This window comes from Tenrec ecaudatus, chromosome 2, assembly GCF_050624435.1.
Source record: "Tenrec ecaudatus isolate mTenEca1 chromosome 2, mTenEca1.hap1, whole genome shotgun sequence".
Classification (NCBI taxonomy): Eukaryota; Metazoa; Chordata; class Mammalia; order Afrosoricida; family Tenrecidae; genus Tenrec; species Tenrec ecaudatus.
This window is the reverse complement of record NC_134531.1, coordinates 102,241,952-102,386,130: the sequence shown is the minus strand read 5'-3', so window position 1 is coordinate 102,386,130 and position 144,179 is coordinate 102,241,952. Positions and strand designations below refer to the sequence as shown.

General features: G+C 39.7%; 1 protein-coding gene, 1 non-coding gene and 1 pseudogene across 2 annotated transcripts; 2 read left to right on the top strand and 1 right to left on the bottom strand.

Moving 5' to 3' along the window:
• The first annotated feature begins 33,901 nt into the window (after nt 1–33,901).
• LOC142442161 (U1 spliceosomal RNA) lies at nt 33,902–34,065 on the top strand. The gene has a single exon (XR_012783393.1). It is a non-coding gene; the product is annotated as a U1 spliceosomal RNA (small nuclear RNA).
• Nucleotides 34,066–37,728: 3,663 nt separating this feature from the next.
• LOC142440051 (solute carrier organic anion transporter family member 4C1-like) lies at nt 37,729–114,177 on the top strand. Its single transcript, XM_075542669.1, has 13 exons — nt 37,729–38,095; nt 57,287–57,550; nt 92,642–92,824; nt 99,150–99,246; nt 101,020–101,141; nt 102,543–102,661; nt 103,977–104,121; nt 104,500–104,695; nt 105,737–105,890; nt 107,121–107,311; nt 110,452–110,516; nt 111,043–111,180; nt 114,017–114,177. Exons 1-13 carry the CDS (start codon nt 37,729–37,731, stop codon nt 114,175–114,177), a joined length of 2,202 nt encoding a protein of 733 aa, XP_075398784.1.
• A 5,045-nt stretch (nt 114,178–119,222) lies between these two features.
• Nucleotides 119,223–119,627, bottom strand: LOC142440920 (protein S100-A10 pseudogene; annotated as a pseudogene).
• Nucleotides 119,628–144,179: the final 24,552 nt, after the last annotated feature.

The window sequence follows — 144,179 nt, the reverse complement described above, 5'->3', positions numbered from 1 at the left end:
CTTCCTATAATTAGATTCGATGTAGCAAATTTCATTTTAGTTTTACAATCTTACTAAATCTGTATATTATAGGAACTGTTTTGTATAAGTTCACTTAAAAATCTTTCAAGTATACTAGGTAGATGAATTCCAAAGACTATTTATTCAACCCTTCTAATTATTGCATTGCCAGAAATAGTATTTGTTTAAGAACATTCAGAGGCAAATGTGTCTATTATAATTTTTTCTTCTTCACTGAATTTGTTTTCTTTGTAAATGTTAAAGTTATATCTACTACTGTGTTTCTTATTACAATTAAACTCATTTATTCTTGATCTTCTTCAGAATAAAAAAAATGTTTTAATACTAAAAAATTCACCAAAAAGATCTAACTAGATTCAAGATGTTATTGGTGTGATGGAGTACATGTCAGCTCACAATGACCCTTTAAATTCAAATTCTCTGCCATCAAGGCAACTTTAATGTATATCTACCCAAGAAGACCGGGTAAAATTGGTCCTTGGGATTTCTGAGACTTTAAGAGAGAAGGCAGTCTCATCTTTCTCCCAAGTAGTGGCTGGTTGGTTCAAACCACTGACCTTGTGGTTAGTAGCTCACTGCTTAGCCTACTACTCCTCCAGTAGTGTGCTTAGCCCACTCTTCCTTACAGTGATGCTATGTGGGACAAAATAAAAGCACCATCCTATGATATGCCATCCTTACAATTATTGCTGTTTTCTTCACTGTTGCAGCCACTGTGTAAATCATTGATGGTCCTCTGTTTTTGCTTACCCTTTTTTACACAAATCCGTCAAGAGTCTTCTTTTTTTCTTTTTGCTGAAATTCCCTCTACCCTATGCTTTTCTTGTTCCAATTTCTCCTGATGTCATGTCCAGAGTATGCGAGACAACTCTATGTACAGCAAAATGAAACATAAGGCTTTCCAAGGCCATGATTACTGAAAACAGACTGACAAGCCTTTCCGCCAAGGCACCTATGAATGTGTTTAAATTACCAACCTAATGGTTGTTGAATGCTTACCCACTGGTGTTCCCTAGGGACTTCATTGGGTATTTAGAATTCTTTTATTTACATTCTAAATATCTGTAAACTTTCAAGATCTATTTATATTGATTTCTAATAGTTCTTTCAAGTTTTATTAGCATACAGTTCACATAACATACAAATAAATAGTTCAGTCACATTAAGTAGAGTTGTACAATTATCACCACCATTAGTTTTAGATCATCTTATACATTGTTGTACTCACTATTAATTCCTCATTTCCTCCCAATTTTCGCTACTGTCCCCTCAAAGACACATTATTCCAGTTACTGTCTCTATAGAATTAACTATCATGGAATTCACATATATCAAAACATTAAAAGAAAAAACAAAAACTAGTAACAATAACAAGTAAAACAGATAAAAACCTCAATTGAAAAGAAAGCAGAAAATATTAAAAAGTGGGGGGAAAGGATCATTAAGCAGATCAAATGATAGGGTGCTAAATTTTAACCTAACTGCATCTGCAACAACCCACTTTCCAATGAGCTCTGTGTGATAGTCAGGCCATTCACATCCATTGTCCATGCTCAGTGATTCACCAGGATCTTAATTCATGTATTTTCCCTCCACTTTTTAAATTTTAATTTTATTTATTTACTTATTTATTAACATTTTATTAGGGACTCATACTACTCTTAACACAATCCATACATATACATACATCAATTGTATAAAGCACATCTGTACATTCTTTGCCCTAATCATTTTCAAAGCATTTGCTCTCCACTTAAGCCCTTTGCATCAGGTCCTCTTTTTTCCCCTCCCTCCCCACTCCCCGCTCCCTCATGAGCCCTTGATAATTTATAAATTATTATTTTTTATATCTTGCCCTATACGGCATCTCCTTTCACCCCCTTTTCTCTTGTCAGTCCCCCAAGGAGGAGATCACATGTAGATCCTTGTAATCGGTTCCCCCTTTCCAACCTACTCACTCTCTACTCTCCCAGTATTGCCCCTCACACCCCTGGTTCTGAAGGGATCATCCACCCTGGATTCCCTGTGCCTCCAGCTCCTATCTGCACCAGTGTACAACCTCTGCTTATCCAGACTTTCAAGGTATAATTTGGATCATGAGAGTTGGGGGGAAGGAAGCATTTAGGAACTAGAGGAAAGCTGCAGTCTTCATCAGTGCTACGTCGCACCCTGACTGATTCATCTCCTCCTCTAGACCCCTCTGCAAGAGGATCTCCAGTGGCTAACAAAGGGGCTTTGGGTCTCCACTCTGCACTTCCCCCTTCATTCACTAATGTAAGATTTTTTTTTTGATGATGCCTTATACCTGATCCCTTTGACACCTCGTGATCGCACAGGCTGGTGTACTTCTTCCATGTGGGCTTTGTTGCTTCTAAGCTAGATGGCCACTTGTTTATCTTCAAGCTTTTAAGGTCCCAGATGCTATCTCTTTTGATAGCCTGGCACCATCAGCTTTCTTCGCCACCTTTATTTGTTCACACACTTTGGATTCAACAGTTGTGTCGGGAGGGTGAGCATCATAGAATGCCAATTTAATAGAAGAAAGTATTCATGCATTGAGGGAGTGCTTGAGTAGAGACCCAAGGTCCTTTTACCACCTTAATACTAAACCTATAAATAAAGGCACATAGATTTATTTCCCCATCCTCATATATATAGTTGCATGTACATGTCTTTGTCTAGACCTCTATAAATGCCTCCACTATTTTTTAAAACAGAAACTACTTTAAAATGGATCAACAGAGAGAACAAATGATAAGATATTACATTTTAATCTAACTAAGTCTGCCATAATCGACTTTATAATACTCTGTCTGATAACATGTCTACTCTATTCACATCCTTCAACTATGATCAGGGACATTTACCACACATAATCCATGTGTGCACCCTGCAAATGGATTTTGGGCTTCCACCGTCATCTATAGCCTTCTGCAAACCAGATGGTCATAATTTAAACTCTGATACAATTCCTTCCTTTAGATTTGAATTATGTTATCTACAAGCTTTGTATCACACAGCTGGTGGGCTTCTTCCATGTGGGCTTAGAAAACACCTCACTTAGATGGCTGCTTGTAAGGCAGAAGGGAGGCAGCAGTTGGTGTAAGATATGAAGATAATAATAATTTGTAATTTATCAAGGGATCACAAGGGTAGAGAAAGGAGAGGGAAGGGAAAAAGAAGAGCCGATACCAAGGGCCCGATAGAAAGTACTTAGAAAATAATGATGGCAACATATGTACACATATGCTTGATACAATTGATGTATGGATTGTTATATATAAAAAAAAAGAACCTAGAAGAGCCCCCAGTAAAATGATCTTTTAACAAAACAAAATTTTTGAAAAATTTGGCATCTGGTCATGAACCCTAATTTTTCAATCTTTTCAAATGTACTGACACATTTTATAGCTAAGGACAGAGTCAAACTTGGTTTATGTTCAACAGTCATTTAAAAATAAACTTCACTGACATTATTAAAATTTCAGGACCCTCAGTTCATTAGAGGTGGAATTTAAGTGGCAGTTACTATTACTTACAAAAGTGTCTTGAACTTGATTACAATTATGTTGAGAAATAAAGTTTGATTTAAAAATTTTATATTTTAATTTAATTTCCATGAAATTTTTGAAGATCATATATATGTATATATATATATATATATACCTTTCTCTCTATATGTCTAAATGAAATATGAATTTGTTCTTGCAAGTTCATTCTAAATATACTGTTGAATAGTTTTCTTTCATTTTGCTTCATGGATTCCAATGTATTTTTTTGTTTCCATAATACTGGCACTATAATTCTATTTTCCATTTTGTTCTTAAGAGAATTAGGAGTGAGAGGGAGCAGGGTTTTTTTATTTGTTTGTTTGTTTGTTTTACATGGAGGAAGAAATTACAGGATAATCTGGAAAAACAGGAATTACTTATTTCAGGAACTGACACGGAGATCTATTGCAAGGTATTAGTGAATTTCATTTCCCCTTTTCCTTGTCTCTATGACAAATAGCAAAGCACTGTGCTACTTCTTTCTGATGATCTGATAAAGAGAAGTATGTCTGTTTATATCATATTTTAAAGGTTAATTTTTACATAAAATGTATTGTATGGCACAGTAATCATAATGTCTACTAAGAAATGTCATGGTAAGCTACATAGAGGCGTTTCATGTCCTAGAGGGGCCCTGGTCATGCAGTGGGTTGTGCGTTGGACTGCTAACTGCAGGATGAGTAATGACCAACCAACCACCAGTTGCTACATGACAGGGAGACTAGACTTCCTAGTCCCATAAAGAGTTACCGTCTTACATAGGTGTTGGAAGCCATTCACTGGCAGTGAGCTTAGTGCATTGTGGTAGGGAAAATGATGACTCCCTATGTTAGGCTGAGTTTCTAGGGAAACAAAACCAGTGACATATATATTTAAAAGAAAGAACTTTATATCAAAAAATAACTCTATAGCAAGAAAGTGGCTCACCCCAGACCAACTTAAGTTTATGGGTCCGATGCTAACTGGAGGCTCTCCAGACACACCGCTGCTGGTGGATGACGCCAGAAGGTGGATTGAGAAGCTGGGAGATCACATTCTGGTGGGTTCAGAGTCTCATGGATCCAAAGTCTGCAGGAACACGCCGGGGCACTGACAAACGATTCCCAGTCTGGGCAGGCTGCATGGACAGCAGGAAGGAGAAGGGAACAAACGAGAGAGAAACTTCTCCACAGCATCTCTTGTAGAAAGGTCACATTCCCAAGGAAAAGGGATTAGGCTGTGTCCTAAGTGGAAGGACTGGCGACCTTGGCACAAAAGAGAGCTTGGCATAAAAGACAAAACCCCTTTTACCTTCAAAGCTATAAACAACGGCTGCTTGAATCTTTCTGACTTCATGTCAGCCTAATATTGAATCTTCATTTTTCCACTTCAGAACGCTGGTGATTACATTGGACTCACCAGGATAATCTAAAATAATTACTCTATTTAATAGTCAAGTGACTAAAGATCTTAATGCAATCTTTGAACAACTATGGTTTTCCTCTGTGCCCTATAAGGTAAGATAGTTAGATACTCTATGTATTTGCATATGGACAGATTTAGGAAGTTTGATGCTTAGATTTTATGTCAACTTGATGTACTAAACACCAGCTTTGAAGATAAAAGGGTCAACATGCCAAGGTTGCCAGATCTTTATTTGGGCCACTGAGACACATTTTGTAATTCTTACCTCTGGAGTTGTAAGATAATAATTTTGTGTTGTTTTAAATCACAATGCATAGTAATTTTTGTGGTAGCAATAGGAAACTGACACATTATATAAACATTCAAAAACGTATGCAGTACAGCGGTCATAGACAGCATTAATCAAATATTCTATTTCCTCTCTTACATTTTCCAGCCTTACTTGAAGATGAGACCATGTAACAAAATCCTAGGTTTACCTGACCCTTGGCGTGACTATGTATTTGCTATATAAATGAGCACAAAAAATTGTGCGTTGACCCCAAGTTTTGTTATAGCAAGGTGATGCCAAACCCATATTTTGACATATTCAATTGTTTTTAAAATCACCCAAATAAGAAGAAATTTAGCCCTCAAAATCTGCCTGCTTTCCAGCTCACTGTTGTTGGGTCAATGCTGACTCATAGGACCCCTGAGGGTCTCCAAGGCTTTAGCTGTGTATGGGAGTAGGAAGCCCACTCTTTATCCAGTGGGGCTGCAGGTGGTTTTCAACTGCCAAACACGTAGTACACCTTTGGGGCTTGGACCTCAAATCTGCTGGCCCTGTTATTGTGAGCTGCCATTGAGTCAGTGTATGACTAATAGAAATCCCATTTGCAACAGAGCGGAAGTGTTGCCTGGGGGCTTTCTAGATTGTAATATATATTGAAGCATTTCACTAGGTCTTTCTTTTATGGTTCCCTTGGGCCAGCCAGGTTCCTCTATTAGCCCTTGGTAATATAACTATAGTTGTGGATTATTATTACAACTCTAATATTTTACTGCCTTTGGAACTCTCTCACCCCAAGACTTGACACCTTGCTACAACATGACACGATGTAGTATTCGTGTAAGCTTATACCTTTTCCTTCCCTTCTTACCCAGTGGTTTTTCGTGGCTTATTCCTGATCTGGTGGTTTTCTGTGCTGTTTTCCTCTGGAAGGCAGCCTATTGTGGTTTGCATAAACCTGGAAATGATGAGCTCCAATGAAACTTACCATATGTGTTAGGTGGGTTCTTTAGAGAAACAAATCCAGTAACACTTATAAGTGTTATTTATAGAAAGAGATGTATATCAAGAAAAGGCTTATGCAGTTATAGAAATAGGTAAGCCCAATAAAAATCCAAGCCTAATTCAAGTCAAGCTTTTTCTGACATGTGGAAGCTGATGAACAGGAGCAATAGGAACCAGACCAGGATGATGAAGTGAAGACAGCAGGAGGTCCATGGTAATGGATGCAAAGTTCTGAAGTCAGTCCAGTGAATCCATCTTAGGTAGTCTGCGGATAGCTCCTGGGTCAGCAGGCAATGCAACCGGAGACTGAAGGACTGCTTCAGGATGCACCTATGGCCAAATGCAAAGAGCCAAAGAGGGTTTGACTCTCCTTGGTCTCTCCCTCCTATACAGAAGGCTTATGACATTAAGTGTCATCCGGCTACTTGATTGACAGATTTTACTCTACCCCAAGCCAGAAGTGTCCAGTTGACATAATTCCTAACCATCACAGACTCCGACTTGGGAACTTGACATCTTTATACAACCCTTTAACCACACATAATCAGTAAAGAAAGACAATCAAACCATACTTTTGCCTCACATGATATAAGTAACATACATATAATCCAAAAAACATGAACTCCATTTTCATCTTAGATTTTACAAGAAAAGAAAAATATTTGGTGAATCACTGATAACAATTACAGTCCTTGTTTCTGTAGTTGGTCATGTGGCTGTAGCTTCTTTCACGACCCATTCCCAATTCCCTTTAGCTCAGCAAGTACCTCGGCTGGTCATGGTTCTCTCCCTGGAGGGGTGTCCTAAACTTTCATTCAGAAGAGTCTGGGCTATTCTGGATTAGGGTTCTGTGCTTCACCGTTGACTTTAATCACAGGGCATAGTACTAAGAGTCAACCTAAGGAATCTCCTAGTATCCAGCTATATTGTTCTTTATCTCTGTTACGTAACACAAATCCAATTTCCCCTCGGTAACCAGGCTTAATCACACCATTCAATATAGTAACACCTTCCTTTACCTGTTGATCCAGAGGCATAAGGGAGCCCCAAATGACCAGGGGGGCATTTTTAACTGCCAGTTCAGTAAAATCAGTTCTGAGATTTTAGGTGGGAGTATTCCTCCCTTTGGAATCAGGACCTCCAAATCTGAAGAGAATTTTGTTTCTGAGACAAGAAGCAAAAAATGCTGCAAGTGAGTGATGCCATTCCTCTTCCCATCCTTTGATTCCTGGACCAGTGAATCCCACCTATTGGGGACACACATAATGCCATATATTGGCTGCAGTATATAAAGCCTCCTGGAGAACATTACCCAAACCTGTCAAGCTGTCGCCATAATTGTGTCTTAAGAAAGGCATTCCCATCTTCTATTAAGGGGGCAGTTTCAGGATGATGAGTGGGTTCCATGAGCCCGGGCCAGGTGTCATACTTCATCTGCTGTGGAGTGATTTCCTTGATGGGAAGCAATGCTATTGGCACACGTTGGCAGCGGTAAGGCATTCTTCAGGTAGTGGTTTGGGCGGAGGTCAGACTTTCTGTACAGCTCATTGGACTTGGTCATTTCCACTCTATGCCTTAGCTATTCTACCGGGGGGGGGGGGGAGCAAGTTTTTGTAGTCTTTTCTGATATCTACTTTAATCTTTTCTTTCATGTCTTTTTTTTTGTTTAAATCATTTTCTTGGAGGCTCATACAGCTTTTATCACATACATCCATTGAGTCAAGCACATTTGTACAGTTGTTGCCGTTGTCCTTCTCAAAACATTTGCTTTCTACTTGAGCTCTTGGTATCAGCTCCTCATTGTCCTTTTGATGACCTTTTTGCTTTCTTCATGAATGATGTTCTTGATATCCTCCCCAGGCTCATCAGGTCTCCTGTAATTAGTGTTCCATGTATCAAATATGCTCTTTAGTTGTTCTCAAAATTCAGAGTCTCGGAGAGACTCAAGGTTATATTTTGACTCTTGTGGACTTGTTTAAATTTTCTTCAACTGCCACCTAAATTAAATATGAGCAATCCACACCCAGCTCCCGGTCTGCTTTTAGCTGCTGATATTAAGCCTCTCCAACGTGTCTTCCAACAAATGTAGTCAATTTGAGTTCTGTGTATTTCATCTGGAGAAGTCCTTGTGTGGAGTCCTCCTTTTGTGTTATTGATAAAAAGTATTTGCTATGAACAAGTTGTTCATCTTGCAAAGTCCTCCAGCTTTATTTCTATCACCAAAACCATATTGTACAACTACTATTCTTTTCTTCTGGTTTCTAACTTTCGTGCTCAATATGCCAATAATTTTCAATGCATCTTGAGTGCATGTTGGATAAATTTCCATCTGAAGACTTTGGTAGAATTCTATAATTCTACTGTAGCTAACATCACGGTCAGGCCTAACTAGAGATGGGTCTACTTCTAAGCTTACTCACATGGCTGTTGGTAAGATTCAACTCTTTTAAAAAAAATCATTTTACTGGGAAGCTCTTACAGATTTTACAACATCCCATACATTAATTATATCAAGCATATTTGTACATATGTTGGCACCATCATTTTCTAAATATTAACTTTCTATATGAGCCCTTGGTATCAGCTTCTCCGTTTTGCCTCACACACCCACCTCCACCCCTGTGAGCCCTCATAAATGATAAATTTTCATATCTCACATTAACCCCTGTCTCCCTTTACCCATGTTTTTGTTTTTCATCCCTTGGGGGTGGGGATTATACGTCAATCACTGCAATTTGTTCCCTCTTCCTCCCCTGTCCCCTCACCTTCCCGCGAAGGATCATCTCTTCAGAACTGTTGACTGAGGATTCCCTTTCCCCACTGGCTTTTGATTACCCGCAGATCTTTGTCACATGACTCCATAGACTAGGTCGCATTATGGCAGCTTGCTTCATGAAAGCAAGTGGGGGTAAAGAAAGAAAGAAAATCAGACATAGCATACAAGTAAAAGAATAGCATTTCTATCTCCTGGTATCAGAAGGACACCTTATCAGAATGTTTTCTTCAACTAAATGACAACTTATATGGATTTCACCAGATTTTCCACTAATCTTTTGTTCCAAGGTTCAGTCCAGTATTCCAAATTTTATCGAGTTATCAGGTTGCTCATTAGATCTTTGATAATTTATGTATTTCCTTATTTGTTAATGCTTTTTTAAAAATGTATTTGAATGGTAGATGTTTGATAAATTGTTCCTGGATTTGAAGTTTCCTGAAGGTTTTTCAAGATTAGATTGAAGTTTTGCATTACCAGAGAGATAATAGGTGATATGTTCTTATATGTAGTACATAAGTATTACTAGTCATGTTAACCTAGATAATTTAGTTAAAACATATCTACCCTAAAGCTAGTCATTTTTATCTTCTTTTCTTTCCTGATTCAAATTGTTTTGTATGCATTATACAGTGGCATTAATTATATTCCTTAATATTGTGGAACCCTCGTCACCATCTTTTCCCTAATTATTCCACCAAGAGTAGTATGAATCACGTTAACTGCACAGTCTGTTCTCATTTCAGAGTGTTATGGGAGAAGGCATGCTGTTGACATGCACGCACAACAGATAAGGACAACGTCCAAATGACTTCCTTCAAGTGGAGGAGTTAAGCCTGTTTTGCTTCCTTATTGTTTTTCCTTTGTAAATGATATTTGGATGATAATATTTATCAAGTAGTTCTTAGATTTTGTTGTACATTCTTGAGAAAGTTCAAGTAGCCAGAGTGAGATCTATTACATTCTATAACATTGCAAGGATGATTCTAAGCCAGTAGATTTCTTTATTCAGAAATAAAGGGAAAGGCACAAAGCCTACCCTCCTGAAAAAATAAATAAAAATTATTCTACCACCCTCTTCCAGGGGGTGGACAACAGAAAAGTGGGTGAAGGGAGATAGCAATCAATGTACGGCATGAAAAAAAAAGATTAGAAATTATCAAAGGTTCATGAGGGAGGGTGGGGGAGGGGGAAAATGAACTGATAACAAGGACTCAAGTAGAAAGAAAATGGTTTTTAAATGATGATGGAAATATATGTACACATGTGCTGGACAGAATGCATGGATGTATGGATTGTGATAAGAACTGTAAGAGTCCCCAATAAAATAACTAAAAAATATATTTTACCAGGGAGGGAAAGGTTAAATGGTAAATAAAATGTTCTTTGTGATTTATCAAAGAACAAACAAACCAAAGCCTGAGATTAGGTACAACTATTTAGGTACAACTAAACACTTTGATGGAATTCGTATTCCTGATCCCAAGGTTCAGGATTCAGCTTTGTGGGTCTATCCCAGGGGTCCTCAAACTACGGCCCGCGGGCCGCATGCGGCCCGCTGAGGACATTTATCTGGCCTGCTAGGTGATTGTGCCCGTTTTGGGTTTTTTTTTTTTTTGCTTCAAAATAAGATATGTGCGGTGGGGTCGGTGCACTGGAGCTGTCCGCGTGTGAGAGCAGGAGGGGAACCTGGTAGCACTCTGTCTTTCTGCAGCTTCTCCTGGGGCGAGGTTTTCCGGAATCACTTTGAACCCGCTGCCTACTTGCGTGCCCAGGGCAGCTACAGGCTGTTCTCCAGCCGCTGCAAGTACAGCACTCGTGGGTCGCCGGGCCAGCCGTCACGGAGACCGTCCAGGATGATAAAGTGGCCAAGTGGCGGAGCACAATCAGCCTGATGCCTTTAAGGTGGCCTGCGGTAAATGCGGCCAAGGGCTTGGCCAGGATCCTCAATGCTGGCCCCAAGCGGGGGCAGTCCCGCGTCTGAATATTCAGCAGCTCCCTGAAGTTCATCCCCAAAGGCAACACATCTGCCTCCCAGGGGAAGTAAGTGAGCAGCCCCAGCCCAAGCAGCCACAGGCATTGGTCACCCTCCTTTAGAACTATAGCCTGCTGACCTTCAGGCAGGGAGGGCTGGATGCGGGGGTGCGTTTCCTGACCACCCTACCCCCTGTGCCATCCTGGGCTGGTTCATCTTGGGCTCTCAGGCGCGAGGCTGGGACTCTGGTCTTAGGGTGTCTGTGTCTTGAAAGACATGACACCCTTGGCTTCTCTTCTCAGCCTGGCGGCCCCTCCTTGTCTGTCTAATCTCACCCCCTATGAGCCCTAATTTCAAAAGGGGCTCCAGCCCTCACCACGGCCTGTGCTAACCCCTTAAATTGTGAGAGCAGATGCAACCACTACAAGGCCATGTCCTAGTCGGCGGCTCCAGCCCGGTCACTGCATGAACCACTCTCGTCAAATCCTTCCAGGCTCACCAGGGCACTGATGGTCTGTGACCTGCTGGGACATGCAGTCCCATGGCACCAACCCTGAGTCCCAGGTCTCCATCTGTGTGAAAGAGCAGCCACTCATCCATGGTCTTCCTACCAGTCCCTGGTGGGGCCTGGGAAGTCTTGTCCCACAGTCTGTACCTGCCAAGCCTGCCCCAGGAGAGTCTGTCCAGAGCTCCTGGTGGTAGCCTCACCCTCTCCCGCCTCACCCTCTCCAACTTTCTGAACTGATCGGCTGGAAACTAGTAAAGCAAGGACCCAGCCGGCTGCCGTGTCCATGACTGGGTCTGTCTCCACCCTTAAAAAAAAGTTCAGTGTGCCTAGGAATTTGTTCATAGTTTTTTTTTAAGCTTTAGTCCAGCCCTCCAATGGTCTGAGGAACAGTGAACTGGCCCCCTGTTTAAAAGTTTGAAGACCCCTGGTCTAGCCATTGGTCTCTATTGCTCGCCAACATAGAACCATTGGTCTCTATTCCTCTGGAGCAGCCTAGGAAGAAGGGCACCTAAGAAAAAAAGAAAACGGACCACTGGTTTCCATGTTTCCATGAACTACCTCCTTCACCGGGAGACCAGAAGAACTGGATGGTCCCTGGCTACCATTACTGAATGTTTTCAGCAAGATCTCAAAAGAGGTATCCTGATCTAAAGGAGGAAAATCTAGACTCGTGCTTGCGAACAGACGCAGAAAGCAGCTGGAGCGTGGAGGCGGTGCACTGCAGCCTCCTCCAGGTTTCCCCAGCGTCCTACCCCGAAGAGTGCTGGAGCACCCGGAACTTGGGCAGTGCACAAGTTCACAGACAAACCCCAAAATAGGTCACAGCCAAAAATGCTATGGCAGCAGTTGGGGGTTCCCCATCCAGGAATCTCTGGGGCAAAATTGAATAAACACAGTCAGTTCAGTGCTTTGGAAAGTGTCAAAGCTGTTAGTGGACTCTGTTCTCTTTTAATTAGGAGAAGTCACAACAGTTCACGGTGCTCTTACAGAAGATCTAGGACTTGATAACAAGCTTGCTTTGAATACAGTGGGCAGATAAAGATAATATTGAAAACTCCATCAGATCTTTGTGACCTAGGGGGTGAAAAGGCATCGAGAACTGCACTCAACACATTGAAAAGCAAGAATGGAACCCTAAATGCTCTGTTATGCAGCAACTTCCTCGCAGAGCTGCCTGAGAGAGTGAGTGACAGAATTCAAGTAGCTCTTGGCAGTGCCCGTGGAAAACAAAAACTACTTGTGGCAAGGATGCTAGTTGAAGGAAGCACCCCTTAACTTTCTCATAATGCAGTTGAACACTCCCCACAACAGCTTCTTATATTTAGGTTAGTACTCAGAGTTTATTAACGCATCTGTGGTGAGAACAGTTATAAAACGCATGTAATTTAAGAGTGATAATTGTTATCTTAAGTCTCTTGTAGTGCCGTACCTTGTAGCTACTGCTAATATTCACACCTGGATTTGGTCAGAATTTCTAACACTCTTCCACTAGGAATTTCTGAGAGTAGAGATAAAGTATTATTATCTTTACATTATCAATTTTTCAATTGATTTATCTTTACTGGTGCTATTTTATACAAGGAAATAACAGCTTTGTATAAAAATAGTTTAATAAAATAATAAACTGCATTAAAAAAAGATTTTTGGAGAAATTCAAATTCATCTGGAATCCAGACTTACTGTCCACTAATATTGGGGAGACTCTTGAATTTATTACCCAGAAATAATCCTTAAATTCTGAACCAAAACTATCCGAAGCCATCATTAAACTAAACAACTTAGCTCAATTAATAATGATTCCCTTGAGCATTGTGTTCTTACGTAGAACTACCTGCATATTTCAAACTGACAACAGTTCATCTATGGCTCAGATGAGGTCTTTAAAGGACTTTACTAATTACTTCCCCCACCAATTGTATAAATTCTGAGGGAAGCTAAAAGAATGATATTATAACAATATGGACATAGATAATGAGAACGATTATATACAATGTGAAGTAAATAACAGATGCCCTTAACTGATCATGAAAACCTAGTTAATGAAAAAAAAAGTTGTTGATGGAAGTATGTTTGGCTAAGTGTTTTGTTATAGAGTGAATTTTTTTGAAAATATTTTAATATAGCTTTTTTACCCAAGCCTATTTAACCCCCACCAAATGATTGGGTGGGATTATGCCAAAAAGGGGGGGGGGGCTTGAATGTGAACAAGCGGCCATCTAGCTCAGAAGCAATAAAGCCCACATGGAAAAAACACACCAGCCTGTGCGATCAAGAGGTGCCAAAGGGACCAGGTATAAGGCATCATGCAAAATATATATATATGGCAGTCAGGGTGCGATGTAGTACCAATGAAGAATACAGCTTTCCCCCACATCCTGGATGCTTCCTCCCCCAACTATCATGATCTGAATTCTACCTTGCACACTGGTGCATATGGGAGCTGGAGGCACAGGGAATCCAGGATGGACGATACCTTCAGGACCAGGGGTGTGAGGGGTGATACTGGGAGGGTAGAGGGTGAGTGGGTTGGAAAGGGGGAACCGATTGCAAGGATCCATATGTGACCTCCTCCTTGGGAGATGGACAACAGAGAAGGGGGGGGAAGGGAGACTCCGAATAGGGCAAGATATGACAAAATAACAATTTATAAATTATCAAGGGCTCATGAGGGAGGGGGGAGCGGAGAGGGAGGGGAAAAAAAGGACCTGATGCAAAGGGCTTCAGTAGAGAGCAAATGCTTTGAAAATGATTAGGGCAAAGAATGTATGGATGTGCTTTATACAATCGATGTATGTATATGTGTAGATTGTGATAAGAGTTGTATGAGCCCCTAATAAAATGTTTAAAAAAAAAGGCATGCGCTACACTGAGGATTAGTCAGTTTTTTTTAAACTATGTTAAGAAATTGCCTTAAGTCCTTTTTAGATTATAGCACTTAAATATCCCTTTTCTTAATTTCTTTGTTTTTTAATTGTTATGCTAAAATATTGATGATCGGCTATTTGAGCGATTCGTGATTATTTTCTTATGTAATTGGATTTGCAACTCAAATACTTTATTACATTTATTACACAATTGTGTTTTGCCTCTAATAACTACATTAAAAATCATAAATTTTTCATATGAAATACAAATTATATAAGACAATACCAGCTTTGTGCTACTTTCTGTGTTCTGATCTAGTCCTTCCAAAGCATCTAAGCATCTGAAACTGGTTTTCTGTTTTCTAGAATTTACTTTAAGTCTCATTCATAACATTTGTATACCTACGATGTAATTAGCAGGAGTAATAATAAATAACAAAGCCACTTTCTCTTCAAATTCCTAGGTAATAAACACAAAAATCTTTAAAGACTATTGAAATTACCTCAAGTGTTTAAGATTGGGCCACTCACAAGCTGAAAGATGTTAGTTGGTGGAAAATCATTTAAAAAGTCCTATTGTCAAAAGCTATTGCAAACACTCGGCAATTTTAATATATTGCTTTAATTTCATTTTGACATTTTTGCAATGAAATTTAAGCATAAGCCTCTGAATCATTAAATTAACATATTTTAAAGCAGGGTATAATTGAAACCCAGACATTGACACCAACAATCACAGTTGAATATCATGGTAAATACATTTTTGCAGCTAGTTAATATTTACAATTTTAATTTCTTCAAACTTACAAAATAACAGGAGGTTATTGAACAACGAAAAGTTTGTCTTCAACTTACTAGATTTCTTTTGCCAAGCCTTGCATAACCATCTTTCAGTATAACTTTTATATTCAGACTGTATGTTTTGGACAGTATTGTTGATGTACAGTTTGTCTTTGTGCTTTATGACTCATTTTGCTCCATAGATAACTAGGTATTGTCTCCAACTGACTTCACTCTTGTCATCTTACTTTCCCATTCACATGCCAGAAATAATCACTGCTTCCTTGTTTCTATGATAATAGACGCTTTGAATGCCTGAAGTGTACACAAGGTGCAAGAGTCTCAGTAAAGACTCCATCAGAAGCCTTAAGAGACCTGTGCTGAGAAAAGTAGACGGTCACAAAGAACAAATAACATCTTACCTAAGGACCTCGAGAATTGGCCCAGTTAAAGTAGAACACAGTGCATTTGTTTGCCTGGCTAGGCCCTGGAAGCAAATCTAAGGTTATGATTAGCTAAGAAAACAGAATCAAGAGAGAAATAAAGGTGGAAAGACGCCAGAATCCTAGCCATGATATGAAATGCAGTACTTGATGAAACAAATTTAGCTTTCAGCATAGTGATATACTTGTCAGTATTTTATTTTTTAAAAGATGGGCATTACAGAGAGTTAGCATCTTTGAAAGTTGAATTTGGATTTCAAGGTTGTCCAGCACAAATCTCTTTAGTATGTATGTCTTCTGAAATATCCCTAGTAAGTAATTAGTTATCTTTACCAATAACAAAGAAGCCCTTCTATATCGAAGCAATTATGCATAGCTCTTTTCTGATTGTTGTTGGTAGATGCCATCAAGTCATTTCCAACCACTGTCTGGTCCCGTACCATCCTCATAATTGTTCCTATGCCTGAGTCCACTGTTGCCATCACTGTGTCAATCCATCTCATTGAGGGCCTTCCTCATTTTCACTGCCCCTCTCCTTTACCAAGCATGATGTCCTTCTCCAGGGACTGGTCTCTCCTGACAACATGTCCAGTGTCTCACCATCCTTGCTTCTAAAAAGCACCTCAGGACACTTCTTTCAAGTTAGATTTGTTTATCCTTTCAGCAGTCCATTGTATTCTCGATATTCCTTGCTACCACCACATTTGAAATCAATTAATTCTTCTACAGTCTTCCTTATTCAATAACCAACTCTTACATGCCCCCGAGGTAACTGAAAATACCATGAAATGGGTCAGGGCCACCTTAATCCTCAAAGAAACATCCTTACTTTTCAATACTCTAAAGAGGTCAAGTGCAGCAGAGTACCGAATGCAACTTGCCTTATTGGCCCCTTGATTGCTGCTTCCATGAGCATTGAGTCCTTCATCAGCCTATTGAAACATTTCAATTGGTGTTCCATCAATTCCTGGGGCCTTGTTTTTGGCAAATGCTTTCAGTGCAGCTTGAACTTCTTCCTTCAACACCATTGACTCTTGTTCATATGCCACCACTTGAAATGGTTGAAGGTCTTAATGTTGACTAGTTATTTTTTATACAGTGACTTGATGGTATTCTTTCCTCTTCTTTTGATGTGTCTTACATCATTAAATATTTTCCCATAGAATATTTTGATACTGCAATTCAAGATTTGAATTTTTTCTTGAGTTCCTTCAACTTAAGGTATGTGGAGCATGTTCTTACTTCTTTTGCTTTCTAAACCTTGGTCTTTGCACAATTCATTATAATATTTGGCTTTGTCTTCTTGAGCTGTCCATTGAATCTTCCTGTTCAGCTCTTAGACTTCACCATTCCTTCCATTTGCTTTAGCTACTCTACCATTAAGAGCAAGTTTCAGAGTTGCTTCTGACATGATTTTGTTTCATGATCTTTTCTTTCCTCTCTTTTTAAGAACCGTTTGATTTCTTCATGAATGATGTCAAACACTGTCATCAGTGCTCAATGCACCAACTCTGTTCTTGAAAATCAGGTGGGATTGACTCAAGGTCTTATTTTAGTTCTTGTGGATTTGTTTTAATTTTCTTCAACTTCAAATTGCACTTACATATGAGCCATTGATGGCCTGACCCACAGTCAGCCCCTGGCCTGGTTTTAGCTGCTGATATTGTAGCTTCTCCATTGTTTCTTGCAACAGATTTAGTCCATTTGAATTCTTTGTATCCAATTGGGAAAAGCTCATGTGTACTAGTTATTTGTTTTGTTGAAGTATGGCATTTGAAATAAAGAAATTGTTAGTCTTAAAAAATTTTAAATGTGTTTTCCAACTCCATTTTTATCACCGAGATCATTTTTCCAACTACTGTTGCTTCCTTTGTTTCCAATTTTGAATTCAATTTGCCATTCATTATAAACACATTTTGATTGCAGATTTAATCAATTTCATACTGAAGACAGCTATGCAATTCAGGAGAATTCACATTGAAAACATAAGCTTGAACTGGACTGCCCTCACTTACTTCTACAATGGTATGAGCCACAGTATTGATATGCCTATAGCACTGTTTTTCCTCCTTGAGAGAACCCAGTACAACACAGCAAACTTTGTAAGGTAGACAGTCAGAAAGAAAAAAAATGGGCGAGAATCTTAGCAAGATGGATAGACAGCGTGACTGAAATGATGGATTCAAAAATAGCAATAGTTCGGGAGGACATAGGAGAAGGGGAGGTGGGGGAAAACTAGTGGTGTTAACAAACCCAGGGACACGGAAAAACAAGTGATCCAAATTGTTTGTGAAGAGGGTGCAGGAGGCCTGGTAGTGTGTGACCAAGGGTAATGTAACCGAGAGGAATTACTGTAATTCTAATGAAGGCTGAGGATGAGAGTGAGACAAAAGGAAAGTCAAAGAAATTAGAGAAAAGAACTAAGAGGTAAAGGGCATTTATAGAGGTCTAAATAAAGGCAAGTACATATGTAAATATATTTATATAAGAGGATGTAGAAATAGATCTATGTGCATATATGTATAGATTTAATATTAAGTTAGCAGATGGACATTGGGCCTCCACTCAAGCACTCCCTCAATGCAAGAATACTTTGTTCTATTAAACTGGCATTCCATGATGCTCACCTTCCAGATATAATCGCTGAATTCAAAGTGGGTGCATAAGCAAATGTGGTGAAGAAAGCTGATGGTGCCCGGCTATCAAAAGATATAACATCTGGTGTCTTAAAGGTTTGGAGGTAAATAAGCAGCCATCTAGCTCAGAAGCAACAAAGTCCACATGGAAAAAGCACACCAGCCTGTGTGATCACCAGTTGTCGAAGGGATCAGGTATGATGCATCAGAACAAAAAATCATATCATTGTGAATGAGGGGGAGTGTGGACTTGAGACCCAAAGCCCATCTGTAGGCAACTGGACATACCCTTACAGAAGAGTCACAGGGAGGAGACAAGCCAGTCAGGGTGCAGTGTAGCAACAAAGAAACATACAACTTCCCTCTAGTTCTTAAATGCTTCTCCCTCCCCACCCATAGCATGATCCTAATTCTACCTGACAAATCTGGCTAAACCAGAGGATGTACACTAGTACAGATAGGATTTCCCTAGAAACACAGGGAATCCAGGGCGGATGATCCCTTCAGGACCAGTGGTGATACCAGGAGGGTGGAGGGAGGGTTGGGTGGAATGGGGGAACCAATTACAAGGATCTACATATAACCTCCCTGAGGGACGGACAACAGAAAAATGGGTGAAGGAAAACATCGGACAGTGAAAGATATGACAAAATAATAATTTATAAACTATCAAGGGTTCATGAGGGAGAGGGGAGCAAGGAGGGAGGGGGAAAATGAGGAGCTTATGCCAGGGGCTTAAGTGGAGAGCAAATGTTTTGAGAATGATGAGGGCAAGCAAATGTTTTGAGAATGATGAGGGCAATGAATGTACAAATGTGCTTTACACAATTGATGAATATATGGATTATGATAAGAGTTGTATGAGCCCCTAACAAAATTATTTTAAAGAAATAAAAGAAAAAACCAGCAATACATGTGAGGATGTCTGGGCTGTGTTTCATTCTTTTGAGCTCAGGGTCAATATGAGAAAGAAATGATTCATTGTCTTATAGCAACATCATGTGGTACCAAGTAGCTTCTTCTCAATTCTGGAAGTAGTTCTCTGTGTGCAATGTCACTTAAAAATTCTGTCTAGAATTTATCGTTAATATTTGGTGCAAACCCCAATTTAATGGGTTTGCATGAATATTAGTACTACTCTCCCAAAAGCAGTACGAGTAGTTGGTAATCAGTAAAATTTGAGACCTCCACAATCTTTACTAAATATACTCCAGTACCATTATTTTGAGACTACTTGCAACCAATAATTAGATTGCGGAGTTCCTTACCACTTTTCAGGTTTATAAAGCATACTGACAATGTGTGCACAACCCTGAGTATACAGCAAAAAGTAAATATGCATGGCTTTGCTTGCCTTTTTAACTAGACTAAACATTTCACCTAGAGAAAAATATTCTGAGAGCTTGATATAGTTTAGAAATATGTTTTCTTAAAAAGTATTCCTCTGGAATGTATTATGATATCTTTAGCAGGAAAGGGAAATACTGGTGGTATAGTGGGTAAACAAGGGGCTGTTACCTGAAAGTTTGATTGTTCAAACTCATCAGCTTGCTCCACAGCAGACAGATCTGGTACACTGCTTCTATAAAGGTTAATGCCTTTGAAACCCTGTTGGATAGCTCTCTCTTTTTCTACAGTGTCACTGAGCCGGAATCTACTCAATGATGATGATGTCCTAGAGTACAACTCTCAGACTCTGTTAAAATTAAGCAAAAAGGTATATTGACAGTGTTACTGGCCGAGTTTTGGTAAAGTTTCCTTGTCTAATGAAGAAGGTATGAAGGTGAAGGGTACCTTTAATTTTGATCATGAAGACAAGAAACACAGAGACAAACCTCAGATCAAGTTCTCCAAGCATCGTTTACTTTCAGTTTTGTACAGTTTCTAAAAAGGAAGCTACACATATTCATAGAACCTAAGGATTCAGAATTTTAAGAGCTAATTAATATTCCAGGGGAGTAAAATGTGGTGGAGATAGTATCATAGCTGGCAGGGATTGTGTATTTTGGCTATGATGCCAAAAGATTACTATCAGGCACAGATTATTGATAGTGGCCAAACACAGCCGAGTAAGAGCAGTCTTATTCACTGCCAATGGTTTTATATATCTCTCATCTCAAACTAATTTCTGCTAGAATTTCATATTTCCTTATTTCATGGGGTTTGGCCATTACTGTCAGGAATGTAAGGAAGAGGGGGCCAAGCGAAGTCTCAGTTTCCTCCCTTTCAATCTTGGACCTCACCAAATCTTGATGCATCTCTTTGGGTTAGAGTATGATAGCCGTATTTACTTCTTAGTCTTATACTTACCAGAGGGTAAGAGTCATGTACCACAGAGGCTTGGTTACTCAAGTGAGTGTCAGTTGAGTTGGGGCTTGTTTAGGCTAACCAAAGTTTGTTAAGTCAGTTTTGAAGATTTAACTCCATGAACGTTGTGGACTCAAATGTGTAGCCATGGCTCCTTTACATGTCTTGTAGATACCTACCTATCCTTGTTCCATGGTATATTGATCCAGGTAGAGATGTTATGAGTAAACTACTAGCTGGTGTTAAAGCTTTGGTTGTAAGGGACAAATAAAATAATAAACCAAGGGCTAGTACTAGGAAGATGTAAAATGGGGACAACTATAAAAATGCTAACAAGCAAGAAAGAAACAAAATTCAAAATCTTCTCTTGGTTTCATGAAATCTTTATAGGGCTTATTGTTGTTGTTAAGTACCATCGAGTCAGTTACGACATATAGTGACTCCACACAAAAGAACTAAACACTGCATTGCACCATCTTTCCCATTGATCTTACACCTGAGCCCATTGTTGCAGCCATGATGTCAATCCATCTCCTTCAGGACCTTCCTCTTTTTCACTGCCCCTCCACTTTACCAAACATGATGCCCTTCTGCAGGAACTTGCTTCTCCTGATAATATGTCCAAAGTACGTACGATAAAGTCTCCCAATCCTTGCTTCTAAGGAGCACTTTGGCCTTACTTCAAAGGCAGATCACTTTGTCCATGTAGCAGTCTATAGTACTTACAATAGTTTTCTCCAGCATCACAATTCAAGAATGCATTGATTCTTCTTTAGTCTTCCTTATTCTATGCCCAACTTTCCCGTGCACATGAGGGAATGGGCAATACCGTGGCTTGTGTCAAGCACAACTTAGTCCTCAAGTAATAATATCCTTGCATTTCAATACTCTAACGAGGTCTTGTGCAGCAAATTTACCTAATGCACCATGCCTTTTCATGTCTTGACTAATGCTACCATGAACATTGATTGTGGAGCTAAGTAAAACAAAATCCTTGACAATGCCAACCTTTTCTTCATTTGTCATGACATTACCTTTTGGTCTAATTGTGAGGATTTTGGTCTTCTGTACATTGAGTTGTAATCCATACTGAGAGGTTAGTTAGTCTCTTTTTTCATGTTGTTGATCTGGCCATCTTCAAAAATAAGTATTTAAGTTCTTTAATGGGCTCACAGTTCCACCAGGCCAAACTCAAGATGAAACTATCTGCTCCCATTATAATTTACTGTCTTGAAAACTCTGTGTAAGACCACTATGAACCTGAGTCTACTACATGGTGGTGGATGGGTGTGATGGTAGTGGTCTTTTCTCTGGAATGATGAATTCATGGTTTGACTTCCTTAAGCTTGATCACTGTGTGAATGTTCAGGAGAACTAAACAGGGTTCTTCCACTTTTGGCTGCAGAATATTATTTCTCTAGTGTTTAAGTAGTACATGATCCAGTTTGGGAAGGATGCATAGGTCTTTGGATGGGTGGTTTTGTCTGGTGAGGGTATACCTGTTGTGTTAGACAGGGTTCTCTAGAGAAACAAGACCAGGAAACTTATGGTTAGATAGATAGATAGATAGATAGATAGATAGATAGATAGATAGATAGATAGATAGAACATAAGAAATAAATAGCTAATTAGGCTATAGAGCAGTACGAATGGCTCAGTGCAACTCACTTCCGTGAGACTACTAATACACTGGCAGTCCTTCAAATCATGAGGACCACTGGGTGCAAGTCAAGGAAGCAGACAGCCGAATCCTCTGTAGAGCAATGCAGGCAATCCGGCCATAGGCAGCAAACAGCAAGGCAGGTCACCAACAGTCAGCGAGATGACAAGGTCTGACAGTCCCCAGCTCTAGCGGTGTATACTCCAGTAACAATGGCGGAGCAGGTCTTGAAGGAACTCAAACTACAGCAACACATTCCACGAGTTGGGTGTCCCACAGGTAGTGTAGCTCACAAATTGATTCAGAGGTCTGATCATCAAAGATCAAGAGACAAGAAAGGCAAAGCTCTCAGAGCCATTTATCCCTCCATCCTTCAATTAAACTGCCCTTCAATTAATCCCACATGTGCTCATTGGCTAAGTTAGCACAACAAATCTACATATCACACCTGTGAAGAAGAGACAAAATAGCAGAATGAGACTAGAAATATCTTTTCACTGGTACATCACCAGTAATAGAAATTTTAATACTATCGATAAAGATAATTATTCCTGAGGAGGATTCAAATTGGCTTAATTTGAATCTCCTTCTAGGTGTCCCCTTCACTCTGAACAGAACTAGAGGTAAATGAATCTTTAGACATTACTTGGGAATTTGTCTTTTAAAATTTGATTTATTCTCTTAATCTTTTCACTGCATTGGGATATGTAAATTGGGATATGGAGTACATAAAGATATGCAGTGTACAAGTTCCACCTGATACTTGATGCCTTAAGCAACTTTCTGACCTGCTTTGTCCACAAAATTTCTCTAGTGTTATTACCAGTATAGACGAAGAGTTCTTGTCAGGGAATGATTATACTCGGTGGCACCTAACAATTTCTTGCATCTTCTCTTTTGTGCTAGAAAAAGCTCCAAACCAGCTAGTGAGAGTGTCTACAAAAACTAAGAGAAATCTGCAGGTCCCCCACAGTGGGGCTCATCTCTGTAAAATCTACTATCAAATCAATGCTAAGTCAGATCATTCCTTTGGTACTTAATTTGCAATAGTTGAAATTTTGAATCAACTTCAAAAGAACTTTTCTAAATCCAATGCCTGCCGTGTGTTTAAAGACACCTTCAAACATGTTTTGTTTCCATTATGTTTTCATTCATGAAGTACTTTTTATTGAAGTAGTTCTCTGAGATTCAATAGGATGGAATGGGTTTAATGATCTGAATTGCAGTGATGATCTAAGTGGTCTTGCCCAAAGAGGTTAGTAGTGTCTCACTCAAGAGTCGCCATAATTGATGTGATTCAGTTGCAAATTTAAAGTCGGCAAACCCCAATAAGCAGTTCTATTCTGTACTAGAGGGTCTTTCTGTGAGGCAATCTAACTGATTTAAGTTTGTGGTTCTTAATTATATTCTTCCTGTTGTCAACTAGGGTCCCCCTTTTTGCATCAAGGATGGTGAGGATGAAGTTTAGGCTGTTCACAGTGATAGGTACATATCAAGCCTGAACTTGTCAGCTTCTTCCAGGAGAAGGCCGGTTGCAATGACTTTACCAAAGTTGGAGGGAATCCTTGGGCCACAGTATTGATGCCGGGTCCCACCTGTTGAGTGAGGACCGTCAATGTGATGCCCCGTTTCTACTGAATAAAATGTTTGAAGGCTTCATCAGGTTAGAAGTTCCCGGCATAGGGCTGTGATTTGATGATGTTTGAGTCTGAGGAAAGGATTCTGAGGTCCACATAAAAGGAATGGAATCATTTTTAAAGAAGGGAACTCAGAGAGGGATTTTACTATAAGCTCCTGACTCCAAAAAATCCACATGTAATTTTGGACAAACCGCAGTATTCCTAAGAATCATCACAGTTCCTCTGAGCTCTTCAGAGCAGCAATTTGGCAAATTTCCTGCCTTGACCTAGCAGCCAGTCAATTTGTTTTTCTGATCTAGCAACCCGCAAGTGTTCAAATAAAGGTTTGGAAACCTGCACCTTGACGTTGGATACCTTTGCCTGCCCAAAGAAGTCCAATGTTTGAGTAGCATTTGCCTCAGAGTTCTCTTCAGATTTTCTAGTGAGTCTTTCATATACCAAAGTCAGTTGTAAGGCTTTTAAGACCTGATAGGGTTGTCCCAAGATAGGTAGGGGTGCTGTTGAACTCTTGTGGAGGGCAAATTTATTTGAACACCTGTGTTCAAGTGTTCCACGCTAAAGCCATATCTCTGGGCATTTTTCTTATAAGAGTAAGCAGGAAAATGCTTCTTCGTTGTTGTACACCGAGCATGTGAAGTCTGCAGTCGGTGGAATGGTGCCTAACAGGTGTATGGGTGTGGTCCCACTAAGGATGGCTAAATTGTTTTTACTACTTGATGTGCAATTCACTGATCTACTTTTGGTTTCTAGACTGGAAAGATGGGAGTGCTGAAAGGAGATAGGCAAAACCAGACAAGGCTAACCTTAAAAAGGGATGAGCCACAGGTTGCAGCTCTTGTTTTGTCTTTACCTCAAGGGGTATTATTTTGACCAGGGTGAGTGGAGCTTAAGAAAAAGGTTGATAAACTCTCTCTTCAGGGGACAAAGATATGAATTAATCTTAGACATAATTAAACCCCTTGAATAAGAATCATAGTCTTGGGAGACACCAAGGTCAATTAGCATAACATAATTCACAAGAACAATGTTCTACATCTTAATTTAGTAAGTAGTAATTGGGATCTTAAAACTTATGAGCAGTCATCTAATGTGCAACTATTGGTCTATCTCCATCCTAAGGAAAGAAGAGTGAAGAAAATTAAAAGTTCTGAGAAAAGAATAGACTAATGATCAGTTTCTACAACCCTGAGACCAGAAGAACTAGATGATACTCAGACAACTACAACTGTGTTAAAAAGGGGCACAAAGGAAAGTCCTAGACAGAGGATTAAAATGTGAAACAGAACTCAAAATCCCAAGAAACCAGGCTTCCTGGTAGGATAGAGACTGGGAGATCTATAAGAATATGGCCCCTACTTTCCAGGGTTGGAATTGAACCTCATAACTGCATTATAATCACTTAAAATCTAAAGAACGCCATTTACCCACGGACAAGGTTCAGAGTACAAACAAGAAACATGGAGGATGTAGAACAAGTTAAAGTACATTGAAAGTATTGAAAGGATAAGTTTGCAGAAACACAGGGAATCCAGGACTGATGACCCCTTCGGGACCAGTGGTGAGAGTGGTGATACCAGGAGGGTGGAGGGAGAGTGGGGTGCGAAGGGGGAACCAATCACAAGGATCTATATATAACCTCCTCCCTGGGGGACGGACAACAGAAAAGTGGGTGAAGGGGGACTTTGGATAGTGTAAGATATGGCAAAATAATAATTTATAAATTATCAAAGATTCATGAGGGAGGGGGAAGTGGAAGGGAGGGTGGAAAATGAGGAGCTGATCCCAGGGCCTTAAGTGGAGAGCAAATGTTTTGAGAATGATGAGGGCAATGAATGTACAAATGTGCTTTACACAATTGATGTATGTATGGATTGTGATAAGAGTTGTGTTAGCCCCTAAAAAAATTATTTTAAAAATAAAAAAGATGAAAGAAACAAATAAACAAACCAAAAAGAGCTATAAGAACTCCCAATAAGAGCGGGGAGGGGAATAAAAAAAAGAGGACCTGATATAAAGGGCTTAAGTGGAGAGCAAAGTGCTTTGAAAATGATTAGGGAAAAGAATTTACGGATGTGCTTTATACAATTGATGTATTTATATGTATGGATTGTGATAAGAGTTGTATGAGCCCCTAATAAAATGTAAATATATATATAAAAAGAACTCCCAATAAAATGATTAAAAATAAATGGATCAGTTTGTTTTTGTTGTTGAACGTAAAACTGATCTTCTCTGTAAACTTTAACCTAATTCATACAAAAAGGGTTGAAAATAAACTATAAAAATGTTTAAAAGCAAACAAATACGAAGAGTCACTATCTGTTGATCTTTGCTAATCAATTGCATACATGAGCACAGAAAGGTAAGCTCCTGCTGTGTGTTTCCAAGGGCACACCTCACAGGTTCAATGGAGCCTTTCTTTCTTTTTTTTTTTAAACATTTTATTAGGGGCTCATACGACTCTTATCACAATTCATACATATACATACATCAATTGTATAAAGCGCACCTGTACATTCTTTGCCCTAATCATTTTCTTTTATTTTTTTAACATTTTATTAGGGGCTCATACAACTTTTATCACAATCCATACATATACATACATCAATTGTATAAAGCACATCCATGCTTTCTTTGTCCTAATCATTTTCAAAGCATTTGCTCTCCACTTAAGCCCTTTGCATCAGGTCCTCTTTTTTTGTTTTTTTTCCAATGGACCCTTTCTCAACCAGCTTTCTGATGAACCCAATAACTTTGTCTTTTGAAAACGGCCCTCAAAGGCAGTGAAACCTGAATGTGTGCCTTTAATATCTACCAGAAAATCCACCATGTTAGCTTGAACGTGAATCTCTGACGGGGAGACGAAAATGGTGGAATTGGTCCTCAGATCCCTCTGATCTAGAATGGAGTCCTCTTACTGAAGATGACACTGTGGAAGGGGAACTTCCAGCCTTTAGCTAGCTATTCAGACATTCTCACTGCCAATGCCTCTGTTTTTCTTGTATCTGGTTTTTTTTTAAATTTAAGGGAGGGCCAAGGCATTCTAGAGGATCCAGATTTCCTTGGCCCTTGTTTCTGGTCTGCTCCCTACCTACACCTTCTGCTCTCAAGAGAATTCATACTTTACAGATATCTTTCTTTTCTGCTCAATCTCTCACTTTTATACACTTCATATGCAATCTATCACAGCTGGGAGATATCTATGCATATATGCACTTCAATCTTTTGGAGTAGTCTCTGAAATGTCTCAGTGCTTTGTGCAATGGCGGTCATATAATTCATCTTAGTCTCTGGAGCTTCTAGGCTCTTGTCTAAATACACAAAGCTATGTATAGTCTGCCCAGGTAAACAGATGCATCTTCAGTTGTACTTTGTTTAGCCTCATAATTTTTATTACTATTTCTTAGTTCATGTCTTGGGATCGCAATGAAATTCTGCCACTGTAAACATCTGATCAGGCACTCACTCTCTTAATGGGATTATTAGTCTCGGTCAGGTGAGTAACCTCTTCTCTGTTTCTTTATTGTTCTTTTTAAACCAATCTTTTTTTCTTTTGGGTTTAGAAAATTGTTTAATGAAACCTTAACATCTGTTCAGTTGGGGCTACATGTTTTGATTATTGAGTCACCTAAGTTGTGCTTCTTTTTATAATCTTCTATGTAAACAGGGACATTGTTTTTCCAGTTAAACAAGTTGAAGGTGGAGAATGGGAGTGGAACCCAACCATCTGGGTCTTGTTAATCCTCTCAATTGTTGGAGCTGTCTTCAAAGAACTAGCCCTAAAGATGGATTGACCAGTGGGTCTAAAGGCATGGCATGACACATATGTGGCAGGGAGACACTCCTTGAGGGGAATAACTGGAGGTGACCACCCGTTTATAAAATAGTGTCTGCACATTGCTGACTAAATAACTACAAGGTCAAAAGTTCAAAACCACCAGCTTTCAGACTAGCTTTCAGTAGAAAGACAAGGTTTTCTTCTCTGGTAATCAGTTTCAGAAACCAGAGAGGCTGTTTCTTCCCTGTCCTACAGGGTTACAATGAGTCTGAGGACTAGATTGGATCAGGAGGCACCAGAGCTGGGTCAAAGAAATTGGCAAGGGAGCTTAGTATTGGGTCTTCTTTTGATAAGGGAGAGGAAATTTTAGGACTGAAAAGCTAAAAGAATTTTAAAAGAGGTTTAGCTTCTGGAAGGAGTTAATATTCCCCCTCCCCCCAACCTTCTACCAGTACACTGTACTAAATTCTTGCATTATTTTTATAAGATTTTGTTTTACAAATTCTTAAGAATGCTTTCAAACAGACTATAACCAGATTTCTCTATTTATTACTAACATTTCCAAAACCAGAACCAAGAATAATCTTTCACATGCTAAACTGTGGTAATAATTTCTTTGGTAAGAATTAACACCAAGTTAGTCTGAAGGAACTAGGGATTGAAGATATCCCAAATATCAAACTCTTCGAAGATGCTACTCTGTTCTGTTCCTCCTCACACCACACTGTCTCCCCTTGGGTATATTACTTCACATGGCTGAGTTCCGAATTCACTATTATGTCTCCCAGAAACTCACACAGCTTTGAAGAAACCTCATGTGGTGTGGGTGCTGTCAGTCCAAAAAGCCTGCAGGTCCAAAATGTCCAAAAGGACTACAGGGTCCAGGACCAGAAGCCCCAATGTCCAAAAGCCATAGCAGGTCTTCTTGCTTCTACCAAAACTCCATCATGAACCAGAGGTCTGGTGTTTCAGAGGAGGGCATGTGTGCTAGAACCAGCATTTTCATGCGCCACAAAAGGAAGTGTTTTAAGCCACACCTTCTGCCAAGGTAAAATAAAAAATGCCCCAAAGGAAACAAAGGGTGTGGCTAGGTTGACCTCCTCTGCTACAGTAGGGTCCTAAAGAGAGTCTCAAGGAAACAAAGGGCATTCCCTGGTCCACACCCTCTACTAAGGTGGGGTCATAAACATGCTCTCAGGATTAACATGGTTGCCAGGAAAGACTGAACTTGCTCCTGATCAGAGTAGTTAAACCAAATGGAAGGAATGATGATGTAAAAGAGTTGAACAGAAATTTTCAAAGGACAGCTCATGAACAAATTATTATTGTGAAATTTGCGAAGACTTGGAGGTATAGAAAGCCCAAAAGGAAAAACATGTCCAGCATAACTCACATCAAATGAAATGAAGAAAATATTCAAGTCTTGAATTACTATATCAAATGATTCTATGGACAAATATGATCTAATAGTTTTGTTGGCATATATTTCATACATCACACAAGTTAGTCATTCAGTCATAGTAATGAGAGTTATATCATTATCTGGGCATAACATCGAATGACAGGAAGCATAAAATGGTTAACATTGGACCATTTCAAGAGGCAGTAGAGGATCAAGAACTGATGTCAGTGAAGAAAGAAGTCCAACCTCTACTGGAAATTTTAGCAAAAACACAGGGGTCCAGGAATTGATAGAATAGCCACCCAAATGTTTCCGCAAGCTGATGAAACACTGGGAGCACGCACAGGTCTATGCCGAGAGCTACGTGGTCAACCAATGGGAAGAAAACTCTATTTGTACCCTTTCCAATGAAAGGTCACTCCACTCCAGAGAATGTGAAAATTTTATACAGTACTATTAAATCATGTACAAGTAAAATTTTGCTAAACATGATTAATAACTGTTGAAGCAATATGTTGAAAGTGAACAACCATTTGAACACAACAAGAAAATCATATATGGTTTAATATTGGGATAGGTATGTGCTAGGGTTGGATTCTTTTACCACACTTATTCAACGTGTATGTTCAGATAATCATCTGCTCAACTGCATGAAGAACAACATGGGATCAGTACTTAAAGAAGGCTTATAAACAACCTATTACATGCGATGATATAACTTTGCTGGCTGAAAGCCAGGAGATCTAGAAGCATTTTCTGCTGAAGGTCAAGGACTGCATCCTTCGGTGTGAATTTCATGGAGTGGGGAAAATTAAAATCTTCACTGAGGCTTCAATAGACTACATAATAATAAACAGAAAGGGTGAAACTTCTCAAGGATCTCATCTTGGACCCACCATCAATGCTCATGCAAGCAATAGCCAAGGAATCCAAGAACATATTGCACTGGGAACTTTTATTGCATCATATCTTTTAAAGTGTCGAAGAGCAAGAATGTCCCTTTAAGGGCTGACGTCAGCCTGATCAAAACCATGGCATTTTTAATTGCCTCATACGAATGTGAAGGTTGGACAATGAATAAAGAAGCCCTAAGAAGAGTTGATACATGTGAATGATGGGGCTGGTGAAGAATGTTGAAAGGACCATGGACTGACAGAAGAACAAACAAATCTGCCTTGGAAGAAGTACAGCCAAAGGTTCTTTGGAAGTGAGGATGGTGACATTTTGCCACACGTTCTTTGGGCATGTTACCAGGAGGGTCCACTGACTAGAGCAAGGCATCATGGATTTTAAAGGGCAGGATCAGTTACAAAGTGAAATAGCCTCAATAAGGTGCATTGATACGGGGCTTCAGCAGTGGGTATGACCATAACAAAGATTGTGAGGATGGCCTGGATTGGGCAGTGTTTTAGTCTGCTGTGCATAGGATTCCTATGTAGTAGAACCAACCCAAAGATCCCTTAACAACACTAGGATTCTAAGGAAAACATTTGCATCTTTAGGAGGTAGTAAGTATCTATGTGGGTACAGTAAGGTAGGGATATAATTTTTTTAGCCCACAATGTCACAAGATTATTATATTAATTAGACACAGATATTTCATACTGCATTTGTGTGACACAGCAGAAGTAGTTTTAATCAGTTTCTTAGTTTACCCAATTCTCATACTAATCTAACTTCTGCTAGTTTTTCATATTTCCTCATTTTAGGAAGGGGTTTGGCCATCATATAGTATTCTGAGCAACATAAGGAACAGCCTCAAAACTATTTTAAAAAATGGAATAAGAAAATGAATTAGCTCACACAGAGCGAAGATGATTGAACCCAAGGGACATCTGCTGCTCCAGGAAAGACGTGGGGGAGTAGGCTAAACTACTTGCATTGGGTTGAAAGCATGTGCCGGGCTGCTCAGAGTTTCCTTCTTTTGGGTAGGGGTTTCTGTGGGTTGGAATAAAATGTTTCAGAATCTCACTGACATCCACTTTTGTTTTTCTTTTTCTTTATTGTCTTTTATAATGACCTCTTACTTTATTGCTTGCCTCTCAATACATGATATTCCAGATATTATCCCAGTCATCAGATTTCCTGTAATTAGTGTTCAATGCATCAAGTCTGGTCTTCAGATGTTTTTGAGGTTCAAGTGGGATAGACTCAAGGGTTGTACTTTGGCTCTCCTGGACTTGTTTTCATTTGATTCCGTTTCAACCTGAATTTACTTATAAGGCCTGTCCCACAGTCAACCTGGGCCTGGTTTTAGCTGCTGATAGTGAGCATGTCCATTGTCTCTTCTCACAGATGGAGTCAGTCTGTGCATTCCATCTGGAGAAGGTCATGTTATAGTCGCCTTTTGTGTTGTTGGCAAAAGGTATTTGCAATGAAGAAGTTGTTGATCTTGCAAAGTTCTGTCGTGTGATTTCCAGCTACATTTCTATCACCAAGATCATATTTTCCAATTACTGTTCCTTCCTTTTTCTTTCCAATTGTCAACAATTATCAAAGTATCTTGATTGCATGTGTGATTTCAGACTGCACACATTGGCAGAATTCTTCAATTTCTGCATCAGTAAATTTAGTAATTGATGCATAAATTTTAATGGAAGTTGTATTGATTGGAGTTTCTTATATCTGGATAGACATTATCCTATCACAGACAGCATTGTTCTTCAAGATAAAATTTGAAATACCATTTTTAATAATTAATGCAATGCCATTCCTCTTGACTTTGTAATTCCTGGCATAATTAAACTGTATGATTTTCTGATTCAAAATGGCCAATACAGACTATTGTAGTTCATTAATGCCTAGGTATCTGCCTTTATGTACTCCATTTCATTTTTGATGACTTCTAATTGTCTTAAGTCCATACTCTGTACACTCCAAGTTTCAATGACTAAATGATGTTTTCAGTGGTTTCTTCTCATTTTGAATCCTGCCCCACCAGCAAATGAGGATTCTGAAGGCTTTCCTCCCTCAAGCTTTATCGATCGACAGCATTATGGTCCACGGTGCTTTGAGAAGGCACTTCTTCCTCAGTCGTGTTTTGAGTGCCTTCCAGCCTGAGGGGCTCGTCTCTCGGCACTATCTTTGACAATGCTCTTGTTCTATGCATGCAGATTTCAATATTTCACATGGTTTCATAGCTATCCATATGTTTCCCTTGGCTAATTTATATGAAAGGGAAAACTTACTCCTTGTTTGCAGTCTGGAAGCTCTGTTGAAACCTGTTCCCTTGGTTACTTTGCTGGCATTTGAAATACCAGTGGCATAGCTTCCAGCATGACAACCCGACAGGAAAGTGGTGCCCCAGTGAGGGTCGCAGCAGTACATCAGTGCAATACCATGTGGAGTGTTTCCACAAGCTGCTGAAGCACACATCTATGCCAAGAAGTTTAGAAGACAGTGACTCATCCAACTGACTGGAAAAGAGCCATGTTTGCACTTATTCCAAAGAAAGGTTATCCAACAGAAGGTGAAAATTATTTTTAAAATCACTGACATCAAATGCAAATACATTAACAGGAAACTCTCAGAGATTCAGGCTGGATTTAGAAGAGGTTGTGGAGCAAGGGACACCATTGCAGATCTCAGATGGGTCTTGGCTGAAAACAGAGAACACCAGAATATGTTTACTTGTGTGCCATTGACAGTGCAAAGGCGTTCAACTGTGTGGAGCCCAACAAGCTATGGAGAGCCTTGAGAAGAAAGGGGATTCCAGAGCATTTGACTGTGCTCAAGCTGAAACTGTATATGGGTCAAAGGCAGTTGTGTAAATAGTGCATCAGAGTTGCATCCTGTCACCATATTTTTTCAATCTTTACGCTCAGCAAATAATCGTAGAACTGAAGTATACGAAGAAGAATGCAGCAGCAGGGTTGGAGGAAATTTTATTAACACCCTGAAATATTCAGATGCCACACTTCACTTGCTCTAAGTGGGGAGGACTTGAAGCACTTGCTGATGAAGATCAAGGATTGCAGCCTTCAATATGGTTTACAACTCAATGTAAAGAAATCAAAAATCCTCATAACTGGACCAATAGGTAGCATCGTGCTAAGCAGAGACAAGATTGAATTCATCCAGGATTTCATCCAGCTTGGCTCCACGATCAATGCTCCTGGAAGCAGAAGCCAAGAGATTAGAAGACACATTAAACTGAATAAATCTGCTGCACGAGATCCCCTTAGAGCAGCGGTTCTCAACCTGTGGGCCGCGACCCCTTTGGGGGTCAAACGACCCTTCACAGAGGTCGCATAAGACCATCAGAAAACACACATTTCCTATGGTCTTAGGAACTGAGACACGGCTCCTCAATCTGTCTCCAGGCAAGTCTGCCCACATGCAGATACACCCACATAAAAGTACCCGGCATGAAGACTGCTACCCATGTTACACCATGCTTCAAGGCAAAATTTTATTAATATGTAATTAGAAATAAATATTTCACAATGTATAATTACATGTTGTTTTGTGATTAATCACTCTGCTTTAATTATGTTCAAGTTGTAACAATGAAAATACATCCTGCATATCAGATATTTATATTACGATTCATTACAGTAGTAAAGTTAAAGTTATAAAGCAGCAACAAAAATAATTTTATGCCTGGGGGTCACCACAACATGCGGAATTGTATTAAAGGGTCACCACATTAGGAAGGTTGAGAACCACTGCTCTAGAGTATTAAAAAAAACAAGGAAGCTACTTTGAGCACTAAGGTGGCCCAGGCTCAAGTCATGGGGTTTTTCATTACCTCAGGGGCATGTGAAAGTTGCACATTGAATAAGGAAGACTGAAGAAGAATCAATGCATTTGAAAAATGTCAAAGGATATTGAAAGTACTACGGACCGTCAAAGGCACAACAAATTTGCCTTAGAAAAATATAGCCATACTTACCTGGCAGGGGAGAGATCATGATCACGAAGGTGATTTTCCCAGGGCGAGGCTTATCCACTGCACTCCGGATGTGCTGACCCCTGCGATTTCCCCAAATGTGGGAAACGCGACTGCATAATTTGTGGTAGTGGGGGACTGCGGTCACGCTCTTCCCTGAAAAAAAAAAAAAAGGACAAGAAAAATATAGCCAGAATGCCTTTTGGAGGCAAGGATGATAAAACTTCGTCTCATATACTTTGGTCATGCTTCAGATCAGACCTGTCCTTGGAGAGAGATCTTACAGAGGGGCATAAACAAAGACCCTGGAAAAGATGGATTGACGCAGTGAATGCAACAATGAAACAAACATTAATGCGCTTGTAAGGATGGCGCAACAGAGTATATTAAACAACCAATCAGCTATTAGGTTGTACATACGGTTGCTTTGAGTAAGAACTGATTTGAAGGGTCCGATTAGCAACAACAATAAACTAGGCCCTGGTGGCGTAGTAGCTAAGAGTTGGGCTGCTACTTCGAAGGTCAGGACTTCGAAACCACCAGTTGCTCCTGGGAAAAAGTCAAGTCTTCCTACTCCAGGTCAGAGTGACAATCTCGAAAACCCATAGGGCCAGTTGTACCCTGTCCTACAGGGTCACTATTAGTTGACATGGGCCTCCTGGCAGTGCATGTTTAACAACAATCACAAAGAACAATAATAACACGAGTCTTGCAAGGTAGTTATTTGAAACATTTCCTGGGCCTGCCGAGGTGTCACCTGATTAAGAGCTTGTACTAGAGACTCTTTCCTCTAAGAACATCAAATATATATCTTTTGTTAAGTCTGATGGTATCAGGACTTTACCTTAGCTCAATGAGAAAATTATTCTTTAGTAATAGACTTTTAGTTCTGTATTAGGCTCACTGTTTATTAGAGAAGTCAGCATGGGTCAAGATGTAGTCAGCACATGGCTTCAAACCACCCATTTTGCTTTGATCATGCTCCTTAATTTTAGGGCTCCTGCATACGACATCCTTGGTAAATCAGCAGCTACAGATTGTAGAAAACTGACGTTTGGTTTATTCGTAGGTCAATTGCCCTCAATTTGCCTGAGGTCTTTGTTCAAATGTCATTCTTTTTTAAGACTTCTCTGACTACTTTATTTATAATGCATCACAGTACCAAACACATACTTCTCCTTTCCCTCCCTCCCTTACTTTATCTCCATAATGCTTATCACTATGTTCTTTGTTACATACTTATCACTTATTGACTATCTCTCCTTAGTGGGAAGTTTCTATTGGAACAAATGGAGAAAGGTTGGGAGAATCAAAACTTGAACTCACCCAATGGTGCCTTAGAAAACAGGTTCTTGGTTGGCTCCTGGAATATCCAATGGAGCAGCTCCTCTCAGCACAAGTGGAATCTCCAAGGGTAGGTATTGCCTGGAGGGAAACCATCAAGAGCAACCCTGTAAAAAAAATACAAACACTGTAAAGGTGGAGATACTTGTCAGTACTCCATGCCTCTTTGGAAAGAGTGATTGTAATGTTTCTGGGTTAGACTTCTGTCTGCTATCAGCAGGGTCAGCAGTTCAAAACCATCAGCTCCTGCTCAAGAAGTGAATCTGTTTGTTCAGATACAGTTTTACAGCCTCATAAATCCTCAGGTCTAAATACAGGCATGTACATATGTAAATATATTTATATATGAGGGTCTGGAAATAGATCTATGTACATATATGTATAGATTTAGTATTTAAGGTAGCAGATGGACATTGGGCCTCCACTCAAGTACTCCCTCAATGCAAGAATACTTTGTTCTATTAAACTGGTATTCCATGATGCCCACCTTCCCGACACAATTGCTGAAGACAAAGCGGGTACATAAGCAAATGTGGTGAAGAAAGCTGATGGTGCCCGGCTATCAAAAGGTATAGCATCTGAGGTGTTAAAGACTTGAAGGTAAACAAGCGGCCATCTAGCTCAGAAGCAACAAAGCCCACATGGAAGCACACCAGCCTGTGTGATCACAAGGTGTCGAGGGGATCAGGTCTCAGGCATCATCAGAACAAAAAAATCATATCATTGTGAATGAGGGTGTGTGTGGAGTGGAGACCCAAAGCCCATCTGTAGGCAATTGGACATCCCCTTACAGAAGGTTCTCAGGGAGGAGAGGAGCCAGTCAGTGTGCAGTGTAGCAACAAAGAAGCATACAACATTCCTCTAGTTCCTAAATGCTTACTCCTCACCCACCCCGACTATCATGATCCCAATTCTACCTTACAAATCTGGTTAGAGCAGAGCATGTACAATGGTACAGATAAGAACTGGAAACACAGAGAATCCAGGGCAGATGATTCCTTCAGGACCAGTGGTGGAGTGGCGATACTGGGAGGGTGGGGTGGGAAGGGGGAACTGATTAAAAGGATCTACATTTAACCTCCTCCCTGGGAGAAGGACAACAGAAGAGTGGGTAAAGGGAGATGTTGGACAGTGTAAGATATGACAAAATAATAATTTTTAAATTATCAAGGGCTCATGGGGGGCACAAGCGAGAAGGGAGGGGAAAATGAGGAGCTGATGCCAGGGGCTTAAGTGGAGAGCTAATGCTTTGAGAATGATGAGGGCAATGAAAGTACAAATGTGTGGTACACAATTGGTGTATGTATGAATTGTGATAAATGTTGCATGAGCCCCTAAAAAGTGATTTAAAAAAATAAATCCTGGAGTTGTTTTGAGCCAGAACAGACTGAAAGCAATGGGGAAACCTCTGGAAAACAGTGTTTGGCATCAAAAAAATATTAAACTATTTGATAAATGAATTAATTGTAACCACTATCATTTAATTGTGGTTACTTCTTCAAAGTGCTTTTAATTATTTGGGTGATTAGCAGCACTGCTGACTTTGGATTTGCTCCACGGGGCACAGAGAATGTCATATGTATTTTTAGACTTTCTTAATTTCTATTCCTTCTGTTTCAGGGAAGTAACCCAAAGGGTGGTTGTGTTCTGATGGTACTGAAAGCGATGGGACAGAGAACTCAGGTTTTCAGAGACTCCAAACGGTGGTCATGGTAGCTTGCTTGTTTCTTGGGGTCAACTTCGCTTACTAAAAATTAGGAAGTAGTTGAGAGCAAATGCTTTGAGAATGATGAGGGCAATGAATGTACAAATGTGCTTTAACACAGTTGATGTATGTATGGATTGTGATAAGCGTTGTATGAGCCCCCAATAAAATGAAAAAAAAATTAGGAAATAGAAAAAAAAACTGCAGAATTTTTTTGTTTTTTTAAAAAACATTTTATTAGGGGCTCATACAACTCTTATCACAATCCATACATATACATACATCAATTGTATAATTGCAGAATTTTTTTAATGGTCTGCTGATGTAACTGTGTTTACAGCTTTCCGGTCAGCACCCAAAGGGAGCTCTGGCCACTCCACGCCCACAGGCTGCTTGTTCAGTCCCCTAGGACAGCAGGAGAAGCGGCGCCTTTTGGTTCGGCGCTGCCCCATGTGAGCCCAGACCGCTCTTCATCGCCAGGCCTGGCGGGAGGAAACGCCTGACTGCGCACTCCGGGTGGCTCTGGCGGCGACCGGCCAGGTGCACCCGGGGGCCAACTGCACCCGGGAGGGGGGCTCGGACCGCCGCGCGCCCCGGGCTCCGGGTGCCTGGAGCTGCGGCCGGGCTCCGCGCCCCGCCCGCGCCGCGGAGGCGGCGGCCGCGTCGGATTGGCTCCGCGCGGGGGCGCTGTCACCTGTGTGTGGGAGGAGCCTGAGCGCGACCTGGGTTTAGCTGCTCACGGGCACGGGAGGCAGGAGGCACTCGTTCCGATCATGAGTGACGCCAACGGCATCGAGAACCCGGCTTTCGTCCCCTCCAGCCCGGACACCACGCACCGACTGTCTGCGTCGCCCGCTCAGGTCGAGGTGTCCGCGGGGCCCTTCGGCACGCGGAGGGAGGCTTCCCCGCTGCCCCTGGCTGCGGAGCCCCAGAAGCCTTCGGAGCCGCCGCCGGAGCCACGAGCTCCCCCGTCTCTTCCCGGAGCGCCCCTTCCCCCCGGAGAGCGCCCGGAGGCCCTTTCGCTGTCTGAATTCGAGGAGGGCCCCTGCGGATGGGGGAACTTCCACCCCGAAAGTCTCCAACGCTGCAACACGCCGCGGGGATACCTGCTCCACTATTGCCTTCTGGGTCTCATACAAGGTATGGTCGCTGGTCGCTGGTCGCTGGGTGGGAGGGCAGGAGGGGCAAGAGGGCCAATGAAGGGATGTGAAGAGGTAGCAGGGCCAGAGGAGGGGGCTGGGGGAGGGCGCCGGCACGCCTGGGGGCATCTTCTGTTGTTACTTAGTAGTATGAGTGGCCTGGAGCTTGGAACTTGAAGCTCAGACCACTTCAACTCACCAAGTTCAGGCTTCCTCATTTGAACTACCTTTTGACTGCAACGGTGAAAATGTGATATGCAAGCTTTTTGTTTGATCTCAGTTGGTCAGAATTGGTTCCTTCAGGCAAGATGATAATTAGGAGTATTCCCTGGGGATTCATGCTACATCACGAAACACACTTTCCCCTGAATTGGACATCCTTTCTATCTCTAATGGGCCGTGTATGTACATACAAAATTCCATAATTTAAAAATGCCATTCTTCCATGATTTTTTAGAAGTTCCCCTTGTACATTGCATAGAAATGCACAGGAACGTTTTGTGAATAATTTGAGACAATGTGAACATTAACGGTAACCCAGAGAGTAGATTAGAAAAGGCTGCAGGCATTGTTAAAGGGTCAGCCTTCATTAGCTATTGGATCACAGAAGAGTAACGCAGTAATCTGTTTTGTTCGAGGATCTCTTTTACCTTCTTCTCTCGGGAGTTACAGATTAAGCGCAGGTTTATACTCTCAAGAGGTTGAAACCTAAGCAAGGTTTGGAAGAGCAGTGATGGTAGAGGGAGAAGGGCCCCTGTGGAAGAAAGCACAGAGACGGTAAACTAACTGGGGAGAAGCATGAGGTATAAACGGAGGAGGGGAGGCCTGGCCTGGATCATGTGAAGTACTTGCTGAAGGCTTCTTCAACTAGATGGTTGTTGTTAGGGGCCTTGAAGAGGTTTCCCACTCGCTGCGACCCTTATGGGAAAAACGGCCTGCCCCTACTCCTTCCTTCACAGATGTTGCCTTTGAGCCCCTTGTTGCAGCCACTGTGTCAGTCCATCTCATGGAGGACCTTCCTCTTTTTCAAAAACTTTACCAAGAATGATGACCTTCCTTACCTTATGTTCAAAGTACTTGAGAAGACGCCTCAACGCTCCCCCTCTCAGGGAGCACTCTATTCTGTTTGTACCCTTTCCAACACCGATTTGTTTGTTCTTGCAATTCACAGCACATTAAATATTCTTTGTCCGCACCAGTGTGTCTTATTCATTGGCCAGACTTCATATGCATAAGAGGGGATTAAAAATACCAAGGTGGCCTGGATCGGGCTCATTGTTCACTTCAAAAAGTAACATCTTTGCTCTGAAAATGTTAAAGAAGCTTTGTGCAGCGCATTTGCTCAATACAAATGACATGATGTGGAATCACTTGGCTGCTGCTACCATGAGCAATGATTGTAGATCCAAGTAAAATGAAATCATTGATAACTTTAATCTTATTTGTTTTTCATAATTATGCTTATTGGCCCACTTGGTTTGTAGTCTTTGATTTTCACTACTAAGTGCTTCAGACCCTCTTCACTTACAGCACACCAGGTTGTGTCATCTACATATCACACGTTGTTAAGGAGTCATTTTTCAATTTTGATACTGCATCTTCCTTTACATAGTCCATCTTCTGGTCTAAGAGACTATAACCAAAATTCAAATATATTTTATAGAGTTCCTTTTCTTGTCTTAAACAGCATGAAGTTAAAGCAAAGATACAAACGAATCACTTGAGGCCATACTGTGTCCAGGTTTAAGACTGGTTAATTATACTAGATGGAAAGCTAACACAATTAATCACAAAGTCATGATTAATAGCTGATCAATTAATCATAGTTGCATAAGATCTCTAGGGGAAAAGGAACCATTAATGATATACATACATTATTGAAAACTAGAAAAGTTGACAAGACTGGTTAGTGGGTCCTTGGAAATCATTGATAGGGGTATGACTCATGATAAAGTTGCCCTGGTACCTCAGTTTCCATTAAGGGAAGGGAATCCCCCGAAGGTCAACTGTCTCCCTGGACTAGGTGGAGCATGGGGGAGGGGGTTAGAATTCTACTTTAAAACATACACTGCCTACGGCAAAACATTTTATATTACAGGTTAATGGTGAAAGCACTCCATGAAAGCTTAATTTAAGACTCAAAATAAATTTAGGGCTCCGAGTATAAACCCATCATCTCCCACAAACCATTGAATATGTGTGTGAAAGGACTTAAGTTTGCCACACCTATCTTGATTTTATTTTAAAACATTCAATATGCCCTTGTTTGGCTCAAACAATTGCGTCTTTGTCTATGTACAGATTCTATCTCATGAAGATAGCTAAGAGATTTCTGGGACCTTATTTCTTCACAATACTGCCCATAGTTTGTTATGCTTAGTCATGTAGCTGATTGTCTTTCCACACCATTGAACGTCTTGGCATAGTCAATAAAACGCAAGTCGACATCTTCATGGTATTAACTGCTTTCAGCCACGACCCTCTGATGTCAACAGTGATGTCACTTCTTCTACCACGTAGAATCTGGTTATAATTTTTGGCACTTCTCTATGTACAGCATTTATAAATCATTCAATAAAATAAAATTTACTTTGATGTGATGGTTGAAAAGTTTCACAATCTGGCTCACCTTTTAGACTCGGTTCACTAGAGAAGCACAATCAGTATCATGTGCATAAGTATTATTGAAAAAACTTTATATTAAAAAAATGGTTCACAGAGTTGCAGAGTGAGAAAGTCTAGGTTGAGTCAAGTTCCAAGTCCATGTGTCAGATTTTAGACTGGAGGCTTTTTCTTGCTCCTTGTAGAATCAGGGACCGAGGAATCCAGGATCCATAAGACCATAGGTTGGTGGCAGAAGAAATAAATGAAGCCAAGGCTAGCAGGTCCAGCTTGTTGGTGCCGAATCAAATGAATCCAAGGATGGCCCATCAAGTGGCACATCTTTTATGAATCTCAGCTATAGCCAACAATATGGTAGGCCAAAGATCTGGAGGATGTTGAGTCAAATCTGGATCCAGATCCAGATATGGACGAAGACACAAGGTTCCAACTGGAATAAAGATTCCTCTCATCAAAGAACATACCTGTGTCCTCAGAAAACTGGGCTGATAGAAACGAAAAGTTCAGAAATATGTTACCCCAAGTGGGGAGATATTAAGGCATACAGTGAGTGACTGGCTTCAAAAATGTTCATGTCACTGGTTTTGTTTCTCTGGACAACCTATCAACACAGGGGCTCATCCCCCTGCATTCTGGCAGATAATGTTTCACTCCTTTTCAAACAATTTTCCGTGGCTGCTTTTCCGGAAGTGGGCATCCCATTCCTTTTTCTAGTCTTCGTATGACAGATCTAATTAAGCTTGTCCACCAGGGATGACCCTAGTGGTATTCTTTCCCCCCTAAACTTTTTGTAGTGCATTAGATTTTAGGCTTATAAATTAGATCAAAATGTTACTTTCAAAAATTCATATGCAATTCATCCACTGCAATTCTCTCAATGCATCATCATTTATATCTGTGTTTCTTCTGTTTTCATGTCTCCTGAGTTTTCAGCCATGGTTCACCACCCTCCTAATGCCTCACGCTTTAATACAGTTCCTCATGTTCTGGTGACCCCAAACATAAAATTATTTTCATTGCTACTTCATAACTAATTTTGTTACCATTATGAATCAGGCTGTGAAAGGGTCCTTCAACCCCCAAAGGGGTCTTGACCCACAGGTTGAGAACCGCTGATTCACAACCTCCTGAAATTTGTCCCTGAGTAAGTGCTGGCCTTTTATCTTATTCTATTCATGAGAAAGGACCATAGTTTTGGGCATTCCTCTAATCTCCATTTGACCAATAAATCTGGTCTGCTTTATTATTTTCAGTTTTGTCCACATTTTTTCCCAAGTCTATCCAGCATCCTCTAATGTGATTCTTTTTGGGTTATGTGGTAGTGGTAGTTTAACACCATTTCATTCTTTTCATCTTACCGTTGTGGAAACAGATTCTTGTATGGTCCATTAGACTAATTATTTCTATGCCATTTTTGTCAGTCGTCTTTCTTTTGGTTAGGGAGAGAACAACAGTTGCGCATTATATGGCTACTCACAAGTTTTTAAGACGCCAGTCTTTCTCCAGGCAATTACAATGTACAACTTTGCTTTTGTGAGCCATTTGAGAATATGGTCCTGAATTCTTCAGGCTTAGTGACTCACTCATTCCTTCAAGGTGTTTGGTTATGTCTAAAAAGGTTTAATAACTTGGTTGCTGTATGTCTCACTACATTCTTGGCTAAAATTGCATTAAGAACAATTACACATATACACATCTCCTTTGTCAAACCTACATATAGTTGGGTATGTGTGGTTGAAGAAATTTCTTTTCTTTTGTTTTTTCTTTTTAAAAATATCATTTTATTAGGGGCTCATAAAGCTCTTATCACAATCCATACATACATGAATTGTGTAAAGCATATTTGTCCATTCATTGCCCTCATCATTCTCAAAACATTTGCTTTCCACCTAAGCCCCTGGCTCCTAATTTTTCCACTCCCTCCCTGCTACCCCCTCCGTAATGAACCCTTGATAGTTTATAAATTGTTATTTTGTCATATCTTGCCCTGTCCCAAGTCTCCCCTCAACCTCTTTTCTGTTGCCCGTCCGCCAGGGAGGAGGTCAGATGTAGATCCTTATCATTGGTCCCCCCTTTTCAACCCACCCTCCTTGCACCCTCCCAGTATCACCAATCACACCATTGGCCCTGAAGGGAATATCTGCTCTGGATTCCCTGTGTTTCAGGTTCCAATCTGTATCAGTGTACATCTTCTGGTCTAGCCAGATTTGTAAGGTAGAATTGGGATCATGATAGTGGGGAAGGGAAGTATTTAGCAACTAGAGGAAAGTTGTATGTTTCATCATTGATACATTGCACCGTGACTAGCTCGTCTCTTCCCCCAGACTCTTCTGTAAGGGGATGTCCAGTGGCCTACAAATGGGTTTTGGGGCTCCACTTCACACTCCCCCTCCCCCCAGTCACTATGAAATGATTTTTTGTTCTGATGATGCCTGAGACCTGATCCCCTCGACACCTTGTGATCGCACAGGCTGGTGTGCTTCTTCCATGTGGCCTTTCTTGCTTCTGATCTAGATGGCTGCTTGTTTACCTTCAAGTCTTTAAGACCCCAGATGCTATATCTTTTGATAGCCGGGCACCATCAGCTTTCTTCACCACATTTGCTTATTCACCCGCTTTGTCATCAGTGGTTGTGTCGGGAAGGTGAGCATCATAGAATGCCAATTTAATAGAAGAAAATATTCTTGCATTGAGGGAGTACTTGAGTGGAGGCCCAATGTCCTTCTGCTACTTTAATTCTAAACCTAAAAATATATGCATATAGATATATTCCCCCATCCTCATATATAAATATATTTACATATGTTCATGCCTTTATTTAGACCTCTATAAATGCCATTTGCCTCCTAACTCATCCCTTTGACTTTTCTCTTGTCCAACTATCATGATCCGTCTTCATTTGGGTTTCAGTAATTCCTTTTGGCTACATTACCCTTGATCTCACCCTACCAGGCCTCCTGCACCCTCCTCGCCACCTATTTGGATCCCTTGTTGTTCCCTTGTCCCTGGTTTTGTTAGACCACTACCTTTCCCCCACCTCCCCCTCTCCCATGTCTCCACGGAACTCAGTACTGTTGTTTTCTCCTCCAGATTATTCATTCAGCCTATTTTATTTAGACAGGCCTGTGGAGATAATAACATGCACAAAAAGAAGACAGAGCAAAACCAAGCAATAATATACAACAAAACAAAACTAAACACACAAGAAAGAAAAACTTGTAGTTACTTCAAGGACTGTTTGTTGGCCTTTAGAAGTATTTTCCAGTCCAGTTTGTTAGTGCACCACGCCCTGGCCCCAAAGTCCACCTTCAGCATTCCCTGGGGACCTCACTGCTCCGTTCCCATGCTGTTTTGTTGCATTCCTTTAGTGTTTTGCCTCAGTGTGGTGGGATCAGATCGGGTGAAATTCCACACTGTATCTCCGGTGTTGTCCCCTGTAGGGCTATGGGTCAATGAGGAACTTTATGTCTCATAGTGGGTCCAGCCATGTTGTCCTCTCTGTGGTTTGGCTGCTCTAATCAGGAACATCATCCTCAAGGCCTGGTGGGCCAGGCTGTGCTCCACTCTCTCCTCCTCCCCTTTCATCTGCTTTTTCGTGCTCTGGTCACATATGTCCCTTTCCTGGAGCTGCAGATTCAATGCCGTCCTTTGAAATAAATTCTTCTGGTGGGAGGGGTAGGTGTCCACGTAGTAGTTGGGATTGGAGCTGGCCCCTCAGACCACTCCACTGGTTCCCTACTACATGCCGACATGTTGTATTCACATCTTGGAGCACTGCGTTGAAGTCTGTTCTGTCTTCCCCTATGGAGATATAAACAATACCCTCCCCTTGGGTGGGTTAGTGTCCTGTGCCCCTGATACCCATTTCTTTTTTATTATTTATTTTTTTCTTTTCCCACTTCCTTTTTAGATGGCTACCATATGCATCCCTGTATTTGGTCTGGTCCCTGCCTTACTACCTGGTCCTCACCCCAGGAATGTTTGTAGACAGTAGCTTTTATTCTAGGCCCCTTTTGCATTTTTTTTTATAAAGCTTACCTCAGCTGACTCATGTTAAACTTGTGCTTTTCTGCTTGGCTTGCTTCGCTTAGCATGATTTCCTCCACTTCTTCCCATGCAGTGATATGCTTCATACGTTCATCACTGCTTTTAGTGATGTGTATGTACCTCAGCTTTTTAATCCACTCATCATTTGATGGAAGTTTGGGTTGTTGTCAACTCCTTGCAATTGTGAACTGTGCCGCAATGAATATTGGAGCACAGATGTCTGGCCTTGGGTTGTTTCTTGCTTCTTCTGGGTGTATGCCCAGTAGGGGGATTGCTGGGTCATATGGTAACTCTATTTCCATCTGTTTTAGATATCGCCAGATTGATTTCCATAGTGGCTGTACATACTTACAGGTCCACCAGCAGTGGAAGACAGTTCCTGTCTCCCCACAGCCCCTCCATCACTTGTCACATTCTGATTTTTTGAATTGTGCTATCTTGGAGGGTGTTAGGTGGTACCTCATTGTTTTAATTTGCATTTCTCTTATACCTAATGATTGGGATCATTTTGTCATGTGTGTTGGCCATTTGGATTTCTGCACCTGTGACACTTCTGTTCAGGTTCTTTGCCCACCTCTCAAGTGGGCTATTGGTTTTTTTTCTTTTTGGAAGCTAGCAGAATATTGTAGATTTTAGTATATTAAGGCCTCTATCTGCTCTGTCATTGCTAAAGATGTTTTCCCAGTCCGTGGACTCACTTATTACTCTCTTGGTGGATTCTTTCGATGTACACAGGTGTTTTATCTTCAATATATCTCATTTGTCAGTTTGTGCCTCCTCTGTGTTCGTGTTGTTCCCTATTTCTGATAGCCTGTGTATTCCCTGTGCCAAAGTTCTCAAGTTGGTCCCAATTCTCTCGTTGATGAACCTAATAGTTTGGGGTTTAACTTCAGGGTCTATGATCTGCCTTGAGTTTATTCTTGTGCACGGAGTAAGATAAGAGTCTTGCTTCATTTTTCTGCAGGCAAATATCCATTTTTTCCAGCACCACTTGTTAAAGAGGGCATCTGTTTCCCATTGGATAATTTTGGGGCCCTTATCAAAGATCAGCTGTCTGTATGCTGATGATTTTATTTCTGGGTTTTCAGTTCTTTTCCATTGGTCTGAGTATCTGTCATTATACCAATACCATGCGGTTTTGAAAACTGTGGCTGTATAATATGTGCTAATGTCAGGTAAAGTAAGCCCTCCCACAGTGTCCTTCTTCTTGAGGAATTCTCTGCTAATTCTGGGCTTCTTCCCTCTCCATATGAAGTTGGCAATCAGTTTTTCCATTTCTTTGAAGAAAGATGATGGTAATTGTGTCGTGATTGCATTAAATGTATATAGTGCCTTTGGCAGAACTAACATCTTGACTATATTGAGTCTTCCAGTCTACGAACATGGGATATTCTTCCATTTGTTGAGGTCGCTCTTGGTTTCTTGTAATAGTGTTCTGTAGTTTTCCCCATATAGATTTTTTGTTCTTTTTGTCAGGTAAATCCCTAGATATTTTAATTTGTGTTTGGCTATTGTGAAGGGTACCACCTTTTTGATCTCCTCATTTGTGGTCTTATCCGATATGTATTACAGTCAGATGACTTCTGTTTGTTGATCTTGTATTGTGCCACTCTGCCAAAGTCCTCTATTGCTTCCAGTACTCCCCTTGTGATATGATGTAAAATCATATCATCTGCAAATAACGATAGTTTCACCTCTTCTTTCACCAGACGAATACCTTTGATGTCTCTTCTTTGCCTTATGTTGCTAGCTAAAACCTCCAGCACGATATTAAATAGGAGTGGGGACAAGGGCATCCTTGTTTGGTACCCTTTTTCAGTAGGACTGTGTTAGTCTTTTCTCCATTGACTACCACATTGGCTGTTGGTTTTTCATATATAGCTTGTATTGTCTTGAGTTATTTTCCTTCCATTCCTATCTTCTCAATTGTCTTAAACAGGAATTGGTGTTGGATGTTGTTGAATGCTTTTTCTGCATCTATCAATATTATCATGTGGTTCTTATAATTTTTCATATCAATGTGACGATTAATACTAATGGTCTTTCATATGTTGAACCATCTCTTCATCCCTAGTATGAATCTCACTTGGTCATGGTGAATTATTTGTTTTATATATTTTTGTATTCTGTTGACTAGTATTTTGTTGGGGATTTTTGCATCGATGTTCATTAGGGATATTGGTCTGCAGTTCTCAATTCTTGTGGGATCCTTGCCTGGTTTGGGTATCAGAGTTATACTAGCTTCATAGAAGGAGTTTGGGAGTTTGCCATCTTTTTCTATGTCCTGGAAAAGTTTGTGTAGGATTGGTGTTAGTTCTTCCCTGAATGCTTGGTAGAATTCTCCAGTGTAGCCATCTGGTTCAAGGGGTTTTTATGTTGGTCATCCCTTGATAATCTTTTCTATTTCTTCTATTGCGATGGGTCTGTTGAGATTCTTGATGTCCGCCGAGGATAGTCTAGGGAGGGATTGTTTTTCCAGGAATTTGTCCATGTCTTCCAAATTGTTGAATTCATTGGAGTACAATCCTTCATAGTATTGTGTAACTATCCTTTTGATTTCATTAGGGTCTGTTGTAATGACCCCTCTTTCATCCCTAATTCTTGCTATTGAGATTTGTTCCCTCCTTTCTTTGGTTAGGTCTACCAATGGTCTATCGATCCTGTTTATCCTTTCAAAGAACCAACATTTAGCAGCATTAATTTATTCCATAGTTTTCTTATTTTCCCTCTCTTGAATCTCAGTCCTGCTTTTTATTATTTCTTTTCTTTTGCTATTAGTAGGATTGTCCTGCTGACTCTGCTCTAGTTGTAAATTTTGTGCCAGCATATCAATCATGAGTCTCTCTTCCTTTCTCAGATGTGCAGGCATTGCTATGAACCTTCCTCTGATGACTGCCATTGCTGTGTTCCATAAGTTTTAGTATGTCTTGTGCTCATTCTCGTTGGTTTCTAGACATTTCTTAATTTCATCTCTGATCTATGCCAGTATGCACTCCTTTTGCAGTAGAGTTAGTGATCCTCCAATTGTTTGCTCTTGTTTTCTTCATCTTCCTTTTATTGATTTCCAGCCTTATGACACAGTGGTCAGAGAGATAGGACTGTATGATATCAATGTGCTTAAATTTTTGTAGATTTGCCTTATGTCCCAGCAGGTGGTTTATCTTTGAATATGTGCCATGTGGGGCTGTGCCATACAGGCTTGAAAAGAATGTGCTTTTGGATGAAAAGCTCTGTAAATATCTATCAGGTCAAATTGTCTAATTGTAGTGTTTAGATCTCTAGCCTCCTTGTTGAGCTTCTTTTCCTGTGATCTGTCTTTCTCACAGAGCGGTGTTTTGAAGTCACTCACTATAATTATTGAGGCTGTGTTTTTTTTCTTTCATATTTGAAGTGTTTCATTCATGCATTAAGAGGATCTCATTCAGGGAATATATCTTTATAATGCTTAATGGCTGTTTGTTTACCATTCCCTTGAGCATACTCCCCCTCCTTATCTCTTTTTATGGTTTGCACTTTGAGGTCAATTTTATCAAAGATTAGGATTGCCACCCCTGCTTTTTTTTGAATTGCTGTTTGCTTGGTATGCCTTTCTGCAGTCTTTGATTCTCAGCCTATTTTTGTCTATAGCCTTGAGATGTGTCTCCTGTAGGCAGCAGATAGATTGATTGTGTTTCCTAAGCCTGCTAGTCTCAGTCTTTTAATGCCTGAGTTCAGGCCATTGATACTTAGGGTTATTATCTCCATCTGCAGGTTCTGTGATGTCATCTATACATTTTGCATTGGGAGTTTTCCTACTTTCTCATTAGTGTGTGTGTGTGTGTATCATTATTGACTTCTTTCCATCCTTAAACCATTGCTATCTTGGGGTCTGTTTTCTCTTTTTTCCTCTGGGTGAGGCTGTTCTATGTGGTGGTCTCTTATTTATGCTTAATGAATGTTGTTGTTCTGCCCAGTCGGGAAGGATCTTTTGTAGGGCTGGGTTTTTTCTAACGTATTTGAGTTTTTCCTTGTCTGGGAAGACTCTTACTTCTCCTTCTATCTTGATCGATAATTTGGCTGGGTAGAGTATTCTTGGGTTTGCGTTTTTTACCTTCAATTTTGGAATAAGTTACTCTACTCTCTCCTCTTCTTCATAGTTTCGGCTGATGGATCTGAGTACATTCTTATTTGGGAACCTTTATATGTTATTGTTTGTTTTTCCCTAGTTGCTCTCATGATTTTCTCCATTTCCTCAAAGTTGGAGAATTTAACTATTATGTACCTTGGTGACTTCTTGGGATTCAGTATCGCTGGTGTTCTTTTAGCCTCCTGAATGGTTGCCTGGTTTTCATTCATTTTGCTGGGGAAGTTTTCCTCCAAGAATTCTCTCACTATTGTTTCAGATGACTTCTTTGTTGTGTCTTCCTCTGGTAAGCCAATAATTCTGATATTGTTTCACTTCATAGCATCAGACATAGCTCTTAGGTTTTCTTCAGCTTCTCTGATGATCTTATTAGACTTTTGTTTGTGTTTGTTAAAGTCTGCTTGGCTGTTCTCCAAGTCATTGATGTGGTTCCCTGCTTCCTCCTGTCAATTCTCAAGGTCCGTGTTTCTGCTACTGGTTTTTGTTATCTCCTCCCTCAGCTCCTGTATTTCCTTTGGTGTATGACCTTTATCTCCTCTATCATTTCATCCTTTTTTTGTATTGTTTCCCTCATATCCTGTATGACTCCAGGCAGCATTCTGACAATTTCTTTCTGCCTGGCTAGCTGCACAGGGTGGAGCTCACCTAGCTGGATGTGGTGCAGGCATACATGCCCTAGGCTAAGGGGAGTGGTATGGAGGTCAGCTGTGGAGTGTGAGAGAACAGGAAGGAGACAAAGAGGAGGAAAAATATTAAAAAGTAAGCCCGCTGACACTGTGCAAGGATATAGAGAAGAGAGGGAAATAAAAGTAACAGTGTAGCTGAGCCCCAATCCCTGCCTGTGTTGCTGCAAGGTTTCAGTACCTGCCCTGAGGTGGCGTTGGCAAGCAGTGGTTGTGTTGAGAAAAAGCCCCTGCACAGTCCTCTGAGACTGTGGAGGGATAGGGAGAAACAAGAGAAACGAAAGTCACAGTGTAGCTGAACCCCGATCCCTGCCCATGGGGCTGCAAAGGTTTAGTCCCTGCCCCGAGGTGGGGACAAAATCTGGCTGTGTTGAGATTAAGCTTACCCCCCCCACCCCCGCCCCATGTGGGCTCCAAATGTTCCCGGCTATGGCAGAGATAGTGGTGGGACTAAGGTCAAGCCCTACCCAGCCTCCACTGTGGTAAGCCAAAAGCCCCAGCCCCTCATAACCTTGTGGATCTCTGCCTACTTATCTTTTTTTAAAAACAATTTATTTATTTATTTATGTTTTAAAATCTAACATTCCATACATCAATTGTTTCAAGATAATTGTAAATATGGTGCCACCATCGTTTTCTAAACATTTACTTTCTATTTGAGCTTTTGGTATGAGCTCTTCTTTTTCCCCTCTCTCCCTGCTCCCACCCTTGGACCCCTTGATAACTTATAAATTATTATTGTTTTCATGTCTTACACTGATTGCTGTCTCCCTTCACCAATGTTTCTGTTGTTCATCCCTGGGGTAGGTGGCGGTGGGAGGATTATGTGTTGATCAATGCCATTGGTGGAAGGGGATTTTTAACTTTAGTCTGTAAGCGAAAAACAAGTTTCAAACTCACTGCCATTGACTTGATGCCAACTCACAGTGACCCATTGGACAGTATAGAACTGCCCCTGTGGTTTTCCCAGTCTCGAACTCTTTACAGGAGCAGAGAGTCTCAATAGACAGTAAGTTTTCTAGCATCATATAATGTAATTTCATCTAGGAAAATGTGAAGATAATAGTTATAAATCACAACAAGATCTCTTAAAATATAAGACAGGCTTAATACAGACAAATATCATTCACACTATATTAATGTGGTTGTTCTATCCTAATAATGATCCAGACGTAAACCCAAACCCCACTGCTGTCAAATCAACTCCAACTCATGACAACCCTCTAGGGCAGGACAGAACTCCCTGTTGGGTTTACGTCATTGCAGAAGCAGATTGCCACAGAGCAGCTGGCGGGTTTGAACCACTGACCTTTAGTTTAGCATCTGAGCACGTGGTGCCACAAAAGCTCCTTCCACATATAAACCTAAACAAAAACATTGCTGTTGACTTTATGGGTCCAACCTATAGTGACCTGAAAGCCCTGATGATGCTGAGGTTTAAATGTTGGGCTGCTTAATCAAAAGGTCAGTGGTTTGAATCCACCACCCACTCCATGGAAGAAAGATGAAGCAGTCTACTTCCTTAAATATTTATCGCTTTGTGAATCCATTAGGGCAGTACTACTTTGCCCTATCGACTCATAGTGACCCTACGGGACAGGGTAACTGAGAAAGTGAGTATGTTTTTTTATCTGTATAGGAAAGAACTTTATATAAAGAGCACTTGTACATTAAGAAAGCATTCCAGCCCAGTCCAGATCAAGTACAAATCTAATATTACCTCATATGTCCCATTCTAGCCGATACATCTCTCTTTAGACTCATGCAGACATGCAATAATGCCAAATGCAGGAAGATCACAGGACAGTGGTGGAAAGTCTTGTGGATCCAGTGGCAGTGAAAGCATCTCAGCACTGGCAGGGGTCTCCACAGGGCTCCTACAGCTCCGGCTGCATCAGCATAGCTCCATTTGGCTTGTCTCAGGAATGTCTCTAGGGAGTGAGCCAGCGTCCCACCTCCAATGAGCTATTTATCTCCTTAGTGCCTTCCAATGAGGTCATCAAGCTGCAACCGGATTGACAGGCTAAACTCCACCCCTTCACTCTTAAGCCTCAAATTGACAACTGATTATATAAATACCAATTAAGTACAGGAAGAGATGAACAACAATAACTAACAAGAAAACAGGGCAATTGTAACAATATACTGCCATCAAAGTAACTTCCCCAGAGACATGGTTCCTTAACCTATCAGGTGGAAACTTTTTCCTTTCTTTTTAAAAAACGTTTTATTAGGGGCTCATACAACTCATATCACAATCCATTCATACATCTATTGTGTAAAGCACATCTGTACATTCATTGCTCTCATCTTTTTCAAAGCATTTGCTCTCCACCTAAGCCCTTTGCATCAGGTCCTCTTTTTTTCCCCTCCCTCCCCGCTGCCCCCTTCCTCATGAGCCCTTGATAATTTATAAATTATTATTTTGTCATATCTTGCTCCTTCTGCGGTCCTGCAGTGTTGAATTTCCCTCTAAACAACTCTCCTGAGCTGAATTCTGCAAAGTCTCCTGGGCTGAATTCTGGTATGTGTTACTCTGTCACCATCTTCCCAGAAGTCCCCGAAATTTCTTAATATGGTCCTTTTAGCCATGTTTCTTTAACTCTCACCAAAATGATTGGATTGAAATAGGCAAATAGAGTATGCAAAATCCGAATAGAGGAGACTGGGCCCGTTAAGTTGCCATTCCCTGGGCTATATGGCTGAATCATCTTAGCAGGGAGAAAAAGAAGTACCGGGACCATTGGAAGAAGAGCCAACAGTGCATCACATTTAAGATCTCTGTCCAAAGTGGCAGAGGCCAAAACTAGAAACACCAAAGGCTGAGATAAGGAGATTATGAACTAGAACAGAGATACAGCACTGAGACCATGACACTTTAAGACAGAGCAGTGGGCCAACTTCCTCCCCATGGACACAGAGGCCATGGGACCGAGACTGAGGACTGGCGAGGTACTGGCTAGGGAAAGGTGTTGCCATGTGGCAATGACTGTCTCTGTATAACTTACTGATCTTGAGTGTGATAGCCTGTTAACATCCCTAGAAAACCCCCATCCATGTGAGTATTGGTGGTGGATTCTGTGTGGCCACTGAAATGAATATTAAACCCAGCATAGGCGTGCAGTGCAGTGGGAGGAAGAGTTGGGGTCAGACTGGTAAAGGAAGATGGGGAGTGCTGGCATATCTGACCTTTTCTTTGTGGTGCTAGAGAAACCAGAAGTCAGATATGTCCCATTCCTTCTTCGTAGTGAGTTACACTGGGATTTCTAGAGAAATGAAATCAGTGTTACTCATGTAGAAGAAAGAAGAAATATATGTCAAGGAAGTGGCTCAGCCAAGTTCAGATTGAGTCCACGGGTCAGATGCTGGTGAAAACCCCTCCAGATTCACACAGCTGTTGGCTGATGAAGCAGGAAGGCAAAGAGGAAGACCAGTGAGTCAAAGTAGTATGAACTTCAGCTCGACAGCAATATGTTAAGGTGCCAATAGCCCCTCAGGTCAGCAGGCCACATGGGCCACTGACTCCCGAAGGCAGAAACAGGATCCAAGCAAGCAGGAATGATAGGGGCAAAAGAAGAGAAAGAGTGAAACCAACTCTCCTCAGTGTCTCTTATTGAAAAGGTGGCACTTCACATAGATGTCACTCATACCCCCCCACAGTTGCACCAAGTTGACACCAAATTTAAGCATCACAGTCAGTATATTTCCACCCTTCTTCTCCCCATTGTTTGCCCAATTTATCTAATCACACATTGATTCATAGATTCCCGTTGCTGTCGTTTGTAGGATTTTGAATTGAATAGCATTTGCCTCATTGCCAATAACTCTTGCAAAACGCCACTGTGCCCTGCTTCCATCATTGTTTCGTAACTTCCCTCAGATTGGGTATTTCCTCCCCATCACCCAGGTTAATGTGTGTCTATGATTTAACCTGTTCATCTCCTCCCTCCATTCCTTGTAGGTATATGGCTAGTATCCTCTCACAGATAGCATTTGACTTCAAGATCTTGAAATATTCTCGTTGATGCTGAGTATGATTCTGTACCTCGTGGATTTTTCATTCTTGGCATAGTGTGCCATATGATTGTCTTACTAAAAATGGCAAATAGCAATGCATTTCAGCTCATGACTGCCTAGGATCGTCATTTATGTGTCTCTTGTCATTGGGCACCACTTTCAGTCACCATATTTGGAGGAGACAGCCCTCCCTTAGCCATATTTTGAGTGTCTTCCCACCTAAAGGCCTCATTCTCCATTGATAGCAGATAATTATCTACTACTATTCAAAACGTTTTCAGTGACTAAACTCTCAGAAGTGGATAGTCTATTTTTCCTTACTAGTCTGTGCTTGGTCTGGAAGGTTCAGTGGAAACCTGTCCATCATGGGTTACTGAGGAGTAGGCAATTAATATAATCTTTCCAGCCAAAATTCCTTGCGTGATGTATTATAAATTCTAACCTCTATGACTCTTGTTTTAATACCATTTTTGAGGGAGTTCTATGTTATGGTAATGGACAAGATTAAGGCGGGGTGTATTCTGACTAGGTGGTGTGAACCAAGTCACCACTCTGTTTTCTTGAGGACATGATTTGCTGAAACACAAAACAATAACTCCACTGGACCCTCATGGAAGCAGAGAGAGACATCTCAGGACCATCAGGCAGGAAGAGGCGCCAAAGGAACACCTTGAAGGTCTCCATCTGAAGTGGTAGAAGAGACTATGCCAGGGGAGTGCATGGAACCGAGCACATGAGCCAGGTCAAAATCAGAGGCCAAGGCAAGGCTCTCATGAGAGAGCACAGCGTAGCTGTGCTGCCACCATGGGACTGTGAAGCAAAGCAGCCCGTTGGCCTCCTGAAGCACAGTGGTAGGGTCCCACAAACACCCACATGGCTAAAAAACAGAATTAGAGAGAGACTTGTCTGCTGGCTGAGGAAAAGTATTGATATAGACAAATGATTGCATACTTACCGATTACTGATTCTGATTTGTGGTAACCTGATAACTTCCCTAATAAACGCTCTTAGAAGTTCGTATTGTCTGAGCGTTCTGTATGGCCATTGCAATGCATTAGGGAGCCCAGCAGAACAGTCTTGTGGATGGAGCGGTGGTTGTCTGCGCACAGAAAGTTGGAGGGGAGAAGCATGCTTGTCTCTGGTTTGGGTGGAGTTGCATCGTCCGTCTCTCTGGTGTAGCCAGGGGAGGTCAGGTGTGGCTCCTGCAATGTTTGTTCAGGACCTGAAACACTGTTGGCATAGCTTCCAGCAGATCCACATTACAAATGGAAGATATCCAGTGCTTAATTGGAACCCAAGGCACACTGTGACTTTGGGCTGTTAACTGAAAGGTCGTTTGTTTGAACTCACCAGCCACTATTTTGGAGAATGACGAGGCAGTGGCTTTCATACACATAGATTTACACACTCAGAAACCTTTTAGAGCAGTCCTGTCCTCGTCTGTCTCACAGGTTCACTCAGTCAGTTCAAATCCACTCAGGAGAAGTGAGTGTTCATGCCAAACCTGCATGTGGACCAAGGGGCACTCAATCAGACAGAATCAAGGGAAAAAGAAATATTTTTAAACTAGGAAAGGTGTAAGTCAGGGTTGTATCTTTCACTATACTTATTCAGTGTGCCTCAGAGGAAATAGAGAAGCTGAAGACAAATGCAGCATTGAAATGGGAGGAAGACCCATCAGTAACCTACAATAAGTAGATGACAAAACCTTGCTTGCTAACAGTGACAAGGGCTTCATAATATTGATGAAGACCAAAGACTACAATCTTCCATAAGCATTACAATAGTACCTAAAGAAAGCCAAAAATCCTCACAAGTGGACCAATAAACAATATTGTGGCAAACAGAAAAGAATTCTTTAAGCTTTATGAATTAACTTTTAAAAAGGTTTAGCTCGAAGGCAGTAGTTTCTAATGACTGGCTCTTAGTCTGTGTGGCAGATATGTTAAGGAGTTGAGTTTTGGTTTGAGAAATTTTCCTATTTACTGACAATTTTATCTCTACATAAAAGTGTGGTGCCTACAAGCCTTATATACTTTATTTTGAAACCCCAGGAATTCCAATTTTCTATGTCCTCTTCTCTTCCCAATTAGTTGATTTCAACCCATAATCGGCCCACAGAGGAGGGTAGAATTGTGCCATGGCTTTTCTAATGCTGTCATTTTTGTGGAAGTTGAATGTCACCTCTTTTTCTCATGTGACAGCAGTGGGTTTGAAATATCAACTCTGGTTAGCAGCTCAAGGCTTAATCATTGTGCTAATAAGGCACCTAATTAGACATGTTAAGCTGTCAGAAACCTAAAAATAATAATATTTAGAAAGCATGCTATATTACCTTTCTAGAAATTTATCTTCCGTTCAAGGCTTGAAAAACCAGAATTAAACAGATTATTGGCTTATGAATACTTTTTCACTAATCATTTAATAAAAATAATTCATTATATCGAAAAAGAGATAACTTGCTTTAGTTAAAATTGTATTTTCCAGGCTCTCGTCCTTCATTCCTCACCTTCTGTTCCTCCATCAGAGTTGTAATATTAGATGAATAGGTGGAGTGGTTTGTGGCTTGTACTTTGCTTTACATTGTGTGAAATTCACATGCCAGGAGATGAAATTAATTTGGAGCTCATGGCTACTTCTGTTCCAGAGCCTTTTTTGCTGTTGTTGCCAGAACCTCTTAAATGGTAACTTTAGCTTCTGTACATTGTCACTTAAGTTAAACAACGGGATTTGAAAACTCAATGTCAATAAAAAACCCCAAATATTCAACTTTTAATTGTGAATTAGGTGAAAGTTTATAGAGAAAATCATCAATTTTCCATTCAACGGTTCATACCCATTTTGTTCCTCTCATTCATGGCACTCCTCTCAATGTACTCCGGCTACTTACTCTCCTCCCTCCCTGAGTCCGGGTCCATTCCTTCTTCTTTTGCAGGCATATGAACTAGATGATGAATTCAAATTCAGACTTAAGGCGCAGGGACATATTCTTGTAGGTCCAATCTGTCTCCCTGTGACCTGGCTCTTTTATGATTTTGCGGTCTGTTCCGCATTTTTCTCCAACTTTATGTAGGAACTTCTAATGTGAGTCTCTGTAGAGAAGTTGGTAGTGGCAGCCTGGCACCGCCTGGACCTCTGGTCTCAGTGTTGTGGAGACTGATGTTGTGAGGCAGGAAATTACATGGTCTAAGAGACCATAAGATCTGAATTTTAATTCAAAAACTAGGTCAAGCTAGTCTCTTTCATAAATGAATATGTTTAAGGACGAGAAATTTGGAAGATATTAAGGATTTCTCTAACAACCTGTGAGTTCATTGTTCCTTTTTGCCCTCTTCTAGGTAAATCTTACTAAGGTATGCTATACTAGAATTTACTTTCATGGAAGTTTTCTAGAATGACTATTTGCCATTTAAAGAAAAAATGCATTAAGCCCAATTAACTACAACTTAATGTGTAGGATGTATCAGTTTTAACACCTCAAAATTCACAACTGTACAAATGAAAGGAAACCGTGATTGTTCAAGGTTTGCATGTTTGGGTTGTATAACTTGGCAAAGCTGAGATTTTAATATCGGTCTATCGGAAAAATGTAAATATATCAGGAGAAAACAAATCAGGGTAGTATTTTGTGTTCGCAATCTTAAGTTATTTGATACAATTATAGTCATAATGAAGCCGGTGTTTCTGCCCCGTCTTTTAGGTATTGTCGTGAACGGCCTAGTGAACATTAGCATTTCGACGATTGAGAAGCGCTACGAGATGAAGAGCTCCCTGACGGGCCTCATATCGTCAAGCTATGACATCTCCTTCTGTGTGCTATCTTTATTTGTGTCGTTCTTTGGCGAAGGGGGGCACAAACCAAGATGGCTTGCATTTGCATCCTTCATGATCGGATTGGGAGCACTTGTGTTTTCCTTGCCACAATTTTTCAGTGGAAAATATCAACTGGGGTCCGTTTTTGAAGGTAAGCTTCTGTTTATTGTTTTGCTTTAATCGACAGAAGTAGAATAAAAGTAGATCATTAACTCTACCTTGTGATGTATTGTTACTGGTAACTGGAGGAAAGGATTAAGTATCTCCACTTGCGCACTGCCTTGTTGCTTAGGTGTATAGCAGGAGATTACAGAGATCACCTTTCTCATGCTGGAGTGGTTCTCCAAATAATTAAACTTCTGATTCTCATTTCCCTTATTATTATAAACAAAGAAAAAAATCTTCCTCCTAAAGGAGATTATTTGCTTTTCTTTGCATTCTCTTGTAGTCCTCAGACCGTAGTTTCCCCTCTGTGGTTGCATTTACTATTTATTACATCATGGGAATTTGATTGCTGACTTAAGGGAAAGAGATGAGAAACTTATCAGAGTAGAATTTTTTTCTGGAAAGTAAAACTAGTTTTATTCTGGGCTTTCTGGTTTAGAAACAAAAGAGTGACATGAAGTATTGCTCTGTTTAGATGAAGATGTACATTGTTCAAAGTTTAAAAAGTGAAATGTGATCATTTTTATTTCTACTTTATTTTTCAGTTATTTAAAAACTAATGGAAAATAATGATGGGAAAGGTTAGCATGTGCTAAAGCTTGCCATGTGCTTAGCATTTTTATTGTGTTTCTTAGAATTGTTCATGGAAAATGTTGAAAAAAATTAGAACAAAATAGAAGGTGTCATGGTTTAGTTAATTGAAGACATAGCATGGAGTAAGACGAGAAAGGAAAATTAGGGGACTGCTAATCCCCAGAATTCATTTTTTAAAAGTTGATCTTATTATTTCTGTGACAGTTAATATTAAAAATAATTGTAGAAAAAATATACTATAAAACGTGTGTCTCACCATGACTATGATAAGTTCTGTGAAGTAGGATGTTTGGTGATTTGAACAGACGTGTGAATACCATGTTACATATAATAAATATATGCTTGTATACATTCATTACACATTGATCAAAGTAACCCGCTCCACAGTTGCTCTGATCCTCTGGTGGTGCCTGAGATCTTCTCAACATAGCTACCCTATAGAGCAGGGTAAAATTGTCTCTGAGTTTCTGAGACTGGAGTTTACGTAAGTATAAAGCCCTGTCTTTCTCCAGAGAAGAAGTTGGTGGTTTTGAACTCCTGTTCTGTGGTTAGCCGCTCAACTTGTAACCACTGCACTGCCAGCACCCCTTTAGGTCTGCAAAATCTGTACATTAGCTGAGCGCTTGTGAGTGGATGGTGAGCAGTCACTGAACAGTCTGGTAGGAGCTTGCAGGCACAGAGCAGAGCAGTCCCAGTGTAGTCCTATCTGCATATGCAGACCCGCGGGGCGGGTAGCTACACAGGTCTCTTGCTAGCTTCAGCTGCTGAGGCCTGCAAGTAGACCCTGCTCAGCTGCTACATCAGCTGGAGGACTGACGCCACCCACGCAGGGGCTCCTGAGTAGAAGGTGAGCTTCGGGCTGCGGTCCAGCCAGGGCAGGTAGGGAACTGAGACATAACATTCCTGGGCTGTATATTCAATGCTTAGCCTGCTCCTGATACTCTTTAAAGTAAGCCCTTTCTTCCCCTTGGCGTTGGCCTAACTAGCGTTATGTGATGCACACCTGCATATGTTATGGAGTATGGCTGGCTATGGGAGTGCACTGATTAGTTAAATAGAATTCATTGTGGATGTAAACATAGATTATGCAAGCAGTCAGATGAATAAAATGTGCATTTTGAAAAGTAATAGTGTTTGGAATGAATGTTCCAATATGATGGAATGTTATCAGTGGTAGAACATTTATGTCTACTTTAGTATATCATGTAAGATAGGACAATATTGGATAAAATGAACTTCAAATAATTTCACTGGAAGAAGTTTTGGAAACAAGGGAAATATTACAGCTTAGGTTTTAGTATAACTTTATTGGAGATTAAATAACCAAACCCACTGCCATTGAGTTGATTTCCAAGGCTATAACCTGTCTGTATAATACCTCCTCAATTTGAACTGCTGACCTGTTAGTTAGCAGTTGACAATTTTAGGAATGCACCTCAGTAAGGGGGAAATAATAATTTTAACCTGTCATAAAAAAGCATGATACTATCTGTAAGATAGCAGAATGCTATTGCGTTCATGATTTTTAGATCAGAACCTTGATGCATTGAGTTCTTTGCACTTCCAATTAATCAGATACCCTTCCTGTTGTTAAAGCAAGCACACCTTGCTGAAAATGAGTATCTTAAAACAAAACATACTTCCTAGTCCAGCTCAACAGCCTGCCTTGTCCCCAGTACTCATCTGAGCTTCTTAACTTGGCATGTATTCCTTTAGCTACAGCCAATTTGTCTAACTTACATGTCCCTAGCATGAGGATTGGAGAGAGGTTTATTAATAACACGTGATATGCAGATAATACAACCTTGCTTGCTGAAAGTGAGGAGGATTTGAAGCACTTGCTGATGAAGATCAAGGGTTGCAGCCTTCAGTATGGATGACAGCTCATTGTAAAGAAAATAAAAATCTTCACAACTGGGTCAATAGGTAACAAAATGAGAGAAAAGATTGAGATCGCCAAGGATTTCATCTTGCTTCGATCCACCATCAATATTAATGGAAGCAGGAGTTGGGAGATCAAACAATGTATTGCATTTGGTACATCCACTGTACAAGATCTCTCTTTCAAACATTGAAAAGCACCGGACAGAAGGATGGACATTTAATAACGAAAAAAGAAGAATTGGTGCATTTCAATTATGGCGCTGGTAAAGAATATTAAAAGTGCCATGAACTGCCAAAGAACAAACAAATCTCTCCTTGAATAAATACAGCCAGAATGCTCCTGGGGAAAGGACAGCAAGATTCCCTGTCAGATACTTTGCAAATGATGTCAGGAGAGAGCAGTCCTTGGAGGAGGATTTTGTGCTCAGGAAAGTAGAGGGGCAGAGAAAAGGAGGAAGGCAGGGGCTTGACCATGATGGATTAACACAGTGGTTACAACAAGGGGCTTCTACAGAAGAACAATTGTGAGGTTGTCCCAGGACAAGAGAATGAGTGTTTTATTCTGTTGTAAATAGGGTTTATTCTGTTGTAAATAGGGTTTCACGGAGTCAGAACTAACCAGTGGTACCTAACAACAACAACAACAATATGTTATGTTGTGCTCACAGTGACAAGCAGAAAGGAATAGATCATATTCATTAAGATTAAGAAATACAACACTGTCAGTGATGGGATAATATCCATGAATGTGCAAGGATGATTTCTTTTAATGCCTTCATCAGGCTAAATGGACACAATGGCAGTAACAAGGAGCTCAAATATAACACTTGTGAAGATGGGGCAGCGCTGGGCAGTGTTTCATCTGTTGTAGGGTCGTTATGCGTCGGAATTGACTTGATTGCACCTAACAACAGAAACAAGAGAAATGGCTACAGATTAAGGGATATGTATGGTTGAACATAAAGCTAAGAGAATGATTGCTGAAGTCAGATCATACAATGTTAACACATTATTCCTTACTTTGCAAGTTTTCACCACATTAAAGCAAAATCACACATGTTCATCCTGCCATTTTATCCTGTGTTAATCCTGTCATTCTTACAACTGATATTTATCATAATGGGCTACATAGCACTAAAAGGATTTCTGACCATCTTAATTTTGTCGGTAATTAAGAGAGAGATTTCTAATTCCTTTTTAAAAAATGATACTTGGAGATTGAAGTGAGCATATGAATAAACAAATAATACTCAAAAGGATAAATACGTGGCCAGGAAGCCTTTTGTGATGACTGGGTCATGAAAGACCAGTCTTAAAGTTGCATTTTAGGAGAGAAGTACGATTAAGGGCCTTACAAAGGACGAGCTTGATAGCTTTGAGAACCTTGCATTTTCAGCTAGCGTCACCAAAGCGAAGGAGAACCTGACATGGATCTTACTTGTAGAAACACTTAGACATCAGAACAAGTCAGTTAGACTGTGCTTTGAGTGTAATGGGCAGTCATGGGGATTTAAGCAGGGAAGTGCCATATTTTATTAGGTTTAAAAATGATTATTTTTCATTCTATGGTTCAGAGGAACAAGAGTCAATGGTAAGAAGTCACTCAAAGGCTTCTTATATTGAAATATAAAAACCAAGCTACTGTCCTCATGTCATAGTGACCCCTACATAGGGTTTCTGAGGTCTGAAACCTTTTAAGAGGGTAGGCTCATCTTTATCCTAAGGTGCAGCTGGTGGCCTTGAACTGCTGACCTTGCAGTTAGGAGCCCAGTGAATAACCCATTACTCCACCAGGAGCTCTCATGAGAAATAAAGCTATCTAGGACTGAGGTGGTGGCAATAGATGACTGCTTGATTCTAAATGAATTTCCGAGGAAAAGGAAAGGGGACTTTCGTAGTGTATTGGTTGTTGTGTTAGTCTGGGTGGACTACAGAAACACTGGAGAAGCGTGTTTATGTGTATAAGAAAGAGGTTTATATACAAGAGCAATTGAATATTAAGAAAACAGTCCAGTCCAGGTCAAGTCCGTAAGTCTAATATTATCCCAGATGTCTGATACCAATCTATAAAGTCCTCTTCAGATTCACGAAACACATGTGCTGACATTGAATACTTGAAGATCACAGGCCTGTTGGTGGAAGTCTTGTGGATCCAGTGGCGTTGTAAGCATCTCAGCACTGGTAGGGATCTCCATGTGGCTTCTCCAGCTCCAGAAGTCTGGCTCCATATTCTCTCCATGTGTCTTCTCAGATGTCTCACAGGGAGTGAGTCTTGAAAGAGAATGTTTCCCATCTCCAAGGAGGAATAGAGGAGTTCCCAGAATCCTCAGGAGAAGGCCCTGCCTACAGAGGCCTCAATGGCTGTATCCTGATTGACAGGCTGGACTCCACCCCTACACTCTTAATCCTCAAACTGACACCAGATTATGTAACTACCACAGCTGGGAAACGGACTGAGTAAATTACTCTTTTATATTTGACTTGAGCAACTGGGTCCATTCATCAGAATGTGGAAATAAATGTAGTGTAGAATTAGGAGACAAAATGAAAAAATGGGTTTGGTTTTGCTAAGTGTGAAATGCAAATTGTTACAGAATATATACCTGGATATATAAATTTATGTAAATTTGTAAGTTGTTGCTTAAGGTTGATTTCTAGAATTGTAAATTCTAGATTGAAGGGCTTTCTCATTATAAATAATTGTTTATATTATTGCTTTCAGAAAAGGATATATCAGTTACCGTGGTGCTGTGGGCTACCTAACTCACACCTTTAGGCTGCTAACCAAAAGGTTGGCAGTTTAAACCCAGCAGCTGCTACCTGACCTAAATATGAAGCTGTCGGCTTACATAAAAATTCTGTCTCAGAAACTCTCTATCGGGTCAGTTAACTCAATGGAGTGGGTTAGGTTTGGGTTTGCCATCCTCAAGATGCACTGGCTAAAAAGCTTTATTGCCAAACAAAAATTTAGTCCTTTGAACTCACATTGGGCTGCTAACCACACGCCCAGCTGTTCAAACCCAAAGCTGCTCCTCAAAAGAAAGATGAGGTTTCCTGTTCCTTCAAGAGGTACAGCCCTGGGAACCAAAAGGGGTGTTCTACTTGGCCGACAGGCTCGTGCCCATCGGAATTGTCTCCATGGCAGTGCATTTTTGTTGTGAGTTGAAATAAGAGTCGACATCAAAAGATTTGGTTTGGTTTGATCCCACTAATAATGTGTGATGGAAAATTCTGGCTTCTGTTTTGGATTTTTGTCTTCTTTCTATCATAAGTTTTCCTGAAGAGAAATATCATTGTGGGGTGTGTGTGTGTGTTTATAAGTTGTATAATAGCTACCAAACTTAGGGCTGAAATTATATAATGTGTCTAAAGAAGCAGTGAACTGTTAGAAAATCCCTTTATTTCAAAAAGACAATTAAACTGTTGAAAATAAAGACAAGCCCCAGGACAAGAAAATAAATAACTTGTATTGATTTTAGAGATTTTTAGCAATAACAATAAATTGAACCTAGTCTTAAGTTTTGGTTTTTGAATGTTTATGCTCATTATTTATAGTTAGTAGGGTATTAACTGTATCAAATTATTTGAATACTTTTAGGAATTTAAGTTACTCCTTGCCCAGTTTCAAGTAGACACTTATAATTGTTTGCACTTTAAAACATAATGACCTGTCAGTACAAGTAAATCCGTCCACTGTTACACACATGGAATTGTATAACCCCAAATGAAACTATTTGCCCAAGTTTAAAGAGTTGGTTGAAGAAAATTGGAAATTTATGTGGGGCTGGAAAAGTGAGTTGAAAATTTACATTAGAAACAAGTAAATGAACAATCTTCTAAGGTAATGTAACAGAACATGGAATTATTCTGCTAGTAAAATCATGAGACATTTAATTAGACACTACCACTGAGGGAATAAACAAATATCCCTGTGTGTTTTTTCGTTGCTATTATGTTTTGGATTTGAGGGAAACCGCAGTGTGGATGAGATAATCTCTTAAAAGGGGATTAAAGTAATATGATATAGTTAGCAGAAGAGAACAATATGAAATATGAGATGCATACATAATTTCCACAGGTGTGAGAATTACTCAAAAGGAGGTTAAGAGTTATCAAAAGGGAGAAAGATATATTTGAAAACATCTTGAATTTTCATTTGTTCTGTTAAAAAAATTTAAGCAGGAATAGGAGATTTTTTTAAGAGAAGTTTTTATAGTAGTATATGATTAAAAGTGATTATCTAACTTTAAATGGAGATGCTAAATTTTATCAGAAAGAAATGGTGGTTGTTAAAGGCTACCAAAGGAGGAAATACTAAATTTAAGGTAAAGAAATGCTTTTAATGGCTACTTTTTATATGGGTTAGCCTGGCAATAGAGTACCATAAAACATTTTCATTTTCAAGTAAATCATATTTGATGTTCACTTTAACATATTATCAGGGCATTAAAATAGAGCATATTATTTCACATTTTCATGTACTTTTTAATATTTTTAAAACTCAAAATAATCTTTTATTCAATTTTTACTTCCTTTACAGTGGATTATGTTAGTATTATAAAGAAAAATAATATAATTTCTTTGAAACTTGAGGGAAGTTATGATTACATGTCTAATAATTGCCGAACAAGGAGTTCTCATGTGCACTGGTTACATGCCCAGCTGTTCGTGAGAACGTCAGCACGTTGAGCCTACCAGCTATTCAGGGATAGAAAGATGAACAGTCTGCTGCAATGGATGAAAGCCTTGGCATCCTTCTGCGGCTTCTAGGAGTCGGAAATGATCCTGGTGGCGTAGTAAATTAAGGGTTAGGCTGTTAACCGCAAGGTTCATCATTCGATTCCACCAGCAGCTCCATGAGAGAACAATAAGGCTTTCAACCCCCTTCAAGATTGACAGACTCTGAAACTCAAAGGGCATTCCACTTCATTCTGTGGGGTTGCTATGAGCCAGCATTGACTCAGTGACAGTGAGTTTGAATCAGAATCACCTCTATGTTATGGCATTTTTTTTTAACTGCAGAGAAGCAATGAGTAAATCCAAGAGTGTTTGTTTTCTTTATTGATATACAGTTTTGTAACTACCTACTTTTCTAGTATTTCATTTTTGACTGGAAGTTTAGGAAGAATTCCACACTGAACAACTTTAGCCATTCTGGCCTTCTTACTAAAAAAAGAAATTGAATTAGCAAATTGATCTGGAAGTAGGATGCAACATGAACCATAATTTTTTGTTGTCATTTACTTTTTTCCCCCTCTTTCCTCTCACTTTTCTTTCTTTTTCAAGTGTGGAATATTTAACCAGATTGGAGAAGACACAATTAATATTCAGTGCAGGATATTTTAATCCTGCTTGGTCCTGAATGTCCTTCCTCCTTTGACATTATTTTTTCCTTGGTACAAATCACTTTTATTGCCCTTACCTTGTTACTGGCAAGATTCAGTCCAGTCAGTTCTGTAAATAGCAACCCTATTTACAGCAGAGCGGAATAGTGTCCGTCCCTGTGCCATTCTCACGATTGTTACTACTTTTAAGCCCATTGTTGCAGCCCCTGTACTAATAGTACCTTCCAACTTGGAGGGCTCATCTTCCAGCATTTTATCAGACAATATCCCACTCCTATTCATAAGGTGTACAGTGGCTAATTCTCCCAGAAGTGCACCACCTCTTCCTAGTCTGTTTTCAGTGCAGAAGCTCCCCTGAAACCTATCCACCATGGACGACCCTGAGAGTATTTGGAATACCAGTGCTGTAGCTTCCAGCATCCCAGCAACACACAAGCCACCTCGGTATGGCAAGGTGACAAATCATGGTATTGCCTTTCTGTTTCAATTATATTATAAATGAAGATAAATCAAGAAAGATGATTTATGAAGTTAGAAGATATAATGGAGTGGCGAAACAAATGATTGAGGAATAATTTACACTTTACTACACAATAGAAAGGTAGTTAGGTAGAATCCTTCCGGTGAAATTGTCTTGGTCAGATAATACAAACCACCCTTTGGTTTCTACTTGAATTTCATGCCCCTTCAAGAGTCTGATTCAGTAAATCTGGGTTTTGAATCTTGAGTTATTGTGATCAGTATAATTAAGACTATACATACCCCATTTAGTTTCTGAGTATGTTATTAAAGGCTCAACTGTGGACACAGGAAAAGGTTCTCTTCAGTTCAGGATTATTGTTGTACCTCTTCTTCTAAAGTGAGACTTTCACAACTGCCATGCAATACTCGGTTGTTCAATGCAGCCAGCTTTGTTGAAATTCAATAACCAAACGTTGAAACTGAGGACACTGAAAGAATAAGTAGGAGTTATGTATCAAAACTAAATTGTGCTTGGACAGATGATCCCTTTAGGACCTGTGGCAAGAGTGGCGATACTGGGAGGGTGGAGGAAGGGTAGGGTTGAAAGGGGGAACAGATTACAGGGATCTACATGTGACCTCCTTCCTGGTGGATGGACAACAGAAAAGTGGGTGAAGGGAGACATCAGACAGTGTAAGATATAACAAAATAATAATAATTTATAAATTACCAAGAGTCCATGAGGGAAGGGGAGCGGGAGGAAAAATGAGGAGATAATACTAAAGGCTTAAGTAGAAAGCAAATGTTTTTAGAAGGATGATGGCAACAAATGTACAAATGTGCTTGACACAACAATAAAATTATTTATTAATAGTAAAAAACAACAAGTTGTGCTATAGAAAAGAATTTAAAGAGATGAATCCCATAGTCATTTGGGAATAAATTCTGACATTGAGAAAAAAAAGAGAATTTTATAGTGTTTCAAAGTTAAAAATGCTAAGCTATAAGAATTATTTCTGGATAGGTTATTAAATAGTTATTTCCAGTTATAGTAACTATGACAGAGAATTAGTAACAATTATCCTGATTTATCTTCATATATAAGATAAGAGGAAATTCACAAATATAACATTCAAATGGGCCCATGGATATACTTGTTTCTAACTAGTTACTGTGCATGTGAGGTAACGGTTAAGTAATGTTTTTTGTAGCTTCCTCAGAAAGATTTGGTAAAAATGTGGTTTGTGGCAAGAGAGAAATGAGGAAATTTTCTTTTCTTAATCTTTGTTCTTAAAGTTTCATGAATTGGCCCGTTGTTTTTAAATAGGTACATTCCTTTAAAATTTTTATTAGTTCATTACATGTAGTGAAATTAAGTAACAGGATATTATTTTTAGATAGAACTGAATTTAAAGTTTGAATACATTTCTTAGACGATAAAATGCAAATGTTAAGTGCTGTCCCAGCAGAAGTTACGCGTATATGGAGTGATAGTGAAGTGACAGTTTGTGGTAAGTGCTGATTAGATTTTAGCAATGACTAATGTTAATGTGAATGATAGTAAAAGTAAGTCATGAGAAATATTGACTTTCATTGGGTGAAGTTATTGACAATGAGAGCTAAAAATCAATGTGAAACAGCTAAAATGCCTCCAGTATGGTATGCATTTTCTGTGACACTTGGTCTTGTCACATCCTCCAATGAAGGCCAAACATTTTCAAAGTAAAATAAGCAATTAGAAAGAGATTTTAACTAGATAACCTTTTCAGGGTTACATTTCTCTAACACTGTAAGAAAATAAGTTCATTTGATGTCGCTCAGATTATATCTACTTCTGATAACAGATGAAAATATTGCCATTTAAATAACCAAGCTGCCTCTCCTTAAAGTTTATCTTTTCTGATTTCAAACAGTATGCACCTTAAAAACACTGAATAAATAGAAAACTCAGACAAAAATAGAGTGAGGAAGGGAGTAAACATATTTCATACCATAGTACAAATTGCCACTATTAGCATTAAATAGACTATTTAGATGTGTATAAATATTATATATATATTCACCATCAGACAAACTGTATCTGGACTTGTTACACAATCATTAACACACATTCCTATACCCTTAACACCCACACATTCCTACTCATGTTAACATACCCGCCTACATACTTTTGCTCACATATATTCAAATGCAAACCACTAAAAACAAAATTAGGAAGTACCTTTCCCGCCCCTAACTTAGGAATATACGTAAATATATGTTAGATATGAATGCATGTAGAGCTACATAATCTCAAGGCCACTATTTTATTTTATAGGTAATTTGTTTAGCAAATCCTTGCTTTTAAAAAGTTTTGGTTAAAATGCAAATAATTTGAACAAAACCAAAGAAGTAATTTAAGGAGCCCAGGTGACATAGTGAGCTTCCAGTTAGGCTGCCGTGTCAGCAGTTCAGAACCACTAGCCAGCTCCCAGGAGGAAAACCAGGCCTTTTCTCCCCGGAACGCTTGATAGTCTCAGAAATCCACAGAGGAAGCTCTCCTCTGCCCTACAGGGTCTCCATGAGTCAGAATTGACTCTATGGCGGTAAGAGTTGAGTGAAAGTAGTTGTCGGCCTCTGTGATTTGAATGGAGTCAAGCTTTGGGGTCCACAAACATTCATTCATAATTGAAATATGCAATGTAGAAAATAAGAGTCTAGAAAATGAGAAGTTGTCGAAAACAGAACGGAACCCCTGGAGATGGATCTTCTCGTAGGTCTCAGTGAGTCCAAATGGGCTGAGGTGGTCACGCTACGGTCTACCAGGCCAGGGATGACATGCTGAAGAGCAACGGAATTACTCTCATCGTTAAAAAAGAACCTTTTCAGAAATATCCTGAAGGGGGAAACATGAAGCACGAAACACAGTACTCTCAGTGAATGGAAACTATCCATGGACTGATAGGGAAGTTCAGTAAGCACGGCTATTCGGATTGATGACTGAACCACTACTTCTAGAAATGAAATTGTCCTTCCTTGCCTTCCCTCTTGCCATGAGCAGGAGACAGATATGCCTCCTCTCTGCAACTTTCTTCAACATTTTCTGACACCAACTGCTCCTCCCTTGGGACTCTACTTCTATCCTGGCTTCAAGAATTCTCTGCAATGGCCTCACACAATACTTACAATTGGAGAGGGGGTGTTATTAGAAGGTTAATAGATTACAACAAGCCAAGATCAGAAAACAGTAAGAAAATAGTCATTGATCTATAGCAACATATTCCCGCAACCAGCAACCAATTATTTCTCCAGTCCTTAAGCCTTGTGGTCCTTTGGCCTCTGGCCCCACGGGCCAGCAAGCCACCGTGCTTCTCCGCCTCCTAATCCCAGTCTCCGTCCCCCTGTTCCTCTCTTCTACTTCCTGGTCTCCTTGCCATCCCTTCAGACAATGTGCAGAGATCTCTGGTGGCTGTTCCTTCAGTGGTCATGGGCTTTCTCTCTCCTGCTTCAAAGGTGGCTCCTCAGCATGGTCAATAGGGTGGTAGCTTAAACAGACCAATCCCCTCCCTTTGTGGTACGCATGCTCTATTTACATAATCCTACCTGATCATTTTGGGGAGTCATTTGGTAAAAGAGCTATATTAAGAAATTCAGCGCCACTACAAATATATCCAACCTGAATTTAAAGGCTATCCCAATAATAGATTTGAAACAATGCACACTAATTACCGAAGACCAAGCAACTTGCGGAATGACATAAATGATACAATACATGAGGAAAGAAAAAGATCATTAAAAATAAACTATCAAAATGGATTTCAGGAGAGATTACGAAACCATTCTTGAAAATAGAAGAGCTAAATTAGAGTCACTAAAACAAAAGTCCTCAGGGAGACGGCTTGGCCCAGTGGCTGCGGTCATGGGCCTAAGGAGAGGAATGGGCAGTTGTGAAGACGGCACAGGATCCAGCAGTGTCACCTGCCGTGTGGACAGGGTTGCTGTGGAAAGAGCCTACTCAATGGCGCTGAGCAACAACAAATGTTAGAAAATATGAAGGAAATGAGGTTGTAGTCCAGTGAAATTTCTTCTACTCATGTTTCAGTTGCTCTCAGCCAATGATTGGATAGAGGTGTAAAACACTAATAAAAGGTATTGGTCCATTTTGGTTGCCATTCTGCTGGCTATGAGAGAGCGATGCCAACAGCAAGGACAGAGATTAGCTTAGGACCATCCAGGATGAGCTGCCAGTAGAGCACCTTCAAGATCCCTGCCTAAAGTGGTGAAGGTTGTGGCCAGAGGCACCAGCAACCACAGCACAGAGACCACAGGACAGGAAAGGCATCATCCTGAGCCTGAGCACAGGGGCTGCACCCCTGACACTTGAGGCACTGAAGCAATAAGGTGAGGTGGCAGGCTGCTTTCTGGCCCAGAGAGGCCAAAGTTGAGAAACAGCTTGGCTTAGAGGGTGAAGACCAGAAAGACTTGTCTTTCTTGAGTTTGGTTTTATTGGCAAAATATTGAATGATACAGGAAACATCAAAAGAAGAGGCAAGGAATCTATAAATACACTGTACAATATAAAAATTAGTTTATGTTCAATCTTTTCAGAAAGTAGCATAAGTTTAAGAACCAATGGTACTGAAGGAAGAAGTCCAAGCTACATTGAAGATATTAATGATAAACAAGGCTTGCCTGTGCCCTCCAGACTTGGGACACCGCGATCGTTTGTTGGTGCTGGTGTTCTCAGTTGCTGTTTAGGTCATTCTGACCCAGGAAGACCCCGTGGACAACAGAACAAAACACCCACCGATCCTGCGCCGCCCTCACAGTTCTTGTGCTTGAGCCCATTGTTGCGGCCACAGTCTTTTCTCTCTTTCGCTGCCCCTCCCCTGCACCAAGCATGAGGTCTTCCAGGACTGGTCTCTACGGATTACGTGCACGCCGTACGTTGGATGGAGTCTCCTATTCTTGCTTCTAAGGAGCAAGGAATATCATTAATGACATCAGACAAATTTTGGCTTAAACCAAAAAAATACCAGAAAAATGATTACCTGTGCTTTATTGATTATGCCCTGGCATTTGACTATGTAGAATATAACACGTTATGGAGAAACCTTGTGCACTTCTGCCAAGACAGATTTGTTTGTTCGCTCATAAGTCTGTGGTGTTTGCTAAGTGCTACCTCATAATAATTCAAATGCGTCACCTGCATCATAATTCAGACGCGTAGATTCTTCTTTCTTTCGTCTTTCTATGCGGTGTCCTGCTTTCACATACATATACTGAAATTATAATGTCTTGGGCTAGACATAGCTTAGCCTTGCTTTTCAGTACTCTAAAGAGGTCTTCGGGTGTTAGCTTTATCCAGTGCAACACATCATTTGAGCTCTCAACTGCTTCTTCCACGAGAAGGTAAAACACTTGGTATTCAACCATCATTCTATTTATTGTGATATTAGCTATTGGTCCAGGTGTGAGGATTCGGGTCTTCCTTAAATTGAGTTGTCAGCCATTCTGAGGGCTACAGACCTTGATTTTCATCACCAAGCGCTTCACGTTCTTCTCACCTTCAGCAAGCACAGTCTTACCATCTACAGGTCAAAGGTTGCTAGGAAGCCTCCTTCAAACTTGATGCCATGCACCCCTTCATACCGTCCCATTTCTAGGATGCTTTCTTCAGCATGCACGCTGAGTAAGCATAGTGAAGGACTACGAACTGATGTGCCTCCACTTTAACTTTAAACCAGGCAGTGTGCGCTGTTCCTTTAACTGCCTCTTGATTCATGCACAGCGGCCACGTGAGCCCAACAACGTGGCCTGGAATTCCCGTTCTTCTCAAGGCTAGTTTGCTTATGATTCACCTAGTTGAATGCCTTTGCCACCTGGTCAACCGTATTTGTCTTCATTCCCAAGAAAGATGATTCAAGAGCATGTGGAAAGTTTCAAAACATCTTCTAGATATATGCAAGTACATTTTTTGAATACAATTAAAATGTGACTTCAGAGAGCCGCCAGAAACTCAAACCAGATTCAGAAGAATGCACGGAATGAGGAATATCATTACTGATGTCAGACAAATTTTGGCCCAAACCAGAAAATATGAGAAAAATTATTACGTGTGTTTGATTGACTCTGTAATGGCATTTGATTGTGTAGAATATAACAAAACATGGTTAAACATTGTGAAGAATGAGGCTGTTAGAGCACATAGTGAACATGGTCTCAGATACTGGACTTGTAATCTGGAGAGAACCCGTTTCTAGAGAAGCATATCAAGCTTGATAAAATAGAGTGTGTGTTAGTCTGGGTGGACTAGAGAAACAAATTCAGAGACACTCATGTGTATAAGAAAGATCTTTCTGTAAAATAGCAATTGAATATTGAGAAAACATCCAAGCCCAGTCCAGATCAAGTCCATAAGTCCAATATTAGCCCATATGTCTGATACCAATCTTTAAATTCCTCTTCAGACTCATGCCACACATGCATTGAGACTGAAGCAGGAAGACCACAGGCCAGTGAGTAGAAATCTTGTGGATCCAGTGGCAGTGGAAGCATCTCAGGCTGGCAGGGCTCTCCATGTGGCTCCTTCAGCTCCAGGGCTCTTGTGTAGCTCCGTGTGTCTTCTCAACAGGAATGTCTCCCAGGGAGTGAGTGTGTGTCCCACATCCAATGAGCTATTTATGTCCATGGCACCTTCAAATGAGATTATCAAGCTGCAACCTGATTGACAGGCTAGACTCTACCCTTCCACAAGTTGACACCAGACTATGTAACCACAGAGGGTCAGCGTAAAAGAATGTCCTCAATAAGAGGCATTGACACAGTAGCTAAGGATGGAAGAGAATAAGCAGATTTCCCTCCTTTATACATTGTCTTTATGTGTTGGAACGGATTTTAAAAATTCCTTATTTTTATTTTCTGAATGGAATACTTTTTATTTTGGAACACCTTCATTTTACAGAGCTGTTAAAATAATGATATCCTTTACTCATTATTTCTTTGTATTAACTGCTTACTTTAGCATGGTGCACTTGTAAAATTTTGGTGCTATATTTCTGAAAACTCAGTCATTAAGCACTCTATAGAGCAGAGTTCTACTCTGGTACACATGTGTGCACCAACTCCGTGGCAATTGTCATTCTTCCTGGCAAATAATTTCTCTTTGTCTAGTTTCTATTTACACTTCAATTCTTAATTATGGCATCATTTCTTCAGCGAAGGCTTTCACGAATCTATCACCTGGGCAAATAGCCTTCATGGAGGTTCTGATAGTGTACTGTGCTTTTGAGTCACCACACCTATTGCAATTGAAATTTAAATTATGCTTATTAATTAATTAGTTTCAGTATATCCCATCAGGCTCAAATCTGTGATGGTAGAAGAAGCAAGCTGTCTACTTTGTAATTTTTTAAATTTTGTATTTCATAACAATTACAAATTCTCATGCAGTCACAAGGGATAATACAGAGGGATCCCACAATCCCCAAATGATGACATTTTCCAAAACTGTCCATAGGGTTGCTATGAGTTGGACTTAACCTGATGGCCGTGCTTATTTGCCAGCTATGTGTCTTCTTGGTGAAATATCTGTTAACCTCTTTTTATTTTTTTGTATTGGTGATATTTTATTTTTCTTCTTTTTTATTAATAAATCATTTTATTGGGGCTCATACAACTCTCATCACAATCCATAATACATCAATTGAGTAAAGCACCCTTATACATTCGTTGCCCTCATCATTCTCAAAATTCGCCTTCCACTTGGGTTCCTGGAATCAGCTCATTTTCCTTTTTTTCCCTCCCCCTCCCTCCCGCTCCCCCCTCCCTCATGAACCCTTCATAATTTATAAGTTATTATTTTATCTTACACTGCCCGGCGTCTCCCCTCACCCACCTTCCTGTTGCCCATCCCCCAGAGAGGAGGTCACATGTTGATCATTTAATATTGAGATTTTTTAACTCTTTGTATACCCTTAGTGCTATATCCTTTTTAGATATGAGACTCATACATATTTTCTCTAAATCTGTTGTCTTTTATAATCTTCCTAATAGTAAGTTCTTTCAGAGTGGAAACTTTTCATTTTATGGGAGTCTAATTGGTCATTTTCTCTTTTGTGAATCTTAATTTGACATCATTTAAAAAATCATTTTATTGGGGGCTTGTACAACTCATCACAATCCATACATCCATCCATTGTGTCAAGCACATTTGTACATTTGTTGCCATCGTCTTTCTCAAAACATTTTCTCTCCACTTGAACCCTTGATAATTTATAGATTATTATTATTTTTGTCATGTCTTAAACTATCTAATGTCTCCTTTCACCCACTTTTCTTGTTGTTCATCCCCCAGGGAGGAGGTTATATGTAGATCCTTGTAATCAGTTCCCCCTTTTTACCCCACCCTCTCTTCACCCTAATTTGGCATCAATTTTAAGAATTGTTATTAGCCATACATTTTAATATTTCCTGGTGTTATCAAGTTGAGAATGTTCTCCTTCTAATCATCCTTGCCTTCACTTCTAAGATTTGTAGAACGGAAGGCAATCTCTTTGACAGAAGAAGGCTCAGAAATCAATGATGATATTTGATTATCTGAAATACTGCAAAAAAAAAAGAACTCTATAGAAAAATCCATTTGATGTACATCTCTGTCTTTTAGAATTCTGACTCTTAACTAAGAAAAGTGCCAACTACTTTAGAACCTGTAAAACCCAGCCTATTCTCTGTATACCCCCTTTTTGTAGTAGCACATGGTAAAAGTATGGGAACCTGAAAAAATTGCAAAATTGAGTACAAAGGAAGATATGAGTGATTCTGATTGTGTTTATAATATCCTTTTTGATTAAGTGGGTGTGTTAGGCTGAGTTGATTAGAGAAACAAAGTCCATAAGTCCGATATTAGTCCATATGTCTGATATTAGCCCATATGTGTGATACCAATCTATAAAGTCCTCTTCATACTCATGAGACACATGCAGTGATGCTGACTTCTTGCAGATTCAGTAGTGGTGGAAGCATCTTAGCTTTGGCAGGGGTCCCAACCTGGCTCTTCTCGTTCCCAGGGACAGGGTCTATCAGCGTAGTGCCATGTGTCTTGCCAATAGAACATCTCTCCAGGGAGTCAGTGTAGAGAGAGAGTGTGTGTGTGTATCTTTCTCCTCCAAGAAAGACACCCAGGAGTTCCCAGAATGCTCAGGAGAAGACCATGCCCACACTGAGGCCTCATTGGCTATGATCTGATTGACAGACTCGGTTATGTAACTACCACGGGAAGCTTTAGCTGTGCTGTCAACTTTGGAAAAGTACCTCAGTTGTACCATGTTGAGTTGCAATTGTACAGAAATTAGCAGCCATATTGTTCTAGAAACATTAAACTAAAATTTTTTTCCCACTTGAGCAGGCATATTAAATATGTAAGGACTTATCTACATAGGGTTAAATACAGAAACTCAAAGTATTCTCTAAATAATGGAGGGGGAGTAAGAAAAACTCAAAGAAACGTGAAAGAAAGAAAACAACTGTCTGATGACGCGATTAAGTAATATCAAAAACTGTCCTCATTTCTCATTATTCACAGGTTTTATTGGGATGTTTTAGCAGAAGGGTTGGTTGTTTTTTCTTGTAGAATAGTTTTTAACACTTTCTTTTATTACAGTAAAGAGGTACATTCCTGGAAACCATATTAATTCAAATATATGTTTTAAAAGCAATTAAGCCTATAATAGAAGTGTATATAAAATGGTGAAGAAGTATCAAAATACATTATTAACTGAAAAATGCCTGCATTATCAGATAGCTGTTCTCAAAATACCTACCTTTTAAGACATATGCATTAAAATACTGACCTAGATCAAGATGGATGGTTTTCAAGTAATCACTGACTCTTGGAATGCGGTGCTTACCGTTTGAAAAGGTTAAAGAAGATTCTGGAGTATGAGACTAGCTATTTCAAAATTGTCCTCTAAACACTTCTCTCTCAAGAACACCAGCTAAAAACCACTCAAAAACAAACAAAAGGCCCAAACCAAACCAGATATAATGTTAAAAACAGCACGCCATAATGTGGGATTTCTAGGACCCAATGGTCTGGGAGAAGTCCTGGTGATGCACGGTGAAACACACAGCTGCTAACTGAATGGTTTGTGAGTTGAACCCACCAAAGTGTCCAAGAAAGAAAAGGCCTGAGATGGTTGGTGTTCCTAATGCCATCAGGTCAGCTCTGCCTGGTGGCAACCCTAGGGAGAATCCAGCTACCTCATCATCCTCATTGCTATGTGGGCGCCCAGCGTTGCAGCCATTGGGTCACTTAATCTCTTTTGGGTCTTCTTCTTTTTTGCTGCCCTTCTGCTTTACCAAGAATGATGTTCTTTTCCAGAGACGGCTGTCTCCTTTCCAAAGATGAAGACTAGAGTCTGGAAACCCTGTGGGGAAGTTCTACTCGGCCCTAGAAAGCTAGCTAGTCAGAACATTACGGAAGGCATGTAACAGGATCAGCCATGTCTGGGGCTGATATTTTTGTCCTTTGTGGAATAGAGTCTCCATCAGGACAATAAGAAGACAATCAATGAGCAGCCAGGCTCTTTCCTAGCCATTGTGATGCTTGGGGAGCTGCCCCTTATAAAAGGGCCCATGATGGCCTTAAAACAAGCTAAGCTTGCCTCAAAAACATGCACTTCCCCCTATCCAGTTACTATCTGTTCTACTTTTTGATTGTTTGATCGACCAATAGCAGAAAACTGTTCCTGGGCCCCAAATCCCTTTTGATCCTGGGGAATGTCACACGGATCTTGGCTGAAAGCAGTGAATAACAAAGATATTTACTTGTGTTTCCTTGACTATTGCGTTAATCTGGGTATAGTAGAGAAACAAATTCATAGATGCTCATGTATATAAGAAAGACTATATAAAGAGTAATTGTACACTAACAAAGCATCCCAGTCCAGTCCAGATTAAGTTCACAAGTCTGATATTAGCCCAGATGTCGGATACCAATCTGTAAAGCCCTCTTCAAACACATTGTAAGCATCTGGCAGGGGGCTCCGTGAATCTCCTTCAGCTCCAGGGCTCTAGCATAGCTCCGTGTGTCTTGTTCCCAGGAATGTCTCTCAGGAAGTGAGTTTGTGTTTTGCCTCCAGGGGCTATTTATTGCATTAATGCCTCCAAAGGAGATCACCAAGCTGTGACCTGATTGACAGGCTAAACTCCACCCCTTCACTCATAAGACTTAAATTGACAACGTAGTATGTAGCCACCAGAACTACGAGAAGGCATCTGACTGCATGAATCATAACAAATAGTGATTACCAGTGCAAAGGAAGGCAATTCCAGAATACTTAATTATATTCATGTGGAACTGTATATAGACAAAGAGGCAGTTATTCAAACAGAATGTGGTGTAAAATCAGGAAAAGTGCGGGTCAAGGTTGTATCCTCTCACCACATTCAGTCAGTCTGTATGCTGAGCAAATACTAGCAGAAGCTGGACTATGTGAAGAACATGGCATCCGGATTGGAGGAAGATACATGAACAAGTCCCACTGTGCAGATGGTACAACCTTAACTTGCTGGAAGGCAAGAAGACTTGAGGAGCTTACTGAATGCAGATCGAAGACTACCACCTTCAACAGGAATGACAAGGGAAAAAGTCATGATAAACAGGAAGAAAAGATTGACGTTGTCAAGGACTTCATTTTACTGCATTCATGATGAATGTCCATGGAAGCAGCGGTTAAGACAATCTCATGAGGAATTTGACAAGACAAATCTGCTGCGGGCAGCTCGGGGCAGCTGGGCCAGCCTTTACTTCCCCTTTTCCTGGACAAGATGTTTCTCCAAGATACTTGATTCCATGTGAGATACCAGCCCCCACATCTTTAGGGGTCCAAGGGGTAAAGTAAAGAGACATCAGACAAGATAAGGCATACAAGAGCTCGCCTTTATTCCCAGTCCTGACTTGAGGAGCCAGATTCGTGCGAAAGAGAATATATTTCCAATGGAAGCTAATATGTTTTGGGGGTAACCACATGCATAACAAAGTGGGCTGTACTCTACCCCTAAAGGTCCCTGAATACATTGGAGGAATAACTGAACACCAATGTTGGGGGCAGCTCAGGGGGAGAGGCTGTCCTCAGAGCCTAGAGAACAATAGCCTGTGTATGCTCTTACATATAAATCTGCCATGTGCTCATAAGAGGTAACTTTAAAGCAGGAAGATACAGTGGGTAACAAAACTAATTATGAGAACGTGATTGGAACTCATCTCTAACTCACAAGTGTGAAGGCAAACCCAGCCTGCCAGGCTTCTTAATATGAGACTAAATATTTCACCCGTGTACATTCTCTTCCCATGCTCTGTTTCCCACAACCTTGCACTGTGCAGGAGGCTGGGACTGCTCACTAGGTGGCAGGCTGGTCTCCATCTTTGCGTCCCCTCACCACCAGTGGACTTGATAATTACAGAGAGAGTACCTTGCTCCTGCAGCCTGGGAACTTGTGTGTGGTTTGGAATTTTTTCAGGGTTGTTTTCCTCATTTGGAGACAAGCAAAAGCCAACCCCCTAGAGCAGTGGTTCTCAACCTGTGGGTCGCGACCTCTTTGGGGGGTCCAATGACTCTTTCACAGGGGTTGCCCAGTTCATAACAGTAGCAAAATTACAGTTATTAAGTAGCAACAAAAATAATTTTATGGTGGGGGGTGGGTCACCACAACATGAGGAACTATATTAAAGGGCCATAGCATTAGGAAGGTTGAGAACCACTGCCCCAGAGCCTGTGGCTGGCCAGGCAGTCTCGGGGCAGTATGGGTGGAGGTGGTAGGTCTGGGATCTCTCTCCAACGAGGGGCGTGGATGCTCACAAGATGCTGGTACTGCCCTCTGGGGGATGGAGAAATGGCAAGGTCCTCAATGAAGTCTAGCTCCTAGGAACCCCAGGCTAGCAAGGCCAAGGGGACTCACGGGGACTGAGAAGCCAGGGACAGTGAGACCTTGGTTTCTTGCCAGCCTGTTGTTAGTATCTGTACCCCACCAGAAGCTCTGCACCATGAACTTTTCATCTGAGCTTTCTTCCTGCACCCTCACTCCAGCTACGAGCTGGGATGTGAAGGGAACACCCAAATCTTAAATCCTAGATTCTATTCCTCAACTGGCTCTAGAGAAGATGGACCTTTCTAAGCTCAACATGAGAGATGAATAGGTAGCCAACGCTGTTCACTATCAAATGCCCCACGCTTGCTTCTTGGATCCTCAAATGGAGGTGTGCTGGTGTCTCGGGCCCACTGTCTCCCCTTAGGTCAGCAATCTACAGTGGAGAGGACACAGAGGATCTGCATGGTCCCTGTTCTCTGGCTGTGTCTTTCGGGAGGGCAGGCAGTTCCTTAAGGGTCTGGCCTCCATTGAGGAGAGAGGATGGCTGTGTTTCTACAGATTCTTAGGGCAGCCCTGGCACTGGACACTGCTGTGCCCATGGATTGACAAGGAAATGTAAGCTCATAATGCGGAGCAACCTGGGCAAGGCCACACAGCTGGAAAATTGCCCTCAATCCTCCCTACGTCAGCTTAGCGGTCCAGACCCCTCTCAGGTGGGTGCCCAGACCCCCCACGCTCTAGGCTCTCTGTTTGTTTTCTATTTATAGGTGCCTCCTTGTTCTGTGTGGGGCCTAGTTGTGCAAGAGGCCTGACATTCCTCTGGGAAGTACATGGGTTTGGTTAAAGGTAATGGCCCGTTGAATCGCCTGCCCATCAAGATCCCACAGCAATACTGATGGGCAAGTGTAACAAGGAGTCACTCTGGCTGCTGGGGAAAGCCTTGCTCCGCTTCTGCGCAGAGGACTGCATGGCCTGCTTTTCCAGAAAGCTCTTGGGGGACTGGCATGTGGGTCCAATGCCAGAAGGCACTGGCTGGAAAAGCAAAACAGCCGGACTAGGTGCCAATGCTCCTCACTTTAGCTAATTTCTCACATGTCTCTCGATTGGGCTGGGCCAGGGTCTGCCATTCAGTCTGGAAAGCAAATCTTGTATAAAGACTGTGCAGCTAACGGGGAGCCTAGAGAGGCAGTGGTTAAAGCGCTCCGCTGTTGCACTGTGTTCTCTTATGTTAGCTGCATATTGGAGAGTCACTGCTTACGATGCTTCCACCAGGGCCAACACCTCTTGACTTAACAAAAGGCTGTATTCAGTGTGTACTTTACCTTTACTATCACTAACTAGGGGGAAATTAGATTAAAAAAATTTTTGGAGGCATTACCTGTCTAATTTATAAGCATTGTCCCTTCCTCAGCCCCTAAATAAGTTGAAATCCTAACCTCTGCAACTATAAATAAGGAGCGTTGGTGGCATAGTGGCTACAAGTTGGGTTACAATCCTCAAGGCCTGCTGTTCAGAACTACCAGCTGCTCTGAGAGAGAAAGATGAAGCTTTCTATTCCCATAAAGAATTACAGTCTGGGAAAGTTCTACCCTGTTCTAAAAGGTTCTTATGAGCAGGCATTGACTCAATGGCAGTGAGTTTGTTTGGTTGGCATGTGTAAATTTGCCCATGTTTGGAAAAAAGGAATTTGGTGGTTAACTAGGCTATCCCTCTTTGGAGTCTCTGGCAAGCATCCATGTTTTGACCCATAGGCTTTTGTTAAAAGCTTTCTTCTGCTGACAACTACTCTCTATTTTAAAAAGCAATTCGTATGTTGCCCCAAATGCTGGTTAGTCAGCTATAAACATATGGTTATGAAGATCCAGGCGTTCTGTAACCTGAATTCCCCATTATAAATTGGGTGCTGTTTGCTATCGCAAATCATGAAATTAGTCAAAAGTCGCATTCCTTGTTAGATAAAATGGTAAGTATGATCCTAGCCTTTGGTATATTTACTTACAAGTAATTACATGATCATGCAACTTTTTATCCCACTGTAAGGAACAAGTATGTGCGATGTGTGGCTGCTGTCTTGCTTCCTCTAACTATGCAAGGGGAAATTAAACAAAAATCCACATCAGCTACAGCTACAGCGCCAGGTTGATTTCTATGAGATGCAGGTCAGACTGGCCCGGCCCACTCTGCTTCACAGCAAACCAAATGAGCTCTCTGCTCCGGAGTCCAGCTGCCTCCTGGCCACCCTGTAAGACAGAATAGAAGGGCCCCTGTGGGTGTCCAGGACTGCAACTCGCCTCATCAGGGTTTGTAAGGTTTCTCGGGTGAATAATTTAATACCTCTTGGTTCTTGGCTTCACATGATGAAATAATTAATGGAGAAGCCCGTTTTGTAATCCAAGTGGTTTTTTATGAAGGACGGAACAAGTTTCAGGTTTTAGTCTCAAAAGGGTACACACCATTTCTGGGAAGCATGCCCAACCTACGTGGAAGAGAGCACTTGTGGCTGGGATCTTGGTGAGGGCACCCTGGAGGCCAGATGCCTAAGAACCTTAGAGAGTGGGCCCAGAGTGGGCGCGTGTAAGCCCACACAGGGGAGGGGGACCCTTACCCTCCCCTGCCACTAGGAGCTGGGTAAGAAAAAGTAAGAGGGCGTCCCAGAGAGTGGCCCCTGCCCTTATTCTATTCCACCGCCTGGCTGGGGGAAGGTGTGGTTGAAGATATTTGTTAACCCCATTTGATGGAGCCCACCTGAGTGATGTCATAAGCCTGGGCCTGGTTTGGACTGCCCAGGTGTACCTCCTGCCTGATTCGGGGGCTTGAGTAGGAGCATACTCAGTTTGGGGTCTTCGTAGGCATTTAAAGATTGCCTGATTTCTTCCCAACCTCCTCTATGGGGGCCTTTACAGCCATGGGAGGGACAACCCCCTGTCCCTAAATCTAGCTACCTAACAGGTTCCATAATTCGTGTGAGCAACCTCACAGATTTCACGGGCTGTGATCATGATTGTGGGATTTGTTAGGGATGCTTGTTAGATCACAATCCAGGTGAGAAACGCTTAGGATACAGTGGCTCATTCAGCACAATTTCTTTTCTTTTCAGCACAATTTCTTTTCTGCTATGTGTGCAGGCAGACCTCTCTGGCTCTGGGTCTCTTAATTTGGCCTCTGCTCTACTCTGATAATTCCTACAAAGTTCGTTTAATAAAAGGCCAAGGGGCTTGCCTTTGTTGCTTCAGTTCTGTGGTCAGCAAACTCAGCTCCTGTAATTAATCCAGGGGTACCCCACTCCACAGGTCTCCAAAGCCTCCAGCCTCACTTGCTGAGCAGGCTGGGAAGTTCACCATTCCATCTCCTCTGGTGCCAACGTCGTCTCCTGGGTCAGGGACATTCAATGCAAAGAGATCTTGGGGTCCAAAGGACACACTCCACTCCTCACATTTCTTTCTTGCTACAGTAAGATTCCTCCCCTTCTGTTGCTGAGAGGGCTGATTTTATACGTAGAAGGATGGCTGTCATAATTAACCCTCTTATCAGTCACCACAGCGGAATCAAATAGTCTAATCCGTGTCTTCTCCACCTTCTTATCCAGACCCATTAGGAAAAGGAACATAATATTGTGCAGCGGTTCTCAGCCTGTGGGCTGCGACCCCTTTGGGGGTTGAATGACTCATTTTTAATTTAAAAAAATTGTAATGACTCTTTCACAGGGGTCACCCAATTCATAACAGTAGCAAATTTACAGTTATGAAGTATCAATGAAAATAATTTTATGGTTGGGAGGGGGTTGTCACCACAACATGAGGACCTGGATGAAAGGGCCGTGGCAGAGGAAGGTTGAGGAGCACTGATGCAGTGGGAATAGCAAAGGCTCCGGCTAGAAGAGCCACATTCAGTGATCTCCGACATCCTACCTGCTTTTCTGCTCGCCCACTGGCAGAGAGAGAATGGTTATTCTTAATGGGACCTGAAAGCCTGGCCTTCACAATGAAAACGTCGGTGTATTTAGTGTGAGACGTTACAGCAAACTCCCTGTGGCTGGTGTAGAGGAGGTGGTACGGTACTGTAGAGGGTTTCCCATATTTGTTGGCGCCTACCAAAAGTGGACTGCCCTTTAATAAGCTTTGTCCATAGGAGATAGAGCAAAATTGTCCTTTGATATGATGGAAAAGGAAAAGATTTGAAGTACAGATATATATTGGTTAATGCACAGAATCAGTGGATATACTGCTCAGTCAGCTATCAGGTCAGCTGGGGGGCAGGCAGGAAATGATTTTGTTTAAAAGGTAAGAAGTACAGCTGAAGGATGTCTAGGGTGAATCTTGGAATGAACTCCAAATATGAAGATATTTTTGTGCCCCATTAAAGATGACCTGAGTGCAATCACTGTGGAAGACACTTTCAATCAAACGTATTAGATCATTGGTTAATTTCTTGAATAACCATTTCACTGAATAGTCGAGAACCTTCTTTCCCCTGCCATAGTAGTGCCTGTCAGCTGCCCCATGTGAATGCACCCATAATGCCTTCCAGGAGAGATACACAGCGTGCATTTATCCTACCTAAGTCATTGGTCAGGCAGTTTATGTACTGTTTTGTCCTCCACTCCCCGCCCCCCGCATACATTACTTTATATGAAGACCGTCGGCGGTGGTTTGCATTAGAGGTAGTGAGGCAAGTGAGACCAGCCTCGAGGAGAGGACTCTTGCGGCCAAGCTTAGTTGCCATTACTACTCTGCTGAGGGACTCTCGGGATTCCTGGTGATGGAGTGGATCATCAGTCGGTTGCTAACTGAGAATCTGTGTTTCCAGCTTGCCGGCCAGTTGGCAGGAAGAATATATAGATGTTTCTAGGCAGTTCTGCTCTGCCAAGGATGAGTTGACAGCTGTGGGTTTAGTTTTACAAAATGGTTTCAGGTGAGAGAAAACGGAATTGACTCTATAATGGGTTCAATTCACAGACGCCTTGTCACTTTTTCTTTAAAGAGTAAAAACACGTGGACAACGCTAAAAGTAGATACTAAGATAACAATTAAAGTGAACTATTCAGGTTGTTTTTATTTGTCCATCTAGATCCACTATCCACTATTTTCCAGCCTATTTTTGTATTTTAACAGAAAAATGTCCTGGGTTATATGACTCTGTTTTTTCGTTGGGTTCACCCAGGAGCAGTTTGCTACTGGCGAGTGTGGTTCTTATTTCTTAGGCATTCCCCTTCCGAGCTAGCTTCAGAAGCAGCTCTGCCCTCTACCTGAGACTCGAACCCTCTCACCAAGTCAGTGACAGCTATGCTTAGGTGATCTTCTACCTACCGTTAGCAGCACTTCGTGCTTGCCCTTTGACTTTCCCTGTGTGAACGGATTATTTTGCTTCAGTCGTCTGTCGTGCTTTGTGTCAACCACAGTATCGGCAGTTAAAACCCACCAGATGTTGTTTCCGAGAAAGAGGAGGCCTTTTAGCCTCAAACACTTTGTGGCTCCGTTCTGCTCTGTCCTACAGTGTTGCTGCGTGTTAGCGCGGGGCAGATCGCTGTGGTTTGTTTTGATCTTTTTCCTAAGGAAACTGATAAATAACGATGCCTGTGCTGCTGCTGCTGCTGCCGCTGCCGCCGAGGTTCTTCCAACTGATGGCGGATCAGAGTGAAACTACCAATCCGGTGACATTTCTGGTAGCAGGTCCCTGGCCTGCCTCCCCCTGTGCATCTGGTGGGGTTTGAGCTGCTAACGTTTCTGGCTAGGGGTCAACTGCTTAACCATTGGTGCTAACTCGGGAAATTCCAAATGTTCTCATATACATATTAAATATGGCTCAAGTAGCTAATATGCTTGACTACAAACTGAAAAGGTGGAGGCTCTGGTCGACACAGAGATGCTTAGGAATAAAAACATGGCGCTCTACTTTTGAAAAAGTAGCCATTGAGATGCCCCATGGAACAGCTCTACTTCCACTTGCACGGTACGGACTGTTATGTTAGATTTAATATAAAACATTTTTATATTGATGCAAAGCCTTATATAAGGACGTTTTAAATTCACATGACAAATTACCCACATAACCAATTATTTTTACTTTATGTAATGATTTGGTTGGTAAAATTAAATCCTTAAGTCTTAAGGACCTAGTTTTAAATTCTCGCTCCACTGTATAATAGCAATGTGATTTGGGGGAAGTTAATCTGATTCTGAATGATGCAGGAAGCATCAACTGAAGGTGAAAGGACTACACCGAGTCACTGTCCCAAAAAGAATGTTCTGAGGAACAACCATTTCGAGGGTAGCAGACGATCAGGAACCAGTGGGTTTGAAGGAATACGTTCCAGCGGCACTGAAGGTACCAGTGGAAAAGAAGACTCCAGAAACGCATGGAATACAACGTGATGCTCTCCAAGCACTCGCTTGTCTATGCCAAGAAATTCAGAGATGGCTACCTGGCCAATGGAGTGGAACCGATCTGTATTTTGCCAAAGAAAGGATCACATCAGAATGTGGAACTAATCAAATATTCTTCATGCAAGTAAATGATGAAACATCAATTGAGATATTCCTATGAACTGATGTAATAATAGATGCACTCAAGAGTCGATGCCAAGAAATTGGGAAGACAGCTACCTGGCCCACTGATTGGAAGAAAGGCGCCCATTGCAAAGAAAGGTGACTCCCTGGATCATGAAGTCATCAAACTGTCATTCATATCACATGTAAGGGGACATTTGATGAAGATGGTTCAAAAATGACTGTAGCAGTACATCTGCAAGGAGCTGCCATAAATTCAAGTTGAATTCGGAAGGTGTGGACTGAGAGACATCATTGTTGATATCAGGTGGACCTTGGCTGGGAGAAGAGAATCCCAGAAAGAGGTTTACTGTGTTTTCTTACCGACACAAATGCATTGTGTGTGCATCATAACGAACTCCAGAAAACATTGTGAAATATAGAATTCCAAATCCATAGCTGTGCTGATGTGAAACCTGTTTGTAGCACAAGAGCCAGTCATTTGAGGAGAACAAGGGAATAGTACGTAGTTTAAAATCAGGAAAAGTGTGTGTCAGGATTGTTTTGTGTTATCATACTTAGGCAATCTGTATGGATTGTGTATTGGGCTGCATTTCTACTCTATCAGCTGCTCCAAGGGAGACAGATGAAGTTATCAGACATACTAGGTAGCAGTTATGCTCTGTCCTATAAAATCCCGTGAGTTATAATTGATGAAGATGTTTTGGAATAGGATTGCTATGGCGTGGAATCCACTCAGTGGGAGCGTTTGGTTTTGGTTTACTGCTTTAGACAAACCTGCTGCCCAAGACCTCTTTCAAGTGATAAAGAGCAAAAATGTCAGTTGGAGGAACAAGGGCTGCCTGACTGCAGTCATGGAACATTCAACAGCCTCATATGCATGTGAGAGCTAGAAAATGAATACAGAAGGCCTGAGAAGTTGTGACCCCGTTGAATGATGGTGGCGGTCAAGAGTATGGGAAGGACCACATAGTAACAGAAGTGCAAACACATTTGTCTTGAAAAAAAATATGCCATGTGCTTCTTAGCAGTGAGGATGGTGACACTTGATCTCATGTACTTTAGACATGAGATAAGGAGAAGCCAGTTCCTGGAAAAGGACATCATGCATGGCAAAGTGGAGGGTCAGTAAAACATGAAGACCCTCTTCAAGATAGACTCGCCCAGTGGCTGTAACAATGGGCTCAAACATAATAGCAACTGTGAAGCTACCACAAAACCTGGCAGTGCTCATTCTGCTGTACATTAGGTTGCTATGAATGGGAACTGACTTTGAGCACCACCACCACCAACAACAACAACCTGAGCCTTACTTTACTCACATGTAAAATGAAGAAATTCATAGTTAACTCAGTCATAGGAGATTAGGTAAAGTGCTATATGTCAGTGGAAGAGCTTTTATAATCATTGGTAAAAATGGTAATGTTTCAGTGGTTGTGGTGTTGTTGTTAAGATAGAGGATAAGAACTACCAGATATGATCATTGAAATCTCCATCAGTCATAAACCAAAAAGTCATTCTCATCTAGATGATCTCAACTCACAATGACCCTGCAGGCAGAAGAGACAGAAATAGAATGGCCATAAAGCACGTCCAAGGCATGAAATACTTACGGAATCAGGGAGCCACACCTTTCTCCGGTGGCGCAGCTGGTGAGTCCAGGCAGAAGCCTTTAGGTCAGTAGTCAGTGTCTTTAAAGACTGCCACAAAAGGCCTTTAATGATTCACACAGGCAATCAAAACACTGGTGCTTATAGTCGGTGAATGAAGAAAGAAGTGCACATCGAAGAGTGTCATTTTGGCACTCAGGGGAGAACTTTGACACTGATGTAGAAGGGGGATTTGATCTAGGTTTTAAAAATGGAGAAGATTTCAATAGAGAAAGAAGAGAGTGTGGTCATTATAGTAAAGTAAGATAAAATTAAGTAATTCTGACAATATAAACTTGATGAGCAGAAGACTGATAGATGATAAAAGTAAATACAGAAAAATCAGAAAGAACAATGATTTAGTCAAAAGATAAGCTTTCTCTTAATAATTGAGGCATTCAATTTAGATTAGATTATAGCTCTAGAGAATAATATATATTGGGAGACAGAATGTGAAACGTTGCATAAGAGTTCTAAAATTGAGGCACTTGATTTGTATCAGAATAAATAGGTACTGGTCCTGACTCCATTTGAACTTTTCCTTAATTTCGCTGCAACTGTGATGGGCTTATATAAGCTTGGTATAAAATAAAGGAAACCCATTTCTCTGTTATTAAAGATATAAAAAGAATGCTTCTAAGACCTCACCTCCTCAAATTATCCCATTTCACCTTGGTTCTAGCAACCTACAATCAGAATGTGGTGGCCTTGATCCTCAAGTTTATCCCATGCCTCTGTTACTCCACTGTTTTGGAATGCATGATTTCACTTTGTGACACCAGGTGTGTCTTCAGTTCTGAACTCATGTGAACCTTTAATCAAATCTGCTTAATTTTAATAGACTATGTGTCATTGATTGACTAGGGAAAATCCCAAATCTTGGCCAAAGGGATCATCAATGTAAATCGAAAACACTAAACTATGCTCAGCCCTTTAAGACGGAATAGAGTATCTTTCTATACAGGGGCCACAGTATTAGTGTTATAGTGGGTTAAACATTGGCCTGCTAACTCAAAGCTACTAGTGGATCCTTAAGAGCAATTAGAGGCTGTCTGCTTCTATAAAGATTTATGTCCTAAAAAACAATATATCCTTAGGAGCCCTATGTGACAGTTCTGCTCTGTTAGAATACAGTGGATTTTTGGTGGGTTTATCTAGGGGCTAAAGTTAAACATTTTAGGAAAGTGATGTAGGGATGAGCTTCACTACTTAGGCCAGAAGATGCTGATAGACTAGTGGATGGTCAACCTTAACACAAACAGTAGCTCTTTCTCCTTTCTGGGAGTAGTGATTGGGATTATGTGGTGGAACACGAAGAAAATTATAGCCAGAGAATCTGCTTTGCTTAAAGGTGGTCACCACAAATTACCCGATGTAGACTGGGTTCCCCCAAATTCTATGCCTCCTCACTCCTCTTTCTTTACAAGGCATAAACCCATTGCTGTGGAGTTGATTCTCATAGCCACCCCAGAGTCCAAAGTAGAACAGCGCCATCGAGTGTTCAAGGCTGTAAATTTTTCCACAGCAGACCATGCCTCCACTCAGTGGACAGTGCCAACCACATTCATGTTGGGTGGAAGCCAAGTGCTCCAAATACTGTGCCACCATGGATGTTCTTATTTGAGCTGTCAAGTCAGTTCTAAGACTCACAGTGCACATGCTCAACAGAAAGATTCACTTCCCATTTCTGCAACATCCGTACTACCATTGAGACACTTGAGTCCACTGGTGCGGTCACCTTGTCTATCCATCTTGTTGAGGATTTTCTTCTATTTTGCTGACCTTCAACTTTACCAAGCAAGATGCCTTCCAGGGAATGGTCCCCATTGATAACACATTCAAAGCGTGCAAAATTAAGTCTCCCTGCTAAGGAACATTCTGGTTGTACTTCTTTCAACACTTATTTTTGGGCCCTTCGGGAAGTCCATTTTATATGTAAAATTCTTTGCTAACAGTGAATACCCAAGATACACCTCTGCAAATGTCTCGCTAACAGGCTACTCGTTTCTGATGGTAAGGGTGAGGCTGAGCACGACATTGACCTTTAAACTATAATTGTCATTGAATGAAATGCAAATTTTATTTGGTCATTTTGCCAAAGCCGCTGCAAGTAAGAGGCATGTTTGGTCATTGGTTTCTCCATTAACTCAAATTGTAAGTCTTAATTTTCTTGGTAATCCACCTCTTTTGTGCTTGCATGCTCTCCTGGTTCATAAACAAGGTCGGAGCGCCCTCTTGTGTTGTTTTGTCTAGTTGCATGCATTTTGTAAAAATTAGTGTGAATGAGTTAAGGGTGTGCTTACATATCAGATCATTGTTTTTTGACATTCAATGATTTAAACAATTTATGAGACCTCCCAATGGTTTTCTGTATCTGCCCAATTTTCTCTTATCTCCTTGTAGAATATTCATTTTCCTTTCACCCAAGTTAACCCGCTAGCCTCTTACTTCCTCTTTCCACCCTTGTCCTTCCACATCTGGTAATAATCAAAGTCTGGCATTGTTTTCTTTTTTGGAATGGAAGCCTGTATCCTGATTAGAAAGAATAATTATGGTGGTCCATCTTGTGTTGACTAACTTCACTCAGCACAATGTCCTCCACACTCATCCACGTCATGTGGCGTTGCAGTCTCATCATTATTCTGTCATGATAAGAAGTGTTCAGGGACCCAGTTGTATCTACCCATTCTACCACCAGCGGGCATGTCCTTGCTATTGTGAGTGTTGTGGCAGTGAGCATGGATGCCCCTACCATGTCTCTTATTTCTTTCGGGTATACACCAGGTAGTGGCATTGCTAGGTGATGTGGTATTTCTATTTCCAGTTGCTTGGGGAAACACCATACCACCTTCTGCAGTTGCTGTACTGCTTTACAGACCCACCCAAAGTGTATAAGGGTTCCAATCTCTCTGCACGATCACCAGTATTTCTTATTTTCCATTAAAAAAGTTTGCTATCAATGCCAGCAGGCGGTAGTGAGAACATGACTTCGAGGACACCTTTGGTCTCAAAAAGGGGAAAGGGAATTGAACTTGACACTAACCCTCAGCTGATTTCCCCAGACAGGGGTCTGACATGAAGTTCACCTCCATCTTTCTTTCCCCTACTCTGACCCCAGCAATTCTCCTCTTGACACTGCTTCTCTACTGGGTTTGATCACTTGTTTCAATGACCATAGAACTCAGCTAGCGTTCACAAGAATGGGTGCTGATTTATTGAAGGGAAAGTTGACAGGTTACCAGTCAGGATCAGAACCCATGAAATGATTAAAGATATAACCATTGGTCCACAGCACTGTCTTTTCCTCTGATCCTTAACCCTCAGCCACTTGGTCCCTTGGCCTCTGCCTCCTCAGACCATGCTGTGCTGCCTCCCATTCTCGTGGTCTGGGTATGGCTTCTCTGTGCTATTTCATGGTCTTCTTGCCTCAGCTTATGGACTTGACTTGCCCTGGCCTCTGCTGCTTCCACCGCCTCACATCGGGCTTTTGGATGGTGCCTCTTCCTCCACAATGATCTTGAGAATTCTCTCTCTACTTATGAGATGCCTCATTCTTATATCCAGGGGGATGCCAAACTGACCAATCTCTGAATTAAAACCATCTACACCTTATTTGGATAGTCCTACCCACTTGCGTGGTGGAAGTTACAGAGAAATGGATGGAGGAGCCATATTGAGAAACTTCATTTCACTTCAGGTGGCGTCGCATCTCTATTCTGGTTTGTAACCATTAAACAGCTATCACAAATATTATGCATGTCGGTTGGTCATCTGGATGTCTTTTTTTGATAACCCGTTTTCGTGTCCTCTGTTCATTTAAAATTTTATTATTCATTTTCTTGTAGGGGTGTTTTCTATAGATTTTAGCAATTTGTCCCTTGTCCATCCACCATCTCATTACGGATCTTTCCCCTATTCTGTTGGTTCTCTTACCCTCAGTTGATGAGGGCCTTTGATGCACATACGTAGCTTATCTTTACCAAACCACGCACACTCACTTCCACAAAGTCATCTCCTACTCATATGCCAAGTGGACAGGACCAAGTAGAATGAGCGCCGGACCTTTCCAAGTACACTCGGTCATTCTCCCAGGGAGCGGCCGTGCGTTTTGAACGGCTGAGTGAGTTGACCACACCCAAACCAGGGCCGAATCCCCATAGGATCTGAGCCTCAAAGTCCTCGTGTGCCTTTTAGTTTGTGTGGAAAGAACTTAGGCAGCACTGTTTTCATTTCCTGTTTGAAAGGAGAAACTCCGTGTTCGAACAGGCTTCCACTAATGATGACGCCAAGTTCACAGACGTCAATCTGCGTGCTTTATAAAACTCTCCTATGACACATTCCATTGAAATTATTTTAAACTTGCTTACACTGGGTGGGCATCTTTGAGCATCCTTGATTTCTAGAAATGTCTTGAAATATGAGTCAAGAATATTGTATACTTAAAATTAAAAGAGGAGCTGATACCAAGGGCTCAAGTAGAAAGAAAATGCTTTGAAAATGATGATGGCAACAAATGTACAAATGTGATTAATGCAATTGATGTATGGACCATTCTAAGAGCTGTAAGAATCCCCAATAAAATGATGGAAAAATAAGAAACGTCTTCTAAAATATTAGGCAAAGGTATCCTTCATGCTGAACAGTTTAATAGAATGATTTTGAACTATTGACTTTGCAGTTAGCAGTCCACCACAGCCACTACTCCACCAGGCCCTCATGCTCGGTAAAGAGAGGCACTGGGAAAGCGTGCAGGGCCCTTGACACAGTGGGTGGATGGATTGACACAGTGGCTGCAAAATGCGCTCAGACATAAGAAGAGTTGTGAGCATGGGGCAGGTCTGGGTAGTGTTCCCTTCTGCTGTACAGAGGGTCACTGTAAGTCAGGACTGACTGACAAATTATAGCATATTGAGTAGTTTCTGAGAGGAGGGGCAACAGCAGATGCTTAAAAGATATTGCCTATTTCTCATAATAACTCAATGAGGAAGACATAGATCATGGAATATTACATAGATACATAGATCCTGGAATATTACATAGATACATAGATGCATAGATGCATAGATCATGGAATATGAAAGTAACCACTCTAAAGTTATGATTCACAGAGAGAAGTGTGAAACCAGGGTCTTTGAATTAGGATGATCAAACATGTATATAGGTATGACTTGGTTTTCACCTCTACCTATTCACAGTCATTCAATAAATTCTTTTTTTGCATGTGATATGGTGCAAAATTAATTGAAATATCATTAGAATATATGATTTTAAAGACTATTTAAAGGTCTGTGTTACAGTAACTTATTTCAACGTTAAATTATTCTCATGGCTTATTGAACCATATGACAAAGTGATCTGTCTTTAATATTTTACCTGTTTGTTTTCCTGAAGTGACTTCCTTTTAAACAGGATTGTTTAGTGTTATTCAATTTATTCATATTACTAGCATGTTTGGGCTGAGTTCTGTCTCATTTTTGCCTTCCTCACTTCTTTTCTCGTCTTCCCACTTTCATCTTTTCTTGATTCTGTCAGCCTATGACTTTTCCTGAGAAAGTTTTCTGATTATTAAGGTTGCTCAGCTTCTAAATTTTGATGTGGCTATACTTTGTAAATTTTCTTTAGAGATATTTATTTCTCAGTAGTTCAAATATAATTAAATTAACTGGAATAAATAAAGAAGGTTATATTTGATACATATAATTGTTAAGATTGATATTTAAATTATTAAGGGGTGTTTCTGTAAATTCTCAATTTTAATCTTTCATATTTCTCTCCCCCCACCCCCAAGACACTTGCTTGGCAACAAGGAACAGCACTAGCTGTGATGATTCAACTTCATTACTTTCTAACTACTTGTATGTCTTCATCTTGGGACAACTGTTGCTGGGAACAGGAGGGACGCCTCTGTACACCCTAGGCACAGCGTTTATTGACGAGTCTGTGCCCACACACAAATCTTCTCTCTACATAGGTAAGTTGGATTTGAATATACATGGGTTCATGCTTTTTGTCTTATTTATTTAAGTTCCCAGTAACACATACTGATAGGCTCCATCAAGATAGTTTTGATTGATGGAAAACTTTTGTACAACAGAAAGAAATAATGCTCAGTTCTTCATTGTCTTCACATGGTTTGTTATGATTACATTCATAGTTCCAGCTCTGGGGCCAGTCCAGCTCATTGAAGGTTCTCTTCTTCATCACTGGCATCTACCATACCAAACACAGTGTCCTTCTCCGGGGCTGATCCCTCTTGATAGAATGTGCTAAGTAGGTGAGGCGAAGTCTCACCATCGTCACTTCTGTGAGGTATCCTGGCTGTCCTCCCCCATTTCTCTCCAAAGCTTGGTTCAATCTTTGGGTACTTCATGGTATCTCCAATATTCTTGAATCCACAATGAATATTCATGGGAGTAGCAGTCAAGAGATCAAAGGACATATTGCATAGAGTGAATATTCTGTAGAAGAGCTCTTTAAAGTGTTGAGGAACAAGGAAGTCACTTTGAGGAGCTAGGTTCATGTGGCCCCAAGCCATCGCATTTTCAATTGCCTCACAGGCATGTAAAAGTTGGGCGTTGTAAAAGGAAGACCAACGACGGGTGAACGCATTTGAATTATGGTCTGCAGTAGAATATTGACAGCACGGTGCGCTGCCAAAAGAACAGAGAGATCCCTTTTAGAAGTACAGCCAGAACGCTTCTCAGATGCAAGGAGGGAGGGACTCCATCTCTTGCACTTTGGGCATGTTGTCAGGAGAGACTGGTTCCTGGAAAAGGCATCATGCTTACTAAAGTGAGAAAGAGGAAGATCCTATGCAAGATGAATTGATACAGCAGCTACCACAATGGCATCACACCACAGTCTTGAGGATGGGGCAAGACTGGGAAGGGTTCTGTCCCCTTGTCCAAAGGGTCAGTATAACATGGAACCAACTCCACAGCCCCTAACAAGGACACATCGCACAAGCAGGTAGATAGAAGTGGCAAGACCGTCAAGAAAAAAGAGCCATGGTCGGAGCACTTTTGAAATCTCTGTCTGAGGTAGCAGTTCCAGAGCTTAGAAACACTGAAGTCTGCAGTGTGGACAACATGTGACTCAGTAGAGTTGTCAGTTCAAAACCAGAGACAAGGAGACTAGGAAACAGAGCCAAGGAGCAGCGCCTAGAGTCTGAGACCGTCACACTGAGCGTGGGCTGGCTTTCTGGCCCTCTGAGGCACAGACCAAGGGACCATGTGGCTGAGAGGGTGAGGACATGAGAGACGTGGCTGGTGGCTGAGGACCAATTGCTGTATCCTTAATGCTTTCTGATCCTGATTTATGATCATCGTTCACTTCCCCAATAACCTTCTGAGCACGAGATTGTCTATGAATTTGATGAGATGATTGCAACAGCTTACTGAACCAGCAGAAAAGCAGAGTGTTGTGAAATGAAAGGTTCGTGCCAAAATAGTGTAAAGAAGGACAGAGGATGGAGGGGGATCGGGCTGCTGGGGATTTGGAGTCTCCGCACTACTGTAGCTAGAAAAGGACAGATGTACCCTCTTCACCACCAACTCGCGATTTAAAAGTGAATTTAAACAGAGTATGTGTATTCGTCATCTTCAAGACCAGGTTTATTAATTATCTATTTAGGACTCCCAACATTTAGATGGATTGGTGCTCCTAATAGTATTTAGAATTAATACTCACGCATGAGAAAATTGGAGATTGCAAAATAAGACTAAAGAAGAACTGATGCTCTGGAACGATGGTGCTGATGAAGAACCCGAGAGCGCCACGGACTGCCACAGAACAACAAACCTCTCGTGGAAGAAGTACAACCAGAGGCTTCATAGAGGCAAGGATGGTGAGACTTAGTCTCATGTCTTTCAGAGGGATTATTTCAGAAGAGATCAGTTCCTGGCTAAGCACATCATGCTTGGTAAAGTAGCTGAGCAGCGCACAAGAGGAAGACTTTTAGGACAAGATGACTCGACATAGTGTCTGCATCGATGGACTCAAATGTCAGAACAGTTTTAAGAAGGGAACAGCAGCAGGCAGTGTTTGGCTTTGTTGTACCAGTGTCACTGTGAGGCATAACCAACTCGATGACACCTAACAATAACAATATTCTCTCCTCTGACTTACTAAAGGAAACAGATACAAAGCAATCAGCAGAGGGAAAAGGCAGGGGATGAAGTCCAGTGGAAACCAGGAGCAAGCATCCTAGAGTCTTCTACTAATAGGACAATAGTCAACACAAGGAGGTCTTTAAACAGCAAGTTGATACCACATATGAAATACTCTCCACCAGAGATCCTCATTAGAGACTCGGTGCCCAATGTTTTTATTGGAATCTGGCCATGTAGGCAGCCTCTGACTAGCATGTAACAAAGGTACAAATTCCCAGAAGGAAAATTGACGCTCAGCAAAAATCCCATTGTTTATACAAGCGGTTTGAACCAGTAAACCTCAATTATTAGTTAGGGAACGGGGACAACTCTCCTGACATCCAAGTCTCTAGAGATCAGCCAAGGGTCAACCTGACAAGCAGGTCGATTGAAGGATTACAACTTTAAGTCTGCTCCGTTAACTCTTTCAAAGGTAGCAGGGATTCGTATAATGGTAATTATTTAGAGTACAGGAAAATATGAAAAGTCACAAAACTGAAAAATTAATTTTATCCCTTAGTTTCATATGAACTCTTCTTAATTATAGTATTTAGCATAAATTTTGTCTTATTACAGATATTTTTCATTGGATAATTGGTTTTGGTGAATGAAATTCTTCCTTTCGGATGCTTTCTTTATTTGCATATTTCCCCATTTTCAAATTCTTCCATTCGTCCTTTCTTGTAAAATAGCAGGTATTGTTTGTATACATGAAAACCATAGCAAGATAAAATGAGGTAAATGAAAAAACAACAGCCAATATTTGCTACCTGTTAAAATGAAGACTATTAATTAACATAAAAGCTGTATTTTTCACAACCTTTCACCCTTCATATTTTTTCATTGATCATCTGTTTCTTTTCATTGGAATTTTAAATTCATTTACTATAGTCTGAGTATACATCTTTTGTTTTAATGTGTACCTTCTACTTGCTCTATGTACTTTTTTTCTTTTGAGAAATTCAATTTTATTTCATTTTCTTTTCTGTTAACTTCGTAGATACATACTCCATTACTTTTAAGATCTTGATGTTTGTTGATACTTTTACCACATGATCATCACCATAAGGGCCTTAGAAATCTTTAATTTTATTTACCCTCAACTGTTTTTGCATAATTATATATAATCTCTTAGGTACTTGAAGTCATGAAATTATGTTTTATTTTTAAAAATCTAATCATATTTACCTTAAGATGCACATTTAATTTTTTCTATGACTTTCTTTTCTTACGGTAACTCTGAGCATTGATCTGGGATCAATGCATAAGGAATGTTTTTGAGTTAATTTCCTGGAGCAATCAGCTTGTGATGAATTATAACAGTTTTATTTATCCTGAAATGATTGTTTTTAAACTCCTTTTCTTGATGTTATTTTCTCTAGGAATAAATTACTAGTTGACCATTAATTTCCTCTCAGTACTTTATAAATATTGTTCTCACACTTGCTTTGTTTCTGTTAAGTATATATTTAAGTCATATATTCTGTTAAGTATGCTGTCACACATCCACACACAGACAGCACTAACCCAGCTACAGGTAATTTTAAGAGTTTCTCTGCATTTAATTTCCAAAAGTTTTATTATAAATGAGTCTAGGTCCAAATTTCCTTTTATTTAGCCTGGTTGGAATTTACATAACTTTCTGACTGTATTGTGTGATGTATTTCATTGGGTTTTGAAATGTCTCATTCCACCCATATCTTTTATCTTCTTTTCTGCCTTTTCTTTCTTTCTTTCTGTCCTTCGTTCTTTATTTTTTGCTTCTTGCAAACATTTACTGGTCATATATCTTTCAGTTTAGTAATTCTCACTGCCCCTGTTAGTAATAGGCTTTAAATAAATTTCACTTTAATTTTGATAATTGCATTTTTAGTCATAAAATAAAAAACATTCTCAAACTCATTATACTTGCTTCCTTTAATAGTTTCTGCATATCTGAAATATACTAAATCTTAAAAGATAAAAACACATATTCTATCAATTAAATCTCTTTACATACTAAATGTCCCTGATTGCGCATATGGTGATTAACTGAAAATGATGAAGCATATGGCGATTAGCTGGAAGACTGGCAGTGCAGACGTCCTTGGAGACACCGAGGACAAAGCTTGAAGATTGGTGCCTGTGAGGCCATGACCATGAAGAGCCCATGGAGCTGCTGAGCCGCCGTGCAGCACATTGGGCGGCGATGTGACAGAAACAGCTCTGTGGCAATGGTTCGGTTCAAACTTTTAATGGGTACTAAACTTTAGTTGTCTAAGCAGATTCAAACTCACATTTTCTCCTTTTTATACGCATATTCATTTATTAAAGTGTTGAAAAACAAGGATGTTACCTTGAAGACTAGGGTACGCCTGACTCAATCATGGTATCTTCAATCATTGCATATGCATGTGAAACTTAGACATTAAATAAGGAAGACTGGAGAAGAATCAATGCATTTGCATTATGGTGCCAGTGAAGAATATTGAAACTACCATGGACTGCCAAAAGAACAGACAAATCTGTGTTGGAAGAAATACAGCCAGTATGCTCTTTATAGGCAAAGATGGAGAGACTTTGTCTCGTGTACTCTGGGCATGTTTCAGGAGAGACGAGTCCCTGGAAAAAGACATCATACTTGGTGAAGTAGAGGGGCAGAAAAAAAGAGGCAGCCCCTTCACAAGATGGAGTGACACAATGCTTGTCACAGCGAGTTCAACCAGAGGAACAGTTGTGAGGATGGAGCAGCATTTGTTCTGTTGTGCACAGTGTGTCACTATGGGTCAGAACCAACCCAAAGACACATAACAGCAACAACAAAGTTATAATAAATTATACTCTTTAATTTTCCTACTGATACATCATTTACATGAAAAACATAGCTCTGAATAAAATTAAAGTAATTGACATAGATGTAAAAGTTAGATGTTTTAAAATTGTCTTCTGTGGTTTTCATTTGAAAGACCTGATCTCATTCATAATTATTTTGGTCTCTGACTATACTTATCTTTGGGAATATGAGGGGACTTTAAAAGTTTGTGGGAAAATCCATTGTACTTTAATTATATATTTTTTCATGAACTTTTGAAACATGCTTTTATTACTGTTCTTTCATGAATAGAAATGAGAGTCTTATGAGTTAATAGAAAAACGTTGACTGCACTGTATGCATATTTTGTTTTTCAAAAGTACACATTTATATGTCACAAGATTTTAAATATTTTGAAGATGGAAATAAATTCAGTTTAATTCTTCTGCAAGTGAAAAAGAGGAGATTCACAGAGAGCAGGAAGCTTAAAGTAACACCTTATTTTTATAAAACAGAGTAGTTAGCAGGCCCAGGCTGCTATAATACATAGAGAATGTGATTAGGGTGTGTTCAGTGTGAAAAAGACTTATTGCACATTGTTTTTATCTATAAGAGTAAAACAAGCAAACCCAAGGCCACGAAGTCAATCCTTATTCATAACAATCCCATGGCAAAGTACAATTGCTCCCATGGGTTTCTGAGCTTTCTTTATGCGAGTAGAAAACCTCACCATTTTCCCACAGCGAGCTGGTGATTTCAAACTCCTGTCCTTATGGCTAGCGGCCCAACTCAGAACTCCTATGCCATCTGAGCCCCTTCCGTAACTGCGGTCCGTCGCAATTATTATCGCTATTTGAAAGGAGAGTGGTAGTGTGACTGCCGCTGCTCCCAGCCTGCAATGGACTCAACTCAACCACGGCCCAGTGTGGCAGTGGGACTGCCCCATAAGGTTGCTGGGGCGGGACTATTTATGGTAGCCGACCATGATGTCTCTTTACGAAGAAGTGGCTAGTGCGTGCAAATTACTGACATTTCCACTTGAAGCCAAGCACATAATCACTGACAACAGGGCTTCTTGCCTCTGCCACCAATCAACACAATATTCTGTGGATTAATAACTACTGAATTAATTGCAGCGATTATTACAGTCTTAACAACGTACACATTGAACTTTATATTTTAGGCACATTGACTTGATAAATGATGCCATTTAATTGTATTTTATTGTGAAATGAAGTATAAATTTAATGTAACTTCAGTAATTTATGTTTTCTGACCGTCAAGTTCTTCTCTATTGTTCCATATTGAAAAAATTGTACATGTGATCATATTCAATGTTTTTGTTCTTATTCTAGGAATTGGTTATTCTATGTCAATCTTAGGCCCTGCCATTGGCTATATTTTGGGAGGACAACTACTAACCGTGTATATCGATTCTGCTATGGGACAAAGGCAAGGCAATATTTAGTTCAATATTTTTAATTTTAATAACACTAGCACCATAAACAGCATTTTTCTTATATTTTCTGAGTATAACAGGGAAAAGAAACTGAACATGTTTAAGCTTTACATCCTGTCCTCTTGGCTATGTTGCTTCATAAATTAATGCCACAAATATCTCTTTAAATAATTTATTCACAAATATAGGTGCTTAGTAGACTTTTCTGTTGACATTTTAAAAAGCTCTAACACTAGATTTAGCACTTAGATGTTGCCTAATTTTTTTTATTCTAAGCATAAGTTCTATCATATTTTTATATAATTATATAGCTTCAACAGTTGTGACAAAGGAAGATAATAATTATAGTAATTATTTGGAGGCTGAGGGGTAAAGTTCCAAGTTTTACCTTAAGTAAAGTGGCCTTTGTCTTTGGCTCCAGAGGAAAAAAAAAATCTCATATTAGTTGTGATATTTTTGGCCACACCTGAGGATTTATACAAATTAGTGAGGGCTGATTATACTAATAAAGACTATCAGACAGACCAATACCACTGGAGCGTGGAGGCATGATTTAGCTTACCATGCAGAATTGGCTTATAGGAGTCTTGAACATAGAGTCTCAGAGAGCTTCCTTATGTTATGAGCATCTGCTCTTAGGAGGACAGCATGTTCCGTGAATATGGAAACTCCACACTAAGAATCCAGACCTTTCCCTCTGTGTATCTTCTTTTATAATCTTTTTGACTATAATACATCTGTAGTAGTAAATATAGTATAATTTCCATATCTTCTGTAAAATGGCCAGCAAATTTTATTGAGCCCCCAAAGGGTAGTAAGAGCCAGCAGGTCAGAGAGTGAGGGTGTCACATGGACTCTGATGCTTGTAGCTGACATTTTGGAGGGGTAGTAGGAAATCAGCCCTGGATTTGTGGGTAGCAGATCAGAGGTAGGGGTGTGATACGGACGCTGCACCATTGCGGAGGGGGAGGGGAGAGGAGCAAGTGGTTGTGTTCTGTGGTCGGATGGTGACTGGAATGTGAGGACTAGGTCAGCATTCACATTTTGAGGGTTGAGTCACACTGACCTTTGCCACGCAGAACTGGTATAAAAAGACATGCGAGGAGACCTTTGAAGCAGAGACCTGGGTTTTGAAGAAAGGACATTTTAATTTCAATAGTGGAAGTGGAATTGGATAAGTTGTAAAGTACTATATATTTTTAAAAAGTCCATTAATACAGTCATTAAAATCGTTCATATGTTGCTTTAAGAAGAATTTTACATTTCAAAGAATCTCATAATTAAAGAGAATGTATAGGTTTTAAATATAGATGATTGATTTACTGGTGAGCTGTATTTAGTTTCAATCTCAACACTCGACATTCACAATGAACACTTGTAGCCTGCTCTCTGCGTATTCCTGGCTGATTTCCTACTGTTCCTTCAACATGGCAGCTACAAGCCGGGAAGTCCACGTGACACCCAGAAGACAAGGCTATCCCATCGCCTTCTAGGCATGTGTTCAAATATTATATATATATATATATATATAGATAGATAGATAGATATGTGTATGTATATGTGTGTGTGTACATACTGTAAAATAAGCTCCCCCCCCTCATGTTTGACATTTTGAAAATACATAGGGAACCATTAGTTTTACCACTCTCATTTATGTCTGCTGCCTGTTGTCTCATTGATCACAATGGCTCCACGTGCCTTTTTGGATATTATAATATTCCACGGAATCTTCTCTCACTTGTTTCTCCTTTCTCCTGTCTGCACAGTGTGAGCATCACCGAGGCTGATCCGCGTTGGCTGGGAGCATGGTGGATAGGGTTTCTCATGTCTTGGATCTTTGCTTGGTCATTGATAATACCCTTTTCATGCTTTCCAAAACATCTACCAGGTAAATATTATTTCTCCAAACAGAGAAATTTGTTCTGACAACTTTATTCTAATTCTGGAGAATGTTGCTCTAAGTCTAGATCACATGTTGCTATCTCTGTAATTACTAAGAATTCTAAAAAATTCAGTCTGTTTGTTGTATAGACTCAATAGTATGACTTTATGTGTACAACTTTGAATATATGCAATTTTAAAATTCTGTAGTAACTTTTATCAGCTTGACTTTTATTTATATCCAATTAATAATCAACAGAATAGTGTGCATATTCAACTCCTTACTAATTAAACAAATCTGTGGTACCCTGTATTATATTGTACATAACATACAATATATTTTAAGCCACTACTTTGCAGTCAATTAGTCACTATAAAAGAAAACATGCCTTAAGCAATTCATATGAACTATTTTTTCTGAATATGCAAATAACTATTTTCAATTGTTGCCAGTCATGCTCTGCATACTCCCTTTTTAGTACTCTATGCATGTTAATACTGAATCATCTGTACCTAAAGAGAAAGTTAATAGAACATAATGGTCACTTCTCTAAAACCTTGTATCTATAACCTTCAGACACATGACCGTATAATTTTAAAAATTATAGGACAGTAGTGATAGGTAGTAAATGTTTCATTTGCTAATGAAGAGAGGTTTTAATGAAAACAAAATTTTCTCATTTTAATATTTAGATTAGTTATAATTTTCTTTTTTTATCATTTTATTGGGGCTCATACAACTCATCACAATCCACACTTACATCCAATGTGTAAAGCACACTTATACATTCGTTACCCTCATCATTCGCAAAACTCTCACTTTCCACTTGGGCTCCTGGAACCAGCTCCTCAATTTTCCTCCTCCCCCTCCCTCCCCGCTCCCCCATTCCCCATGAGCCCTTGATAATTTATAAATTATTATTTTATCTTATATTACACTGCCCAGCGTCTCCTTTCACCCACTTTTCTGTTGTCCATCCCCCAGGGAGGAGGTTATATGTAGGTCCTTGTAATTGGTTCCCCCTTTCTACCCACCCTTCCCTCCTTGTATCACCACTCTCACCACTGGCCTTGGGGGGTTCATCTGTCCTGGACTCCCTCTGTTTCCAGTTCTCATCTGCACTACTAAGCATCTTCTGGTCTAACCAGGTTTCAAAGTAAAATTGGGATCATGATAGTGGGGGGTAGGAAGCATTTAAGAACTCAAGTTATAATTTTCTTAGCCATTGGTCATGAATAGTTCTAGTTCTTAGGACTGTCCGGTTACAGAATAAACATCTGCACGGTTTTTGAGTGCTGGTCTATCTTTTATGGAATGTATATACTTCTGTGAATATGAATCCTTTAAAAAGTAAACCTTTTAAAGTTAAAAGTGAAGTGACATAACAAGCATACTTGCTATCTTTAGGTACAGAAAAAATTCAAGCTGGAAAAATTTCTCAGGCTCATCAGAATAGTAGTAATTCCACACAAGAAGCAAATGTGAATTTTGGAAAAAGTTTTAAAGATTTTCCAGCTGCTCTAAAGGTAAAAATCATACTGTTGACCCATATGCAAATCTTTTCAAAATGCATTCCTGTTTTTTATTTTCTAGAGTTCTATCTTTTGTTGTAAAAAACCCTTCAAATTTAATTTTATTCTAGTTTGAGTAAATTAAAATGATTTCAGAGGAGAATATTAGAAAGAATATGAGTTAGCAAATTGACTATCTTAAAATTAGTGGTTTCTCATTAACACTATATTCCATTATCCTGCACAATTCTCCTCAGATATTAGATTGATAAAATAAAATCGTTTTATTAGGGGCTCACACAACTCTTATCATAATTCATACATACATCAATTATGTAAAGCACTTTTGTACATTCATTGCCCCATTATTATTTTTTCTTTAAAATTATTTCAACTCTTCCTTCAGGGACTTTTCTCTTTTTGCCGTATCACTCTTTAAAGTCTGATATTTGATTATCTGGCTCTGACCTACATCAGTTATCTTTCTCACTTTTTGAAACCCCTTCTTACAGTAAAAACTACAAAATCTGGAACCTCTGTGAGGTAGAAACCTGTCAAAGAAGGAAAAGGCAAATATTTTCCACGAATAATGATAGGACACGTGCCCATTTCCTATCGAAAGTGCACACTTGCTGGCAAGGCCTGAGAAACAAGGCAGTCCTTTCGGAATCTGGAAGGTCAAATTTTGGCCCTCCAGGTTTCGTTGTGCTAACAGCTGAGCTAAGAGAAGTCCTGGGGGCGCAGTGGTGACACATTGGTCTGCGGTCCTCAAATCCACGTTAGAAACCACCGGCTCCTCCCACTCCACTCCCCTGAGCAGCTAGTCTTGGACACACAGAGGGCAGTTCTACCCTGTCCGGTGGGGTCGCTCTACGTCCACGTGGACTCTGGCAGTGAAAAGAAAATGAGAAACGAGTGAAGTACTTGAAAGGCATTCTCATCTGCACTCGCAAATTATTCATTAACTGGACATAGGAATTATATAACACACAAAAAATAAACAGGAAACAGCATAAATAGTATAATTAGCAAGTATGAAGAATTATAGAAAACCAGGGGAACTGAGCCTTTCTGAGCCAGCCTTTCCCCCATCCTTTTTTCTTGTGTGTCATGAAGCTATAGTCGCCTGATTGAGGAGTAATGTGTGAAGTCTTTAAGTCTAAGTACTTTACATAATAGTTATTCTCAATACTGGAAATCTGTAAATAATTAATTCTTATATTTTTGTGTTGGAGGAATTGCTGAGATATTATAGATTTCATACATTATTGTTTTAATCCGGCACTTTCAGTTTTAAACATAGTTATTTGTTTGATTTTTTTTTTTTTAGAATCTCATGAGGAATACTGTATTTATGTGTTTAGTTCTATCAACTACGTCAGAAGCCTTAATCACTACTGGATTTGCTACATTCTTACCTAAATTTATAGAAAATCAATTTGGAATTTCATCCAGCTTTGCAGCTACCCTTGGAGGTAAAGCGACTTTCTCCTCTAACTCAGGCTAATGACGCTACTTTTCACATTAGATGGTGTTTAATGTAATCTGCCATTTTGGATAGCTTACTTTTGGAAACATACTCTGTACTGATTTTGATGGCATTTTCTGATTTGTTGATATTTTGCAATAGATAGCATACATTTAAGAGGTAGAACGTTATATTGTCATAGAGAGTTTATGTTGGTCTGTTACGTTATGGAACCACTAGGTCATTTAAGTATCTCTCCCTGAATCAGGGGCATATTCTGCTATGCTAAGACCGCACTGGTCACGATTTTGAGACTTTTCAACGGCTACTGTGCATTTCTGAGTGGGCACGTGTTTTCTCATCATCTGTGTTTGTTTCTCTCTAGGGGCTATTTTAATTCCGGGAGCTGCTCTCGGTCAGATTCTGGGTGGCGTCCTTGTTTCTAAATTCAAATTGGAATGCAAAAATACAATGAAGTTTTCCCTGGGCACATCTGCAATTGCCCTCGTGCTGAGTTTTGTGTTTATATTTGCTAAATGTGAAAATGAGCCCTTCGCTGGTGTGTCAGAGTCGTATAATGGGTAAATATACAGCACTTCTCTTTAGTATTAGTAATTCGAGTGGAAGACTGTGTGACTGTATTGAAATATATGCTTCCTTCAAGTGTTGAGAATTTGGCTTTTATATTTTTGAAAGGATATTTCCTATAGGAGAACATAGAGATATTTTTTTCTAGGGAGCATAATTCTATGTCATTGTAAAAGGTGGGTATATTTATGCAGAAGTCAGTTAAAGAGCAACTGCCCTTTATAAGGTTTAGTACTTGGCTCAGGTGTACAGAAATGAGGATAGCAAAATCTTTGCTTTATTAGGATTTATATCACAGATAGCATTTCGCATTACTTGTAGTTATTGCTGCTGCGGGTAATTGGAGGCTGATGGGAGATGGAAATCTTATTGAGGCTTTTCTTCTGATTCTTGTTAAACATCTTAGGTTTGATCTCAGGCCATTGCACAACTAATGGATATTTGGAAAATATTAAATCAACTAATCAACTGACTATTCACATGTAATTTAATGTGTAGACATATATATAAGTAGGAATTTTGTTTTCTAATCTTATGGAAAGATGAGATTTTCATATTTGTGCAAAGGCCTGTCCTCACAGAGACCGGCTTTGACCACCACATCTAAAATAGCCTCTCCACCCCTCACCCTTCACTACTTTCCTCCCGCCTCTGTTCCAATGGCTTTTCACTAGTGGTTTGATTTAGTGATATCTGAAGACGTTTTTATTTCTCATGTCAAAGGCAGGTGATTCTGGCATCTAGTGAGTAGAAGTTGGTGATATTGTTAAACTCATTATAACATATCTAGTCACAATGAGACTCTATTTCCTTACTCTGCTTTATTATGTATTATTTTTACAGCCATTTCCTTCATAAGAAATCAATTCTATGTTAAAAGTAGAACTATTGTTTGGGATTTTTTTCAACCAGTAATTAAGTATGTGTTGAGTCAAGGAATAAATGACAACGTTAAAATAGGGCAATGCTTGTGAACTGTTCTTCTAAAGCTGGGATATCTTTAATTTTCTTTTCTTTTAACTTGTTACTTATAGAACAGGAGAGCTGGGAAATTTGACAGCTCCTTGTAATGCCAATTGTAACTGTTTGCGATCATACTATTATCCTGTCTGTGGAGAAGATGGAGTTCAATATTTTTCTCCCTGCTTCGCAGGCTGCATAAATTCTATTTCTGAAAGACAGCCCAAGGTAAGATGACTTTACCTCTCCAGAGTCAGGCAATGTGATTGTGTACTGTGACCTTGATCTTATTCGTGGAGGTCTATTCTTTCCTGCATGCCTCACCTCTTCCGTTAAACAGCCTCCAACCCATCTAGGTTGCAATTATTAGTAAACAATCCATTTTTGGGTTACTTACTCTATCTTTGTAATAGCTTTTTTATAGTCGTCGTAGTGGTAAAATATTATATACCTTTTACATCGATGTCTCTTTCCACAGCTGTGTTTGAAGCTTCTTGCAGTCAGTGAACAGTTACTCTTATAAATGGGGATTCTTGTTTATTACAGTTTATACGACATAACGTTTAAAATATTTGAAGATTGTATGTGATATATCCTAGAGAAAATTTAAAATGTCCAAATCATTTAGTTTTGCATAAAAATGTACTTGAAATTCTGGGCTAGAATACATATCCGTTTGCTCAAATGCTGTTTCTTTTTTGTATAGTTAAGTAGTTTAAGGTTGCCAAGTAGAACTTTATTGTACTGTATCTACCATTTTAAGATTTAATCTTAATTAAATTAAAGGTCTTAGGGACAAGTAATATTAAGTTATTTGCAATACATAATGTTTAAGATATTAGCAGCTAATTAGCCTTGAGTGCATATGGGAAATATATACCCTACTGAATAAGATATGCAAAAGGTAATTAGAAAACCTCACAAAATATGGGAAATGAGCTGGAACTCCTTTTCGTATATAAAAGGAAGTTTAAGATAATAAAAATAAATATAATTAAGTAGAGGCAGGAATGATTGCAAGAAAATATTTCTGTAAAAATAAGTACATTTGTGTACATAAATGTGTATGTATATATGAAGACTTTCATATCCATGTCCAAGCACACAAACCAACTTCAAGATGTTCAATAATGAAACTTTTCCATGAACTTTTAAAAGCTTGTGTGTGTGTGTGTGTGTGTGTGTGCCTTTGCAAAAGGGGAATTCAAAGTTAGTGGGAAAATTCCATTAATTCTCTTTTTCTATGAACCTTTTGAAACCGCATGTATAAACATGTGTAGTGAATGAATTTTAAAGATATCTTCTTACTGAGGGTTAAATAAAATCTGAAAAAAAAACACGAAAAATTTATAATAGATATTAATAAATATAATCTCAATATACAGTTATTAAAGTGATCATTTGTAACAAATATTATAAAATACACACTTTAAGTATTCCTATGCCCAATGTTTTCAGATCTACTACAACTGTTCTTGTATTGAGGCGAGAGCAAAGGACCCATCTGCTCCAGAAGAAGTAGGTCTTGAAGCGAAGGCGGGAAAATGTGGAACTCAGTGCACATTCTTGCCAATATTCCTTGGGATTTTTTTCATTACTGTTATTTTTACCTTTATGGCTGGTACGCCTATAACTGTGTCCATCCTTAGGTATGTATTATATTACACTATTTCAATCCCTATGACAATGTGTTAAATGAAGAAAAAAAATTAAATCAGAGATTCATTTGGATCTATAGTTACCATTAATTCCAGTTCTAAGGCAACCATCATAAGATTGTTAGTTCTGTGGCATTAGATAAGCTACCTGATTGAGACATACATGCTTGATGTTTAAGTCAGATCATGTAGGTGAAAGTGTCTTAACATTGCCTACCAAGCACTTATTGGACATTAATTTCCCTCCTTCCTTCATGAAACTTCAGTTGTAAACGGGATACATTGAAATGTATTGGCACATGACTAACCTAGTTTCAGAATAACTGAAACTGAAAGAGCTCAAGAAAAAAATTTCAACCCTTGTGTTGCAACTTTGAGTGATTCTATAGCCAAATTGTAAATGATGCATGAAGCATAAAAATAAGATGGAAAAATGCACAGAGCCATTCTACCTAAAAGAACTGGGGCACCATTTACGGAGGAAGCATACAAGCACGTACTACTGGTGATGAAGGAAGAAGTTCAAGCTTCACTGAATGTGTTAGCTAAGGAATTGATGGAATATCCATTCAAATTTTTTAGCGAGGTTGAAGAAGCATTCACTCATCTATGCCAGGAAACTTGGAAGACTGCTACTTGGCTAAATGACGGGAAGAGATCCATATTAGTGCCCATTCCAAAGAAAGGTGGCCCCACAGATACTGTAATTAGCATTACAATGTAAAGAAGACCAACATCCTCACAACTGCACTATAGATAACATGATAAATGGTGTAAAGGGTGAAGGCGTTAGGGATTCTGTCTTAGTTGTATCCACAATCAATGTTCATGGAAGCATCAGGTAAGAGGTCAAAAGACATGTTACATTAGGAAAATCTGCTGCACTGGACCTTTTTAGAGTATTGAAGAGCACGGACACTACTTTGAGGACTGAAATGCAGCTGACTCAAGCCCTCGTGTTCTCCCTTGCAACGTATGCATGTGAACGTTGGGCATTGGATAAGGAAGCCCGTCGAAGAATCAATACATTTGAATTGTGGTGCTGGAGATGAATATTCTAAGTACCATGGACTGCTAAAAGGACAAACTGATCTGTTTTGGAAGAAGTAAGGCCAGAATGCTCCTTCGAGGCAAGGATGGAATGACTTCGTCCTTGGATGTATTTCCAGGAGAGACCAGTCCCTGGAGAAGGACATCATGCTTGGTAGAGAGGGAGGCCCTCAATGAGTTGGGTTGACACAATGGCTGAATCAACGGGCTCGGGCATAGTCACGATTGTGGGGATGGTTCAGGACCATGCAGTGTTTCGGTCTGCTGTGCCTAGGGTTGCTATGGATCGGCGCTGACTTGATGGCTCCTAACAACAAGATACTCGCACTCCTGGAACAATAATCTCTTCAAGTTTTCTAGAGAACGCCCCACGGTGATCTATAAATATCTCATACATTTCTATATATGTCGATTTGTAAGGAAAGCGTGATTGATTTACAAAGATTCGCTCATGGGGTTGTGGTTGGCTGTAAACTCAAAATCCACAAATTAAGTGGTAGGCTGAGGCTCCTGCAGGCTTAGGTTCCATTATCTCTAAGTGCAAAGTGGAGAGAGAGAAAGTGAGTTCTGCCAATCTACTTATATTCTGAAGGAAAAGGAAACGTCCTTTCAACTAAATGATAAGTTACATTCCAGGAGTTTCACACATTGGACTGTGATCACAATATATTACATTGTGGAATGCAACTAGATTGGTGTTTGACCCCACCAATAGGAACCATATGGGACACATATAATCGTCATGCCTATATATGTCAGAAACAGAATAACATGCTTTTTACTTTTTACATGACACTGTGCTAGTAAACCTTTCTATAAACTAGATTAACAGGTAAGAAGTTGGCAGTTGCCGATCACCAGTGTTCTGTGCTTTTTTGTGAAAAATTGCTCTTCCTCAGTAGACTGTACTATACCACGTTAGAAAAATACCTCCTTATTTGCCGCTCCATAGGCCAATTTTACTTTCTGTGTCTTTCAAGGGAGCTTTGGTGGCACAGTAGGTTATACATTGAGTTGCAAAGTCAAGAATTCAAACCACCAGCTGCTCTGAGGAGAAAGACAAGGCTTTTGACTCCTGTAAAGAGTTGCAGCCTTGGAAAGCAGAGGCAGATCTGCTCTGTCCTGGGGGGCCGCGATGAGTCAGAGGGACTTGATAGCCGCGACTTTGGTTGAGTTGCTTTTCTATTCATTTCTCTTTTCAATCTCTGTTCCTTAGTTTATTCACAATTTTTTTGATGGAAAGCCGGGGGCTTCTGCCCAAATATTCTCAAAGGCCTGAACATCACACCATGTGGAACTTGGTGAAATGAAAGCTTTTCAAATATTTTTTATTTAAATATTTTAAATAAAGCTTTCTAAATATTTTAAATATTTATTTTAAGTCATTTATTGGGGGTCCATATAGCTGTTATCACAATCCATACATACATCCACATGTCAAGCACATTTATACATTTGTTGCCATCATCATTTTCAAAACATTTTCTTTCTACTTCAGCCCTTGGTATCAGCTCCTCACTTTTATAGCTTTATTTTAAAAAATATTCGAAGTCACTTTTCAATCATTTGTTTGTAAAACTGATTGATCTCTTTTGGTTTAACCTTTTTCTTTTGTGATGTCATTATGACTCATTTACTTTTGGAAGTCTCAGAGTTGTTATTTAAAGATTCCCTTTTGAATCCTTTTAAACATTAGAAACCATTTTACTTTGTCTTAAATTTGTACCCTAACCCAGCAGACAAGATTTCTTTCTTGAGGTTAGTAAAAGTGAGAATGATTTGTTACTTTATAGTGATAATCAAATATAAATTGTTAATGAATGACCTTTTCTTTTTGTGTTTATTGAAATTCATATGGTGAATGACTTCCTTTTTGTTTACAATAGTGTGCTCAGGTTCAATATTTTTCTTTTATTATCTTACAAAATTTGAACTGCATGCACCCACTTACAAATAATTTATTTCATGTGCATAACATTCAATTTAGTGTAGATGTGCTAAGCTAGTATAAACAATAACTTGCTAAAAGAGTAAATATACCACATAGTTATTTTATTCTAATATGCATTTAATACTTCCAGATGTGTTAATAACAGTCAACGGTCTCTAGCTTTGGGAATACAGTTCACGTTTCTGCGATTACTGGGTATGCTACTTTTCATACTTCACTGGTTGCTCTTGACTATTTTGATTTATTAGTTTTACTGATTCATTTATTTTTATGTGCCAAGAAATCATATTTAAGTATGTGGAATGCAACATAGTTGAAGAAATAGGTTTTCAAATATTTATGTAGTATTATTCACATATTATATAAAAATAACTTTCATTTTCCACCTACCTGACTAGCTAACTGTTGTTTTCAACTCTGTTGCTAATACAACTATATAGAGTATACATATGAAGTCAGAAAAGCAAGAATGAAAAATGTTTCCTTCACTGTTAGCCTTATGTATCCTAGATATTATTAAAGTATTTTCCGACCTGATTAAAAATATCTAATTACGTAGTGTTTTCTATTTCTGTATATTGTTTTGACTTGTTAATGAACATGGAAAGGATCACATACATTTTTAATTTATACTATATATGTATGTAATCATATATTAAAAACATATCTTCTTGTAAACTGTACTCTTTATTCATGCATATTTCATGATCCATTTTCCTAGGCACAATACCTGGACCGATTATATTTGGCACAACAATTGATAGCACATGTGTTCTCTGGGATATTAATGAGTGTGGTGTCAGAGGAGCTTGCTGGGTTTATAATAACATCAAGATGGCCCATATGCTACTGGCGATAAGTAAGTGTAACTTTTCGATAACTCGTTAATTGATTATGTCAACCCAAGCAGCTATTATTGGCTACTTAGGTCAGCGTGGTTATGTGATGCTAAATCCACATTAGGGGCAGCCTCTGAGCTTGTAGTAGAGTTTAAGAGGTGAATGAAATGGTATATAACTTCCTTCAAAACATTTTAGAACATACACAAAAAGTCTAAAGAAAATTTTGAAAGGCTCTGGAATGTTTATCATCCAGGTATCAGGACTTTGGAAAATACACAGAGCTGTGATAGGGACTTATATTTTGGCTACAAGGTACATCACTTGCTGGAAATATTTTTATCATTTTATGATTTTAAGGCTATTGGTAATCTATAAAACCAAACTCACTGCCGAGTCAATGCCAACTCATAGCAACCCCATAGAAGAGGGTAGAACTGCCCGTGTGAGTTTCCAAGACGGTAACTGTTTATGGAAGCAGAGAGCCCTGTCTGTTATCCGCGGTGTACCTGCTGGTTTTGAACTACTCACCTGGCCTAATCCACCAGGCTCCCTGTTGGTAGTCTAAAGATAACCAACAGTTGAAATTGAAGATGAAGGGAGTACAGCTTGCTTCTGCTTTGAACAGTTAATGCTGTTGGTTATTTCGAAGTCTGTTCCAATTAATGGAGACCGCATGCGTTTTGGAGTAGACAGGCTCCAGAAGTCGGAAATGACTAGCTGGCTGTGGGAAAACCCCAGGGGCTGCCCGCGGGCAAGCGACTATATCTCAGAGAAGTAGGACGGAGGGCTCCTTGGAAGCAAGTGTGGTGAAACTGCCGGGGTCTTTTGGACAGGTTATCAAGAGAGATTTACCCCGAGAAAAGGAGACCGTGCGTGGTAATCTAGAGGTCAGCAGCAAAGAGGAAGATCCTTAAGGCATCGGATTGTTTTAAAACATTTTGTGTAAATTCAGTATTTCGTGTTTATGTTTTACAAATTGGTTTTATTTGGACAGTGAGTACAGTATATACTCAAATATAAGCCGACCCGAGTATAAGCCGAGGTCCCTAATTATTACTTGGGAAACCAGAAAAACTGATTGACTCTAGTGTAAGCCTAGGGTGGAAAATGCAGAAGCTATTGGTGAGTTTCAATAGTCAAAACAAATGAAAATAAAATACTAAAAATTGAGACATCAGTGGGGTAATGTATTTAAATATTTATTTTAAATAAAAAACAAATAAAAGGACAAGTCATTTAACATTCGTAAACCAGCACAGTAAGTGGAAAATAGGTTCAACAAAAACAATAAGGTATCAACAATGATACCTTAAGAGTACTATTCCCTGAGCTCAATCAGCTATCAAGCTAAAATGTTTAAAATCCTTCAAAACTGGATTCCTCATCATCATCCATATCCCAATGCAGAGCTGCAGCTGGTGTGGTCATCACAGACGCTGTCCTCACTGAGATCGCTGTCATCACCATCACTGCTATCATTTCCATACAAAGTGTAGTCTTCACTCCCATCCATAGCATTACTAATTCTACATTTCTGGAAGGCAGTCGCACCATGTCTTCTGGAATGTTTTCCCATGCATCTCGAACCCACTTTGCTATTAACTCTATGTCAGGCTTCATGAGATCTCCTCCTTTTGTTAGTTGGGCTTGACCAGATGACATCCATTCATGCCACTGACACGTGTATAAGACAAGCCCCAGGTTTTTAGCACATTTTTTGTGCTGAAAAACTCGGCTTATACATGAGTATATACTGTAATTTTTTTCTTACTCCAAGATGTTTGAGAATTTTCCACCCATCAAAAAAAGTGCATAAAAAAGATTTTCAGAAATAAAAAATATATAAAAGTAGAACCCATGCAACTAATTTTCCTATACATCTAATAATGTGTCAATAAATGAGCATTCCTTTCTTAACAAAACACACATTTTTAGGAAAATTAGTGTAACTAATAATAAAGAACCAACTACTTTATAGTACTCTTCAGTTGATGGGACTGGCATTTCCGAATACTTTAACAGTTTCTAGAACTAATTTATCTTCGTGTTTGCAAGCAAAACTCTGGAAATTCCTTAAAATGACTAAAATATTTTAAAATAGATATAATGTTTTATATATTTAGTTGATTAAAAGCAAGTGACTAAAAATTGTAGATCTCACACAAATCTTTTTTTAATTATAAATATTTTCAATGTATCTACATAAAGATCACAGGTTATTAAGAATAGTATAAACAGTGTTTTGACTAATTTATGGCTGCTTGTGTTTGTTTGATATATTAATATGTTAAAAAACTTAGAAATGGAATATGGGTTTATTTCATCCAATACAACATGCTTGGCTACTCGCAGAAAGGTGGGAGGGTAAAAACAATTGGCGGCTCCTCATAAGAGACGCTTAGCGATCGCCTGGGAACAATCAGCTATGGGAGGCTTTAGAGAGAAGGATTTTCCTGCTACTTCTGCAGTGGACATGATTCAGTCAATTCAATTGGCAATTATTTTCATAAAAATAATTCATCATAATACATATTCAACCATATTATTTTTTTTTGTTTTAACTGCAAGTAAATACTAGTTATTTGATTATATATGTATTTTATGAGCTACTTAATTTTTTTAGTATTCTTTTTATATTTTAATCCTTTATTGGGGACTGTACAACTCTTATTGCAATCCATATATTTAGTTATATTTCATCAAACATTGTGATGAAAAATAGTACCTTACTCCCTGAATGTTACTTTTCTCTTTTAAGTAGGATTAATGATTAATGAATAATTTCTTAATGAGATTTAATTTTTGAAACAATCAAAGGAGTAAATGTATAATAATTTTTATTTTTATATTTAGCTGTTACCTGTAAAGTTATCACCATTTCCTTCAATGGACTTGCGATCTTTCTGTATAAACCGCCCCCGTCAAGAACAGAAGTGTTATTTCAGAATCAGAATTCCGTTGTGACCACGGTTTCGGTGGCATGCGATAGCAGCAAAGAGGGGAACGAAGACTGAACGAGGAAGAAGGGAGTGTTTTACGGCTGGGCGTGGACTTCGACGACCGCACACATGCCCCTGCAGCATTGTCCCCCACACGGACACGCTGGTCTTCTACAGCTAACGCTTTACCATGGAGTGTGTCTAAGTATCTATCCAGTGCACTTTGTGTTCCTTCAATGTAATGGGCAGACATGTGCCTTCAAGCTCACAAAGCCTCAAAACCTGCACACGGTCACTTATTTTTTATTGCCTAGCTCTGAAATCCTTAGCCAGTAACAAAGCAGACTAGAAAAATACCAATGATTAGCAAAATGTTTACATTCTATAAGAGCCAGGAACATTTCTGTCCTTCTTATGGATTATTATTGTCAATAGTTTGAAATTAGTTTGCAAATCTATGCTGTAAATTTACATGATATTTGCAATTATTATTGCAATTCGGGTATTTGAAACCTGCTCTATGACATAATTTGTTTTAAAAGTTATATTTATTTTATTTGCTACAGCAAGTTATTGAGCATTAGAATGTAATTATTTATTTTCCTTGCATCTCAGTATATGGAATACAGAAATATCAGCATTGTATACACTTAGTTTCACTTTAACTAAAAATTTCCATGAGGTTATTTATTGATGCTATTGATTTTTAACAACTAGCCTGTATGATTCTGTGATAGATTCACTCATTTATATGTTGTCTTAATCATCGACTACAGCACTGATAGAAACACAAAAGAGGATAGCTTTAACAATCCAAAATGTATTGTCACAATTTAGGAAGCTACCCATTCAAGTTTAACTTTCAGAGAAGACTTTTTTCGTTTCCATTTCTTGGGGAAGGTCCTTGTGTCCTTTCAACATCTGTGGACCCAGTGTTCCTTGGAAATATCTGCATGTCCTGCTTCAACCGCTCCTTGGGTCTAGAAAGTTTTCAGCGCATGGACTCTGGGCCCAGCGGGTGTGCTCTGCTCTCGACTCTTCTTTCTGGTCACTCCTTTCTTCTTTTATATTCTGTAAGATGGATCGTGATGCAGATCACACCCCAAGAAATAGATCCCTTCATGGATCAGCACTGTGATCTAATGAAGGGGTTAAATTCCACTTGAATCCCCCTTTAATAACAAGTCAAATCACTTATGATGACCACATTCTTGTATAAGTGCCAAATCCCCGAGACTCATGGTCTAGTTGACTGACACATACTTTTGGGACACACTATTCAGTCCATAAGAAAGTATCACCTTCAGGTATAAAAAGTGCCAGTTGGATGCCAAAAGGTTTCCTGACAAATTATTGATTAATATTTACTTACTCAGTACTTTCATTTTTCTAGTTTTAAAAATTTACCATCTTATACATTACTTTTAAAACCTAGAATTGTGATTTACACATAAAATGACCTATTATTGCCATTAATTTAAAACATTAAATTTTACTCTTTATCTTTATTTCAGAGTTTAAGTATTTCATATATCTGATAGCTTCATGGAATTTAGTAGCCCAGTGCTTAAAAGAGCTGCTATGAGAAGGCCCGTGGTTCATTCTTGCCAGCCACCCCGAGAAAGAAAGGTGTGGCAGCCTGCTTCTGTTAATATTCACAGCTTTGGAAGCATTAAAGGGCAGTTAGAATTAACTGGATTCATTCCAGCCGTAGGTTTTTTTTTGTTTTGCTTTGTGTTGGATCAGGAACCAGGGTGATAGGCTTCCTTGAACCAGGAATATATGAGATGTGAAGACCAAGCTAAAATAGAGAGTACCTAAAAGACCAAGTTGTTGAGGGGTAGAAAATTCATAACAAAAACACAGGTAGCACGACATAGGCTGGACAACACACACAGTGTCACGGTTAGCGCAACAGCATCAGTTTTGACTCCTAGCAACCATAAGTACGACAGAACAGAGCACTGCCCAGTCCTGAGCCATGCTTACAATGGTTATGTTTGGACCCATTTTTATAGCCACTGTGTCAACCCATCAAATTAATGGTCTTTTTTGTGGATTCTACTTTATCAAGTATGAAGTCCTCTCCCAGGAATTGATCTCTCCTGATATCATACGTAAAGTACGTGAGACAAACTCTTGTCATCCTTGCTGGGAGTGTTTTGGAAATATGCCTTTCAAGATAGATTTGTTTGTTCTTCTACAGGTCCATGGTGCTTTAAGTATTCTTGGCCAACATTATAATTCACATATATCAACTAGGCTTCTTCCTTATTTATTGTCCAGCTGTCCCAGGCATATGAGGTGATTGCAGATAACATGGCCTGCATCAGGCATACCTTGGTCCTCCAAGTGAACCCTTTGTTTTTCAAAATATTAAAGATATATTGTACAGCATATTTCTTGATTACTGCTTCCATGATCATTGATTGTGGATCATAGTAAATTGAAATCTGTGACAACTTCAAACTTCTCTCTGTTTATCATGATGTTGCCTCTTGATCCAAGTATGATGGTGTTGCTCTTCTTTACACTGAATTGCAATTCACACAGAAGGCTGCAGTCTTTGCTTTTCATCAGCAACAGCTTCAAAAACATAATCTACCTCAATTCAGGAGCAATATCCCTTCCGCTCATCCAAATGTATTTTACCTGCCTTTTCTTGTTGCAACAAAATTAAAGGAGAGTGTATATTTCTTACACTCTCTTGAACAAATAGGTAATTGAATAGAAATTTGTAGCTGTTAATTGAAAGCAAGAGAGGAAACAGAATAATAGTAAAACGTATTAATCTAGAGCCACTTAATTTAGAGAAAAGAAAAACCACCCATTTATATAAATGCATTATTTTATCAGAAAGTCAGAAATAATTTGCATTCATTATATGTCTTAGATATCAAAGTTACATTGTATTTAATAAGCCCAGATTTATAAGGTGGCACATTTTTATAAAGTTTCTAAAATAAATGTTTAATGTGGACATAGTTCTGACAAAGGGAATCAGACACTGTCATTTAGACTATGCAAATACACAAAAAATACCTCTCATAATAAAGCAATATTCACACTAATTTATAATCATAGTTTACCACTTTTATTTATCTATATTGTATTGGTGGGTATGCTCTTTTAGAAGTTTTTACTTGTATTTAATTTTCAAAGTTTACATGTAAAATTTTAAAGTAAGTTTGAAAATGTCTATGTTAACTATTGTGATTTTTGTATTTAATTGAAGATAAGCCATAAACTTTTTAACTTAAAACTTGGATTTATTTACTATCAGGAAATGTAAATGTTAAAATCATACATTGAAAGGACCATATATAATTGGTATAATTATATAAATTTTAAAAAAATGTAAATAAAATTTATAACTATTGTCTTTCAAGATTTTCTTTATTGTAAGATAGCAGATGGACATCGGGCCTCTACTCAAGTACTACCTCAGTGCAAGAACACTTTGTTCTATTAAACTGGCATTCTATGATGCTCACCTTCCTGACAAGATCACTGAAGACAAAGGGGGTGCATAAGCAAATGTGGTGAGGTAAGCTGATGGTGCCTGGTTATCAAAAGATATAGCTTCTGGGGTCTTAAAGGCTTGAAGATAAACAAGCAGTTATCTAGCTGAGAAGCAACAAAGCCCACATGGAAGGAGCACACCAACTTGTGTGATCATGAGTTGTTGATGGGATCAGGTATCAGGCATCAAAAAACAAAAAAGTCATATCATTGTGAAGGAAAGGGAGCGCCGAGTAGAGACCCAAAGCCCATCTGTAGGCAGAGTCGAGCCAGTCGGGATGCAGTATAGCAATGATGAAACACACAACTTTCCTCTAGTTCTTTAAATGCTTCCTTCTATACTCCCCCCCCCACCACCCACCCCCCACACTATCATGATCCCATTTCTACCTTGCAAATCTGGCTAGACCAGAGGATGCACACTGGTACAGATAGGAACTGGAAACACGGGATGCAGGATGGATAGACCCTTTGGAACCAATGATGAGAGTGGTGATGCTAGGAGGGTAAAACGAGGGTGGGGTACAGGGGAGGAACTGGTCACAAGGATCTGCATATGGCCCCCTCCATGGAGGACGGATGGCAGAAAGGTGGGTGAAGTGAGACAACAGAGAGTGTAAGACATGACATAATAATAATAATAATAATTTATAAATTATTAAGTGTTCATGAGGGAGGGAGGGAAAAAATGAGAAGCTGATACCAAGGGCTCAAGTAGAACACAAATGTTTTGAGAATGATGATGGCAGCAAATGTACAAATGTGCTTGACACAGCCATCCTTATAAGAAGACCCTGCTAACAAGGAGGCCACATCAGGTTGTGACCTGATTGACAGGTTGGTTATTACCCCTGCACTTTCATGCAGCAAGTTGACATAAATCTATCTAACTACCACAATAGAGTGTCTATGAATCAGAGCGGACTTGAAGACACCTAAGAACAAGATAAGCATTCATAAATAAAAGACAAATGGAAATAATTTATGCTAGCATATCGACCTTTCTAAAAATACTCCATGTGTATTCTTCAGGCTGAAAGAACATTTCATTATATCTTAATTCTAATTCACACCAACAAAGAAAGAAAACCAGGAAAAATAATTAGGGTAAATAAAAAATACTCTATGAAGGTATTTTTCTGATATAAAGTGCAAATTGGACTTCCAACTCACACTACGCACAAAACTTAACTGAAATGGTTCAGAGATCCAGATATATTTTATTCTACCCATTATTGATTACGTCCTAGAGAAATATCTTAAGCAAGCAAACAAACAAAGACTAATTGCTGTTGATTACATTCTGATTCATGGCAACCCCATGGTTTTGAACTTAACTATGATTTTTTTTTTAGGTATTAAAAAAAGAATTTGTTTATTGTAGGCAAGAGGACGCAAACAATGTAAAAATCAAAAGCTTATCTGGCATGGAATTGACTTTCCTTTCTCTACTTATCAGATGGGACTTGGCTTTGATTTGTACATGTTATCCTAAAGGGCCCCAGCCCGCTCATGCAATCCTGATGGGGGAGAAGATGGGGGACAGATCCCTAAAGCAAATCTTTGGGATCCCTCTGGTCAGGGTGGGAGCGATTCTTCCAGTCTGCCTCGTCTTACTTCCTTCCCTTCTGCTTCATGTGCATGACGAAATAGTCGTTGCAGGCGATGGTGAGCCGGCGATGAGGGAAAAGAAGCTCTGGAAGCCCACTTTACCATCTCGGCACTGGTCCAGGTCCTTCATTATTTTGTCCACGGCCAGAGGGTCTTTTTGGTTTTCCAGAAATCCAGGGAACTCCTTCTCCATGAGCACCCGCAGGTCCTCCTTCGTTAAGTAGCATTTGTCCCCAGCAAATTTGTGGAACGTGAACATCATTGTTGCCATGGCAGGTTCCATTTGAGACGGCATTTTGGCGAGGTCGTCCACGTCCCTGGCAGTAGGAACGTTCCGAGTGGCAGATTCCAGGGCGCCCATCCCCACCCCGGGCCGTGCCCTTCCTCTCGGGTTTGCTTTTAGAAAGCCAGAGGAGCCTGTGACCTGCGGGTGGGGCGCGCTGGCCCTGGCCCAGCTGCGCTGGAAGCGCCTCTTCCCTGGGCACCTACAGGTCCAGGGAATCGCTCCTTCTCGAACTTAACTATGATTTCTCAGATTTCCCATGACTAACTTTAAAAACAACAACAACACATTTTATTCAGGGCTCTTACAGCTTTTGTAACAATCCACACATCAATTGTATCGAGCACATTTGTACATATGTTACCATCATTATTTTCTAGACATTTATTTTCTATTGAGCCCTTGGTGCCAGATCCTTTCCCTCCCCCTTCCTTCATGGCCCCTTGATAAATTATATTATTTTCATAGCTTTTTTTTTTTTTTTTTGCAGCGTAAGATACAGAGAGCTTTATTACAGCAGGACAAACCAGCTCATCCTGGGCTGCTGTGAGTCAGGATCAGCTCAAAAATGAGCTTTGTCCTCAGACCTTCCCAACTTTGTGTGTGTGTCTGTGTGCACTCTTTTCTTCTTTTTAAATAAAAATAATTTTATTGGGGCCTTGTACCTAATCCATAGTTATCACAATCCATCCAGCCAGCCATCGTGCCAAGCATAATCGTACATTTGTTACCTCATCATTCTCAAAACATTTTCTTTTTACTTGAGCTCTTGGTATCAGCTCCTCATTTTTCCCTTCCCTCCATCACTGTTGATAATTTATAAATTATTTTTCATGCCTTTACACTGACTGCGGTCACAGTTTCTGTTGTTCCTCCCTCGGGGAGGGGCATGTGGTTATGTGTGGATCATGGGGACCAGTTTCCCCTTCCTCCCATCCTCTCCCCACATTCCTCTGCCCTCCTGGTATCTCTACTCACATTCCTGTTCCTGATTCCGTGTGTCATGAGCTCTGTCTTAGCTGTACCAGTGCAGTCTAGCGCACAGTGAAAGGCAGGCAGTATTAGGGTCGTGATAGTGGTGGTGGTGGTGGTGGTGGTGGTGAGGAAGCCTTACTTATCTTTGGGAAATTTGTTACCCAGCTTATTTTTCTTGCAAGTCACCTCTGGGTGGATTGAGTAGTAGTCATTGGTGTGACCCAGGGGCTTCATTGCTGTCTACTAGGCAATTTACCACCCTCCAGGGCACTGCTAGTGGGCTGATTGCAGCTCCTGGAAAGCCCCAAGGCCAAGACCCTTCACTAATGTAGATTGCCATCATTGCTTCAGTGAGGAGTAGCAGGTGAGTTTGACCCACCCATCTTTCGCTTAGTAGCTGAGTGCTTAACCACCGCACCACCAGGGGATCCTTTATTGGTTGTATTATGCATTTCGTAGCCCCTATGACCTGATTTAAAAAGCCTCTGGCGGCACAGGAGCTAAGTGTCTGGCTGTTGACTTCCAGACTGATTATTCAAACCCACCAGAATCTCATTGGAACCAAAGATCTAGCAATCATTCTTGTGAAGAGTACCGCTTAGAAGCCCGGTGACACAGCTCTGCTCCGACATTTTTATTTCTATGAACAGAAAATCGGCTTGATGGCACCTATTAATAACAACCCCATTAATTAATTACTCTGTATGTTGAACAACTAAAGCCAGAGAGAGAGAATTACCAGAGCCACAAAACCAGTCAACGGCAGAGGTAGAACTTCCACCTAGGTTGTCTGTGACTAAAGCGAATGCTTCCTTCCCCATAAATGTGCCCAGTCGACCTAAATTGATGAAAGCAAAACGAAATGTTCAATTTTAGGAATTATTAAACATTTTAAAATGCAAAATCTTATGTTATAAGACTACAAGTATAAAGCAAGTTCAAAGTTGTACACTTAATGAGGTACTGGTTGCAGTCAGGGGAAAGTAAATTTAAATCATTTTTCGTTTGAGGAGCCCTCTGAGATAGTGATTGTGCATTGGGAAAGTAACCACAAGGTCAGCAGTTTGAAACCCGCAGCCACTTCGCAGGAGAAAGGGGACTTTCATGGGCAGTTCTACCAGTTTGGGATGGTGGCTCTACCTCAGAATTCAGTGAAAGAGAGTTCCTTTGGTTTTTTGTCTTTTCAGATTTGCAGTTTTTAATTTTACCAGCAGGTGGCAGCATTGTATTTTACTAATAAAGTAAAGGTGCAATTTTGCTTGAGGATGGTTATTTCTGGCTGTTTAGTATTTTAAAAAGTATGCTTTTCTCATCATCATGGTTCATAAACTTTTATTAATTTTTCCAGATTATTTTCTAATAGCATATTACTGGAAAGATTTGTAGTTAAATCATACAGTAATCACCAGGATTATTCAGTTGATGTAGTTCTATTTTGACTTTTTGCCAATTCTTGAAATTGTCTAGTAAATATTTCCCATTTTGTAGATATTTATCTCTAGACAGTTAGCTATAGTGACATTTTAAATATTATTCTTCATTAATTTTTACATACTGAATGACTATTTTTTACTATCATTGGCACAAATGATTAGAACCTTTTAAAGTTCAGAAAATAAGAACTAAAAGAATTTTAAAAATTAGCCATGTTGTCTTCTCTATGAAGCACATAAATTTCCTCTAGTTAAAAAAATGACCATTTTTGTATTTATGAAATGTACATTTTAATTTAAATACTCAGTGTACACTGCACTTAATCTGCATGTTGCATTTATTAAATACATTAAAATTTGCAATGTAACAAAACGTCTTCAGAACATGAAATTCAAAAACCATTTTAAATGAACAAAAAGAGGGTCACTTCATTTTTTTATAACTAGGGAATAGTACTCTCGCTCAACTCCCCCAGACCACCTGCTCATTCTTCTTATATAACGTTGTTCACAGACTAGTACATATCACCAAAAATGACCATTATTACACCTAGTACTGGCATATAAATATCTGTATGGTTACTTCAAAATAAAAGTTCCAAAGTTACTTTAAAATACAAAAAAACAAAAAAAAACCCTGAGAACATAGAAATCTTTTACCATATATACTTGAGTATAAGCCAACCTGAATATCCCCCTTGGCACCTAATTTTACCACAATAACTGCATTTAAAATGTGCTGAAAAACTCAGCTTATCCTCGAGTATATACGGTAAATGCATACTTGCTATTAAATAATATTTCAGTTGTGTTAATATTTATTCTCAAACTACTTTGGTCTAGTCATGGAATGCATTATGTAAGGCGATTTTCCAGGAGTCCAAGCAGACCGCGAGAGTTTTGAGAATGATGGGACAGCGAATGTATAAGTGTGCTTTACACAATTGATGTGTGTGTGGATTGCGATGAGAGTTGTATGAGCCCCAATAAAAAGATTAAAAATTATAAAAGAGAAAATATATATAGACAACAGATGTACAAATATGCTTGACACAATGGATGGGTGCATGGATAGTAAAGAGCTGTATGAGCCCCCAATAAAATGATTTTAAATTAGAAAAAATAAATAAAATAAAAATTTCCTCTATCAAGTATTCTTTTTACAGCAATCAGGGCTTTTATATAAATGATTGTAAGTAGAGTTGCTCTCCTCAGGAACTTAAAAACTAATTGATGAAAAAAAAGAGAAAAATAAAAGCATGTGGAAAGGCAAAAATATTTAAATCAATACAAAATTTGAAAAAAGGTCAGAAACAGCACACCTGACCTTAATTACTGCCTAGAACCCGTTGTGTGCCCTAAAGTGATGACGGGAAAGGTGTAGAGGGTGAAGAGGATGAAAAAGTGAAAAGGTGAAGAGAGCATTATCCATATTTTTTCTTCAAGAACGCGCGAACTCCTGGAAAAAGCACAGTAATGAAGTTGTATGAAAAGCAAGCTAATCATCCACTGAACATTTACTGAGGAGGACTCCACCCTAGAACCATAAGATATGGTTCCCTCTCCCCATCGGCAGGCTTACCAGCAATAAGACTATGAAATAACTTTATGGAAAAATTATAAACGATATCAGAACACCCATAACAGTGGCTCACCTGCTCTACCTGGCAATTTTATGCCAGAGAGACAACAGTGTTAGTGATTTAGAAAATGATGGCTGACATAATGTTACAAAGCAAGGCCTGATCGCAAATGGTTCGCAGAACGTTGAACCACTGCATGACTTAGAGCTAGCTTCATAATTCGGCAGACATTTGGAAATCCTGGTTATGAGTCTTGACTTTACTGTGCTGTTGTTCCAGGAACCCTGGTGGCTTAGTGTGTGTATGTTCAGTTGGGTTTACTGGAGAAATTCAGTGACACGCATGTTTGTGTGAGAGCTTTATATCAAGCAAATACCCCAGCCCAGTCCAGAACATGTCCATAATTTTGATACTGGTCCATAAGTCCAATACTAGTCTATAAATCTTTCTTGAGACTCATGCAGCCACATGCAATGCTGCAAAATGTAGGAAGATCACAGGTGGATGGTTGCAGAATTGTGTGGATCCAATAGCAGAGTTTTCCCAGTGAGGGGATAGCAGGAAGCTGAAACGGAGAGAGGGGAGGTTCCTAGGACCCTCCTATGAGGAGGTGATGCCCACAAGGAGGCACCATCAGGCTGTGACCTGACTGACAGCCTCACCACCACTCCCACACTGCTAGTTGATAGGAGATGATGTAATCACCACAGTGGGATATGGAGCTGGGCTGCTATCCAAAAGGCCAGCAATTTGCAACCAACAGCCACGCAGAGGGAGAAAGGTGAGCCTTCTGTTCCTGTGAAGATTTACAATCTTGGGGACTCAAAAGGATACTTCTACTACTTCTTATAGGGCGGCTGCGAGTGGAAAATGGATCAATGACAGTAAGGACAATTTTAAGTACTTCATTGTGTTAGGGTTGGTTCTCTAGAGAAGCAAAAGTAGTGATATAAATTTATATCAAGAAAACTGTTTTCACAATTGTAGAAATGGGTAATTTTAGTCTGGGTTTTCCTGACTCGTGTAACTGTTGGGGATGACAAATTAGGAACTAGGAAGACCAACCAGGAAACAAAGATGAAACACGAAGACCACAGACTGGTAGATGCAGAGGTGGATCAAGCCAAAGAGAGTAAGTCAGATGGCAGGTTGTTGATGATGGGTGGGCAGGTAATATGGTGATCCTTCAGATCAAATCCAAAGAACCAGAGGTTGATCATCTAGATGCAGGATCCAGATCTAGATCCAACAAAAATCAAACAAGCTTTGCATAGGGTTTAGTTTCATAGGAATTAGGTCAAACCCAGGAGGAGACTTCTTTCAATTATTTCAGAATTGTGACCTGAGTAAGTGGGTTGCACTATACCCTAATATTTTTACAACAAATGGGTTGCTCGTAGCAAATCCTATTGTAGAGTTGAATACATTGTGTTATGTAACATCATGAGGGATTACTAGGTTTTAGCAGTCAAACTATTGAGAATTCTGACCCAGACAAGATGACACAAAACCTAACTGTCCCACCATGTTTCTACTTTAGAGAGAAGAAAACAAAAATGAAAAAAGAAAATAAAAACAAAGCCCTCACATCAGCCTGTGTGATCCTGAGGTGTCAATGGGAATATGTATTGAAAGTTCAAAAACAAGCAATCAAATTAATGTGAAGGAGCGTAGACAAAGTGAAGACCCAAACTCCACCTGTAAAATAATTGGACCGTCCCTCACAGAAGGGCCACATGGAAGGGATGACATATCCAGGCTGTTATATAACACTGATGAAACACATAACTGCCCTCTAATTCTTTAATATTCCCCACACACACACACACACACACACTGTTAGGGTCTTAGTTTTACCTCACTGATTTTACCTGCGTATGTCCATTTTAAAATTATGATCGTTCCATGCATGAAATCCAAGATCGATAAGCCCATGAGAAAGAGTAATGGGAGTAATGATTCCCAAGGAATGGGGCTAAGGAAGAACGAATAGCAACGATGATGGTATAACCCCATTCGAAGGGAACAAACAGCCGAATTATAGGTGAATGGATACATTGGATGGTATAATGTGCATTAATAATAATATATAATATATTAAGGGCTCACAGGGTGGTTTGGTGGGGGAAGGGATGGAATAAAGGGGAGCTGTCTTCAAAGAGTTCAAGAAGAAAGAAAATGTTTTGAAAATGATGGTGGGCTCCAATTGTACAACTATGCTTAATCTAATGTAGCTATTGATTGTTAAAATATCTGTAAGAGCTCCTAACAAAATGATTAAAAATAAAGATAAAATCCACTGCCACTGAGTTGATTTTTGTCTGACTACAAATAACAATAGTTATTATATATTATGACAATCATTTCAAAACAAAATACAAAAGAAAGTAACATAGTGTTGCTTCTAGAAATCCACTTCAGTTATCTATATGTTTACTCCATAGAAAATACATCTAAATATATTTCTGTGATCAGCAGATGGCTGCAGACAAGTTTTATCAGTAATACACTGGTCTTAGTCTCATTAGGCTGCCTTGAAGTCTTCAAAGGTCACAGTAACTTTTTTTTTAATTCCCAGGGGGATAATTTTACTATATTTTCTCAAAGGACAGAGGGTGACCACTGTGGCTACTTAACATGTTTTAAGGAAAAACAAAAACTTCAATGGTGGGAAAAAATCAGGCAAGTTGTGCCAAAATTTGACTTTCATTTCAAAATGTACCTACTCATTCTTAAGGGTAGCAAGCATTGTTCGGTAAAAATGTCATTGAAAACCCTTAGCCCAACCACCCTGCAGTTCTTATCGTATCCCTTCAAACTTTTCCTTAGTTCCACAAATGAAAAAAAAGAAGACACATACAATTTGTGTTCCTGGAAGATGCACAAACTGCTTCTTGATGTGGCATGACTTGATGACTCCATCTTTGGACAGAGTTAGAGTGATAGAAACTCTGACTATGAAGTTGTAGACTTAGTATATGTAAACAAATAGTAGTTTAAAATTTTGATATTTTTTGTTTAGTAATTGTATCTATGGTTGGGTAGCAATACTTTTTTACCTACTCTTCATAGGACTAATTTTTATACCTTCAATAAATACATATTATATTTACTAGGTGAAAATAGAATAAGTCAAAAGCTGTGCATAGATACATATTAAATAAAATGTCAATAATCATAATATATTGGCTAATTTTTTCCAAACATAATTTTATCAATATATAATTAAAAATCTGAAATACAAATCATTTTTTTACATGACGTGGAAAGGAAACTACTTAGTAACTTGGGATTCTTATTTTCCTGCTCCACAATGTCCAGTTGAACATCCAGAACTTAGTCTAGGTAAAGGTATGAAAAAATTATTTTTAATATTTAAATATAATTTTGACAAGTATTGGCAATACAATTAATTTGTCTTCATTTCAATGGACCCTAAGTTCTCTCTAAGTTCATTTTATTGAACAATCCTTATAATTATTTGGTACTTAGTTTTGGATTGATGACTTCTCTAATAGAACAACTACAAAAAACATAAAAATACATGAAGTACCAGTATACTCAAAATTGCTTTTGGGCCAATTCCAACTCATAACAACTATAAAGGACAGAGTAGCATTTCCCCTTCAGGTTTCCTAGGCTGAAATCTTTGTGGGAGCAGAATGTCAGGTCTTTTCATTCATAAAGAAATATGTGAGTTCAAAATGCTGACCTTCTGGCTAGCAGTCTGTTTCTTCACTACTGTGCTACCAGAGTGATTGTATCATCAATAGACTCATCAAAATCCACTGCCATTGAATCGATGCCAACTCAAAGTAATGCTAAAGGACAGGGTTTCCAAGATCATATCACTTTACAGCAGTAGAAAATCTCTTCTTTCTCTTTTGGAGCAGTTGGTGGTCTGGAACTGCTGACCTTGTTGTTAGTGACCCAACACGTAACCACTGCACCTTCAGAGTTCCTCTTTATTAGTATAGTAATCTTTACATTTTTGCATGACTTAGTTTATTATTTTTTAGTAAAGCAGCATGTCTACCAATATGTTTGTGCTTTGAATCAAAATAGTACAACCAAGTGATTCACTGCTAGAAATGTTGAAGAAAATAAGCCACAGTGTTTTCTGCAGACGCTGTTCCTGATTTGACTCTTAAATTTTTCTTTAAGAAGAGTCCACATAAAAGACTGCTCTGAACAGAACAGGCTGAGAAAACACAGACTCAGATCCACTAAACCTAATTACCTACACAGTAAATGGTTTGAACGAGGGCCAATAAAAGATTGGGGAGTAAGCATATTAAAGTTACTATCTTAGAAGACATGAAATGAGACAGAAGAAATGAGTCATGGAAATACAATGCATGGAACGAAAGTCATACAAGAGATTAAGAGAATTTTCATGCTATTGTGTATCGTTCTCGTTAAAGTAAATGACCTCTGTTGGTAACGGTTGGTTGAAGGTACACAGGTTAATATAAATCCCTTTATGTTTCCCCTGTTTCTTTCCTTATCCATTTCCTCTCGTGGCTTAGGTAATAAACACAAAGGGAAAAGCACTCCATACACATGAAAAAATGTGCAGTAGGCTGTGTTTATACAGCTAAAGACAGAATTTAGCCAATCTCATATTCTTTTCATCAGTCACAGAAGTGTGGATTAATAATTCTTAGTAATTAAGAGCTCTGTAATTAATGGAGCAATGTGCTGTCAGAACACCCCTGTCCCACAGCTTTCCGTGACTTGTTAAGCCCAGAAGCACTAGCCCTCAATAGAGTGGATATCTCCATTTTAGTGACAAGGCGTTATTCTTACCAATTCCCAAACTTTCTAAATTCATACCACACTCAATTTATTTGTAATTTCTTTCTGCGGCACCATAAAGAAAGAAATGACTTAATGGTTATGTATATTAGTTAGTTCTAAAATTTTAATAAATATTCATTTCCTAAAGCTTTATAGCTATATAAAACACCCAAGTTGAACAAATAGCCATGCTTTTATTTCTTCCTGTGTGCACCTACTAGACAATGGATATGTCTCAAACCTCACCCTCAGATTGGATACTGCCACCTTCATCTTTTATCCCACATGGATGTTTGCATAGACCTTGCTTTTTAATCCTAGTGCTTACACACAGTTCAATTGTGCAGTGTATCTTGGGTTGACTATGGACTGCTATTTGAGAAAGTTAGCCGTTTGATCCCACCAGCTATTCTGAGTGAGTGAGATTGCCTGCTCCCTTAGAGATTTAGTATTTTGAAATGATATACAGGATTATGATGAGTCAGAATCACTTCAACAGCACATGGTTTTTAAGGAATATGGAGTCTCCGGGTAGGGGCACCTAATAAATGAGCATGGCTTCTAGCTGGGTGGTCCTGGGTTCAAGTCCACTCAGAGGCACCTTGAACGAATGGCCTAGTAAGTTACTTCAAAACTCATCGGGCTCCGACAATCCTAGGGAGCACATGTCAACGCTGACACGTGTGGAGTCACCATCAGTACAAAGTGACTTGTTAGAAATCAAATACTAGCACCATGGACTCCTTGGACTAGCAGGGCCCTGTGGATATTGAAAATTTATGTGTTTCTTTGAAAGTTATTCAAGGCCCCCGGTGCTTTTGTGAACTTTATGCAGCACACTGGGGCACCAGGACTTGGGTCGCACATGTCGTAACCAGAAAGGTGGCATCCGAGCTTCCCAACACTTTAAAGAGGTCACGTGCACATGTACCCGATGCAATGACTTGTTTGATCTTGACTGCTGTTTCCATGAGCATTGGTTGTGAATCCAAGAAAAAGGCAATCCTTGACAACTTCCAGCTTTGCTCTTTCTATTATAATGCTACCTATTGGTCCAGTTCTGAGGATTGGGGGTTTCTTTACATTGAATTGTAATCAATACTGATGCTTGCGATCCTTGATCTTCCACAGCAAGTGCTTCAGGCCCTACTTATTTCCAGCAAGCAAGGCATGTCTTCTGCATATCTAAGATTGTTTAGTCTTCCTCCAATCTTTATGCCACAGCTTCTTCATGCAATCCAGCTAGTCATTGTTAGATGTCCTGAAGTAAATTCCGACTCATAGTAACCCCGTGCACAACAGGACGCAACACTCCTGATCCGCACCACCCTCTCAAATGCTCTGCTTTAGCCCCTCATTGCAGTGCCCATGTCAGTTCACCCCACGAAAGGTCTTCCTGTTTTTCGCTGGCCTTCTTTACCAAGCACGATGTCCTATCCAGGGACTGGCCTCTTCTGACAACATATCTAAAGTACAGAAGCTGGGGTCTCACCGTGTGCTACCACTGTTCCTACGAAGCATTCTGATTCTATTTTTATAGGAATTTTTGCAGTTGTACCAGATAACAAAATGGTTAGTATGCATTGATATGAAAAGGTCAAAGTAATAAATTGCAATATATTAAATAATATATTTTAAAATATACCTAAGTGATAAATTGAAATATATTAAATATAAATTTAGTATAAAATATACTGAAATAAAATATATTAAATATAAATCAAAAGTATTCAATTGATTAGTGGTCAAGACAAAATAACCTCAAGAATCATTTCACAGGCTCAAGATGAGGATTTCAGGATGGGTGGCCAGTAAGATTTCTTAGGTCACAGCACTGACCTTCAAAGCAAAGGGAGAGGATACTCCTGCCACCACAGGGATGCCAACCTGTTGAGTCAGGGATGCTGCTTCCATCAAAGTCCACAAATGGAAAAGACCCCTCATGCCCTAATTCTCTTAACCCTGTGTTCAACTCATACCCCTACGGTCCTGAACCTAGGAATCAGAGAGGAGGACTTACAATATATTTTGAATTCTAGCAGTAAAGGAGTCTCGGAATGCAGCTAACCAACAATTCTAGTAAAGAGCACATAGGAGAGGGAGAGTGTAATAGTTACTGATTCATTTGAATGATCCAGGACTCCAGATAGCCTTGACTTTCAGCAAGCATGGCTTACACTCACATACTCATCGACACTTCGCAATGGATCAGTGAAACTTCCTCCAATCATGAAGGCACATTTTCCTTCACTTAGTCCAGCTGCTCAGATTATTTGCTCGGCAGACAGGTTGAAAAAGCAGGGTGAGGGGATATAATCCTAATTCACAATATTTTTGGTTTTAAACCATGCTGTATTCCCTTGTTCAGTTCATTTGACTGGTGCTTGCTCTAAGTTCAAGTTCTGCAGGAGAACAATTAAGCATTCTGGAATTCTTATTCTTTGCAGTATTATTTATAATTTTTTATGATTCAAAAAATCTAATTTTTTATGTCCAACAAAATCTAATGCCTTTGCCTTGTCAATAAAGCACAAGTAAACACCATTCTGATTCTGTCTGCTTCCAGCAAAGATCCATCTGACATCAGCAATGGTACCCCTCGTTCCCCGAGCTTGTCTGAATCTGACTTGAACTTATGGCATCTCCTTGTTGATGTCTCTAACTACTTTTGAATTGTCTTAAGCAGAATTGTGCTTGTATTTGTTATATTAATTATATTGTTCAAAAGCTCTGCATTTTATTGAGTTACCTTTCTTTGTAATGGACACAGATATGAATCTCTTTCAGTTTGCTGGCCAGTTAGCTGTCTTTCAAATTGCTTGGAATGAGTGGATCCGGCAATTAGATCATCTTGTTGACACATTTCTATTGGCATTGTGTCGATACCTGAAGTCTTGTTATTGGTTAACGTGCTCAGGGATGCTCAAGCATCTTCCTTCAATATCAATGGTTCCTATAATGTGCTGCCTCAATTATCCTTGGTGCAGAGACTCTGGGTATTCTTGCATGTTCTCTGGGGGTCCCTTGGACTATTCAGTGTTCTGTCCATAGAATCTGCCCGTAGGTCAACCGAGACTTGAACTGCTTCGTCAGCTAATTCAACTTCAGAGGGATATATTCAAAGAGAATGAACTTGTTTCCTCTCTCCAGGTTTTTTCACTTTTCATTACAGTGCTTTAGTTTGGCTCCTGAAATTTCCTGTTGATGTGTCTTCACTTCATAATATCTCCCATTAGCTTTAGCTTCTCTGTCTTCTAGAGCATGCAGTAGTCTCTTCTGACATCATTTTGAACACTTCTTTCATTGTATATATTTTTAATTATCTTTCATTTTCTTCATGCATGGGGCCCTGATGACATCCCACAGCTCATCAGATCTTCTGTCACCAGTGTCCCATGCAGCAAATAGGTTTTTGAGATATTCAAAGTTTTACTTAAATATATTCGAGGTCATATCTTGGCTCTTGTGAACTTGATTAATTTTTCTTCAGCTTCAACTTGAACTTGCGTATGAATAATTTATGGCCTCTTCTATATGTGGTCCCTGAGCTTGTTTTGGCTGACGACATCGAACTTCTCCATTATATCTTTTTGCAGATGTAGACAATTTAGTTCCTTTGCATTCCATCTGGAAAGGTCCACATTCATAGTCACCATTTAAATTATTTAGAAATGTATTTGCAAGGAAACAGTTGTTCACTTCAAGATAGATCTTAAAATGTTTTTATGACATTTTTATTTTCCTTTACTTTGTCATTTCTGACATAGCAGCCTTTATGCGTGTCTATGCTAGGTTGGGTTGACTAGAGAAACAAATCAGTGACACTCATATATATGTAAGAAGGAGTTTCATATCAAGAAGTAATTATATATAAAAATTTCCATCCCAGTTCAACTGAAGTCCATAAGTCTGAAACGGGTCCATAAGTCCCTCTTCAGATTCACACAGTCCCATGTCATAATGCAGGAACACTGGTCTGGTGGGCGCAAAGTTGTGCAAATCGAATGATGGTGGTGTTGATAGCAGTTTGGGTCAGTCAGAAGGAAGGAGAGCGAAATAGAAGTTCCCAGGACCCTCCTTATGAAAAGGTCATGTCAAAAAGGAGTTGCCAACAGGCTGTGAGCTGATTGACAGGCTAAACTCCACTCGTATACTTGTATATATCTTCACAGTGTCCAATTCAAAATAGTCAGCAGCAGTCCATTTCAGCTCACTAATGCCTCGGGTACCAATCTTTATGCATTCTTCTTCACTTTTGATGACTTACGATTATTCTAGATTAATACGTGGTACACTCTACATTCTAATTATTAATGGATTTTTGCACTATTTATTCTCTTTTTGAGATGTGCTACACCAGCAAGCTGTATTTAGATGAGGAGGTTGGAGGGAGGAATACCACTGCTGACATCAAATGGACTGTGGATGAGCCTAGTGAATACCAGAATGAGCCTGGCTTCTGCTTCATCAACTAGGTAAAGTCATTCAACTCTGTGGTTCAGAATAAATTACAGATAACATTTTGAGGACTGAGAAGTTCAGAACTCTTAATTGTACTCACGTAGAACTTGTACATAAACCAAGAATCAGTTCTTCAAACATTATTTAAAACAATACTGTGTGGTTTAAAATTAGGAGTGGTATGTTCTGTGGCAGTATTCTTGCATCATACTTATTGAACCTATTATTGAGAAAATCCTCCAAGCAGGTGGAATATCAGATAACAGTTTTGTTCTATTTTACCTAGAGATGTTATATATGTAGACTGACAGGACAGATAGCACCTACAACAACAACAATGATATAATGTCCATTGATAATTGGCAGCTTTTGGGTGGTCAATGGTACTGTATGCAAAATACTGGCTCAGGTTCAAACTCAAAACAAAAGCCTAGGGTTTGGACTGCTCTGAAACTGACACGGTCATGACTATGCTGTTCTCCTTGATATGACTGAACAAGCACACCATTGGGCTGTATGTCATGCAAACTATGTGCTAACAAAACTATCGGGAAAACAAACAAACAAAGAGTAAAAAATGCAATTAGCTTAAGTTTGAAAAAAGAAACACAGAATAAAGTTGATTGGTTCTAGTGGTTAATTTTCAGTGTTATTCTTCTGTTTCCTGATTTTTCAATATATGAATATTATAGTTTACTGATAGAGTAAAACGTTTCTTTTGGGGGAAAAAAGAACCCTACCCTACTGCTCTCAAGTCGGTTCCTTACTCAAAGCAACTCTGTATAAGGTTTTCTAGTCTTTGTGAAATGTTATGGGAGCAGACAGCCTCATCTTTCTCTCAAATCAGTGATTGGTCGGTTTGAACTGAGGACCTTAGATTAGGATTCCTATGCTTAACTGACAGCACCGTAAAGTGCAACTTTATATTTATTTGATTGAAAACTTAACCTATAGAAAGAAAGCCTATAGCCTATAAAAAGAAAGGCAAGAAGTGCTATGATTTGCTCACGTGGGAAACTGTTATTTCATTGTGTGCTTTGGGAGTTCATGTATTACACGTGCCTTGTTAATCAAAGCTCTGTGGGTAAGTTAACAGTCAGGCACTCCGAAAGCGTCATCATTCTTTCTCCATTACTGATAAAACGACGTAAGCTTCAGGGCAGAGAAAATGAGAAGTAATCTTTTAAAATCATCACTCAATTGATTCAATTTTGGGGTATCCAGAAGTTTTAATATTAAGCGAATCAAGGGAAAACAGCTCATTGTGCTTCTGAGATGTTATCACGAGTGATAATGAGCCTGGAGAATGTCCCTGAAAAGACCTCACAGTCTTTTTTTTTTTTTTGGTCGCTTTCCATTAGCAAGTGTATTTCTTAAATGATTTCATAGCATAATATTTTCTTTAGTCACGAAGCTCCTAGACACCCAGACCCGAGTGCAACACTGATTAGCAGAGTGACACCTGCAAAACCAACAATGGCTGATTTTTTCAGTGGCATTTTAGGTTTGCTTTCTTTCTTTAAAAAAAATCATTTTATTGGAGGCTCATACAGCTCTTATTATAATCCATACATACACCTATTGTGTCAAGAACATTTGTAGATATGCTGCCACCATCATTCTCAAAACATTTTCCTTCTACTTGAGTCCTTGGTGTCAGCTCATCCCCTCCCCTTCCCCACCTCCCTCCCTCTTGAACTCTTGATAATTTATAAATTATTCTATTTTTTATGGCTTACACCCACCAGTGTCTCCCTTCACCCACTTTCCTGTTGTCCATCCCCCTGGTTATATGTAGATCATTGTGATCTGTTCCCCCTTTCTCCCCTCGCCTTCTCCTTACTCTCCTATCATTATTTTCATTGCTGGTCCTGACAGGTTTCTCTGTCCTGGGCTCCCTGTGTTTCCAGCTCTAATCTGTACCAATGTACATGCTCTGGTCTAGTCAGATTCATCAGGTAGAATTGGCATCATGATAGTGGGGGGAAGGAAGCGTTATAGAACTAGAGGAACGTTGTATGTTTCATCGGTGCTATTTTGCACCCTGACCAGCTCATCTCTTCTTTAGGTTCTTTCTGAAGTAGAAAAAACAAACAAAAAAAATACTCATTTGACAAAGGCAAGGGAAAGTCCTTTGATACAAATGACTATGCTAAGTTGGCATATGTGATAATCAATACAAAAATATTACAAAATAATCATCAGCCAAATACCTTATTTTTAATCACTTCAAATTCATTAAAATAAAATATGATGTATACATAATTCTTTATTATTTTTGGGGAGCTTTCCTGTGAAAAGTATTTCTGAAAGCTAAAGGAAGAATCTATTTTGCAATATTTGAAATGTAAGGACTCAAGAGAACAATGTTTATATTTGTACATTTCCTTTTATATCCATTCATTTATTGATAAATTAATTCTCAATAAAACTTAATATTCTGAAACCAAATAGTTCTTAAATATTTGTTCTTCAGATTAATAAATTAATATGATGGGCAAATTATCTTGAATGAAAAATTTTAATATTCCAAAAGTAGCCTGCTACTTTTATTTCAATGCCAATAAAGATGTGGTTGTTGTTGTGAGATGTCATTGAGTTGATTCTATGCACAGCAAACCTTATGCACACTCCCTTCCTGTGCCATCCTCACACATATACCTATACATGTGCCCATTGTTGCAGCCAATAAAGAATGCATAATGTCTGATTCTTCTACTTTTATTCTGCCTCCTCTGTTTGTTTTTGGGTTTTTTTTTTTTTTGCATTCTCTAAGTCTTTTGTCAATTTCCCTCCCTTTTGTGGATTCTTTTCTTGCTGCAGATGGAGACTTTTCTAGATGGCGATTTTTCTGATTTTTCTCGTGGTGCTCCCAACCCAAGCCTTCTTGTTCATGCTATGCAAGAGTTACCAAATCAGGGATATTGTTTCAGACACAAATGCCTGATTTACCAGCATCTAGTGCTTTAAGAATCTACACATTGCTCATATGATTACATGTATTCTCTTACTTACTTGTGAGTCACACTATTGAAAAAATCTTAAAATAAATGGACTGTTTCCGTTGCATTCTTTGTTATACCAAGATATTACCAATGCCCAGAAATACCCTTCAGGTCCCTTGAGGAATTTTGCCTACCAATAGTGGTATACAGTTCAGCTTCCTGAGGAAAGAGTCTGGCCGGTAGAGGCAGAGGGCAAGAAATCATGTGGCTGAGAGGTTGAGAATTAGAGAGAGACTTGGCTGTTGAGTAAGGAGAGGTGTTGCTTTGGATCAATGACTGTGTCTGTAATGTTTTTTGACACTGGCTTGTGGTAATCTATTAATGTCACTAATAAATTGTCAGCCACCAATATTGTCTGTGAGTTATCTGTGGCCATTGCAGCAGATTATGAAAACCAGCAGGAAAGTAGAGTGGGAAGAGTGGTTGATGTCAGAAAAGGGCAAAAGTAGGAAGACAGGTGACGGCATCTTTTCTCTGCCTTGTCACAAGTGACTTTGGTTGGTGTGGAACTGAATTTAAAGGAAGTCAGATATGGTTCTGGCACCTTCTTAACTATTCAGCTACTGATTGGTGCAAATATTAGAGATAATGTTAAAAAGCAGAAAATGAAAGAAATGTAAAGGTATCCTCATACTATTAGCATAAATCATATATTTCTTTTGTCATAGTGCCCTTTTATAAAAAGATGAAGTAGAAATTCAGGCCTTCACCATAAAAATTACATGCCTGTCAGAGAACTGTAGTGAATGAGTTTTCTATCCTCATAATTCCTACACCACACATTTCTGCCTCTGTCATTTTGTTTTCTAACATGTTTATTACTAGACTGCTGTTTTCCATGATGCCTATCTATGACTTATTTTTTATTGTCCCTTAAGCAATAAATATGAAGTCTTGACTAGGATGAAAACGGAAGAAAAGCAACATAAGGGAAATTGAATCATGCTGGCTTATGAAGACCACTAACAAGATGAATTTGAGTTTCATGTCCTACAAATAAACCTGATGTTTTTGGCTAGTGTGAGTTGTAAGCATTCTGGAATTCCCAGATCTAAGGGGCGGAATAGTAGGGTATAACACGTTTACGACATCATACTTTAATCTCTACTTCTGACCTACTCATGAGCACTCGGCATTTAAGGAAGGGAATGTAGCATATATGTCCTTGCCTATCTTTAGATCACCTATCTTTTAATTGGCACTTAATAAATCAACAAACTTTAGATGTTTTTAGAATCTCCTACTGTGTTCCTGACCACCTCTCATGTGGCAGTTTATTTTACCTGGTGATTTACATGAGAAATTGTGCGATAATGTTGGAAATCGTGTCACCAATATTTCAAATACTAGCAGGGCCACTCATAAGGAATAGGTAACAGAGGAGCTTCCAGATTAAGACAGACTAATTAAAAAGACATGATGATATACTTCCAAAAATCAGTGATTAAAAATTATATGGATCACAAAAATTTGTTCATGCGCTTTACTCGCTTTCTTTTGGTTTTTAAAAATCATTTTATTAGGGGCTCATACAACTCTTATCACAATCCATACATACATCAAATGGGTAAAGCACATTTGTACATTCATTGCCCTCATCTTTCTCAAAACATTTGCTCTCCACTTAAGCCCCTGACATCAGCTCTTCAAATTTTCCATTTCCTCCCACCCTCCCGTCCCTCATGAGCCCTTGATAATTTATAAGTTATTATTTTGTCATAACTTGCACTGTCCAAAGTCTCCCTTCACCCACTTTTCTGTTGTCTGTCCCCTACGGAGGAGGTTATATGTAGATCCTTGTAATCAGTTCCCCCTTTCCATCTCACCCTCTCTCCACCCTCCTGATATCGCCACTCTCACCACTGGTCTTGAAGGGGTCACCTTCCCTGGATTCCCTGTGTTTCCAGTCCCTATCTGTAGCACTGTATATCCTCTCATCTAGCCAGATTTGTAAGGTAGAATTGGAATCATGACAGTGGGGGTAGCGGGGAGGGGGAAGGAAGACATATTTAGGAAATAGAGGAAAGTTGTGTGTTTCATCATTGCTATACTGCACCCTGACTGGCTCGTCTCATCCCTGTGGGCCTTCCGTAAGGGGACATCCAATTGCCTCCAAATGGGCCTTGGGTTTACACTCCGCACTCCCCTTCATTCAAAATGATATGATTTTTTGTTCTGTTGATGCCTGACACTTGAATCCTTCAACACCTCATGATCACACAGGCTGGTGTGCTTCTTCTATGTGGGCTTTGTTGTTTCTGAGCTAGATGGCCGCTTGTTTACCTTCAAGCCTTTAAGACCCCAGATGCTATACCTTTTGATAGCTGGGCACCATTAGCTTTCTTCATCACATTTCCTTATGCATCCATTTGTCTTCAGCTATCATATAAGGGAGGTGAGCACGCAATGATAAGATGTTTTGTTCTTTGATGCCTCACAACTGATCCCTTCACACCTTGTGATTACGCAGACTGGTGTGCTCCTTCCATGTGGGCCTTGCTGCTTCTGAGCTAAATGGCCGCTTGTTAACCTTCAAGTCTTTAAGACCCAGACGCCATATCTTTTGATAGCCGGGCACCATCAGCTTTCTTCATCACATTTGCTTATACATCCGCTTTGTCTTCAGTGATTGTGTCGGGAAGGTGAGCATCATACAATGCCAGTTTGATAGAACAAAGCATTCTTGCATGAGGGAGTACTTGAGTGGAGGCCCAATGTCCATCTGCTACCTTAATACTAAATCTATACATATATGCATATAGATCTATTTCCACATCCTCATATCTAAATCTATTTACATATATACATGCCTGTATTTAGACCTCTATAAATGCCCTTAGCCTTCTAGCTCTTTCCTCTAATTCCATTGACTTTCCTCTTGTCCCACTACCATGTTCAGCCTTCATTTGAGTTTCAGTAATTTCTCTCAGTTACATTGTCCTTGGCCATGCCCTACCAGGTATCCTACACCCTTCTCACCACCAATTTGGATCACTTGGTGTTCCCTTGTCCCTGGGTTTGTTAACACCACTTCATTTCCGCTCACCTCCCTCTCTCCTATGTCCCCCCAGAACCGTTGGTCCTTTTGTTTTATCCTCCGATTGTTCATTCAGCCTATCTTATTTAGGCTGACCTGTGGAGATAATAAAATGCGCAAAAACAAGACAGCAAAACCAAGCAACAAAAGAAAACAAAACAACAACAACAAGCCAATGACAATAAAACAACAACAACACAAAAGAAAAGCTTGTGATTATTTCAAGGACTGTTTGTTGGCCTTTGGAGTGCTTTCCAGTGGAGTCTGTTGGGGCGCCAAACCCCGGCTCCAAAGTCTATTTTTGGTATTCTCTGGGAACTTCATTGCTCTGGAATGTCTTTTTTGAAGATGAAGGCAGCTCTATCGTCCTTGAATGAGTAAACCATATTATTGTGTGGTCAATAGCAGTTCATTTCTGCTCACTGATGCCTAGAATATCTATCCCTGTGTGATTTATTTCATTATTGATGACCCTAATTGTCCTTTATTCATACTTTGTACATTCCAGCGTCTGATCACTAACAGATGCTTACAGCTGTTTCCTCTCATTTTGAGTAGCCCAATTTACCAAGCGAAATTCTGAAACTTTACTCCATCTACATCATTAGGGCTGACTCTACTTTGAAAGGGTATCTCTTCCTTATTCATATTTCTAAGTACTTTCCAACATGAGGGGATTATTTTATGGCACCATGTCTGACAATATTCATCGGCTCTTCATGGGGTTTTCAATATCTGACAATGTTCTGCTGCTATTCATAGACTTTCAGTGGCTAATTCATCAGATGTGGGTAACCTATTTATTTCTTGTACTCTGTTCTTAGTCTGGTGCTCTGTGGAAACCTGTTGACATTGGGTGATCCAGATGGTATCTGAAATACCAGTGGCATGACTTCCAACATTATAACAACATGTAAGACAGGCCAGTATGACAAACTGATAGGCTTCTATTTTTTACATTTGTAAATGAATGCCAATTAACAACTAATTGAATTATCATTTGCTTTGCTTAGTAAGACTAAATATATTCAAATAAAGTATCTATCTGTCTATCTATCTATCTATCTATCTATCTATCTATCTATCTATCTATCTATATTCTCCGATTAAGTGAAATGCCATGATAATTATCTGGGTAAGTGAAAACCCACCAATAGGGAAATGTGATAACAATATGACATTATCAAAATGCGGGGATTGATTTATTTTATACCTCAAATGAACTGAGGAAGCTAATTTCTTACCACTTACTATGCAAAAACACATGCATCTGAAGATACATTTATTATTGCTCTAGCTATCAAGTGTAAACTATACAGTACCATGTTATTTAGGATTGTACATTTATCTCCTGTAGGATATTAAAAAAATAATAGGCTGATTTCCAAGGTTTTTGTAGGCTCAGATCAAGAGCTGTTTTGATTTGTCAGTCAAGTGTGTCCTTGATTCTTCATGAGAGTTCAGCTTAAAAATAGTTTTAAACTTTGGGAAGTATTATAAAGAAATAATACATGCATAGAACGTTCATGAAAATTCTTATGCCCCTTGAAATATGTGTTCATCTGCTGCATGTGTGTTGGGTATAAGGAGTGGTAAGAGGAGCAGCATGTTTTGAAACTAGAGAAACAAATCTAGGGAGACGCATATGTGTGTAAGAAAGAACTTTATATCAAAGAGCAATTGTACATTAAGAAAATATCCCAACCCAGTCCAGATCAAGTCCATAAGTCCAATATTACTCTGTATGTCTATTCTAGTGTATAATAAATTCCTCTTTAGACTCACGCAGTCATGTAATGGTGTCAAATGTCAGTCGATCCCAGGCCAGTGGGTAGAAAGTCTTGTGGGTGCAGTGGTGGTGGAAGCAGCCCAGCACTGGCATAGTTTTCCAAGTGGCTCCTCCAGGTCCAGGACTCTGACTATCAGCATAGCTCCATAGGACTTGGCATCAGGAATGTTTACCAGGGAGCTGAAGCAGAGAGTCTGACTGTATTCAGCCTCCACAGAGCTAGGAATTCCATGACAGCTACAAATGAGGTCATCAAGCTGTGACCCTATTAACAGGCTAGACTACACCCCTTTTCAAGTTGATTCTAGATTATGTAACCGCCATAGACCACCTCTTGTCAATGTGACACTTTCACACAACTCTTTAGCCATATATAATTTTCAAACAGTAATAAAGTCATATCTGTATCTTTTAGGTTAAAACTAAAACACATACAATTCAATACATGCCAAAGTCTCAGTTAAGCAAAATATTCTATAAGTGAATATCACAACAATATTTTATGCCAAACAGTTGTAGTTAAGTAACACCTACACATTAATCATATAATCCTATGAATATATTCCCCAATCGATGAAAGTTTGTAAGCCAGCCACTTCATGCCTTTATCCTCCCTATTTTGGTTATCAAATTTCTATACTGCCCACTTACATCAACCCAGTTCTCTGAGGAGACAATCCTAATCTTCGATGTGAAGAATCTTCATTCCAGTTGGAATTTTGTGAAGTCTGCATCCATAACCAAAGTCAAATCAGGACAGGCCATCCATAAAGTCTGAAGCAATCTGCACCATTTCACATGCTTAAAAACCTTTCTTTATCTGGTAGGGTTCTCGTTAACTCAATGTGGGCTGCCTCACTTAACTTCACCAGGGTGCCCATTAGTTGCCTCATCCTTAGACACCGGGCGCTGTCACAAATTCTCACCAACCTTAGTCCCCTTGTGCTAGTTCATGAACTTCAGACCATTCAACCTGCTCTTGTTTTCTCCTCTAGTCCCTGTAAACCAGATCCGCAGGTGTCAGAGCCAGACTCAACCCATCTTTCTTTTGCTGCATTTCTCTCACTTCCACTCAACAAGTGGATGCAGGTGGTCACCTACCAAGCATTTCAGGCTGCTACATGCTCCCTTCAATGTGCCATCCTAGAGAGGAGTTTTCTCCATGGTTCCAGATTTTTTGCAGCATCTGACAGAAATCTCTAGTTCAAAATTCAAAAATTCAGAGTTCCTTTTTTCCCTTCAATTTGTTAACAGTCCCTTAGGCAAGTCTCTTCACTTTCAAAATCCTGAGCACTCAAGACACTGGGTGGGGCTTATCTTTTCAGAGCCTTCTTTGCAGACGTGTCCTAAATCCATTTAAAGATTCAAATTTTAATGACTGAAGGCAAGGTTTATATACTTTCTGTTTTTATATTTCCCAATAATCATTTCTATCAATATTTATATCAATAATAATAAGAAAAGTCAGTATGAACAGAGTAGAATCAGATACTAAACTCAATTCTGAAAACAGTCAAGTTCAATCTTCATCTTATCTTGATCCTTATCTAAACTATTCCATTGATATAAAATATGGTCTTAGGGCGCTGGATACAAGTCCAGCTCAAGGTTTCTGTCAGCTATTTTGGCCTTTTGTCAGCCATTTTCACTAAGGAGTCTGATCTCTGAGAAATTCAAGGGGCAATTTTGCCCTCTGAGCTAAAAATATATATTAATCACATTCATTTTTGCCATTTCAAGTGGGAATAAACAAATACAAAAACCAAAGAAAATGATCAAAACTTTACCTTCCCATATTCTTTCTAGCAAACAACCTAGTAAACTGCATGGCCACATCTGACCTCTGGCTAGCCATCCATTCTCCATCTTCAAGATGTGTTTTCCTGGTACCCCACTCCTGGCACTATAATGTGTGATTCTGGGTAAACTACAGAAACAAATCTAGGGAGACTCATAGGTATGTAAGAAAGAGGTCTATATCACAGAGCAATTGTACATTAAGAAAATATCCCATCCCAGTCCAGATCAAGTCTATAAGTCCAATATTATCCCATATGTCTATACTAGCCCATAAATTCCTCTTTAGACTCATGCAGCCATGTAATAATGTTAAATGCTGGTCAATCACAGGCTTAGAGGTGGGGCATCCAATGGCTTTAGTGGTAGTGGAAGCATCTCAGCACTGGCATAGGTCTCCATGTGGCTCCTCCAGTTCCAGGACTCTGGCTCTATCAGTATTGCTCCATGTGGTTTGTCAACATGAATTACTCCCAGGGAGTGGAAGCAGAGAGTCTATCTGTATCTGGCTTCCAATGTGCTATTTATTTCCATCATGCTTACAAATGAGGTCACCAAACTGTGAACTGATTGACAGGCTACACTACACACGTTCGTAAATTGACACCAGATTATGTAACTGCCACAGATGGCCAGATCTTCCTTTTGCAGTACCCCTGTGTGGACTTGAACCTCAAGCCATTTGCCTAACAGCTGAGTGTGACAAATATTTGCATTCCTCAAAGACTCCCACTGTATGCAGCGTTTGTTTTTTTGCCTCTATTGACATTTTATTTATGGTTGTGATTTCTTTATACAAAATAACTTCAGCAGGGAAGAAAGTAATTGCATGGAATAAGTGTGTGCATGCAGTGGTGAAGAGAGCAGCTAGGTAGGCATAAGAAATAAGAAGGAGAGAAAACACTTGAAGGTGACACATCAATGAAGAAAGAAAAGGGAGGAACTGAAAAGAAAAGGTGATCATGAAGAATGAGTCAGTCGAAATAAATATCTCTGCGTTGGTAAAGGAGCCCTCTATTCTAAGCGATGTAATGCTCAGCTGCTCTCTAGAAGGTGGTTTAAACTACCCAGCATCTTTATGGGAGGAAATACCAGCTGGTCCACTCCTGTGAGGTTCTCATCAAAACCTAGGCAACCTTTAGGGGCAGGTCTCCTCTAGCTTAGAAGCTCACTATGAGTAGGGATTAACATGACAGTACATGGCATCAGTCACATGTTTGCAAATAAGCAAATTTCAGGAAGAAAATAATATGACATATTCAAGTTATATATTCAAGCTCCCTCAGAGCTCTGTGTCTTGCCAAATACAGATAGCCATGGAAAAATTTTATTTCATTTTGGCTTTATATAAAGAAAATCATTACATATTAAGCAGGTTAGGAATGAGATTTTACTAAAATAATTTTTGAGCACTGTTGCCTGCCTGAATATAATTGAAAATTGTTATTACCCTTTAAGTGCTTTATAATGTGGAGTGAAATATGCCCTGAACTCAACACCCTCAGCACAATCTATTTGACTCTTAGCTATGAAAAGCAAAACAATGGACACATTTTATACTCTTGGCTTTCAAACTAAATATATAAAAGAGGGAAAATTGGTGAACAGATCTGAATGTGTTGCCTAAGGCCATGTAGAAACATGACATCATATAACTCAGATGCCACTCTCAAATTTAAATCAATTTTTAAAAATCAACACAGGCAATTAAAGAGGTTGAGATCAGGCCTCTTTACTGCTTGTACATCTACAATGGGTTCCTCAGGAAGTTATTAGGCATA

Excerpts from the sequence above, each read along its gene's own strand:
- LOC142440051 (XM_075542669.1), top strand. The coding sequence starts at position 37,729 with ATGAGTGACGCCAACGGCATCGAGAACCCGGCTTTCGTCCCCTCCAGC. Across the intron at positions 102,662-103,976 it reads ATTTTCCAGCTGCTCTAAAG|AATCTCATGAGGAATACTGT; the intron begins GTAAAAATCATA and ends TTTTTTTTTTAG. Across the intron at positions 105,891-107,120 it reads TTTCTGAAAGACAGCCCAAG|ATCTACTACAACTGTTCTTG; the intron begins GTAAGATGACTT and ends CAATGTTTTCAG.